The 144,179-nt window shown below is 45.3% G+C and overlaps 2 protein-coding genes across 2 annotated transcripts; both read left to right on the forward strand.

The window, feature by feature from the left end:
* Positions 1-22,087: 22,087 nt before the first annotated feature.
* On the forward strand, positions 22,088-41,833 carry LOC137536734 (protein rtoA-like; the record flags this gene model as incomplete). The annotated part of the gene is made up of 2 exons (XM_068258954.1): positions 22,088-22,315; positions 41,204-41,833. Coding segments are annotated over exons 1-2 (858 nt in total), but the record flags the coding sequence as incomplete, so codon positions are not given.
* Positions 41,834-46,816: 4,983 nt separating this feature from the next.
* On the forward strand, positions 46,817-91,148 carry LOC137536735 (uncharacterized; the record flags this gene model as incomplete). Its single annotated transcript, XM_068258955.1, has 4 exons — positions 46,817-47,476; positions 90,854-90,886; positions 90,976-91,009; positions 91,078-91,148. Coding segments are annotated over 4 exons (798 nt in total), but the record flags the coding sequence as incomplete, so codon positions are not given.
* Between the last annotated feature and the right edge of the window lie 53,031 nt (positions 91,149-144,179).

A 144,179-nucleotide genomic window follows, 5' to 3' on the forward strand; every position in this document is an offset into this window, starting at 1 on the left:
TCTTCTCCTGTGTTTTGGCTTACATTGCAGTTAGCAATGCTCTAGTCATGGCCACACCTATTTTTCACGGCTACCTCACTCTATATCCTTCCCCTGCCACATCACCTAATTGCTTGTTTAACCTCCTGAGCGGTATGCCCGACACTGTGTTGGGCATGCCACTTCAGAGGTTTTGCTGGCCTCAGGAGTCTCCCGCTACCAAACTATTAGTTTCTATGGATGAATAAGATGTTAGCTAGCACTAGGCTAGCTAGTGTAAGTGTGCACAACCAGGCTCGTACTGACCCACCGAACTGCCGATGAAAAGATCGGCCCCACCTCCTGGGGGCCCCAGAGCGGGCACAGCGCAGAAAGGGGGAAATTGGGCACACAGAGCGGTGGGGAGGGGAAAAGCTTCCCCCCCCCTCCCTCACCTAGGGGCCCCCCCTTCCGCGCTCCCCCTTCCGCATTCCCCCTCCCTCCAAAATTGCAGCCAGCGGTAGCGAGCGAGGAATAGCTTTATCGGCATGATGAGATGAGATCCATCACTCTGCATGCCGCTGGCTGGTCTGGTCTCCTGCAATGAACTGTGTCCAATCACGCTCTCGCAGTACTTCCTGTGAGAGCGTGATTGGACACAGTGCATTGCAGGAGACCAGACCAGCCAGCAGCACGCAGAGCTATGGATCTTCTCATCACATCATGCCGGTAAGCTATACCCCGTTTGCTGCCGCTGGCTGCAATTTTGGAGGGAGGGGGAGTGCGGAAGGGGGAGCACGGAAGGGGGGCCCCTAGGTGAGGGAGGGGGGAAGCTTCCCTCCTCCCTGCCGCTCTGTGTGCCCACTGCCCCCCCTTCCAAGCTGGGGGGGGGGGACTTAGATCTGGCTGCTGCCTACCTAACTGGGGACACCTTGCCTGCCTAAACGGGGGGGGGGGGGTTCCAGGTGAGGGAGGCGGGTCCCTCTGTGCCCACTGCACCCCCTTTCAGCATGGGGGCCTCCACTAACTGGGGACCTGCCTTTGTGGGGATATCTGCCACCAATCTAATTGTATTTTGCGGGGATATCTGCTACCAATCTAATTGCATTTTGTGAGGATATGTGCCACCAATCTGATTGTATTGTGTTTGGAAAATGCAGCCAATTTGATTGCATTTTGTGGTAATATCTGTTGCCAACTTATTTGCATTTTGTGGGGATATCTGCCGCCAATCTATTTGCATTTTGTGGGGATATCTGCCGCCAATCTATTAGCAAGCTGAAACTTCCTCGGTGGACCCTTAGTATCCCAGTCCGACCCTGTGCACAACCCTCCGATTGCTCAGGATTCCCCGATCCAGCCACTTATACATTATCCAGCCTCCTAGCACGGCTCCGGTCTTCTCTACGGGGAGCACCGTACATGATGTCACCGACGTTAATTTAAGCTAATTGCAATTCCTGACAGAAATGTTTATGGTTTTCAAGACGTGGTCTAGAACTTCATTGGAGACTAGATCAAGATTTTGTTATCCTGAGCCTAGTGGCATAGCTAGGAATTATGTGGCCACATAGCAAAATTTTCATGGGGCCCTCAGAACTAGGCACTTCTTGAGCAATGCCACCTGCCCGTATCATAAGGATATGAGTTCATTGGGCAATTTACATTCCCGTGCAATTTAGACTGTGTATAGTCCTTGAGCTAAGAGACAAAGTCTGTGGGTGGATTAGCAAAGGAAAGTAGTGAGCACATCAAGTACAACCTGGTCCCCATAGCAGATTCTATGGCTGCTATGGCTATTGCTATGCCCCTGCCAGAGCAGCATCAGCAGCAGCAGCTGCGTCAGCAGATAAGATTCCAGCCTATGAGCCTAGTTCCTTGAATTAACTGTGGAGGGCAAGATTTTTTTTTATCTTTTTGCATTGTCTTCAATGCAGAACCGAGCGGCGAAACAATCGGGCCGGAGATCGAACATGTCAGAAATTATCTATCGAGCCATCTAAATGGCTCAGAATCAGGCTGGGTATTCCCAGCATGAGACTAGGATACAGGAGGGCACAAAATGCATAGGAACTGATAATGATTATTATTGGATTAAAACTCAAAGAACTGAGAAGGTTTTTTTATCACACAATGTTGGGGATAAATGTGCCTTGCAAGAAAGGGAGGGCTTGTTTTCCTCTATTCTCCATTTCTGAGTACTTCTCCCAATGTTAAAAGGTGCTCAGTCTGCTTATAGTGTGGGTGTGTGTGAGAGGAAGGGGAGAGCGAAGCTCCTCATTCTCAGCCTTCCCTTTCCTGGCTACACAGAGTAAATGCTTGATTAAAGGGGTACTATGACAAAAAAAATGAAAATGTAAAATACATGAGTACACACATGTATAAGATGTACATATGTCCCAGAGTAAAGCACAATCTAAATTACTTCCATTCTAGGTAATTGTCACTTATATTAAGTTTTTTAATCTGATGGTTCTAACTTGTTATAGGAGGTACTTAGGGTTTTATTTATTTTCAAAAGCACTTACTGAAGTGCTGATTGTACAACTACCAGAATAAGGGATGAAAACTTGCAACTTGACCCAGGGTCCGTTTCCTGTTGATCATTATACTCTCAGCAGTAGTGATGTCGCGAACCTCCGATTTTCAGTTCGCGAACTTTCACGGAAGGTTTGGTACGCGCAAACTTTCACGAACCGCAATAGACTTCAATGGGGAGGCAAACTTTAAATTTTATAAACATTTCTACTGGCTGGAAAAATGATAGAAAACATGTTTTAAGGGTTCTAATACCTGGAGGAAGACATGATTGAGTGAAATACACATCAAAAGTCCCAGGCAAACATCTAGATTTCACATAAACCCCTATTTTAAGGTCACAAACCTTATGCAATGTTCAATTACAGGCCTACACTGCTTTACAACATCAGACAGTGTATCCCTCACTCCCTCCTCCCTTTCTCCTCCCTCTCTCATCTTCCAGAGAATTGTAGAATTTCAAAAGCCAGCTTATATACCTTGGCCTGGAATGGAACCCAGGTCTTGGCCGGGAATTGAACACAGATCTGAGTGCTTGGAAGATAGCTCTCTTAACCGCTATACCACCACCAACACTACATGCTGAAGGTAGCCTAGCATGTACCATTATGATATATCCAAGAGAAAAATGAGCTTGCTTAAAGAATTGTAGGCTTTCAAAAGCCAGCTTACACATACCTTGGCCGGGAATTGAACCCAGGTCTGAGTGCATGGTAGATAGCTCTCTTAACCGCTATACCACCACCAACACTACATGCTGAAGCCAGCCTAGAATGTACCATTGTGATATACCCAAGAGAAAAATGAGCTTGCTCTCTCTCTCTCTCTCTCTAGGACTTGATGGTTTTAAGCTGAAAATTCACTTCAATGGCATCAACGGATACCAGCAGAATTTCACAGGCAATTTCGGAATTCTGCCGGATTGAAAAAGCAATTCCGTTCCGACCAAACGGAATGGAATGACCAATTTCCGCCCAAAATTGCAGAAAATACAATTCCGCAGAAAGCGGTGACCATCCCTACTAGAGAGAGAGAGAGAGAGAGAGATGAATCTACATGGCTATCTGGGTGTGATAAAATGCGGAAAAGCCGCCGCATGTACTGCCGGCAAAGCGGCTGATTCCGCGTCTAGCGCGGCGGTTTGCACGCGGCAGCATGCGTCTGGTGTGGCTGGGCCTGTTAGTTCACACAGGCTCAGGAATACGCGTGCGCGTGCGCTGAGAGGCAGAACCTTTATGACAAACAAGGAGGGATCAGCTGACCAGGTTGGTCAGCTGACCTCAAAACAAGTGGCTATTGGTTGATCGCTGATGGGTGGCGCTATATATAGTCACTGCTGGTCAGTCTCAAGTTGTCTGCCGTTGCGAACACTTACATGGAAGCACTCAGACCTTAGTCAGATCCTACAGTGTGTTAGAACCTGAAGGACCTGGGAATTCACACTGAGCCAGATTACTTCTGTGTATTATTGTATTATACTTCAGACTAGTTCCAGGGTGTCGAGACCACTGACCTCACACCCAAGACTAGGGACTCTGTGTTATCATTCTGTTATACTCCAGACTTGTTCCAGGGTGTCGAGACCACGGACCTCACACCCAAGACTAGGGACTCTGTGTTATCATTCTGTTATACTCCAGACTTGTTCCAGGGTGTCGAGACCACGGACCTCACACCCAAGACTAGGGACTCTGTGTTATCATTCTGTTATACTCCAGACTAGTTCCAGGGTGTCGAGACCATGGACCTCACACCCAAGTCTAGGAATACGCTGTACCATCATATTATACTTCAGACTAGTTCCAGGGTGTAGAGACCACGGACCTCACACCCAAGACTAGGCATTGTTGATATCTGTTATGACCTATTGCATTCCTGACTATCCCTCTGCTTTCTGATTCGGTACCTACGCAAATCTAATTATCTGTTGCCAAACCCTGCCTGCTTTTGGATACCGCATCAGCCTTCTGTCTATGTACTTTGTCTGTCTGTGTGTTGCCGACTTGGCTTGTCCGACCTTGAGAACTATCTCTCTCCTTAAGAGATAGTCTCCAGACCTGCTAGTGACATCCACCTTTCAGGTGTCTCTCACTCACAGGTCCTTCCTACTTTCAGCACTGGGACTCCACCCCTTTGGAGGTCTCAGGCTACTGGAAGGTTTTTGCACTTCCCAAAAGGCGGTATTGTCCATACTGCCAAAGACCACCTGCTCCTCGGGTGGTCTTACTCAAAGTCATTATTGTTGCACCAAACACTCACACTATAAAGGTGTCCAGAGGTTAGTTATACTTGGATTATCTGTGATTCTGCAGATTATTATTATTATTATTTATTTATTTATAAAGCGCCAACATATTCCGTGGCGCTGTACAATGTAAGAAAACAAACAAGGGATACATAATGATACAGACAATGATATACATGGAAATATGAACACTGATACAAGATACAGCACTGCTGATTACAATTTGATTTAACAGGATGACTAAAATGTATAAATTTCTAACAGTGTGCAAGCAATTGAATTAATAACATTCCATGACACAAAAGGGTGAGAGCCCTGCCCTTGCGAGCTTACAATCTGAAGGAATGGGGTGGAAACAAGAGGTGGGGGAAGTATACAGTATATGTACAGGCAGTGCGTAATTAGGTTATTTAGTGGGTGCATGGCCTAAGCTAGAGAATATGCTTGTCGGAAAAGGTGGGTTTTGAGGGAGCGTTTAAAGATTTCAAAGGTGGGAGAGTGGCGGATGTGTTGTGGAAGGGCATTCCAGAGGAGGGGTGAGGCACGTGAGAAGTCTTGTACACGTGAATGTGAGGAGGTAATTGTAGAAGAGGATAGAAGAAGCTCGTGTGCAGATCTGAGATTGCGGTTGGGTTGGTATCTGGAGACTAGTGAGGAGATGTACAGGGGAGAGAGATTGTGGAGAGCTTTGTAGGTTATGGTTAAGAGTTTGAACTGAATCCTCTCATTAATTGGTAGCCAGTGAAGAGCTTGACAGAGAGGGTCAGCAGAGGAAGAGCGAGAGGAGAGATGAATGAGTCGAGCAGCAGAGTTCAGTACAGAATTGAGCGGTGATAGTCGGTTAGTTGGAAGTCCACCAAGCAATATATTGCAATAGTCCAATCGAGATATAATAAGAGCATGTACTAACATTTTGGTTGTGTCATGGGAGAGAAAAGGTCGGATACGTGCTATGTTTTTCAGTTGGAAATGGCAGGAGCTGGTTAGGGAGTTAATGTGAGGAGTAAATGAGAGAGAAGAATCAAATATTACCCCCAGGCACCGTGCTTTGGGAACTGATGTTATAGACATGTTGTTAACATTTATTGTAATATCAGGCAAAGGGGTGGACAGGGATGGTGGAAAGACTATTAGTTCAGTTTTATTCATATTGAGTTTTAAGAAGCGAGAGGACATGAAAGAGGAGATAGCGGACAGGCAGTCGGGAACCCGTGTGAGGAGGGAGTTAAGGTCTGGGGCCGAGAGGTACAACTGTGTATCGTCTGCATATAGGTGGTATTGGAAACCGAATGAGCTGATTAAGTTACCAAGACCGTGCATGTAGATGGAGAAGAGGAGGGGACCGAGGACAGAGCCTTGAGGTACCCCTACAGACAGAGGATGTGAAGAGGAGGCCTGATCTGAATAGGAAACCGTGAAAGACCTTCCAGACAGGTAGGAAGATATCCAGGAGAGAGAGAGGTCCTTTATTCCTATAGATGAAAGGATCTGTAGGAGTAGAGTGTGGTCGACAGTGTCGAATGCTGATGACAGATCTAGAAGGATGAGTATGGAATAATAGCCTTTGGATTTAGCTGTGAGGAGATCATTAGCTACTTTGGTGAGTGCTGTTTCTGTGGAGTGGTTTGGCCGGAAGCCAGATTGGAACTGATCGAGCAAGGAATTTGCAGATAAATACTGACTTAGTTCAGCATGGATGTGGCGTTCAAGTAATTTAGATGCAAATGGAAGAAGTGACACTGGGCGGTAGTTAGCAAGTTCGGTGGGGTCTAGAGATGGTTTTTAAGTAGTGGTGTTACAACAGCCCTCTTGAGTGAGGATGGAAAAATTCCGGAGGAGAGGGATAGGTTAAACAGCGATGTTAGGGCAGGGATGAGGGATGTGGATAGCTGTGGAATGAGATGTGATGGGATAGGATCCAAAGAACAGGTGGTTAGATGGGATTTGGAGATAAGGGAAGAGAGCGAATGTTCAGAGAGTGGAGAGAAACTGAAAAGAGAGCAGTCAACAAGAGGAGTGGAGATGGAGTTTGATGTCTGCGTGGAAAACACACTACGGATTTTTGCAATTTTATCTGTAAAGTATGTTGCAAATTCTTCAGCTGATAAGCATGAAGAAGGAGGAGGAGGGGGTGGACGGAGAAGGGAGTTGAAAGTACTGAACAGGCGCTTTGGATTGTGCAAGTGGGAGGATATGAGGGAGGAGAAGTATGATTGTTTTGCAGAAGAGAGAGCGGTTTTAAACTTGTTCAACTCTTTTTTGTAAGTAATGAAATCCTCATTAGTATTAGTTTTTCTCCAACGGCGTTCAGCTACCCTAGAGCACCCCTTTAGCTGTTTAGTAGCTTTGGTCAGCCAGGGTTGGCGACTGACACGGTGCGGGCGGACATTGGTGAGGGGTGCGATTTCATCCATGACTTGCGTGATTGAGCAATGATAGTGTGCAGCTGCTGAGTCAGGGTCAGTGAATGGTTGTGTGAGGAGAGGTGCCAAGGCATCAGAGACAGATTGCATGTCTATGTTGCGGTAGTTCCTGCGTGTATATGAGCGTGCTTGAGGCAGAGTGGTAGGAAGAGAGGAGGAGAGAGAGAAGTTTAGTAGGTTATGATCAGAGAGCGGGAGAGGAGAATTAGTGAAATCAGTGATAGAACAGAGACGAGTGAATATGAGGTCAAGTGTATGACCATTAGAGTGAGTTGGAGCAGTGGACCACTGAGACAGGCCGTAGGAGGAAGTAAGTGACAGAAGTTTAGTGGCGGCAGAATTGTTGGTGTCAACATGAATGTTAAAGTCGCTGTTAAATGTGGGATTAGTAACTTTAACACAAAGTCTTTCAGAGACCAGAGTAAATCATTTAAAAGGATGTGGTTGTTTATTTAACATTATTGATCTTCCATGAATATTCAAAAATAAATCAATAAAGGTACAAATCTTAGTTACATTATAAATGATTACAAAAGATGAACAAATTGATTGCTGAGTATATTAATACAAACTTATTGTACTAGCCTATATGTCTGCATGTATGTGAATATGAATGTGGGTGTGTGTATGAGTCTGTGCTTGAGGCTGGAAGCAGGAAGAAAGGAAAGAAAGGAATGAACCTTTTCCCGCCTCAGTACACTGTATAACTTAAATGGGATGGACCCACAATATAACACGATGCTATCTGTGATTGGTCCCATTAAACAATGCTGTAGTCTCTATTGGTCGACTACTGAATCTAGCTATTTCAGTTAACTGTTCCTTCATTCCAAAGCGCATGGTCAAACTAGTTAAATCCAGAATTCTAACAGCTTCATTGTAAGACTATGGCTTGAGGAATTCAATGCCCCCAATGATGAGAACCACATGCTCTAATTACCTTTATGGGGGAAGGTTGTCCTAAACATTCCAAGTGAGGGGGAAGTTCACTTTACAGACATCGTGAACAAAATCTTATGTTAATTCCCACTAAAGCCTAGTACTCCTAACCTAGATAAAGAAGATTTCTTTTCGATCAGTCTTATCAATATCACATATATAATTTAACTATAGCTTTGATATCTCAATCGCGTCATATCCAATATAGATAATTATTCTTCTCATCATAGCTGGGCCCAAGCTATTCAGAGAATTCAAATCATCACATATTTAGATTACTTGATTAAAATATTAAAACTACTTATTACATTTCCCCCTTTATAGAAGTCAAATCACATATTAAAATTACTTTCACTTCTATAAATACATTTAGTATATTTTAATCATTATCAAAATTTAACAATCATATTCTGTCACCTTTCATTAATAATTACCTTCAAATTTTGCTACCTCTAAATTTTTGGACAAATTAATAACTTTTATTTAAACTAATTGCATGTATATGCTCTTCATACATCCCTTGTGAATGAACTCTGAGGAAGGAAAAAACTCTTAACCTCTGCTTTGCTGGACTTAACTTTAACAGTAACTTCTTTTGTACTCTCATGTGTAATTGAAACAGTGTGTTTTAACCCTTTCACATCTTGTTGTATAGGAAACTTTACCTTTGACAAAAATGGTGGATTCTTCTTAAAATTAAACTAACACCCTTAAACTAAACATGCAAGCATGATGACAAATCTAAACTTTGAATTTCATTACTTTTTCTTCCATTTTAAAATGATCATAAAACCCTTTTTTAAAAAAAAAAACAATCATAATAATGTATATAATTAACTGGATTACCTAATAATGTTACATAATAATCAGATGTATTGCCTTACAACTACTAATATCATTAAAATATTATTCATTCATCTTGGTGGAATTCATATCACTTATCCATCCCAAATCAATATGAATTAATGTATACCTGTATTCTTCAATTATGTCATACCTCCTTAAAAAGTTTATATTACTGTTTGGAAATATCTATAAAATATGCAGTTTGAAGTTTCAAACATATCCTAATCAAATATGGTTTCCATTATTAATCAAAATTAAAAATATTAAATCAAAAAATGTATCATTTAAGGACATGATACTGATGCACTGTATATAATAATACCTTAACATCATCTGATTTACATATTATTATGCTATCTAATTAGCCTTATGCTTTCTGACAAAACCTTATTATCTTTAAATCAGATTTCAAAGTTTCTTAATACAACCCATTAATTATAATCAATGATTTTTGCACCATCTAAAATTCCTTTTCTAATATTTTGATCAAACTCTCAAAATAACTTTGCATACCAGATATATTATGGAAACCCCTTTCTATCAAAAATATCAATTTCCAAACATTAATCAAAAATTTACCTTATTTTTTTTAAAAAAATGAAAGGATCTATAAGCTATTGGATAAAAAAAACTTTCCTTAAAAACCTTTTCTGTTCTTATCAATATTTTTCCTAAACTTTTCATTACTTCAAGAAAACATCACATATAACCCAACAAACAAACAAAACATAAACTGAACATTAAGACATCAAAACAAAAAATGACAATGTCTTTTTTTTTCACATGTATCAAATGAATTATATGTGTGTAAAGAGATTAGATTTCCAGTTCAGTTCATGAAAAAGGAAGGAGGGAAAAAAACTCTTCAAAGTCTTTAGGCTGTAAACTTCCTTTCATCCCTTTATCAATGGAAGCATGGAATCTCGTCTCAATAGGCTCATTAGCATGTGAAAGCCTTGTAATCTTCGCCATCTCTGCATGTGACCTTTTTCGTCAATCAATCTTTAGAAATACGTCTACAATTAAAAAATATGGTATCAATGATCTTATTTCAAGAAAATAACTTTAAACTTTTGTTCCCCCTTTGAACAAACAAACTCATATGACATTGTCTAAATTGCAATCCTTTGATGAGGACACAAACCATGAACTTTAATAAATCTCGTTTATCTAATAAACATAAGTTTCATAACCTTAGACAAACCTAAAATAAAGCTCAATAAAAAAAAAAACCTACGTCGTCATCTTCCTACACAACTTATTGTGAGGACATCAAAGTTATATTCTCTTATGTAAATGTGTAATAGCATGTTAATATGTGTGTGTGCGTTTACATAACATGCTAATCTCATGTGTATATGTCTTTATTAGTCTACCTGCCGTGTGTGTGTGTGTGTGCAAGTTGCAAGTAACTAAACGATACCTTTAAATTTCTTAAAAACTTCTGACGTATCTTTACTCATGCAGTTTGAGTGTCAGCAAATGGCTTCAGATTACAGGACTCCAGCTGTTCTTAATTAACCCTACTCTCGCTTGACATAAATGCCACTGTTTCTCATAGAAACAGACGAAGGCACCTCCTAAACTTTTTCTGCTAAAACATTTCTATGTCACTAAAACTTAACTTGAAAACTTTTCTTTAATTTTTATTTAAAATGACCTCATCTTACTAAAATACATTGCAACTGATGTAACCAATTGCTAATATCCAAAATAAACTCAAGGAAACATGAAATCCACTTTCCTATGAATAACTGATACTCGAATTACTTTTTAAATCCAATATCCCAATCAATATTGTACCTCAATTTTCATCAATTTACAGAAAGGAAGGAAATCACCACCATCTCTGATTCTCTTCACATACTTCTTAGGAAACAAAATTTAATAATTAAGGAGATAGAATACATGTGTACACCAAATAATAAAAGGGGAATAAAAACATTATCACATAAACACACATATAGAATAAACAAACAATAACTTTTATCAGAGTTCTGCTTTAACCTGTTGTCCTTTAAACGTTTAATTTTTAAATTTCCTTGAATTTAAATATATTGTGTACAGTCTAAAGTATCAATGCATACATTACTGTATCAATAATCTACAGCAATGACCAAAGTATACAATTTTATTTCAGATATTTGATACACCAACACCAAGTCCCTTGTATACCAACAATTTGAACTGGTACATCTGATTTCACACCTCTGACCGGAAAAGATATGAAAACATTTGTCACCATTCTTCAATTATATTTTTATAAATTTCCATTTCTCTTCCGGTAAAGAAAAACAGATCTTTACAAAAATAATGCATATATAAGTATAAGGATATACTTATTCATGACAAATCACTTATGGAACTGAGCATTCAATATATATCATAATCTGATCATATTTCCAATCATCACTTACATTAGACTGAACACATATATTATCTTTAAAAATATATCTTTACCTTATAAAGTGTCAAAATCATCTAAAAGTAATAACTATAGTCATGAGCTACCAAATTTATTTTATACCTTACAGATCAAACTCTTATGTAATTGATGCAATCGTTATTTGCAACAATTCAGCTTTATTTAATCAAAATTAAACCAAATCTCTTTATTTCACCATAAACTCACTAAGAATATCCTCCTGACTAAACCTATAACTTAAAAAAACTTATTTTATCAACTTTTGTGTAAAACGATTGTTGCCATATATATCTGTCATCTGTGGACACAAGCAATCACATCTTACTTATGAATGCTGACCCTTATCACGATATCCTCATCAATCCTCTAATACAGGAACAGATATGTCTATCATGATATGATTAACAATCCTATGCAAAATTATAATAAGCTCATTTTAATTAATTAAAACAATTTTTTTAATATCAATTATCATACCAATGACTATATTTTATACTTTTTATCAAAACTCAAATGAAAAAATAGGACAACAACTCTGAACCTTGAATGAAATTTTCATAACATATATAGCTTGCAATACAAATACTTTTATGTGACATCTGCAATGATTTTACACTCCAACTTGAATAGCTGTCATATGATACATGTTGCTACTGCTGCTGCTGATGCATGTCATTTTGGTAACCAGAAACATTTTATTTTTCCCTGGCTTTCAGGATTATTGTGCTTCTAATAAACCACTATTACAGATATATTTCCTTTTTATATAAACTGTCACTTATTCATGGTCTATACATTTTCTTTCCTTCTACACAAGTGGCCAATTAAAAATAAATATAAAATCCTTATTTTACTTATAGAAGCCATTATGGTAAGTTTTGCTTCTATGATCCAATTACACTATCAAAAGCTTCAATTTAAACCATTTTTTCCACGTTTAGCTTGCAGCTCTATCTTCAAAAATATCTGCATCTTTAAATAAACAACACCATTAACGAAATCTGCATCCTGTCTGCTACCAATAAGGCATTTTACATAGGAATGAGAAGAACATTCCTTTTGCCTGCTATTCATTTTAGCGAACTTTTTAAAAACTATTTCCCTTATTAACTAACAAATAATCTTGATTTCTTTAACAACTTTGGGCACTCATCTGACTTAAAACTTTTAGCTAATTCAACAGGAAATAAAACATAGTCACCTTATGCAGACAGACTTCTGGTATCACCCACATCTTATGGAGGACCATCATCTCCTCTCTGGTCTGGTCTCATCCCTTGCTTCAGATTCAACGCAATAGAGTTTCACAAGAAAACAGCTCCGCTTCCTTTTCTTGCTCGTTCCCCGATTTTGAAACGAAGTTGCGATGTAGCTGTGTTCTTTATAAATCTTATTTTGCGAGTGGCTGGCTCACCAATGTTAAATGTGGGATTAGTAACTTTAACACAAAGTCTTTCAGAGACCAGAGTAAATCATTTAAAAGGATGTGGTTGTTTATTTAACATTATTGATCTTCCATGAATATTCAAAAATAAATCAATAAAGGTACAAATCTTAGTTACATTATAAATGATTACAAAAGATGAACAAATTGATTGCTGAGTAATCTGCAAGTATATTAATAAAAACTTATTGTACTAGCCTATATGTCTGCATGTATGTGAATATGAATGTGGGTGTGTGTATGAGTCTGTGCTTGAGGCTGGAAGCAGGAAGAAAGGAAAGAAAGGAATGAACCTTTTCCCGCCTCAGTACACTGTATAACTTAAATGGGATGGACCCACAATATAACACGATGCTATCTGTGATTGGTCCCATTAAACAATGCTGTAGTCTCTATTGGTCGACTACTGAATCTAGCTATTTCAGTTAACTGTTCCTTCATTCCAAAGCGCATGGTCAAACTAGTTAAATCCAGAATTCTAACAGCTTCATTGTAAGACTATGGCTTGAGGAATTCCCTGCCCCCAATGATGAGAACCACATGCTCATTACCTTTATGGGGGAAGGTTGTCCTAAACATTCCAAGTGAGGGGGAAGTTCACTTTACAGACATCGTGAACAAAATCTTATGTTAATTCCCACTAAAGCCTAGTACTCCTAACCTAGATAATAGAAGATTTCTTTTCGATCAGTCTTATCAATATCACATATATAATTTAACTATAGCTTTGATATCTCAATCGCGTCATATCCAATATAGATAATTATTCTTCTCATCATAGCTGGGCCCAAGCTATTCAGAGAATTCAAATCATCACATATTTAGATTACTTGATTAAAATATTAAAACTACTTATTACAGTCGCCCATAATGATGGTAGGGATATCGGAGGACAGGAACTGGAGGAGCCATGCAGAGAAGTGATCTAGGAAGAAGGAAGGAGGGCCAGGAGGGCAGTAGATTATTGCGATCTGGAGGTTAGAGGGAGAGTATAGACGGACTGCATGGACTTCAAAGGAAGGTAGAGAAAGAGAAGGAATGGGGGTGAGTGGCTTGAAGGAGCATCTATCAGAGAAAAGAATGCCCACACCACCGCCATGTTTATTCCCACTTCTAGGCGTGTGACTAAAGTGGAATCCCCCATAAGAGAGGGCGGCAGGTGAGACCGTGTCAGAAGGCGTCAGCCATGTTTCTGTGACCCCAAAGAAGGTGAAGGCGTTGGAATTGAAAAGGTCATGGATGAAAGGAAGTTTGTTGCAGACTGAGCGGGCATTCCAGAGAGCAGCAGAGATAGGTGGGGGAGGAGGGGGGAGAAGAGGAATATTAATAAGGTTGTGGCAGTTTCGGTGTGCATGTGGTTGGCTGTTAGCAGTGCGATTAGTGTGCAAAAGTGAGGAGCGAACCGGCAGAGAGGGTCCGGAGTTTGGTGAAATGTCACCTGCAGCAAGGAGTAATAGGAGGCAGAGAGAGCGAAGGATAGGGTGGGATTTAGATTTATGGGTAGTTGGAGTATGAAATGTATAGCGCGGTTGTATAAATAAGAAAGTTTCGTGGGAAGCAACCTGTGGAGATGATAAAAGAGAGGGAGAAATGTAGAGCATGTTGCTGACAGCAGGAGGATGCAGTGAGTGTACAGATTTAAGAATAGCAGGGTAAAGCAGGCTAATCATGAAGAGCAGAGACAACATTATTGCACTAACCGTGAATCAGTTTGCTAAAGTCTTGTGTCTGTTCCTTCTGGTCTCTTCTGTCTTAATTCTGGTGTAATTCGGTCGTTCTCTTTGTACTTAGAAACCGGTGTACTTTGAAATACCGGTGCATAAATCGACCAAGGTCTAGAGAGTTGCATTTATATAGTAAGCCTGATAAGCCTATGCTTAGCAGGCCTGATTGTAGCCTGACTGATGCAGGTGAGGGAATGAGAGCTCAGCCTGTAGCAGATCACAGTAACTCAGGTAATTAAGCAGGAAGCTGCTAGATTGTCTATAGGTGTTGGGGCCAAATTAGCATGGAGCCAGAGGAGAGCAGACTAATTCATGGAATATACAAAGCCAGTCACTTAGCTATAGTAAAATGCAAAGTATTACAGAACTTCAGAATATTCACAGATTGCAGTAAAATCGATAGTTCAAATAAGCGCAGATCATACCATAAGAGTTAGATTGCGTTCACAGAAGGATTGCAGTAAAATCGATAGTTCAAATAAGCGCAGATCATACCATAAGAGTTAGATTGCGTTCACAGAAGGATTGCAGTAAAATCGATAGTTCAAATAAGCGCAGATCATACCATAAGAGTTAGATTGCGTTCACAGAAGGATTGCAGTAAAATCGATAGTTCAAATAAGCGCAGATCATACCATAAGAGTTAGATTGCGTTCACAGAAGGATTGCAGTAAAATCGATAGTTCAAATAAGCGCAGATCATACCATAAGAGTTAGATTGCGTTCACAGAAGGATTGCAGTAAAATCGATAGTTCAAATAAGCGCAGATCATACCATAAGAGTTAGATTGCGTTCACAGAAGGATTGCAGTAAAATCGATAGTTCAAATAAGCGCAGATCATACCATAAGAGTTAGATTGCGTTCACAGAAGGATTGCAGTAAAATCGATAGTTCAAATAAGCGCAGATCATACCATAAGAGTTAGATTGCGTTCACAGAAGGATTGCAGTAAAACCGATAGTTCAAATAAGCGCAGATCATACCATAAGAGTTAGATTGCGTTCACAGAAGGATTGCAGTAAAACCGATAGTTCAAATAAGCGCAGATCATACCATAAGAGTTAGATTGCGTTCACAGAAGGATTGCAGTAAAACCGATAGTTCAAATAAGCGCAGATCATACCATAAGAGTTAGATTGCGTTCACAGAAGGATTGCAGTAAAATCGATAGTTCAAATAAGCGCAGATCATACCATAAGAGTTAGATTGCGTTCACAGAAGGATTGCAGTAAAATCGATAGTTCAAATAAGCGCAGATCATACCATAAGAGTTAGATTGCGTTCACAGAAGGATTGCAGTAAAATCGATAGTTCAAATAAGCGCAGATCATACCATAAGAGTTAGAATGCGTTCACAGAAGGATTGCAGTAAAATCGATAGTTCAAATAAGCGCAGATCATACCATAAGAGTTAGATTGCGTTCACAGAAGGATTGCAGTAAAATCGATAGTTCAAATAAGCGCAGATCATACCATACGAGTTAGATTGCGTTCATAGAAGGATTGCAGTAAAATCGATAGTTCAAATAAGCGCAGATCATACCATAAGAGTTAGATTGCGTTCACAGAAGGATTGCAGTAAAATCGATAGTTCAAATAAGCGCAGATCATACCATAAGAGTTAGATTGCGTTCACAGAAGGATTGCAGTAAAATCGATAGTTCAAATAAGCGCAGATCATACCATAAGAGTTAGATTGCGTTCACAGAAGGATTGCAGTAAAACCGATAGTTCAAATAAGCGCAGATCATACCATAAGAGTTAGATTGCGTTCACAGAAGGATTGCAGTAAAACCGATAGTTCAAATAAGCGCAGATCATACCATAAGAGTTAGATTGCGTTCACAGAAGGATTGCAGTAAAATCGATAGTTCAAATAAGCGCAGATCATACCATAAGAGTTAGATTGCGTTCACAGAAGGATTGCAGTAAAATCGATAGTTCAAATAAGCGCAGATCATACCATAAGAGTTAGATTGCGTTCACAGAAGGATTGCAGTAAAATCGATAGTTCAAATAAGCGCAGATCATACCATAAGAGTTAGATTGCGTTCACAGAAGGATTGCAGTAAAATCGATAGTTCAAATAAGCGCAGATCATACCATAAGAGTTAGATTGCGTTCACAGAAGGATTGCAGTAAAATCGATAGTTCAAATAAGCGCAGATCATACCATAAGAGTTAGATTGCGTTCACAGAAGGATTGCAGTAAAATCGATAGTTCAAATAAGCGCAGATCATACCATAAGAGTTAGATTGCGTTCACAGAAGGATTGCAGTAAAATCGATAGTTCAAATAAGCGCAGATCATACCATAAGAGTTAGATTGCGTTCACAGAAGGATTGCAGTAAAATCGATAGTTCAAATAAGCGCAGATCATACCATAAGAGTTAGATTGCGTTCACAGAAGGATTGCAGTAAAATCGGTAGTTCAAATAAGCGCAGATCATACCTGTAACACAAAAACATGATGTCAGTCCAGAGAAGTAGATTGAGGGTAGAGGTGCATGGTGAATGTCTTAATTCTGGTGTAATTCGGTCGTTCTCTTTGTACTTAGAAACCGGTGTACTTTGAAATACCGGTGCATAAATCGACCAAGGTCTAATCGACTGAGAGTTGCATTTATATAGTAAGCCTGATAAGCCTATGCTTAGCAGGCCTGATTGTAGCCTGACTGATGCAGGTGAGGGAATGAGAGCTCAGCCTCATCAATAATCAGGTATAATCTGTATTCTTGGTTATACTGCAGATCACCAATAATCAGATTCTCTCTGTGTGCTGACACCGATCGTTACACTGGGGTTCTCTTCAGACAACTGTTGAACACAAAAGGCAAGGCCATGCCTGGGTGGGGTTGAACCACCAACCTTTTAGTTAACAGCCAAACATGCTAACCAATTGTGCCACAGAGACTGTGTACCACAAAGACTGTGCACGCAGTTGCTGTTGAATGATTTTATGGGGATGTATGTGTGTCTTTTGGAGGGAGGAAGTAAGTATGCTCCAAGAAGTTTCAGCATGTAGTGTTGGTGGTGGTATAGCGGTTAAGAGAGCTATCTACCACGCACTCAGACCTGGGTTCAATTCCTGACCAAGGTATGTAAGCTGGCTTTTGAAAGCCTACAAATCTTTAACCTCCCTGGTGGTATGAGAAGTGTGGCTGCGCGGCCGCGGGGGGGGGGGGGGGGGTTCACTTTTTTTTTTTATCATGTAGCTAGTTCCCCCCTCCCTGCGGCGTCCTCCCATAGCGTCCAATCGCCACCGGCGCCGCTTGTCCATAAGGAAATCCCGTTCTGAACAGGATTTCCTTGAGAGCTTCCCCCGTCGCCATGGCAATGATCGGAGTGACGTCGCCGACGTCATGACGTCACAGGGAATCCCAATCCACCCCATAGCGCAGCCTGGCGGCGATTGGCCAGGCTGCGCAACAGGTATGCGGGAGGGGGCCCTGTATCGTGGTGGGTAGTGGCACATCAGCAGTGGGCGGCAGCGATCAGACCAAACACGCAGCTAGCAAAGTGCTAGCTGCGTGTTTGAAAAAAAAAATATGTAAATCGGCCCAGCAGGGCCTGAGCGCCACCCTCCGGCGGCTTACCCCGTGTCCAGCACGGGGTTACCGCTAAGGAGGTTAAGCAAGCTCATTTTTCTCTTGGATATATCATAATGGTACATGCTAGGCTGGTTTCAGAATGTAGTGTTGGTAGTGGTATAGCGATTAAGAGAGCTATCTACCATGCACTCAGACCTGGGTTTAATTCCTGGCCAAGGTATGTAAGCTGGCTTTTGAAAGCCTACAAATCTTTAAGCAAACTCATTTTTCTCTAGGATATATCATAATGGTACATGCTAGGCTGCCTTCACCATGTAGTGTTGGTGGTGGTATAGCGGTTAAGAGCGCTATCTACCAAGCACTCAGACCTGGGTTCCATTCCCAGTCAAGACCTGGGTTAAATTCCCGGCCAAGGTATATAAGCTGGTTTTGAAATTCTACAATTCGCTGGAAGAGGGAGGGAGGAGGGAGGAAGAGAGGAGGGAGAGAGGAAGGGAGTGAGGGAGGAAGGAATATTAGGAACAAGCCTATAAGAGCCTAACTAGACTCTCCCTAGCAGAGTCTGTCAGCACTGCAGCTGTCCCTTAACTAATTAGTGTAGGCAGACTAGTGAGTAAAACGGCACCAGGACCTTGCCTTGTATAAGGGGGGGTGGGGCTCCAAGAGTGAGTGCAGTCTGATTGGCAACAATGTGCCTGCTGACTGTGATGTAGAGGGTCAAAGTTTTGCTCAATAGAGCATTATGGGGCGAATCGAACTTCCGGGAAAGTTTGCCTTCACAGGCGAACGCGAACCACCCGAAGTTCGCCTGGAACCGTTCACCGCGAACTGTTTGGGACATCTCTACTCAGCAGTAGAGTAACTACAAATCATGGGGACCTCAGTAGAACTTTAATGCCCCCCCCCCAATGTTCCCATGGTTTCCCTTGCCTACACATGGTGACCCTCACAGCCTGGGGAGCCCATCTTGCAGTGGTCATAAAACATGTGTGGACCGTGTAATCTTCAAACCTATAGCAAGTATGGCCACAAAAACACATGATCTGAAGAATGGACCCCTTTATGGGTGACATTTAGTGGTAGCTGTGGCCCCTTACAGCTCTGGGCCCCCTGCAGTCGCAGGGGCTGCTCCCCTGTAGTTACGCCCTGACTTTCAGTGTTTCTAGGGATTTATGTACATTTTCAAAATTGACTGGTAGATACATCATGTCATTTAACAGCAAAAATAAATAAATAAATAAATAAAAGTAATTTTTTTTCTATCGTTAATATAAAATTATTTTTTTCAGAAACTACAAGGTATTTTTGAAAAACCTTGTTCCCACTATTCCCACTATTTTAACATACCTAGCTAATGTGGGGTTTATTGCATGTATGGGGGTTTTGCTATTAATTGCTTAAGTCAGTGCTATTGACTTCAATGCAATTTTGCCCCAAAATTTGCTGGCCAATGCGCAAAAATGTGAAAGTTGAATTTTAAAGTGAAATTTGAGGCAATTGTCAAAAAAGTTTGGTAACCACAAATGGCCAATTCATTGTCAGATCAAAAATATGTCTGCTCAGCCCTAAAATTCAACTACTGTTTGACTGGCTCATTTATACAGGTCAAGATCTTAAAAGGAACCCGAGGCATGAGACCTATGGACCTAATGAGACCTATGGACCTATGGAGGCTGACATATGTTGCCAGGCAATGCTGCTTATCAGTGGTCAGTGGGTGCTAAATCACTCACCTGAAACAAGCATGCAGATTATCTTGTCAGATTTGGCACAGACATCTGATTTCATGCTTGTTCAGGGTCTATAGCTTAAAGTGTTAGTGGCAGAGGGCCGGTAGGACAGCCAGGCAATGTGCATTATTTAAAAAGAAATAAATGTGTCAGCCTCCATATCCCTGTCACCTTGAAGCAGGTTATGTTGGCGTGCAGCGCTGAGCGTGGTGAACTGAAGCTGGGCACCGTCATAGAGGCAATGCTATGCTGTGCGCCCTGCGTAGCGGTAATTAGGAGCTCTGGCAGCTGCCAGACCAAACTAGCCTGCACCAGAATAATAGGTACTTATTTCCCCTCAGGTTCCTTTTAATGTTTAACTCTTGCAATGAAAAGGAAACAAAAATGATTACAGACAAGTTTTCAGTAGGGCTAGTCCTATATATATATACCGATGCTGCATCTCATGATGTCATGTGTTAGTTTTGGTACTCTTCAGGACCTTTTTACACTCTGGCATTGCAGTTAGTAATTTTACAGCAAGAGGCCGCTAAGTCAATAAAGGTCTATGGAGACTTTCGTACTTAACCCTCCTGGCAGTAACCCCGACCTGAGCTCGGGGTAGGAAAAAGCAGCTGCTACTGGTAAGCCCAAGCTCAGGTCAGGGCAGTGAAAAAAAACTGCTGCAGCTGTGCGCAGGAGGCCCGCGCGCCAATCAGTGCTGCTCAGCGAGACTCCTGCATCACTCCCCCAAAGTGTGCCTCTATTGTGCGATCCCCATATCCACGGTTATCTTGCGGGGACCCGGTGGCCCATGTGATCAGACCGGCGGCAAATTTACCTGCTTTGCAGGAGTCCCTCGTGCAATCGGCACTCTCCAGGGACTCCTGCCTCTCTCCCCCCAGCAGCAGCGGTGGCATTTGTCAAATGCCGCCGGGACCTCCATAACCCTGCTGTTCTCTTGGGGACCTGACGGCCAATCAGAAGAGCGGAGCGGTGGTTTCAGCGGTGCGGGGTGACGTAGGGTGGCGTGACGTCATGGGGGTGGGGCGGGAAATTTAAAAAATAAATTTTATTGGCTCTAAAGTTCATTGGATTAGATACACATGAATCAAACACATGTGTCCAATACACTGTTGCCATTTGCTTCCCTGCTGTGAGCTGAGCAAGTGAGCTGTGCTGTGCTGTGATCTGCCTACTGATTTTTGGGTTTTTGTACTGACCTCTGCCTGGATTTTTGACTACCCTCTTCGCCTTCTGATTCTGCCTGATATTAGATTTCTGTGTACCAACCTCTGCCTGGATTTTGACCTACGCATTCTCCTGCCACCTGCTCTTCACCTGCTATGGCATCATCCTCGAAACGTCTCACAGCAGAAGCGCTGATGAAGTTCGAGGCCGGTGATCCAGATTTGAAGTCGCTGGAGGACTCCAGTGACAGTGATGCACCTGGCAACCTGTCATCTGATTCTGAGAGCGACAGCGACTATATCACCAGGGACACAGAAGTTAGTGATGCACGTGTTTGTTGCCCAATCAACACTACTCAGGCCCCACCACCGCCCCCCCCCCCCCCCATTTCGGTTGAATGTGATCACTGCCCCCTGGTCTACCTGCAGCTGTTCTTCAGTGATGCTGTTATTGAAAAAAATGCGGTTGAGACGAACCGCTACGCTGCGCAAGAAATGGCTGTTCCACGATGGGCCTTTTTCCAGGAGCTGGATGTGGGGTGGTGGGGCAGCCCCTGCAGAAATGGTACTGGTCGACAAACAAAATAATCGCTACCCCCTTCTTTGACACAGTAATGTCGGAGTACCGTTTTGGACTCATCATGAAGTTTCTGCACTGTGCAGACAACACCGCCTTCAATGAGTCCACCCACCCTGCACCAAAGCTGAAAAAGATCTGGGAGGTTTTTCAATGGGTGGTGGAAAACTTCTGCAACACTTATGTACCCCAGAGGGACATAAGTGTGGATGAAAGCTTGATGGCATACAAAGGCAGACTGTCCTGGATCCAGTACATAGCGTCCAAGAGGGCCCGGTTTGGAGTAAAGTCCTACAAGTTATGCGAGGCATCAATGGGCTACATCTAGAACAGCATACTTTACACTGGGAAAGGGACACAATTTAACCCTGGCGACATCATCTTTGGTGGAGCCTTTGTTGAATAAGTGGTACTGTGTGATCACAGACAATTTTTACAGTTCACCAGAACTTTGTGACATCCTCATCAGAAACAAAACTGATGCCTACGGCATTGTTCATCCTAACCGGTGAGAAATGCCAACTGCCTTCGCCAAGCAAAAGCTAAAATCTGGGGACATTGTGGCTTGGCAGAAGGGAAAAATGATGGCACTCCGCTGGGGTGACAAGGACGTTTGTGCGCTCAGCACTGTCCATGATGCATCATCTGCCACCATCACAACACGAGAAGGTAAAGTCCTGGACAAGCCGCAAGTCATCCTGGACTACAACAATACAATGGGTGGGGAGGACCGAGCTGAGCAGGTGATGACGTACTACCCCACAGTCCGCAAACAGCAAAAAAAAAAATACTATTATATTTATTTATTTTTTTGTCATCTGCTGGAACAGTCTCTGTGGAATGCGTTCATTTTGTATAAGCAACGCAGTGACAGGCCAGGAACACATTCTGACTTTATATGGAAAATGTGAGAAAGCATATGTCTGAAGTACCAGACTTCATCAGCAGATGTGCGAGTTGGGTGCTGTGCATCATATGTTGTCAATCCTGAGCGCCTCACTGGCCGACACTTTTCAGACTATATTCCACCCACTCCAAAAAAAGCTATACCAACTAGGATGTGCGTTGTTTGCTGCAGCAAGACGGATAGCAAGGGTAAGAAAGTCCGCAAAAAACATGTTTCTACTGCCCGGACTGTAATGTTGCCCTGTGTGCAATTCCATGTTTTACGATATACCACACCCGGGAGGTGTACTAGGTATATACTGTACTGCATGTACATACTGTATATATAATCTGCTGGTTATTTGTACAGTTTTTGCTATTATTTCAGTTTACTGATAAATTTAATTTTTTCAGCAAATTTGTGTTATAATCTTTTATTTATATGCAGGATGTCTTCCAGGCCTTTATTCGAATATATTTTGTTGAGTTAAGACTTAATAATTGGATGCCAAAAATTTTTGAAAAAAATGTACCGCTTTTGACTCCATAATAATAATTCCAGACAGAAATGCACTGCCAGGGAGGTTACCCTTCTGGGGACCGTGCAGCGTAAATTCTATACCGCACTTGTGTCTGCCTAACTCTAATGCAGCATAGGATTTATGCCACCTGCCATTTATACTCCCGATGCGATTGTGCGTACTAGAGAGGGGAGCTTATGCTGTCATATGCCAGCTGACATCTCCCCTCAGTGATCAGGAGCGATTGGCTCCTGATCACTATGATTGCTGGCCGATCGTAGTGATCACTATTCGCAGTGGCAGTCTGAGGGGAAGAAGAGGATGGGAACGCTCCTTCCTGACGTTCCCCCTGGCAATCATTGCTCCCCTCTGGCCAGCATCCCAGCTCGTTCTGCCTAAAAGGAGTCATCAAGGGGTTTTAAGAACAATAAGTGCTACTTACCCAGGCCTTCATCCAGCCCCAAGCTCCCAGCATGTCCCTCACTGCAGCACCGAGGCTGAAGCTTCCCGGTCCCCGGTGATGACGTCAGGCGACCTCAATCACCACCACGTGGACCAGAGCATACTGCGCAGGTGCAGAACTACTGCACCTGCGCAGTACACTCCGGTCCACGTGGTGGTGATTGACAAGGCCGACTTCCAGGTCGGCCTGACATCATCGTCGGGGACTGGGATGCTTCACAGGCGAACGGCTCACCACGGAGATGCAGCGAGAGACATGCTGGGAGCTTGAGGCTGGATGAAGCCCCAGGTAAGTAGCACTTATTGTTCTTAAAACCCCCTGGTGACTCCTTTAAGTGTTGGGTCCTGGCTTGATGACATCAAGCCGCGACCCGGAACTTAGCGGCAGTGTGAGTGGTGATGCCGGCCAGAGCTGCTCATATTATTATTATTATTATTATCACTGGAGCCTGGGAGGTGAGTAAAGGCTACTGGCAATACATGGGACACCTGGCTACACTGGGGACACCATGCCTAGCTATCTATACTGGGAAACCGGCTGCCTGCTTCTTCCACCCCCCCCCCCATGTAAAATGGCCTAGTTCTTAAGGGGGGGTTAGGCAGCCAGTCCCCAGAGGGTAAATGTTACACGATGCAGTGCAATGGACGTAGTCAAATCACCACAATCCCGTCGCAAAGTCAACAGTGTTACCGCATGAAACGTGCCTACCACATAGTTTATGCAGTAATGCAAGTCTATAGTGAAGGAGTAACTGCACAACGGAGTGCAGTAGTAGGACACGATGCGCTGTCCAGCAGGGAGTAGGTCACTGAACAGAGGCGGCTCTAGGCATATGACCCTGTTGGTGCACTCTGCTGCAGAGTCATACGAAGAATAGATTTATACGATGCAGTGATCCCATGGCAGAGCCTGCCTGCCCGGTGTAAAAGCAGCCTCAACCACAGAGCTACATAAATCAAAATGTATAGGCTTGCTGCAATGATCTGTGGCCCATTTATTGAACAGGAAAGAAATATGCCAATCATAGATGTCATCAGAGATTTCATGTTTTTCTATATTCATTTCTTCCACATGGAATTAGTCATTTATTCAATTTCCTTACATGGTCAGCACAAGAGCTGGGGCAGGTAAATTCATGTACAATGGCCTGCAAACATCCATGATTTCTTTATACTGGGTCAGGTGAGAATTGGTTTATGGCAGTGAAAGTGGGTTTAGATTTTAAATACTATGCTTAGGAACTTTCCTGAAAACTAATTTGTATGCCTGCACACAAGAGTGTGTGATATTAAGCTTGATTAGGTTTTAGTTACTACAGGTAGAGTATTATCCCACACATTCTTTTTTATTTGTTTTCCACTTCCAAAGCTTCACCACAGACAACTAAAAATGTGAAGAAATAAAGCATTGCATTACATACAGGACAATGCTGTGAACCAAACTTCCAGCTCACCCCTCACATACACCCTCTTAGGTGTCTTCTTCATATATGTATCTGAGAACCTGCTAGTGGTGGGTGACAATGTCCTTAATTTAAAGGATACCCGAAGTGACATGTGACATGATGAGACAGACATGTGTATGTACAGTGCCTAGCACACAAATAACTATGCTGTGTTTCTTTTTTTCTTTCTCTGCTTGAAAGAGTTAAATATCAGGTATGTAAGTGGCTGACTCAGTCCTGACTCAGACTGGAAGTGACTACAGTGTGACCCTCACTGATAAGAAACTCCCCTTATCTCTTTCTTGCTCTCAGAAGCCATTTTCTGCTAGGAAAGTGTTTCTTATCAGTGAGGGTCACACTGTAGTCACTTCCTGTCTGAGTCAGGACTGAGCCAGGCACTTACATATCTGATATTTAACTCTTTCAAGCAGAGAACGAAAAAAAGAAACACAGCATTGTTATTTGTGCGCTAGGCACTGTACATACCCATGTCTACCTCATCATGTCACATGTCACTTCGGGTATCCTTTAAATTTGTTATCAGGCAAAAAAATTGAGTTTCACTTATCTGGGGCTTCTACCAGCACCATGCAGCCATCCTGTGCCCTCATAGTCACTCACTGCTGCTCTGTTCACCCTCCATCAGCTAGTTTAGTTTTTGCCAACCTCGGGGTCGGCGGGCCGCATTGTGTACATTTTTATGCATTCCCGCTGGTGCAGGAACATTAACACATACATTTTTACGCATTAGTGGTTCAACGCGTACATTTTTTCACATTTTTGCTCATTCCCACTGGTGCAGGAACATTAACACATACATTTTTACGCGTTAGTGGTTCAATGTGTAAATTTTTATGCGTTGAACCACTAACGCGTAAAAATGTGTGTGCTAATGTTCCTGCACCAGCGGGAATGCGTAAAAATGTACGAAATGCGGCCCGTCGACCCCGAGGTCGGCAAAAACTAAACTAGCTGATGGAGGGGGACCAGAGCAGCAGTGAGTGACTATGAGGGCACAGGATGGCTGCATGGGGCTGGTAGAAGCCCCAGGTAAGTGAAACTCATTTTTTTTGCCTGATAACTCCTTTAAAAGCAGGAGATATTTTGCCTTAAATTCTATATTAGTTTAGCCTGCAAAAAAACTGTATATGTCCATGACATTATATAAAATTAACACATTTACTGGTTTGCTATAGTGTGACCCAGATCTGCTGAAACTATTTTATCATGTAAAGGACAACCATACATAGGCAGTGACATTTTCATATATAAACCATGATGGCTGGTTGCTGTGCTGAACATTACGTTGCCTTGGCTATTCACTGGAGTTCTTTAAAAAAACAAACCAAAAAAAAAAAAACATATTCCCATAGCCTGAATGCAGTGATTAATCATCTTCTAGCAAAGGTTTACAATCCAAAGAGCAAACAACCAATTTTAAACACTCAGCTTCACGTATAATGTAATTTGAAATGCTCATTTTTTTCCCCTTCCTTCAACGTGATATAGTACGTACATTAGTGACAAAACAAACACAGGTTGTAACATCTTGAATTTTTACAGTTATTGCAGTTTTAGTTTATTTGTCATGACATCACTAAGCACTAATGGCAAAGTATTTTAAGGTGACATGTTCTAATAGCAGAGCCCTGCTTCAAATTAACATGAGATCTTCCTCCTGGTCTGGGCATTGTGTTAGGTACACAATCAGATATTATAATGATTGTGTATTTATAGTGTGATGTTAAGGCTCATACACACATCAGACTATAGTCTTTGGAAAATGAAAGATCACAGACCAATCTTACCACCCTTCATGTAGTATGAGAGCCATACTCTACACAGTCTTTTCTATGGAGCTGAACTCCCCATCAGACAGAAATGTTTGCAAGATGCTGCACACAAACATGCTGCACACACTCAAAAGATCTGTAGCTGCAAAAGATCTGTTGCTGCCAAAAATCCATTCCTGCAAATTGCAATGATAGTCTATGAGATCTGCAGATCATCATACACACATGATTTAACTGACATTCATCTGCAGATCAGATCCACCAGGATGGATTTTCAGATCTGCGATTCTGCGGATGATTGCTTGATCTGCAGATGAATGTCAGTTAAATCATGTGTGTATGATGATCTGCAGATCTCATAGACTATCATTGCAATTTGGTGTGTGCAGCATCTTGCAAAGATTTTTTTCTGATGTGGAGTTCAGCTCCATAGAAAAGACTGTGTAGAGTATGGCTCTCATACTGCATGAAGGGTGGTAAGATTGGTCTGTGATCTTTCATTTTCCAAAGACTATAGTCTGATGTGTGTATGCACCCTTAGGCTTCTTGCACACCAAGACGTTGCGTTAGGTGCCACGTTAAGGTCGCATAACGTGCACCTAACACAACGTATGGTGTTGCAAGAGCCGACGGTAGAGTGAGCCGCGTTAGGCAGCTCGATTCCTATAATGTCTCCCAGAGTGGCGCTGATTGGCCAGCGGGACCACGTGATGCGGAGCGAGACACTCAGCATCACGTGGTCCCGCCGGCCAATCAGCGCCCGCCACTGTAGCTGGCTCTCCCCGCCTCCTCTCCGCCCCCCACTGCGCATGTGCAAACAGTCTAACGCGGCTATAGCCGCTCCAACACCGTAGCATGCTGCACTTTGCGGAGAATGTGCAGCGTTACATGTAACGCAACGTGGGCTGTGTGAACAGCCCACTTGTGTTACATTGCTGTGCGTTGGGGGAGCGTTACAGGCGCACTAACGTGCACCTGTAACGTCTTGGTGTGTAAGCAGCCTAAAAGTTCAGAAGCAGGCTTTTCTCTTGAAACCAAGTAAGGACTCTGAATCCATCAAAGAACAGAACAGCTGGTGAGGATATCATGTTTGCATGTTTGGAGAACTTCACAATGAGCTAAAAATTGTTTGGATACAGACAAATCTCCTGTTTAAAAATGTGCCTGCACACTGAAACTTGAAAAAATCTTTTCAAAGAATATAAGGTCTTTTTTTTTAAAAAAAGCTTTATGTTTCAACAATTGGCCCTAATGTACATTGGCTGATAAACACATCTATGAAGGTTTTGTAATTAATCATAAAAGTCTGCGCCATTGACTTCAGTGCCAAATTTACCTGAAGTATTCCTTAAAATGCAGTGGCTTCATGAATTTGATTTGAATAAATTTACTTATCTCTGTGTCCCTATATATATATATATATATATATATATATATATATATATATATATATATATATATATGTATATATATATATATATGTATATATATATATATATATATATATATATATATATATATAATTGTATTTTAATTTTATTCATGAGCTACAATGAGACCCTTTTTTGTGGGGTTTTTTTCAAGCTTAGCGAATATTTGTTTCTAATTAGGGTTTGGATACTTTGCAAGGGACATGCTCTTCATGAACTTAAAAAATAAAAATATGACTACCAATTTTGATTTGTTTAACACCAGCATTGTTTTGTTTATCAATGTGCTTTGTAGAAGCCTTTGAACTGTCTGCAAGAGCTTGTAAACGGGAATTTGATTCAGTTTTGACAGAAATATACCTAGGTGTTTCCACTGCTGCCTATCAGATCAAACTAGAACTTGCATGAGTGCATTTTACTCTCATTTGAATTTAATCTGAACCATGCTATTTACCAGCCTGTACATTTTTGGGAATATGAATATGTACGTATGTATCTATCCCATAAGTTCATAATGATAAATCATGCACTCAAAATACTAGCAAAATAACCTGCTGCATATAATTAAAAGTTAATTTGCATCAAGAACTATGTGTGAAAGTGATATAATCTAAAATTATGAAACATTAATTCTAGACTTTTGCTGGTCTTTGATATTACATTTATCTTTATGTGATTCTGTATCTTTTGGGAGACTGAATTATACTGTATGTCTGACCTGTTTCATGAAAAAAAATGGGTAACTGAAATCTCTTGGCTTGAGGGAGGAACAGAACAGATTCCTAAGTTATTTGTTTATCTTTGCCAAAACAGACTTTGTTTACAGTGGTGCTCATCCAATATTCGGGTATCCAAACTACCCAGATAATCCAAACTTTTTCCACTATCCGAACTGTGAATAGCAATTCGGATATTTTTTTAAATCCGAATAGCACTATCCGACAAACTCGGATTTCCCATCTGAATTCCGAAATCCAGACGGATAGTTATTTCAGATATCTGAGCATAAGCCAAAATCACCTTCAATGGCAAAAATGCCTTTCGAAGGCAGTCAGGCCGAGAGAGAGAGAGAGAGAGACAGAGAGAGAGAGAGAGATTTTGAAGAGGAGTATCCGGTGTCACACTCACCTTGGCGGCCGGTCACGTCATTCTGGGATGTCCTCCTTGGTGCGCACGTAAAGGGGCTCATTCGCTTTCCTGTGTTCCCTTTAGGTGCGGCGCGCTGTGCACATGCGCGCAAAGTATTGCGCGCGCATAGGGTTGCGCGCGCATAGGGTTGCGCACGCATGCGCGCGCACCCTTGCGCGCGTGCACGCATGCGCGTGCACAAAGTGTTGCGCGCGTTAATTTCGCCGCCAAATTCAAGTATATAAGCAGCACTGCCCTCAGCTGCAGTGCTGCTCGTTCTGGCAGTTTGGCTAGCCTGTTGGCGAACCGTGTTCCTGCTGATTCTGATCTTATTCTCTGTTGTGACCTTGGCCTGTGACACGGACTACCGCTGATCTCCACCTGCTCTGACCCTTGGCTTGTTACCCAGATTACCGCTGTCTGCCGCCTGCCCTGACCCTTGGCTTGTTACCTGGATTACCGCTGTCTGACGCCCGCCCTGACCCTTGGCTTGTGACCCGGATTACCACTGTCTGCCGTCTGCACGGACCGCTGGCTTGTGACTCCGACCTTCGTAGTACGCCTTTTGGCCTGGATCTCTACTCTTCATCTGCTCAAGTCTACTTCACAATTAGTGTCACTTGTTCTCCCAACCACTCTCTGAGGCAATCCCAGTAGTGACCTGGTAGGGCACTAGGCAGCGAAGTTCCACATCCCCCTCCTGGGGTTGTGGTCCTGCACTCCCCTCAAGGGGGTGTGGGTGAAGACCCGTGGTCACCTAGACTCCACTACTGGGTAACGCCTCTTCCTTCGTGGGAGGGTCAACAGGGACTGAAGAGAACCTAACATCCGGATTTTAAAGAGGAGCATCCGAGCACCCCTGGTTCTCACTTCCACGGCTTTAACCTGTGCCACATAATTCTTACATCCATCTGTGATTTAATAAATATAATAAAAGTATATCCTACTTGTACTAAATTTCCAGTCTCTAGGCATATGTCTGCAACAACAAAAAATCTATGTTTCTGTGCGCTCCTTGAATATAACACTCAGTGATAGTGTGAAATAAAGTCCAAAACACGGTCAATTAACTTATTTACGTGTCCATGGATCACTGCACTAGTCATCAAGCATATGATGTATACAATAGTTCTCCTTCAAGATGCTGCACTCACATGTACTTTATAATCTTCTTACAGTTGTGTCACTCAAAGAAAAAAGAAATAAACTATAACGTGATACTGTATTATAGCATTGCCTCTTCCCACAACACCCAGTGCTTTAAATTATATCTGTTTTTGTATCCACCATTAGGTTATACAGGTCCTCACCATGTGATATTGCTGCCAACCCACAGACAGCAACAACAACACCTCCAAAACTTTGGAACATATACACTCTCCCAGGTGCATGCAGGTGGCCCACCAAGGTCATACGTGGCCTCTCGCCTTATGCTCTGCTGCCCAAATTATAAGACAGCAGATGCGCTTAATATATCCCGGCAGGTGTTTCCCAGCCAATTCTCAGCAGATAGGTCTCCACAGGAGCAATAGCTTCACGCCAGCCTATTAACTGAAGGACTCCACATAGCGTAAAACCATACACTTTATTAAATTGTGAATTCATCTTTCTCCCCTTCCCTGGAACCTTCAATCTAGATTACTGACTGTTGCATATGTCACACAAGCATCAGGCCAGAGCTTCCATTCTTCAACACTAAAGGTGCGTACACACATGCGACTATAGTCGTTTGAAACGATCGTTCCCCGATCGTTTCAAACGACGATCGTTTAAAAAAAAGCAACCAACGATCATTAAGTCTAACGACGGACGAGCTAGATCATTAAAAACTAACGATCTAGCTTGGCGGATTTTTACCAACGACGATCGTTTGCAAAAGTAGTACATCGTTGGAAACGGTCGTTCGTACTAGGCTTGACATGCGCATTTCACTATTTCTCCGTGAAACTTCTCATTTTTATGCGCAGGCGCAATAGTTGCTTTACGTGATGTAACGTTCGTTCTAACGATCAGATCGTTACACACATTTAAAAACTAACTTTACTTAGGTCGTTCTTTCATCAATTAAAAGTTTGTTTGTCGTTCTCAACGAACGATCGTTTCCGCATGTGTGTACGTAGCACTAGGCCCATATGCAATTACTTTTTATCCAGAGTTTACTACCAGGTATTATTTTTAAACTTGTCAATAAAATGCCCCTTAAGCAGGAAAAAAATTTTTAGGCCCCATTAACACTAGAGCATTTTGCCGCGATTTCGGCAAAACGCTCAAATGCTAGCGCTTTTAAAAGCGCTAGCATAATGAAACCCTATAGGCCCGTTCTTACTTGGGTGATTTGCGCTAATCGCCGCAAATCATCCAACAACGGGCAAAACCGCAAAACGCAAACGCGTCACCTGCACCATTTTCAGGCGATTTCCAAGCGATCGCGTTTTAGTGCTTTAGAAGTTAGAATGTGATCGCACCAAAATCGCCGCAGTGTTCAGTGATTTTTCTATGTGAAATTGCGGAAAAATCACTCCTGCAAAACCCCGGCAAAAATCGCCGGCGTTTCACATTTTGTAAGTGTGAATGGGGCCTTATAATATTTTTTTTTCACATATTTTGTAATACTTTTTCTATCAAAAGTGCTGGAAAGTTATTTTGAATAGAAGATGAAAAAGTATCTCCCATGAGAAAACTTGGGAGAAAAAGGTAATTGCATACAGGCCTAAGTGGCATGTACCGAGTGTTATTCCTTTTCCTCAGACACAAACATTTCATATCGATAGTTTGCAGCGCAACTATTATTAAATGAATTGCAGTTCTATAATAGGTGTTTCCTGTGGTGCTAATTTAATACAAACCTCCGCAAACGTTCGCGGACATGCGAACTTTCGCTAACCGCAATAGACTTCAATGGGGAGGCGAACTTTAAAAACTAGAAACATTTATGCTGGCCACAAAAGTGATGGAAACGATGTTTCAAGCGGTCCAACATCTGAGTTTTTGCATGGATGACTGCGATACATGCCAAAAGACCTGGGGAAAAATCTGGATTTAATGAGGCATGGATCCCGGAGGGTTTCTGCCCGCCCGAAGACTGTCAGTCAGTCCCCACACACAGCATCTCTGCCTGCACGCCGTGTGACTGCCTGCCCCACGACTAAGTCGTTCCCCACACAGCATCTCTGCCTGCAGGTAGAGGTGGCCCGAACCTCCAATTTTCGATTCGCGAACTTCCGCAAAAGTTCGGTTCGCGTGAACTTTCGCGAACCGCAATACACTTCAATGGGGAGGCAAACTTTGAAAACTACAAACACTTATGCTGGCCAGAAAAGTGATGGAAAAGATGTTTCAAGGGATCTAACACCTGGAGGGGGGCATGGTGGGGAAAAATCTGGATTTGACGCAAAGCAGCGTTTTAAGGGCTGAAATCACATTGCATGCTAAATTGGAGGCCTAAAGTGCTTTAAAACATCTTGCATGTGTATACATCGACCAGGGAGTGTAATTAGAGTACTGCTTCACACTGACAGACCAAACTCACTGTGTAACGCACCGCAAACCGCTGTTTGTGTTGTGACCTCTGTGCTGTACTGGTGCGCACCATGGCCAGAGTGCAGGCTATGGTGGTATCAGGCTATGGTGGTATTCAAGCCCATGTGGTCGGGCTGAGGTAGCTGAATGACAGAACAACAGTGACAATGTCCAGTTGATCGAATTTGGTCAGTCCACAATGAAGCAACGACCTTATCTTCTTGGGTCAGGTGTGCCCCTCAACCCCAACACACTCATATAGCTGGCGGTCATTGCTTCATTGTGATACGCAAGCCCCTTAACCGCGGCAAGGTAACGATCACAAAGGGGAATTGACACATGTACATGCCTTTTGTTTTGTTGTTGCAGCTGCAGTACAGCCAGAAAAATTAGGCAGGCAATGTACACGCACCAGAAAAATGATTATAGCAGCCGCTGCTAGCAGCGGCCTTAAAAATTCAGGAATTCGCCTGGAGCCCTGGTCTGGTGGACCCTGTTGGTGGTGGCAGTCAAGTGGACTGCAGGTAAAGATGGCCCGAACGGTTCGCCACCAAACGGTTCCAGGCGAACTTCTGGGGTTCGCGATCGCTGAGAACCGCGAACTTTTCCGGAAGTTTGGTTCGCCCCCATATTGCGTCATGAGGGTCAACTTTGACCCTCTACATCACAGTCAGCAGGCACATTGTAGCCAATTAGGCTACACTCCCTCCTGGAGCCCCCCCCCCCCTTATAAAATGCAGGCAGCGTAAGGCATTAGACTCACTCGTGTGCCTGCAGTAATTAGAGAAGGGATAGCTGCTGCAGACTCTCATAGGGAAAGCTTAGTTAAGCTCTTGTAGGCTTGTTAGCTTGTTCTTGGCTGATTGTTATTGCTAAAAAAGCACCCCTCAACAGCTCTTTTGAGAGCTAATCTTGTTCTTGTGATCTATTTTTTTTTTTGTGTGTGTGTGGCCCACTTGCATTTTATACAGCCCTGTCAGTCAGTCGCAGCTGGCCTTTGGCCCCTTGGTGGTATAATTACTACTGTGCCAGGTGCACATTGTAATACCCATCACTGCATACAGGATCTTCTCAAAAAATTAGCATATTGTGATAAAGTTCATAATTTTCTGTAATGTACTGATAAACATTAGACTTTCATATATTTTAGATTCAAATACACACAACTGAAGTCGTTCAAGCCTTTTATTGTTTTAATATTGATGATTTTGGCATACAGCTCATGAAAACCCAAATTTCCTATCTCAAAAAATTAGCATTTTTCATCCGACCAATAAAAGAAAAGTGTTTTTAAAACAAAAAAAGTCAACCTTCAAATAATTATGTTCAGTTATGCACTCAATACTTGGTAGGGAATCCTTTTGCAGAAATTACTGCTTCAATGCGGCGTGGCATGGAGGCAATCAGCCTTTGGCACTGCTCAGGTGTTATAGAGGAGCAGGATGCTTCGATAGCGGCCTTAAGCTCATCCAGAGTGTTGGGTCTTGCGTCTCTCAACTTTCTCTTCACAATATCCCACAGATTCTCTATGGAGTTCAGGTCAGGAGAGTTGGCAGGCCAATTGAGCACAGTAATACCATGGTCAGTAAACCATTTACCAGTGGTTTTGGCACTGTGAGCAGGTGCCAGGTCGTGCTGAAAAATGAAATCTTCATCTCCATAAAGCTTTTCAGCAGATGGAAGCATGAACCCACTTTTGAACCAGAAACAGCTGCAGAAGCGCCTGACCTTGGCTACACAGAAGCAGCACTGGACTGTTGTTCAGTGGTCCAAAGTACTTTTTTCGGATGAAAGCAACTTTTACATGTCATTCGGAAATCAAGGTGCCAGAGTCTGGAGGAAGACTGGGGAGAGGGAAATGCCAAAATGCCTGAAGTCCAGTGTCAAATACCCACAGTCAGTGATGGTCTGGGGTGCCATGTCAGCTGCTGGTGTTGGTCCACTGTGTTTTATCAAGGGCAGGGTCAATGCAGCTAGCTATCAGGAGATTTTGAAACACTTCATGCTTCCATCTGCTGAAAAGCTTTATGGAGATGAAGATTTCATTTTTCAGCACGACCTGGCACCTGCTCACAGTGCCAAAACCACTGGTAAATGGTTTACTGACCATGGTATTACTGTGCTCAATTGGCCTGCCAACTCTCCTGACCTGAACTCCATAGAGAATCTGTGGGATATTGTGAAGAGAAAGTTGAGAGACGCAAGACCCAACACTCTGGATGAGCTTAAGGCAGCTATCGAAGCATCCTGGGCCTCAATAACACCTGAGCAATGCCACAGGCTGATTGGCTCCATGCCACGCCGTATTGAAGCAGTAATTTCTGCAAAAGGATTCCCTACCAAGTATTGAGTGCATAACTGAACATAATTATTTAAAGGTTGACTTTTTTTGTTTTAAAACACTTTTCTTTTATTGGTCGGATGAAATATGCTAATATTTTGAGATAGGAAATTTGGGTTTTCATGAGCTGTATGCCAAAATCATCAATATTAAAACAATAAAAGGCTTGAACTACTTCAGTTGTGTGTATTTGAATCTACAACATATGAAAGTCTAATTTTTATCAGTACATTACAGAAAATAATGAACTTTATCACAATATGCTAATTTTTTTAGAAGATCCTGTATACCTACTACCTGTTGTTCCCTTCAGTGTACCCACCTACCTACGTGAGCGCACGCAGTGTCACTGTGCCTGTCCGGTACCTGTCTGTGTGTGACAGGTGCACATTGTAATACCCATCACTGCATATACCTACCTGTTGTTCACAGTGAACCCACCTACCTACGTGAGCGCACACAGTGTCACTGTGCCTGTCTGGTACCTGTCTATGTGTGACAGGTGCATATTGTAATAGCCATCACTGCATATACCTACTACCTGTTGTTCACTTCAGTGCACCCACCTACCTAAGTGAATGCACGCAGTGTCACTGTGACTGTCTGGTATCTGTCTGTGTGTAACAGGTGCACATTTCTAATACCCATCACTGCATATACCTACCTGTTGTGTTCAGTGCACCCACCTACCTACGTGAGTGCACGCAGTGTGATATACCACTCCGTGCAAACCTGTTCACTGCACCTGTGTGACTGCACATTGTATTAGTCAAGTCAGTGTGACAGCTGCACATTGTATTGTAATACCAGTCACTGCTACCTTTCACTGCACCTGTGTGACCGCACGCTGTTTAGTATACCAGTCCGTGCATACCTGTTAACTGCACCTGTGTGACAACTGCACATTGTATTGTAATACCAGTCACTGCTACCTTTCACTGCACCTGTGTGACTGTACATTGTATTAGTCAAGTCAGTGCATACCTTTTACTTCATCCCCCCGATATGGACAAAACAGGTAGAGGCAGAGGCAACTGCCTACCCCAAGACTAAGTCACTCCGCACACAGCACCTCTGCCCGCAGGCTGCTTGACTGCCTTCTCTGCCACCACCAACAGGATCCAGGACTCCAGGTGGATTCCTGAATTTTTCAGGCCGCTATAATAATTCTGGTACGTGTACATGCCTGCCTAATTTTTCTGGCTGCACTGCAGCTGCAACAACAAAACAAAAGGCATGTACATGTGCGAATTCCCTTTCACGATCATTACCTTGCAGCGGTGAAGGGGCTTGCGTATCACAATGAAGCAATGACCGTCGGCTACATGAGTGTCTCAGGGGGGGGGGGAGGGGGGCACACCCAAGACAATAAGGTTGTTGCTTCATTGTGGACAGACCAAATTTGATCAGCTGTACAGTCACTGTTGTTCTATCGTTGAGCTACCACAGTCTGGCGACCATATGGGCATGAAAACCGACACGACCTGCACTCTCGCCATGGTGCGCACCAGTCCAGCATGGCCGTCACTACACAAACAGCTGCTCGCGGTGCGTTACACAGTGAGTTTGGTGTGTCAGTGTGAAGCAGTACTCTAATTACACTCCCTGATTGATGTATACACATGCAAGATGTTTTAAAGCACTTTAGGCCTGCAATTTAGCATTCAATGTGATTTCTGCCCTTAAAACGCTGCTTTGCGTCAAATCCAGATTTTTCCCCACCATGCCCCCCTCCAGGTGTTAGATCCCTTGAAACATCTTTTCCATCACTTTTCTGGCCAGCATAAGTGTTTGTAGTTTTCAAAGTTTGCCTCCCCATTGAAGTGTATTGCAGTTCGCGAAAGTTCACGCGAACCGAACTTTTGCGGAAGTTTGCGAACCGAAAATTGGAGGTTGGGGCCATTTCTACCTGCAGGCAGAGATGCTGTGTGGGGAGTGACTTAGTCGTGGGGCAGGCAGTCACACGGTGTGCAGGCAGAGATGCTGTGTGTGGGGACTGACTGACAGTCTTCGGGCGGGCAGTAGCCCTCCGGGATCCATGCCTCATTAATTTTGATAAAGGTGGGGTACTGAACACTTTTTTGAGTTAGGCGACTTCTCTTCTCATTGACAATGTCTCCAGCTGCTCTGAAGGTCCTTTTTGACAGAACGCTTGAAGCAGGGCAAGACAGAAGTTGGATGGCAAATTGTGCCAGCTCTGGCCACAGGTCAAGCCTGCACACCCAGTAGACCAAGGGTTCATCGCTGCTCACAGTGTCTACATCCACACTTAAGGCCAGGTAGTCGGCTACCTGCCAGTCGAGGTGTTGGTGAAGGGTGGATCCAGAAGCGCTAAGGCGAGGCATTGGAATAAAGAATGTCCGCATGTCCGACATCACCATGAGATCACTGGAGCGTCCTGTCCTTGCCTGCGTGGACATGGGAGAAGGATTACTGGCAGTGGTACCTTTATTCTGTAGTGCTGCGACATCACCCTTAAACGCATTGTAAAGCATAGTTGCCAGCTTTTTCTGCAAGTGCTGCATCCTTTCTGCCTTCTGGTGATTTGGAAACATCTCTGCCACTTTGTGCCTATACCGAGGGTCTAGTAGTGTGGCCACCCAGTACAGCTTAGTCCCCTTGAGTTTTTTATACGGGAGTCCCTTAACAGGCTGGACAGCATGAAAGATGCCATCTGCACAAACTTGGATGCAGACGTATTATCCATCTCCTCTTGCTATTCCTCAGTGATGTCAGCTAAGTTCTCCTCCTCCCCCAGCCACAAACAATACCATGGTCTCCCTCTAGATTGTAAGCCTTTGGGCAGGGTCCTCCTCCTTTTGTGTCCTACCTGATCATGCACCTCCATTACTGTGAACCCATGCTATGCATCTGAGTGAACCTAACTTGCCTAATCTCCATGCTCCCATCCAGTGACTGACTAAGCATTACCTTGTACTCCTACTGTGCTGCATGATCTGGTCTTTCTTGTATTCATGTATTGTCATTTTGCTGTATGTCACCCCTAAATATTGTCTGTAACCTAAACTAATGTCCAGCGCTGCGTAATATGTTGGCGTTTTATAAGTACAATAAATAATAAATAAATAATGGTAATGTTGACCAGCACAAGCCCCCTGCGACACCTGCTGTGGTTGTTCTTCTGCCTCCTCCTCCAAAACAACACCTTCCTCATTATCTGACTCCTCTTCCCCACACAACTCTTCCTCCTCCTCCTCCTCCTCCTCCCCCTGCTGTGCTGCCGCATGTGTTGAGGAATCATCTGCTTCTGCTGAGAATTGATCCCACAACTCTTCCTCCTGTTCCTGTTCATGCTCCTCCACAGCTTGATCCACCACTCTACGCATGACACGCTCCAGGAAGAAAGCATATGGGATCAAGTCACTGATGGTGCCTTCACTGTGATTTACCAGGTTTGTCACCTCCTCAAACGGCCGCATGAGCCTGCAGGCATTTTGCATCAGTGTCCAGTACTTCGGCTAGAACATCCCCATCTCCCCAGACTGTGTCCTTTGACTGTAGTTGTAGAGAAGATACTGTTTGACGGCTTTCTCCTGTTATAGTAGGCAGTCAAACATCAGGAGGGTCGAATTCCAGCGAGTCAGGCTATCGCAAATCAAGCATCTCGCCGGCAAGTTGTTTCTTTGCTGAATATCAACATAGCGTGCCATGGCCACGTAAGACCGCCTGAAATGCCCACACACCTTCCTGGACTGCTTTAGGACGTACTGTAAGCCTGGGTACTTAGACAAAAATCTCTAAATTACCAGATTGAGCACATGTGCCATGCAGGCTACGTGTCAACTTTCCCAAATTCAAAGCCGAAATGAGGTTGCTGCCGTTGTCACACACCACGTTGCCGATCTCCAGTTAGTGCGGGGTCAGCCACTGATCCACCTGTTTGTTCAGAGCAGCCAGGAGAGCTTCTCCAGTGTGACTCTCCGCTTTGAGGCAAGACATGTCTAAGATGGTGTGACAACGTCGTATCTGGCATGCAGCATAGGCCCTGGGGAGCTGGGGCTGTGAAGCTGGAGAGGAAATCGCAGCACCAGTAGAGTTGAACTGCCACTCAGTCAAGGAGGAGGATGACAGCGAAGAGGATGTAGCAGGAGGAGAGGAGGTGGCATCAGGCCTGTCTGCAAGCCGTGGAAGTGTCGCTAGGGCCGCTGCACATCCACGTACTCCCTGCTTGCCAGCGGTCACCAGGTTGATCCAATGGGCTGTGTAAGTAATGTACCTGCCCTGACCATGTTTGGCAGACCAGGCATCCATGGTCAGACGGACCCTTTACCCAATGCAGATGACACCACTTGCCTCTCAACTTCATGGTACAGTTTGGGTATCGCCTTTTTGGAGAAATAATTGCGGCCTGGTATCTTCCACTGTGGTGTCCCAATGCCCACAAATTTTCGGAGGGCCTCAGAGTCCACCAGCTGGTATGGTAACATCTGGTGAGCTAACAGTTCCGTCAAGCCAGCTGTTAGACGCTGGGCAAGGGGGTGACTGGCAGACATTGGCTTCTTCCCCTCAAAGATTGCCCTCACGGACACCTGGCTGCTGCTGTGAGCAAAGGAGCAGGAACCGCTCAAGGTGAGAGGCGGAGTGGAGGAGGGAGGCTGTGATTGTGAAGGTGCAAGGGAGAAAGTGGCTTAAGATGATCCACCTGAAGGAGGAAGAGTAGAAGGAGGGTGGCTTTGCTTTTGTGTGCTGCTTTTGCTCAGGTGCTCTTCCCATTGCAGTTTGTGCCTTTTCTCCGTGTGCCTTCGTAAGGCACTTGTCCCTACATGGGTGTTGGCCTTTCCATGGCTCAATTTTTGGAGGCAGAGAGAACAGATGGCATTGCTCTGATCTGAGGCAGACACATTAAAACATTTCCAAACCGCTGAGCCCCCCTGGGATGATGGCACTATGGTGTCATCAGCAGCTGACGTTGAAGGGCATGTTGGCTGGCTGTACATAGGTGGCGATACATGGCGCCGGACACTGCCACCAGCTGTTTCTGACGACGAGCTCCCCCTGCTTCTTTCAGAAACTCGTCTCCTCCTACTCCTCTCTGACTCCCCCTCTGAACTGTACCCCTGTTCATCTCCTCTATTGGGAACATATTTGGGATCCGTATCATCGCCATCATCATAATCATCCTGCCTAGCTTCACTTGCCTCAGACACCTCCAAAACTGCACCAACAGCAGGTACTTCATCATCCCCCTTCCGCACACGTTATGTCCATAGTGTTGCCTAACTCAGACATATGAGGTGGTGTAACTTGCTTAGCGCCTTCATCTCGTTGTAACAATAATGGCTGTGCATCAGTGATTTCCCCACCAAATAACTCCTGTGAACTGTCAAATGTAGCGGATGTGGTACTTGGAGTAGTGCTGGTGGCTGCGGAAGATGAGGTGTTCTGTGTTAAATAGTCAACTACGTCCTGACAATCTTGGGAGTTTATGGGACGTGCCTTCTTCTGAGCACTGTACTTTGGTCCAGGGCCGCATGAAATTACATCACCACGACCTCGCACAGACCTGCCGCGTGGCCTTCCTCTGGGTCTGCCTCTACCTCTGCCTCTACCTGTTTTGTCCATATCAAGGGGGATGAAGTGAAAGGTATGCACTGACTTGAGTAATACAATGTGCAGTCACATAGGTGTAGTTAACAGGTATGCATTAGGTGGTATACCACACTGTGTGCACTCACGTAGGTAGGTGGGTGCACGGAAGTGAAAAACAGGTAGTAGTAGGTATATGCAGTGATGGGCATTACAATGTGCAGTTGTCACACACAGACAGGTAGTGATGCTCGGATACCCCTTTTTATAATTCGAGTTTGGTCGAATTCGAATAGTAAATTATTCGAATTCGGTCGAATATTCGAGTCGAATATTTTTTACTATTCGATTCGACCTCGGACTTCGACCTCACTATTCGAGTCGGTATTCGAGCTCATTATTCGAGCTGACTATTCGAATTGGCCTTAAATAGCTTCCAACACTTGTTTTGAGGGTGAATGATGCAAGAAACCTCTTTTTTTCCAAGTAACAACAGCAAGTGATTATGTGGGGATGTTCCTTTAAAAAAAAAGGAGGAAAGAGAAGTTGTGTCCAAAATTTTGTTCAGTAATGTATATACTTCTTCTTCTTCTTCTTCTTTATCTTCTATATCTTCTTCTTCTTCTTCTTTTTTATCTTCTATATCTTCTTCTTCTTCATCTTCTTCTTCTATATCTTCTTCTATATCTTCTTCTTCTATATCTTCTTCTTCTTCTTCTTCTATATCGTCTTCTTCTTCTTCATCTTCTTCTTCATCATCTTCTTCTTCATCTTCTTCTTCTTCATCTTCTTCTTCTTCATCTTCTTCATCTTCTTCTTCATCTTCTTCTTCATCTTCTTCTTCATCTTCTTCTTCATCTTCTTCATCATCTTCTTCTTCATCTTCTTCTTCATCTTCTTCTTCTTCATCTTCTTCTTCTTCATCTTCTTCTTCTTCATCTTCTTCTTCATCATCTTCTTCTTCTTCATCTTCTTCTTCTTCATCTTCTTCATCTTCATCTTCTTCATCTTCATCTTCTATATCTTCTTTTTCTATATCTTCTTTTTCTATATGTTCTTCTTCGTATTATTTTTCTATTTCGTCTTCTTTTTCTATATCTTCTTCTTCTTCTTCTTCTTCTCCTTCTTCTTCTTCTTCTTCTCCTTCTTCTTCTTCTTATTCTATATCTTCTTCTTCTATATCGTCTTCTTCTTCTTCACTTATTTCTATTTTATATATTATTTTTTTTTAAAGAAATGCAGCTATTTTTGAGCGTAATAAATAGCTGGTGGCGCACGCATGTTGGAAGCGCCATTGTATGTGCTCCCTGGCAGTGGGAAACACACAGACAGCAGGAGGTAAATTCAGCAGCAGGAGGAGGAGGAGGAGTGTGTGGCAGCAGGCAGTCAATGAGGCAGGCAGCGTGACATAATAGCCCTGGTTTTTACAACAAATTACACAGATATAGCTATTGTTTGACGTAATAGCTGGTGGCAGAGTGGCAGCGGAGGGTAAATCTGTGTACCCTGGCAGTGGGAAACACAGACAGACAGCAGCAGCAGCAGGATGAATGGAGGAGTAATGTGAGCAGCTATTGTTTGACGTAATAGCTGGTGGCAGACTGGCAGCGGAAGGTACATCTGTGTACTCTGGCAGTGGGAAACACAGACAGACAGCAGCAGCAGCAGGAGGAATGGAGGAGTAGTGTGAGTGTGGCAGCAGGCAGGCAGCGTAACATAATAGCCCTGGTACTTAGCGGTGATACCAGGGTGTTAATAAACACAACAGGAGGTCCCAGACAGCGGTCGTGCAGCCCACATCGTGTCCAATACACAACTGGGACAACACAGTTTTCAACCCGGGCACCTCAGAAAAATTAAACCTTTTTTTTTTTATGGTTTTTTTTGTTTTGTTTTTACAACAAATTACACAGATATAGCTATTGTTTGACGTAATAGCTGGTGGCAGAGTGGCAGCGGAGGGTAAATCTGTGTACCCTGGCAGTGGAAAACACAGACAGACAGCAGCAGCAGCAGGAGGAATGGAGGAGTAGTGTGAGTGTGGCAGCAGGTAGGTAGGCAGCGTGACATAATAGCTCTGGTACCTAGCGGTGATACCAGGGCTGTAAATAAACACAGCAGGAGGTCCCAGACAGCGGTCGTGAAGCCCACATCATGTCCAATACACAACTGGGACAACACAGTTTTCAACCCGGGCACCTCAGAAAAATTAAAAATTGTTTTTTTTTAATGGTTTACATTTTTTTTTTTTACAGCAAATTACATAGATATAGCTATTGTTTGACGTAATAGCTGGTGGCAGAGTGGCAGCAGAAGGTAAAATCTGTGTACCCTGGCAGTGGGAAACACAGACAGACAGCAGCAGCAGCAGGAGGAATGGAGAAGTAGTGTAAGTGTGGCAGCAGGTAGGTAGGCAGCGTGACATAATAGCTCTGGTACCTAGCGTTGATACCAGGGCTGTAAATAAACACAGCAGGAGGTCCCAGACAGCGGTCGTGAAGCCCACATCGTGTCCAATACACAACTGGGACAACACAGTTTTCAACCCGGGCACCTCAGAAAAATTAAAAATTGTTGTTTTTTTAATGGTTTACATTTTTTTTTTTTTTTTTTTACAGCAAATTACATACAGGATCTTCTCAAAAAATTAGCATATTGTGGTAAAGTTCATTATTTTCTGTAATGTACTGATAAACATTAGACTTTCATATATTTTAGATTCAAATACACACAACTGAAGTAGTTCAAGCCTTTTATTGTTTTAATATTGATGATTTTGGCATACAGCTCATAAAAACCCAAATTTCCTATCTCAAAAAATTAGCATATTTCATCCGACCAATAAAAGAAAAGTGTTTTTAAAACAAAAAAAGTCAACCTTCAAATAATTATGTTCAGTTATGCACTCAATACTTGGTCGGGAATCATTTTGCAGAAATGACTGCTTCAATGCGACGTGGCATGGAGGCAATCAGCCTGTGGCACTGCTCAGGTGTTATGGAGGCCTAGGATGCTTCGATAGCGGCCTTAAGCTCATCCAGAGTGTTGGGTCTTGCGTCTCTCGAACTTTCTCTTCACAATATCCCACAGATTCTCTATGGGGTTCAGGTCAGGAAAGTTGTCAGGCCAATTGAGCACAGTAACACCATAGTCAGTAAACCATTTACCAGTGGTTTTGGCAATGTGAACAGGTGCCAGGTCGTGCTGAAAAATGAAATCTTCATCTCCATAAAGCTTTTCAGCAGATGGAAGCATGAAGTGCTCCAAAATCTCCTGATAGCTAGCTGCATTGACCCTGCCCTTGATAAAACACAGTGGACCAACACCAGCAGCTGACATGGCACCCCAGACCATCACTGACTGTGGGTACTTGACACTGGACTTCAGGCATTTTGGCATTTCCCTCTCCACAGTCTTCCTCCAGACTCTGGCACCTTGATTTCCGAATGACATGTAAAAGTTGCTTTCATCCGAAAAAAGTACTTTGGACCACTGATCAACAGTCCAGTGCTGCTTCTCTGTAGCCCAGGTCAGGCGCTTCTGCCGCTGTTTCTGGTTCAAAAGTGGGTTCATGCTTCCATCTGCTGAAAAGCTTTATGGAGATGAAGATTTCATTTTTCAGCACGACCTGGCACCTGCTCACAGTGCCAAAGGCAGTCAAACATCAGGAGGGTCGAATTCCAACGAGTCAGGCTATCGCAAATCAAGCATCTCGCCGGCAAGTTGTTTCTTTGCTGAATATCAACATAGCGTGCCATGGCCACGTAAGACCGCCTGAAATGCCCACACACCTTCCTGGACTGCTTTAGGACGTACTGTAAGCCTGGGTACTTAGACAAAAATCTCTAAATTACCAGATTGAGCACATGTGCCATGCAGGCTACGTGTCAACTTTCCCAAATTCAAAGCCGAAATGAGGTTGCTGCCGTTGTCACACACCACGTTGCCGATCTCCAGTTAGTGCGGGGTCAGCCACTGATCCACCTGTTTGTTCAGAGCAGCCAGGAGAGCTTCTCCAGTGTGACTCTCCGCTTTGAGGCAAGACATGTCTAAGATGGTGTGACAACGTCGTATCTGGCATGCAGCATAGGCCCTGGGGAGCTGGGGCTGTGAAGCTGGAGAGGAAATCGCAGCACCAGTAGAGTTGAACTGCCACTCAGTCAAGGAGGAGGATGACAGCGAAGAGGATGTAGCAGGAGGAGAGGAGGTGGCATCAGGCCTGTCTGCAAGCCGTGGAAGTGTCGCTAGGGCCGCTGCACATCCACGTACTCCCTGCTTGCCAGCGGTCACCAGGTTGATCCAATGGGCTGTGTAAGTAATGTACCTGCCCTGACCATGTTTGGCAGACCAGGCATCCATGGTCAGACGGACCCTTTACCCAATGCAGATGACACCACTTGCCTCTCAACTTCATGGTACAGTTTGGGTATCGCCTTTTTGGAGAAATAATTGCGGCCTGGTATCTTCCACTGTGGTGTCCCAATGCCCACAAATTTTCGGAGGGCCTCAGAGTCCACCAGCTGGTATGGTAACATCTGGTGAGCTAACAGTTCCGTCAAGCCAGCTGTTAGACGCTGGGCAAGGGGGTGACTGGCAGACATTGGCTTCTTCCCCTCAAAGATTGCCCTCACGGACACCTGGCTGCTGCTGTGAGCAAAGGAGCAGGAACCGCTCAAGGTGAGAGGCGGAGTGGAGGAGGGAGGCTGTGATTGTGAAGGTGCAAGGGAGAAAGTGGCTTAAGATGATCCACCTGAAGGAGGAAGAGTAGAAGGAGGGTGGCTTTGCTTTTGTGTGCTGCTTTTGCTCAGGTGCTCTTCCCATTGCAGTTTGTGCCTTTTCTCCGTGTGCCTTCGTAAGGCACTTGTCCCTACATGGGTGTTGGCCTTTCCATGGCTCAATTTTTGGAGGCAGAGAGAACAGATGGCATTGCTCTGATCTGAGGCAGACACATTAAAACATTTCCAAACCGCTGAGCCCCCCTGGGATGATGGCACTATGGTGTCATCAGCAGCTGACGTTGAAGGGCATGTTGGCTGGCTGTACATAGGTGGCGATACATGGCGCCGGACACTGCCACCAGCTGTTTCTGACGACGAGCTCCCCCTGCTTCTTTCAGAAACTCGTCTCCTCCTACTCCTCTCCGACTCCCCCTCTGAACTGTACCCCTGTTCATCTCCTCTATTGGGAACATATTTGGGATCCGTATCATCGCCATCATCATAATCATCCTGCCTAGCTTCACTTGCCTCAGACACCTCCAAAACTGCACCAACAGCAGGTACTTCATCATCCCCCTTCCGCACACGTTATGTCCATAGTGTTGCCTAACTCAGACATATGAGGTGGTGTAACTTGCTTAGCGCCTTCATCTCGTTGTAACAATAATGGCTGTGCATCAGTGATTTCCCCACCAAATAACTCCTGTGAACTGTCAAATGTAGCGGATGTGGTACTTGGAGTAGTGCTGGTGGCTGCGGAAAATGAGGTGTTCTGTGTTAAATAGTCAACTACGTCCTGACAATCTTGGGAGTTTATGGGACGTGCCTTCTTCTGAGCACTGTACTTTGGTCCAGGGCCGCATGAAATTACATCACCACGACCTCGCACAGACCTGCCGCGTGGCCTTCCTCTGGGTCTGCCTCTACCTCTGCCTCTACCTGTTTTGTCCATATCAAGGGGGATGAAGTGAAAGGTATGCACTGACTTGAGTAATACAATGTGCAGTCACATAGGTGTAGTTAACAGGTATGCATTAGGTGGTATACCACACTGTGTGCACTCACGTAGGTAGGTGGGTGCACGGAAGTGAAAAACAGGTAGTAGTAGGTATATGCAGTGATGGGCATTACAATGTGCAGTTGTCACACACAGACAGGTAGTGATGCTCGGATACCCCTTTTTATAATTCGAGTTTGGTCGAATTCGAATAGTAAATTATTCGAATTCGGTCGAATATTCGAGTCGAATATTTTTTACTATTCGATTCGACCTCGGACTTCGACCTCACTATTCGAGTCGGTATTCGAGCTCATTATTCGAGCTGACTATTCGAATTGGCCTTAAATAGCTTCCAACACTTGTTTTGAGGGTGAATGATGCAAGAAACATCTTTTTTTCCAAGTAACAACAGCAAGTGATTATGTGGGGATGTTCCTTTAAAAAAAAAGGAGGAAAGAGAAGTTGTGTCCAAAATTTTGTTCAGTAATGTATATACTTCTTCTTCTTCTTCTTCTTTATCTTCTATATCTTCTTCTTCTTCTTCTTTTTTATCTTCTATATCTTCTTCTTCTTCATCTTCTTCTTCTATATCTTCTTCTATATCTTCTTCTTCTATATCTTCTTCTTCTTCTTCTTCTTCTATATCGTCTTCTTCTTCTTCATCTTCTTCTTCATCATCTTCTTCTTCATCTTCTTCTTCTTCATCTTCTTCTTCTTCATCTTCTTCATCTTCTTCTTCATCTTCTTCTTCATCTTCTTCTTCATCTTCTTCTTCATCTTCTTCATCATCTTCTTCATCATCTTCTTCTTCATCTTCTTCTTCATCTTCTTCTTCTTCATCTTCTTCTTCTTCATCTTCTTCTTCTTCATCTTCTTCTTCTTCATCTTCTTCTTCTTCATCTTCTTCTTCTTCATCTTCTTCATCTTCATCTTCTTCATCTTCATCTTCTATATCTTCTTTTTCTATATCTTCTTTTTCTATATGTTCTTCTTCGTATTATTTTTCTATTTCGTCTTCTTTTTCTATATCTTCTTCTTCTTCTTCTTCTTCTCCTTCTTCTTCTTCTCCTTCTTCTTCTTCTTATTCTATATCTTCTTCTTCTATATCGTCTTCTTCTTCTTCACTTATTTCTATTTTATATATTAATTTTTTTTAAAGAAATGCAGCTATTTTTGAGCGTAATAAATAGCTGGTGGCGCACGCATGTTGGAAGCGCCATTGTATGTGCTCCCTGGCAGTGGGAAACACACAGACAGCAGGAGGTAAATTCAGCAGCAGGAGGAGGAGGAGGAGTGTGTGGCAGCAGGCAGTCAATGAGGCAGGCAGCGTGACATAATAGCCCTGGTTTTTACAACAAATTACACAGATATAGCTATTGTTTGACGTAATAGCTGGTGGCAGAGTGGCAGCGGAGGGTAAATCTGTGTACCCTGGCAGTGGGAAACACAGACAGACAGCAGCAGCAGCAGGATGAATGGAGGAGTAATGTGAGCAGCTATTGTTTGACGTAATAGCTGGTGGCAGACTGGCAGCGGAAGGTACATCTGTGTACTCTGGCAGTGGGAAACACAGACAGACAGCAGCAGCAGCAGGAGGAATGGAGGAGTAGTGTGAGTGTGGCAGCAGGCAGGCAGCGTAACATAATAGCCCTGGTACCTAGCGGTGATACCAGGGTGTAAATAAACACAACAGGAGGTCCCAGACAGCGGTCGTGCAGCCCACATCGTGTCCAATACACAACTTGGACAACACAGTTTTCAACCCGGGCACCTCAGAAAAATTAAACCTTTTTTTTTTTATGTTTTTTTTTGTTTTGTTTTTACAACAAATTACACAGATATAGCTATTGTTTGACGTAATAGCTGGTGGCAGAGTGGCAGCGGAGGGTAAATCTGTGTACCCTGGCAGTGGAAAACACAGACAGACAGCAGCAGCAGCAGGAGGAATGGAGGAGTAGTGTGAGTGTGGCAGCAGGTAGGTAGGCAGCGTGACATAATAGCTCTGGTACCTAGCGGTGATACCAGGGCTGTAAATAAACACAGCAGGAGGTCCCAGACAGCGGTCGTGAAGCCCACATCATGTCCAATACACAACTGGGACAACACAGTTTTCAACCCGGGCACCTCAGAAAAATTAAAAATTGTTTTTTTTTAATGGTTTACATTTTTTTTTTTTTTACAGCAAATTACATAGATATAGCTATTGTTTGACGTAATAGCTGGTGGCAGAGTGGCAGCAGAAGGTAAAATCTGTGTACCCTGGCAGTGGGAAACACAGACAGACAGCAGCAGCAGCAGGAGGAATGGAGAAGTAGTGTAAGTGTGGCAGCAGGTAGGTAGGCAGCGTGACATAATAGCTCTGGTACCTAGCGTTGATACCAGGGCTGTAAATAAACACAGCAGGAGGTCCCAGACAGCGGTCGTGAAGCCCACATCGTGTCCAATACACAACTGGGACAACACAGTTTTCAACCCGGGCACCTCAGAAAAATTAAAAATTGTTGTTTTTTTAATGGTTTACATTTTTTTTTTTTTTTTACAGCAAATTACATACAGGATCTTCTCAAAAAATTAGCATATTGTGGTAAAGTTCATTATTTTCTGTAATGTACTGATAAACATTAGACTTTCATATATTTTAGATTCAAATACACACAACTGAAGTAGTTCAAGCCTTTTATTGTTTTAATATTGATGATTTTGGCATACAGCTCATAAAAACCCAAATTTCCTATCTCAAAAAATTAGCATATTTCATCCGACCAATAAAAGAAAAGTGTTTTTAAAACAAAAAAAGTCAACCTTCAAATAATTATGTTCAGTTATGCACTCAATACTTGGTCGGGAATCATTTTGCAGAAATGACTGCTTCAATGCGACGTGGCATGGAGGCAATCAGCCTGTGGCACTGCTCAGGTGTTATGGAGGCCTAGGATGCTTCGATAGCGGCCTTAAGCTCATCCAGAGTGTTGGGTCTTGCGTCTCTCAACTTTCTCTTCACAATATCCCACAGATTCTCTATGGGGTTCAGGTCAGGAAAGTTGTCAGGCCAATTGAGCACAGTAACACCATAGTCAGTAAACCATTTACCAGTGGTTTTGGCACTGTGAACAGGTGCCAGGTCGTGCTGAAAAATGAAATCTTCATCTCCATAAAGCTTTTCAGCAGATGGAAGCATGAAGTGCTCCAAAATCTCCTGATAGCTAGCTGCATTGACCCTGCCCTTGATAAAACACAGTGGACCAACACCAGCAGCTGACATGGCACCCCAGACCATCACTGACTGTGGGTACTTGACACTGGACTTCAGGCATTTTGGCATTTCCCTCTCCACAGTCTTCCTCCAGACTCTGGCACCTTGATTTCCGAATGACATGTAAAAGTTGCTTTCATCCGAAAAAAGTACTTTGGACCACTGATCAACAGTCCAGTGCTGCTTCTCTGTAGCCCAGGTCAGGCGCTTCTGCCGCTGTTTCTGGTTCAAAAGTGGGTTCATGCTTCCATCTGCTGAAAAGCTTTATGGAGATGAAGATTTCATTTTTCAGCACGACCTGGCACCTGCTCACAGTGCCAAAACCACTGGTAAATGGTTTACTGACCATGGTATTACTGTGCTCAATTGGCCTGCCAACTCTCCTGACCTGAACCCCATAGAGAATCTGTGGGATATTGTGAAGAGAAAGTTGAGAGACGCAAGACCCAACACTCTGGATGAGCTTAAGGCCGCTATCGAAGCATCCTAGGCCTCCATAACACCTGAGCAGTGCCACATGCTGATTGCCTCCATGCCACGCCGCATTGAAGCAGTCATTTCAGCAAAAGGATTACCGACCAAGTATTGAGTGCATAACTGAACATATTTATTTGTAGGTTGACTTTTTTTTGTTTTAAAAACACTTTTCTTTTATTGGTCGGATGAAATATGCTAATTTTTGAGATAGGAAATTTGGGTTTTTATGAGCTGTATGCCAAAATCATCAATATTAAAACAATAAAAGGCTTGAACTACTTCAGTTGTGTGTATTTGAATCTAAAATATATGAAAGTCTAATGTTTATCAGTACATTACAGAAAATAATGAACTTTATCACAATATGCTAATTTTTTGAGAAGATCCTGTAGATATAGCTATTGTTTGACGTAATAGCTGGTGGCAGAGTGGCAGCAGAAAGTAAAATCTGTGTACCCTGGCAGTGGGAAACACAGACAGACAGCAGCAGCAGCAGCAGGAGGAATGGAGGAGTAGTGTGAGTGTGGAAGCAGGTAGGTAGGCAGCGTGACATAATAGCCCTGGTACCTAGCGTTGATACCAGGGCTGTAAATAAACACAGCAGGAGGTCCCAGACAGCGGTCGTGAAGCGCACATCGTGTCCAATACACAACTGGGACATCACAGTTTTCAACCCGGGCACCTCAGAAAAATATTTTTTTTTTTTTTTTTAATGGTTTACATTTTTTTTTTACAGCAAATTACATAGATATAGCTATTGTTTGACGTAATAGCTGGTGGCAGAGTGGCAGCAGAAGGTAAAATCTGTGTACCCTGGCAGTGGGAAACACAGACAGACAGGCAGCAGAAGGGCAGTACACAGCTGCCCACTGTAGATGTAAAATGTGTGGCTGCAGGCGACGTAATAGTCAAAGTGAACCAGGCTGGCTTAGTGAGCAGGAGCCAGGAGGTGGTAAAGGGTGGTAAGGCACATTAACGATGGTTCTTCCGGCAGCCAGTTCATGTCCCCCTCTCGCCGACAACAGGGGCCAGGTTTAGCCTTTTACCCACGCCTGGTTCATCTTGAGAAACGTCAGTCTGTCCACAGACTTGTGAGACAGACATGAGCGTTTCTCGGTGACCACGCCACCAGCTGCACTGAAGCAGCGCTCGGACAGCACGCTGGAAGGGGGGCAGGACAGCACTTCCAGGGCGTACTGCGCCAGCTCGCTCCAGATCTCCAGGCGCTTGACCCAATACTCCATGGGATCAACAGGGGCATCGCTGTCAAGCCCGCTGTAGGACCCCATGTAGTCAGCCACCATGCGGGTCAGGCGCTGGCTGTGACCGGAGGAGGATGCTGCTGCATGCACCTCCTCTCTAGTCACTGCTGCCGGAGCCTCTACAGTCCTGTAGAGCTCGTTGCTGAGAGACAGCAGGTCTGTGGGGCGCTTGCTGCTGGATGCAGGCAGGGCCGGCCTTAGGTTTCACAGCGCCCTGAGCGTAACCAGAGTTTGGTGCCCCCCCCCCATTCATCCTCTACGCGTGTGAGTGCACCACACACATACACTAATGGGGGGGAGGGGGGATGGCGGGGGGATCTGCTGTCTAAATACACTTAATGGGGATCTGCGACTGTAAGACTAGTAGCCTAAGCCTATATACACTAAAGGGGGGATCTGCCTACATATACAAGACCAGATCCCCCCCTTAGTGTATATGGGCTTATGCTACTAGTCTTGCAGTCGCAGATCCCCTTTTAGTGTATTTAAGCAGCAAATCCCCCCCCCCCCCCTTAGTGTAAGTAGCCAGCTATAGATCCCCCCCAGTATAGGTTAGCCAGGTAGGTGCCCACAGTATAGGTAGCCAGTATACTTGCCCCAGTATAGGTTAGATAGGCATTTGTCCCAGCTATAGGTTAGATAGGTAGGTGCCCCCAGTACAGGTTAGATAGGTAGCTGCCCCCAGTGTATAGGTTAGATAGGTAGGTACCTGCAATATAGGTTAGATAGGTAGCTGCCCCAGTATAGATTAGATAGGTAACTGCCCCCAGTATAGATTAGATAGGTAGCTTCCCCCAGTATAGGTTAGATAGGTAGGTGCCCCCAGTATAAGTAAGATAGGTAGGTGCCCCTAGTATAGATTAGATAGGTAGATGCCCCCAGTATAGATTAGATAGGTAGCTGCCCCCAGTATAGATTAGATAGGTAGCTGCCCCCAGTATAGGTTAGATAGGTAGCTGCCCCCAGTATAGATTAGATAGGTAGCTACCCCCAGTATAGGTTAGATAGGTAGCTGCCCCCAGTATAGATTAGATAGGTAGGTTCCCCCAGTATAGGTTATATAGGTAGCTGCCCCCAGTATAGGTTAGATAGGTAGGTGCCCCCAGTATAAGTTAAGTTAGATAGGTAGCTGCCTCCAGTATAGATTAGATAGGTAGGTGCCCCCAGTATAGGTTAGATAGGTAGCTGCCCCCAGTATAGGTTAGATAGGTAGCTGCCCCCAGTATAGGTTAGATAGGTAGCTACCCCTAGTATAGGTTAGATAGGTAGCTGCCCCCAGTATAGATTAGATAGGTAGATGCCCCCAGTATAGATTAGATAGGTAGCTGCCCCCAGTATAGGTTAGATAGGTAGCTGCCCCCAGTATAGATTAAATAGGTAGCTACCCCCAGTATAGGTTAGATAGGTAGGTGCCCCCAGTATTGGCTAGATAGGTAGGTGCCCCCAGTATAGATTAGATAGGTAGCTGCCCCCCAGTATAGGTTAGATAGGTAGGTGCCCCCAGTATAGGCTAGATAGGTAGGTGCCTCCAGTATAGATTAAATAGGTAGCTACCCCCAGTATAGGTTAGATAGGTAGGTGCCCCCAGTATTGGCTAGATAGGTAGGTGCCCCCAGAATAGATTAGATAGGTAGGTGCCCCCAGTATTGGCTAGATAGGTAGGTGCCCCCAGTATTGGCTAGATAGGTAGGTGCCCCCAGTATTGGCTAGATAGGTAGGTGCCCCCAGTAAAGATTAGATAGGTAGGTGCCCCCAGTATAGATTAGATAGGTAGGTGCCCCCAGTATAGATTAGATAGGTAGCTGCCCCCAGTATAGATTAGGTAGGTAGGTAACACCCCCCGTAGGTAGGTAGGTAGGTAGGTAACCCCCCCTCCCCCTCATAGAGGAGGGGGGAGCCGCGGGGAGGGCAGCCCGACCTCTCCCTCCCTTCCTCTCCGGGCACCCTCCGTGCTCCCCCCCTCCGATCCGATGCAGACTGCTAAGAGAACAACTCACCTTCCTGGTTCCGATCTCCGGCTCCTCTCACTTGCTGCTGGTCGCCTCTTCTACATAGCCGCTGATACACAATAAACTTCCTGTTAAGCAGGAAGTTTATTGTGTATCAGCGGCTATGTAGAAGAGGCGACCAGCAGCAAGTGAGAGGAGCCGGAGATCGGAACCAGGAAGGTGAGTTGTTCTCTTAGCAGTCTGCATCGGATCGGAGGGGGGGAGCACGGAGGGTGCCTGGAGAGGAAGGGAGGGAGAGGTCGGGCTGCCCTCCCCCCTCCATCACGGCGGCCACACAGGCATGTTTGCCCCATCACCCCCAGCAGCGCACCAGGGGGCGGAGCGAGACGGACCCAGCCGGGGCCCCGCAGTTCCTTAAAACACATGCGGCCAGGTCAGGTGGCACGAGCGCCCCCTGGAAGCCGGCGCCCTGAGCGATCGCACCGGTCGCTCAGGTCAAAGGCCGACCCTGGATGCAGGCACCTGCTGCTGCCTCTGTGCTGGCTGCTGGACAGTGGGGGTGGAAGGCTGGGGGAAGGCTTCCTCCAAGCGCTCAACAAGGGCCTGCTGCAAGCTCCTTATTTGTTGCGCTGGGTCTCCTCCTGCAGGCGGCAGGAACTGGCTCAACTTCCCCTTGAGGCGTGGGTCCAACATCATGCTGATCCAGATGTCCTCCCTCTGCTTCATCTGGATCACCCTGGGGTCCCTGCGCAGGCACGTCAGCATGTGCGCTGCCATTGGGAAGAGGCGGGCCACGTGTGCTGGCACATCGGCGGCAGTGCTGTCCTCATCCTCCTCCTCTCCCTCCTCAGCCTCATCCTCTCTCCACCCCCGCACCAACTCAGCTGCACTGTGCTGATCCCCCTCATCAGCAGCAAGGTCAGGGACCTTCACCAAGTCCTCCTCCTTCTCCCCCTCAGAGGTGGACTGTGCAGCTGCATGCCGCTCCTGCTGGTCCAAGGCTGCCGCTCCCAGTTCCAGCAAAGCATCGAGGGCCCTGTTCAGCAGACAAACCAGGGGCACCCACTCGCAGACCATAGCATGGTCCCTGCACACCATGTTAGTGGCCTGCAGAAAGGGAGCCAGCACTAAGCACACCTGCTGCATGTGCCTCCAGTCATCATTAGGGACGATGGACGGGATGTTGCTGGTCTTGTCCCTTCTCTGAGCGGCGGAAACAGTGGCCAGGGCAAGGTACTGGTTGACAGCGTGCTTCTGTTCAACCAGACGCTCCAACATCGCCAGGGTGGAGTTCCAGCGAGTTGGAACGTCAATGATCAGCCGATGGCGTGGCAGCTCCAGCTCCTTTTGCACGTCTTCCAGGCTCGCACACGCTGCAGCCGAGCGCCGGAAGTGACGCAAAACGTTCCTTGCCGTTTCCAGCAGTTCGCCCATCCCCTGGTAGGTGCGCAAGAACTTCTGCACCACCAGGTTCAGCACGTGGGCAAGACAGGGGATGTGGGTCAGGTTTCCCCTGTCAATTGCGGCAACCAGATTGGCCCCATTGTCGGCCACCACCTCTCCGACTCTGAGGCCTCTGGGGGTCAGCCAAATCCTCTCCTGCTCCTGGAGTTTGGCCAACACATGGGTTGCCGTCAGTTTGGTCTTCCCAAGGCTGACCAAGTGCAGCAGCGCTTGGCAGTGGCGTGGCTTCACGCTGCTGCTGAGACGGGGGGTTTGGCCAGGTGTGCCGGAGGATGGCAGAGGATCGGAGGAACCTGCTGCAGTTCCCCTGACCCTGCGGGGTGGCACCACCCACTGTGTTGCTGCTGCTGCTGTGCCCGCTACTGCTCTCCCATCCTCACCCCCTTCCACCAAGCTGACCCAGTGGACAGTGAAGGACAGGTAGCGGCCTGTCCCGAAGCGGCTGCTCCAGGAGTCCATGGTGACGTGGACCCTTTCACCAACCGCGTGCTCCAGCCCTCGCTCCACATTGGCCATCACAAAGCGGTGCAGTGCAGGAATGGCCTTGCGGGCAAAGTAGTGTCTGCTGGGGAGCTGCCAGTCTGGGGCTGCACAAGCAAGCAGCGCACACATGTCGCTCCCCTCCTGCACGAGCGTGTACGGCAGGAGTTGGGAGCACATGGCCCGTGCCAGCAAGCCGTTCAGCTGCCGCACGTGACGGCTGCTGGAAGGCAGGGCCCTAACCACCCCCTGGAAGGACTCGCTCAAAAGGCTCTAGCGTGGCCTTTTGCTGGCACGGGAATCAGCGGACACAGCAGAGGAGGCCACTGAGGACTGGCTGCCAGAACAGGCCTCAGTGTCGGCGGCAGGAGTTGCAGAGGGGGGAGGAGCAGTGCGTTTCCGCACTCCTGCTGGTGCTGCTGGAGGAGCAGGAGGGTGGGTGGCTGCTGTTGCTGCTGCTGCTGCTGAAGGCTGTGCAGTGATGGGTGTGGTGCCACTGCCAGCACCAGATGCCTTCAGCCTCTGGAACTCCTCATGCTGGTGGAAATGTTTCGCAGCAAGGTGGTTGATGAGTGAGCTGGTGCTGAACTTTAAGGGGTCTGCACCTCTGCTCAACTTCCGCTGACAGTAGTGTTGGGCGAACAGTGTTCGCCACTGTTCGGGTTCTGCAGAACATCACCCTGTTCGGGTAATGTTTGAGTTCGGCCGAACACCTGATGGTGTTCGGCCTTTTAAGTTCGGGTTCGCCCCGAACTACTAATTGGCCGCCGAACAGGGCCGAACAGGGCCCTGTTCGGCCGAATACTGCCCCCCTATGGGGTCGCAGGCATAAGGGGGGAGCATGCTCCGATCGCGGGGGGGGGGTCGGAAATTCCCCCCACCCCCTCCGCTAGCGCTCCCCCCTCTGCCCGCTTCCCCATACAAAAGTTTCAGGAAGTACCGGTCCGGTGGTAGTGGGTGGCTGGCAGTGGGCGGCACTGTGAAGTGAGTGACTGAGGAGGAGGAGTCCGGAGAGTGACGCGTTGAGGGAGGCCGGGCAGCGGGCGGTTCAGCAGTAGTACGGTACTACTGCTGAATCGCCCGCTGCCCGGCCTCCCTCAACGCGTCACTCTCCGGACTCCTCCTCCTCAGTCACTCACTTCACAGTGCCGCCCACTGCCAGCCACCCACTACCACCGGACCGGTACTTCCTAAAACTTTTGTATGGGGAAGCGGGCAGAGGGGGGAGCGCTAGCGGAGGGGGTGGGGGGAATTTCCGACCCCCCCCCGCGATCGGGGCATACTCCCCCCTTATGCCTGCGACCCCATAGGGCCCCCAAAAGCGGGATGTTCGGGGAGTTCGGGGTTCGGCCCGAACATGCCGAACATTGCGGCCATGTTCGGCAAACTTTCCCGAACCCGAACATCCAGGTGTTCGCCCAACACTAGCTGACAGTGGTTGCAAGTGGCGTACTTGCTGTACACTGTGGGCATGGTGAAAAATCGCCAGATTGGTGACAAAAACAACCCCCTACGGCCTGGAGCCGCTGCTGCCTGTCTCCCTGTGGTGGTTGGGGGGGGGGGCTTGGGTGCGGCTGGTGGTGGTACTGGCAGATGCTGCTGAGCCTGAGACACCAGCAGGCTGTGGGACCTGCCTACTGCTGCCAATGCTTGCAATGATGCGCCTCCTTGCAAGGCCCACAAGCGCATCCTCCTCCTCCTCCTCAGAGCTGCTGATGATGACATCCCCAGGTGCTGGTGGTGGTGGCACCCAGTCTTTGTCTGTCACCACGTCATCATCATCATCATCCTCCCCCTCCTGAAACATGTCCTGCTGGGATGATGACCCCCCAAACTCCTCTCCTGATGCATGGATGGGCTGCTTGACTGTCGCCACAGTCTTGCTGTCCAATCCCTCCTCCCCCAAAGTGCCCATCAGCATCTCCTCCTCAAAATCGCCAACAACAGCAGACAATACCCTGATGGTGCCTGGGGTCAAAAGACTGCTGAGTGACAGGTTGGCGACTGACGGTGAACTGGCCTCCTCCCCAGGCCCTGCTGGGCGGCTGCTGCGAACAGGGGTGGTGGTGGTGGTGGTGAGGGTGGAGGCCTCGGATGCAGAGCTGATGGCGGGCTGCTCATCCTCCGTCATCAGTTGCACCACAGTGGATGCATCCTTTTCCTCAATGGGACGTTTCCGACCCGGCTGGAGGAAAATAGGAGCAGGTGCTACACGCTGCTGCTGCTGTGTCTCTGCAACGTGAGTTGCAGATGCTCCTGCTGGGCGGCGCCCAAGGCGTCCACGGCCAGTGGCTATAGGAGGAATGTTGGCCACTGACGCAGCTGCTGCTGCTGCGGAACTGTGCATGGTGGCGCGGCTTGCCACAATGCTGCTCCCTCTCCTCCTGATTCCCTTGCTGCCCTTCCCCTTGCCCAAACCGCGCTGACTGCCACTTCCAGACATCTTAGATGTTTTGGGCGTAAACACTAAAGTTTTTTTAAAGGGCGGGTGAAAAAGTGGGGTACTTTAATGGAGTGGGTTGGTGGGTGAGGTGACACTAATCACTAAGTGATTAGATCGCTAAGTGATTAGTACAGTACAAATACAAAATACAATAATCGGTATTGGTAATCAGTAAGTGTGAACAGTGAACACAGTGAGTGTTTCCAATAGCACAGTAACTAGAAATTACAATAATCAGTAGTAATCACAAGGAAATAGAGTGTGTGTACACTACAGACAGTGAGTGAGTGCACGCACACACACAAGCAGGAGCTAGCCTATGAACAGTGACTGAGTGTCCCGACTCCCTAGTACAGTAAGTAGTTACAGTAAGTAGTAAGTACAACAAGGAATTACAATAATCAGTAGTAATCACAAGGAAATAGAGTGTGTGTACACTACAGACAGTGAGTGCACGCACACACACGCAGGAGCTAGCCTATGAACAGTGACTGAGTGTCCCTAGTACAGTAAGTAGTAACAGTCAGTAAGTACAACTAGAAATTACAATAATCAGTAGTAATCAGAAGGAAATAGAGTGTGTGTACACTACAGGCAGTGAGTGCACGCACACACACACGCAGGCGCTAGCCTACGAACAGTGACTGAGTGTCCCTAGTAGTAAGTAGTAACAGTAAGTACAATTAGAAATTACAATAATCAGTAGTAATCAGAAGGAAATAGAGTGTGTGTACACTACAGGCAGTGAGTGCACGCACACACACACGCAGGAGCTAGCCTATGAACAGTGACTGTAGTAACAGTAAGTATACAACTAGAAATTACAATAATCAGTACTAGTATTCAGAAGGAAATAGAGTGTGTGTACACTACAGACAGTGCACGCACAAACGCAGGAGCTATGAACAAACAGTGACAGTGACTGTCCTAGACTAGTACAGTTACAGTATAAAATACAATCACTAGTAAAGGACAGCAGCAGAAATACTGGTATAGATGAGAAATAAACTAACACAGAGGACAGGAGAGAACAGCTGCCCACACAGGCAGGCCCTGAGGCCTAAAGCTGTAAGCCTGCAGCTTGTGTTGGGCGAACAGTGTTCGCCACTGTTCGGGTTCTGCAGAACATCACCCTGTTCGGGTGATGTTCGGGTTCGGCCGAACACCTGATGGTGTTCGGCCAAACTGTTCGGCCATATGGCCGAACTAAGAGCGCATGGCCGAACGTTACCCGAACGTTCGGCTAGCGCTGTGATTGGCCGAACGGGTCACGTGTAGTGTTGGGCGAACATCTAGATGTTCGGGTTCGGGCCGAACATGGCCGAACTCCGAACATAATGGAAGTCAATGGGGACCCGAACTTTCGTGCTTTGTAAAGCCTCCTTATATGCTACATACCCCAAATTTACAGGGTATGTGCACCTTGGGAGTGGGTACAAGAGGAAAAAAAAATTAGCAAAAAGAGCTTATAGTTTTTGAGAAAATCGATTTTAAAGTTTCAAAGGGAAAACTGTCTTTTAAATGCGGGAAATGTCTGTTTTCTTTGCACAGGTAACATGCTTTTTGTCGGCATGCAGTCATAAATGTAATACATATAAGAGGTTCCAGGAAAAGGGACCGGTAACGCTAACCCAGCAGCAGCACACGTGATGGAACAGGAGGAGGCGCAGGAGGAGAAGGCCACGCTTTGAGACACAACAACCCAGGCCTTGCATGAGGACAAGAAGCGTGCGGATAGCAATTTGCATTTTGTCGCCATGCAGTCATAAATGTAATACAGATGAGAGGTTCAATAAACAGGGACCGGAAACGCTAACCCATCACAGATGTTCATTGTTCATGTTACTTGGTTGGGGTCCGGGAGTGTTGCGTAGTCGTTTCCAATCCAGGATTGATTCATTTTAATTTGAGTCAGACGGTCTGCATTTTCTGTGGAGAGGCGGATACGCCGCCGATCTGTGACGATGCCTCCGGCAGCACTGAAACAGCGTTCCGACATAACGCTGGCTGCCGGGCAAGCCAGCACCTCTATTGCGTACATTGCCAGTTTGTGCCAGGTGTCTAGCTTCAATACCCAATAGTTGAAGGGTGCAGATGGATTGTTCAACACAGCTACGCCATCTGACATGTAGTCCTTGACCATCTTCTCCAGGCGATCGGTGTTGGAGGTGGATCTGCACGCTTGCTGTTCTGTGTGCTGCTGCATGGGTGTCAGAAAATTTTCCCACTCCAAGGACACTGCCGATACCATTCCCTTTTGGGCACTAGCTGCGGCTTGTGTTGTTTGCTGCCCTCCTGGTCGTCCTGGGTTTGCGGAAGTCAGTCTGTCGGCGTACAACTGGCTAGAGGAGGGGGAGGATGTCAATCTCCTCTCTAAAGTCTCCACAAGGGCCTGCTGGTATTCTTCCATTTTGACCTGTCTGGCTCTTTCTTCAAGCAGTTTTGGAACATTGTGTTTGTACCGTGGATCCAGAAGGGTATAAACCCAGTAATTGGTGTTGTCCAGAATGCGCACAATGCGTGGGTCGCGTTCAATGCAGTCCTAGGCCGAAGAGGTCATAGCCTAGGGTCACAAAACCTGTTTATTTGGGCAATTTCAATAGTGGCGAGTCTGACGTACATAAATCGCAGCAATGGCCGTTAGCAACGTCTGAATCTCACGAAATGTCTCATGCAGGTAGAAGACATATTGTTAGACTTGGGCTCCAAAGATGGGTTCCCTACATCTCTGCAAACCAGAGTTACAGGGCTCCAAATTTGGTAAAATCCCCCATAGGCTTTCATTGGGCCTCCTATTTACAGTTCCAAAATCTCACATCTTTTCAAAGGGCAATTACTCAGCAGTGGCAAATTTTCTAGCATTGTAGGGACCCTTAGGGGGAACATGACTGGTGAGTTTCGGGCCCCTAGGCCAAAGAGGTCATAGCCTGGGGTCACAAAAACCTGTTTATTTGGGCTATTTCAATGGTAGTGATGGTGACGTACATAAATCGCAGCAATGGCCGTTAGCAAAGTCTGAATCTCACGAAATGTCTCATGCAGGTAGAAGACATATTGTTAGACTTGGATTCCAAAGATGGGGTCCCTACATCTCTGCAAACCAGAGTTACAGGGGTCCAAAATTGGTAAAATCCCCCATAGGATTTCATTGCCTCCCTATTTCACTTTCCAAAATCTCACATCTTTTCAAAGGGCAATGGCTCAGCAGTACCAAATTTTCTAGCATTGTAGGGACCCTTAGGGGGAACATGACTGGTGAGTTTCGGGCCCCTAGGCCGAAGAGGTCATAGCCTAGGGTCACAAAAACCTGTTTATTTGGGCTATTTCAATGGTAGTGATGGTGGCGTACATAAATCTCAGCCATGGCCGTTAGCAAAGTCTGAATCTCACGAAATGTCTCATGCAGGTAGAAGACATATTGTTAGACTTGGATTCCAAAGATGGGGTCCCTACATCTCTGCAAACCAGAGTTAAAGGGGTCCAAAATTGGTAAAATCCCCCATAGGTTTTCATTGGGCCTCCTATTTACCTTTCCAAAATCTCACACCATTTCAAAGGGCAATGGCTCAGCAGTGGCAAAACTCACCAGTCATGATCCCCCTAAGGGTCCCTACAATGCTAGAAAATTTGGTACTGCTGAGCCATTGCCCTTTGAAAAGATGTGAGATTTTGGAAAGTGAAATAGGGAGGCAATGAAATCCTATGGGGGATTTTACCAATTTTGGACCCCTGTAACTCTGGTTTGCAGAGATGTAGGGACCCCATCTTTGGTATCCAAGTCTAACAATATGTCTTCTACCTGCATGAGACATTTCGTGAGATTCAGACTTTGCTAACGGCCATTGCTGCGATTTATGTACGTCACCATCACTACCATTGAAATAGCCCAAATAAACAGGTTTTTGTGACCCTAGGCTATGACCTCTTCGGCCTAGGGGCCCGAAACTCACCAGTCATGTTCCCCCTAAGGGTCCCTGCAATGCTAGAAAATTTGGTACTGCTGAGCCATTGCCCTTTGAAAAAATGTGAGATTTTGGAAAGTGAAATAGGGAGGCAATGAAATCCTATGGGGGATTTTACCAATTTTGGACCCCTGTAACTCTGGTTTGCAGAGATGTAGGGACCCCATCTTTGGAATCCAAGTCTAACAATATGTCTTCTACCTGCATGAGACATTTTGTGAGATTCAGACTTTGCTAACAGCCATTGCTGCGATTTATGTACGTCACCATCACTACCATTGAAATAGCCCAAATAAACAGGTTTTTGTGACCCTAGGCTATGACCTCTTTGGCCTAGGGGCCCGAAACTCACCAGTCATGTTCCCCCTAAGGGTCCCTACAATGCTAGAAAATTTGGTACTGCTGAGCCATTGCCCTTTGAAAAGATGTGAGATTTTGGAAAGTGAAATAGGGAGGCAATGAAATCCTATAGGGATTTTACCAATTTTGGACCCCTGTAACTCTGGTTTGCAGAGATGTAGGGACCCCATCTTTGGAATCCAAGTCTAACAATATGTCTTCTACCTGCATGAGACATTTCGTGAGATTCAGACTTTGCTAACAGCCATTGCTGCGATTTATGTACGTCACCATCACTACCATTGAAATAGCCCAAATAAACAGGTTTTTGTGACCCTAGGCTATGACCTCTTCGGCCTAGGGGCCCGAAACTCACCAGTCATGTTCCCCCTAAGGGTCCCTACAATGCTAGAAAATTTGGTACTGCTGAGCCATTGCCCTTTGAAAAGATGTGAGATTTTGGAAAGTGAAATAGGGAGGCAATGAAATCCTATGGGGGATTTTACCAATTTTGGACCCCTGTAACTCTGGTTCGCAGAGATGTAGGGACCCCATCTTTGGAATCCAAGTCTAACAATATGTCTTCTACCTGCATGAGACATTTCGTGAGATTCAGACTTTGCTAACGGCCATTGCTGCGATTTATGTACGTCACCATCACTACCATTGAAATAGCCCAAATAAACAGGTTTTTGTGACCCTAGGCTATGACCTCTTCGGCCTAGGGGCCCGAAACTCACCAGTCATGTTCCCCCTAAGGGTCCCTACAATGCTAGAAAATTTGGTACTGCTGAGCCATTGCCCTTTGAAAAGATGTGAGATTTTGGAAAGTGAAATAGGGAGGCAATGAAATCCTATGGGGGATTTTACCAATTTTGGACCCCTGTAACTCTGGTTTGCAGAGATGTAGGGACCCCATCTTTGGAATCCAAGTCTAACAATATGTCTTCTACCTGCATGAGACATTTCGTGAGATTCAGACTTTGCTAACAGCCATTGCTGCGATATATGTACGTCACCATCACTACCATTGAAATAGCCCAAATAAACAGGTTTTTGTGACCCTAGGCTATGACCTCTTCGGCCTAGGGGCCCGAAACTCACCAGTCATGTTCCCCCTAAGGGTCCCTACAATGCTAGAAAATTTGGTACTGCTGAGCCATTGCCCTTTGAAAAGATGTGAGATTTTGGAAAGTGAAATAGGGAGGCAATTAAATCCTATGGGGGATTTTACCAATTTTGGACCCCTGTAACTCTGGTTTGCAGAGATGTAGGGACCCCATCTTTGGAATCCAAGTCTAACAATATGTCTTCTACCTGCATGAGACATTTCGTGAGATTCAGACTTTGCTAACGGCCATTGCTGCGATTTATGTACGTCACCATCACTACCATTGAAATAGCCCAAATAAACAGGTTTTTGTGACCCTAGGCTATGACCTCTTCGGCCTAGGGGCCCGAAACTCACCAGTCATGTTCCCCCTAAGGGTCCCTACAATGCTAGAAAATTTGGTACTGCTGAGCCATTGCCCTTTGAAAAGATGTGAGATTTTGGAAAGTGAAATAGGGAGGCAATGAAATCCTATGGGGGATTTTACCAATTTTGGACCCCTGTAACTCTGGTTTGCAGAGATGTAGGGACCCCATCTTTGGAATCCAAGTCTAACAATATGTCTTCTACCTGCATGAGACATTTCGTGAGATTCAGACTTTGCTAACGGCCATTGCTGCGATTTATGTACGTCACCATCACTACCATTGAAATAGCCCAAATAAACAGGTTTTTGTGACCCTAGGCTATGACCTCTTCGGCCTAGGGGCCCGAAACTCACCAGTCATGTTCCCCCTAAGGGTCCCTACAATGCTAGAAAATTTGGTACTGCTGAGCCATTGCCCTTTGAAAAGATGTGAGATTTTGGAAAGTGAAATAGGGAGGCAATGAAATCCTATGGGGGATTTTACCAATTTTGGACCCCTGTAACTCTGGTTTGCAGAGATGTAGGGACCCCATCTTTGGAATCCAAGTCTAACAATATGTCTTCTACCTGCATGAGACATTTCGTGAGATTCAGACTTTGCTAACGGCCATTGCTGCGATTTATGTACGTTACCATCACTACCATTGAAATAGCCCAAATAAACAGGTTTTTGTGACCCTAGGATATGACCTCTTCGGCCTAGGGGCCCGAAACTCACCAGTCATGTTCCCCTTAAGGGTCCCTACAATGCTAGAAAATTTGGTACTGCTGAGCCATTGCCCTTTGAAAAGATGTGAGATTTTGGAAAGTGAAATAGGGAGGCAATAAAATCCTATGGGGGATTTTACCAATTTTGGACCCCTGTAACTCTGGTTTGCAGAGATGTAGGGACCCCATCTTTGGAATCCAAGTCTAACAATATGTCTTCTACCTGCATGAGACATTTCGTGAGATTCAGACTTTGCTAACGGCCATTGCTGCGATTTATGTACGTCACCATCACTACCATTGAAATAGCCCAAATAAACAGGTTTTTGTGACCCTAGGCTATGACCTCTTCGGCCTAGGGGCCCAAAACTCACCAGTCATGTTCCCCCTAAGGGTCCCTACAATGCTAGCAAATTTGGTACTGCTGAGCCATTGCCCTTTGAAAAGATGTGAGATTTTGGAAAGTGAAATAGGGAGGCAATGAAATCCTATGGGGGATTTTACCAATTTTGGACCCCTGTAACTCTGGTTTGCAGAGATGTAGGGACCCCATCTTTGGAATCCAAGTCTAATAATATGTCTTCTACCTGCATGAGACATTTCGTGAGATTCAGACTTTGCTAACGGCCATTGCTGCGATTTATGTACGTCACCATCACTACCATTGAAATAGCCCAAATAAACAGGTTTTTGTGACCCTAGGCTATGACCTCTTTGGCCTAGGGGCCCGAAACTCACCAGTCATGTTCCCCCTAAGGGTCCCTACAATGCTAGAAAATTTGCCACTGCTGAGTAATTGCCCTTTAAAAAGATGTGAGATTTTGGAACTGTAAATAGGAGGCCCAATGAAAGCCTATGGGGGATTTTACCAAATTTGGAGCCCTGTAACTCTGGTTTGCAGAGATGTAGGGAACCCATCTTTGGAGCCCAAGTCTAACAATATGTCTTCTACCTGCATGAGACATTTCGTGAGAATCAGACGTTGCTAACGGCCATTGCTGCGATTTATGTACGTCAGATTCGCCACCATTGAAATTGCCCAAATAAACAGGTTTTGTGACCCTAGGCTATGACCTCTTCAGCCTAGGACTGCATTGAACGCGACCCACGCATTGTGCGCATTCTGGACAACACCAATTACTGGGTTTATACCCTTCTGGATCCACGGTACAAACACAATGTTCCAAAACTGCTTGAAGAAAGAGCCAGACAGGTCAAAATGGAAGAATACCAGCAGGCCCTTGTGGAGACTTTAGAGAGGAGATTGACATCCTCCCCCTCCTCTAGCCAGTTGTACGCCGACAGACTGACTTCCGCAAACCCAGGACGACCAGGAGGGCAGCAAACAACACAAGTCGCAGCTAGTGCCCAAAAGGGAATGGTATCGGCAGTGTCCTTGGAGTGGGAAAATTTTCTGACACCCATGCAGCAGCACACAGAACAGCAAGCGTGCAGATCCACCTCCAACACCGATCGCCTGGAGAAGATGGTCAAGGACTACATGTCAGATGGCGTAGCTGTGTTGAACAATCCATCTGCACCCTTCAACTATTGGGTATCGAAGCTAGACACCTGGCACAAACTGGCAATGTACGCAATAGAGGTGCTGGCTTGCCCGGCAGCCAGCGTTATGTCGGAACGCTGTTTCAGTGCTGCCGGAGGCATCGTCACAGATCGGCGGCGTATCCGCCTCTCCACAGAAAATGCAGACCGTCTGACTCAAATTAAAATGAATCAATCCTGGATTGGAAACGACTACGCAACACTCCCGGACCCCAACCAAGTAACATGAACAATGAACATCTGTGATGGGTTAGCGTTTCCGGTCCCTGTTTATTGAACCTCTCATCTGTATTACATTTATGACTGCATGGCGACAAAATGCAAATTGCTATCCCCACGCTTCTTGTCCTCATGCAAGGCCTGGGTTGTTGTGTCTCAAAGCGTGGCCTTCTCCTCCTGCGCCACCCTCCTCCTGTTCCAACACGTGTGCTGCTGCTGGGTTAGCGTTACCGGTCCCTTTTCCTGGAACCTCTTATATGTATTACATTTATGACTGCATGCCGACAAAAAGCATGTTACCTGTGCAAAGAAAACAGACATTTCCCGCATTTAAAAGACAGTTTTCCCTTTGAAACTTTAAAATCGATTTTCTCAAAAACTATAAGCTCTTTTTGCTAAAAAAAATTTTCCTCTTGTACCCACTCCCAAGGTGCACATACCCTGTAAATTTGGGGTATGTAGCATGTAAGGAGGCTTTACAAAGCACAAAAGTTCGGGTCCCCATTGACTTCCATTATGTTCGGAGTTCGGGTCGAACACCCGAACATCGCGGCCATGTTCGGCCTGTTCGGCCTGAACCCGAACATCTAGATGTTCGCCCAACACTACCTGCAGCAGCTGACTCTATGTAACACACAAGCTACTAACTAAAATACAATGTCTATCTAACTAACAACAATATAGGTGTATATAGGAGGTGTATGTGAGCAAAAACGCTAGGTAGTTGACCACAATAAAGCTCTTGCTAAGCCAAAGCACAAAGGAGCAGATCTCTCTCTGTACAAAGTCAGGCAAGGACGGAAAAGCGGAACATGGCGGCCGCTATTTATAGTGTAGGGGCTGGCCAGGGTCCCCCTCAGTGATTGGCTGCCGTCAGAGGGCCTGGGAGCCCTCTGATTGGCTCTAAGGACATCAATCTGGGCTATGACGCTATTCGAGCTCGGTATTCGAGCTCGAATAGTGCTGTTTGCTCGAATAGCGCGAATAGTGAATGAGCTATTCGAGTTTACTCGAATAGCCCATTCGAATAGCTGCAGCTATTCGGAGCTCGAATACCGAGCTCGAATAGCTGAAAAAGAGCTCGAATATTCGAGCTACTCGAATATTCGAGCTCTGTTGAGCACCACTGCAGACAGGTACCGGACAGGCACAGTGACACTGCGTGTGCTCACGTAGGTGGGTGGGTGCACAGTGAACAACAGGTAGGTATATGCAGTGGGTATTATAAATGTGCACCTTTCACACACAGACAGGTACTGGACAGGCACAGTGACACTGCGTGCGCTCACGTAGGTAGGTGGGTGCACTGAAGTGAAAAACAGGTAGTAGTAGGTATATGCAGTGATGGGCATTACAATGTGCAGTTGTCACACACAGACAGGTACCGGACAGGCACAGTGACACTGCGTGTGCTCACGTAGGTGGATGGGTGCACAGTGAACAACAGGTAGGTATATGCAGTGGGTATTATAAATGTGCACCTTTCACACACAGACAGGTACTGGACAGGCACAGTGACACTGCGAGCACCCACATATGCGGGTAGGTGCACAGTGAACAACAGGTAGGTATATGCAGTGGGTATTACAATGTGCACCTGTCACACACAGACAGGATCCAGACAGGCACAGTGACACTGCGTGCACTCATGTAGGTGGATGGATGCACAGTGAACAACAGGTAGGTATATGCAGCAGGCACGTGCACAGGGGGGTGCTCTGGGGTGCCCAGGCACCCCCTTTTTAAAAGCTTAAAAAAAGCCCCCCCTCTCGCCGCAGAAAATAAGCTCCGCCCCCGACCGCGATAAGCCCGCCCACCCGCGGGAAGCTCCGCCCCCGCCTGGGACACTTTCCAGTGAAGAGGCCCAGACAGGAATCCTTGTGTGACATACTGACCTTTCCCTCCACCTAGGACCCATACTGACCTCTCCCTACCCAGTACCCACAGTGACATCTCCCTTCACCTAGTACCCACAGTGACCTCTCTCTTACTCCGCACCCACAGTGACCTTTCCCTCCATCTAGCACCCACAGTGACCTCTCCCTCCACCTAGCACCCACAGTGACCTCTCCCTCCACCTAGCACTCAGAGTGACCTCTCCCTCCCCAGCTCTAGCAGTGATCCTGCCTACCCCAGCACCCACACTGACCTATACCTCCCCCAGCACCCACAGTGATTTTTCCCTCCCCCAGTGGCTACCCTCCTGTCCCCCGCAGCACCCACAGGGACCTCCCATCCCAAAAGCAGCACCCACAGTGACCTCTCCCATTGCCAGCGCCCACAGTGGCCTCTCCCAACATCCAGCATCCACTTCCTCCTCCAGTAACCCCACTGACTTCTCCCAGCACCCACAGTGACCTCCCCTTCCTCCAGCACCCATACTGATCTCTTCCTTCCACAGCACAGTGGCCTACCCTTCCCCCAGCACCCACACTGACCCCTACCTCCCTTAGCAGCAACTATGCCATTCATAGCAGCACCCATAGTGACTTCCCACCCCCTGCAACCACAATGACCTCTACCTCCCGAGACCCACACTGATCTCCCCCAAGGGACCCACAGTGACCTCCCTTTCCTCTAGCACCCCATACTGACCTCTACCTTCCACAGCACCCACAGTTACTTCTCCCCCCAGCACCCACAGTGACCTACCCTTCCCCCATCAACCACACTTACCTCTACCTCCCCTAGCAGCAACTATGCCATTCATAGCAGTACCCACAGTGATCTCCCACCCCCTGCTCCCACAGCAATCCCACCAATATTCAGCACCCACATTACACTCAACCAGTAACCTCCACTATAGTAAGCACCCTGCACCCAATACTCACATCTGGCCTCAATATGGCACTTAGTACTTGCATCAAACACTCAATAGTACACCCAATACCTGCACCCCTTCACCCTATAGCTGGCACCCAGTACTCACACCTACATGGCACAGTACTTGCACCCAGCCCCAATATGGCACTCACTACTCACATCTGCACACCGCCTTCACATGGCACCCACTGTCTGCACTCACATAATTAGTACTAGCACCCAAAGTACCTGCACTCAGAACCAACATGACACACAATACCCACCCATAGCTAGCACATAGTGCAGGCATGGCCCCAAGTATTTGCACCTATGTAATACCCAGTACCTGCACCCAACACCCATGTTTCATCTGCAGTAGTTCCAGTTGCACTAAGCCTCCACTTGGTGCCTATCACCCACACCAAGCATTCACATATGACATCCAGTACTTGCACCCAGAACTCACAAGGGACTGAGTACCTTCAATCAACACCTACATGATGGTTGATACACACCCATACAGCCAGAATCCACATGACACCCTGTGCCAGCACCCAACATCTGCCTTTAGCACCCACATTGCACCCGGCATCTGCCTTTAGCACCCACATGACAACAAATACCCCACTAGCCAGCACTAGTGTTGGGCGAACACCTAGATGTTTGGGTTCGCGAACGTTCGCCGAACATCGCCGCGATGTTCGGGTGTTCGCGCCGAACTCCGAACATAATGGAAGTTAATGGGGACCCGAACTTTCGTGCTTTGTAAAGCTTCCTTACATGCTACATACCCCAAATTTGCAGGGTATGTGCACCTTGGGAGTGGGTACAAGAGGAAAAAAATATTTGAAAAAGAGCTTATAGTTTTTGAGAAAATTGATTGTAAAGTTTCAAAGGAAAAACTGTCTTTTAAATGTGGAAAATGTCATGTTTCTTTGCACAGGTAACATGCTTTTTGTCGCCATGCAGTCATAAATGTAATACAGAGAAGAGGTTCCAGGAAAAGGGACCGGTAACGCTAACCTGGCACCAGCAGCAGCACACGTGATGGAACAGGAGGAGGAGGCGCAGGAGGAGAAGGCCACGCTTTTTGAGACACAACAACCCAGGCCTTGCATGAGGACAAGAAGTGTGCGGATAGCATGCTTTTTACCGCCATGCAATCATAAATGTAATAAAGATGAGAGGTTCCATAAACAGGGACCAGCAACGCTAACCCAGCAGCAGCAGCAGCACACGTGATGGAACAGGAGGAGGCGCAGGAGGAGAAGGCCACGCTTTGAGACACAACAACCCAGGCCTTGCAGGAGGACAAGAAGCGTGCGGATAGCATGCTTTTTACCACCATGCAGTCATAAATGTAATAAAGATGAGAGGTTCCATCAACAGGGACCGGCAACGCTAACCCAGCAGCAGCAGCAGCACACGTGATGGAACAGGAGGAGGCGCAGGAGGAGAAGGCCACGCTTTGAGACACAACAACCCAGGCCTTGCATGAGGACAAGAAGCATGCGGATAGCATGCTTTGTACCGCCATGCAGTCATAAATGTAATAAAGATAAGAGGTTCAATAAACAGGGACCGGGCGGCAACGCTAACCCAGCAGCAGCAGACATGATGGAACAGGAGGAGGCGCAGGAGGAGAAGGCCACGCTTTCAGGCGCAACTCAGGCCTTGCATGAGGACAAAAAAATGCGTGCGCAAAGCAATGCAATGAGTAGTTTTCAGGACACAATGGGCTATTCGGAGGAGCTATTCCCACCCCCACGATCTTCTACCTGTGAAAGGTCAATGGAACAGCCACAAATGTTGTGCCCGGATTCACAACCTTTTTCTGTGGAAAATGCACCTCGCACTGAAATGCAAGGCGAGGCCGAGGATGAACATGACGTCAACAACTCAACATGACGCAAAATGGGGGCGGAACAGAAAGCTGCTTTCAATGTTTTGAAGGCATTAATTGCCTCCGGTGGCCAGTTAGATGCATCATTCATCACACCCAAATCCCAGAGCAATGTGTGCAGGAATTTGAATCGCAGGAGGTGTACCGAGATCATCTGGACAAGTGACCAAGTGACCAAGTGACAAGTGACCAAGTGACAAGTGACCAAGTGACCAGTGACAAAGTGACAAAGTGACTGAAAAAGTGACTGACAAAGTGACAAAATGACAAAGTGACAAAATGACAGACAAGTGACAAAGTGACAAGTGACAAGTGACAAAGTGACAAGTGACAAAATGACAAAGTGACAAAGTGACAAAGTGACCAGTGACAAAGTGACAAGTGAGAGGTTGTTCTGGGGAGCACTACTCCACTGCACACAATCACATATGAGGAGAGGTCTCGTCGGGACTGCTGATCCTCCTCAGCTTGCTCAAAGGCCTTGAGGGTTCCTGAAGATCCTCTGCTTGGAGTTCGCCGGGGTTTAGCTTGGTGTCGGGGTCGGCGGCGTCCTCCTCACTCCAACGTGGCAGATCTTCTGTTGAAGGAAAAAAAACAAAACATTTTTTAAAGTCCAGTACCGCTTCTGAAGGACTCACCAAGAGATGCAGGAGCGCTTCAATCTAGCGCACCATCGCTCGCTGGGTGATGTCCCTCCCTACGCGCTGGAATTCTACGCTGCACATGCTAGCACGCTTTTGCGCAGTGCCGAGGCGCATTCCAGCAGCTAGCTACCAAGCTTCTGTGGATCTGATTGGGCCACCATGTTGGATCTCTGCCAAGTCCTCCAAAATTTTTAGCAATCCACGTTGCTTGTGACTGAGCAGTGACAACTCTACAGTCAGCATTACAATACCACTGCTGTGTTTACTGAAGAAATCAATGTTGAAGATGGAAACCGCTGGCATGATGCAAGTGGGGGAATCTGAAGATGAAAACGATCAGCGTGATGATACCAACATCAGGCAACCTGCCTCAGGAAACGCTGGTCCCAGCTATGACAAAGAACAGGACGAGGAACAGCTGGAGTTGGAGCAGGAATTGGATGCCCCCACTGCCGAGAGAAAGAGCGGTGCACGTTGGACTTCCACAATTTAGCGGGAATGGACAGCAGAAGAGGAAGAAAGTGATGCTGGTGACAAATATGGTGCATCACAACAATCACAACGCTCACAAGAACATGAAGACAGAGGAGTCTGGCAGGATTCTCTGGCACACATGGCTCAATTCATGCTAGACTGCATTGAACGCGGCCCGCGCATTATTCACTATTCATTATTATTCATTATTCTGGACAACACCAATTACTGGGTTTATTCCCAGTTTATACAAACACAATGTTAAAAAACTGATTGAAGAAAGTGTCAGACAGGTCAAAAATGGAACAATTCCAGCAGGCCCTTGAGGATGGAGACTTTAGAGAGGAGATTGACATCCTCCTCCTTCTTTAGCCAGTTGTACGCCAACAGACTGACTTCAGCAAACCCAGGAGGACCAGGAGGGCAGCAAAGAACACAAGCTGCTGCTAGTGCCGAAAAGGGAATGGTATTGGCAGTGTCCTTGGAGTGGGAACATTTTCTGACACCCATGCAGCAGCCCACAGAACAGCAATCGGGCAGTTCCACGTCCTCCAACACCAATCGCCTGGAGAAGATGGTCAAGGACTACATGTCAGATGGCGTAGCTGTGTTGAACAATCCATCTGCAGACAGACGGTGAGTGTGACAGCTCAGAAGGACCATGGCAACTCACTCATAGTACCACAGTTTGATAGTGCTGCCCAAAAAATTATATGGATCCGTGGACCCGGGCAGTACTGGGAAGTGGGAACGCAGATTTTAGTACCTAAACACACGATACAACATGTTTTCCGTGGTCGGACTCTGAGGCACATACAGATGGTCCCGATCATCATCCTCATCATACAACTCTTCTCCTGAGTCTGACCCACCCACCACCTCTGCCACCCCAACATCCCCAGACACAGACCCCTCATCATCCTCAACATTAACTTGGGATGCTGGCCTGAGCCCGACCCCCCCTTCACATCAGGCCCCATCATCTCCTCAATGGCAGCCCTCAATAATCGCTCTGGCGCCGGACCGATGGACACAACGTTCTCCTCCGGGGAGGGCTGCTGCTGACCACTGGCTGCTGGGGTGGATGTTATAGCTTGCGTGGGGCGTTGGCTGTTGCTGTTGTTGGGAGTGCTGCTCACAGCGGAGGTCTCTGAGGAACTCATGGTGAGCTCATATAGTGGTTGACGTTGAGTGGAGTATTACTGATCCCAGCAATATACACACTGACTGGCAGAGTACGCAATGCTATATAGTGGTTGACGGTGAGTAAAGTACTACAGATCCCAGCAATATACACAGTGACTGGCAGTACAATGGTATGGGTGGGTGAGCAGAGTACTACAGATCCCAGCAATGCTATATAGTAATGGGGTGACCGAGTGAGCGGCAGTGTACTACTGTTCCCAGCAGACACAGAGTGGCAGTAAACACAATGCTATATAGTGTGGCTGAGCGAGCAGTGTACTACTGTTCCCAGCAGACACAGAGTGGCAGTAAACACAATGCTATATAGTGTGGCTGAGCAAGGTACACAGAGTGGCAGTAAACACAATGCTATATAGTGTGGCTGAGCGAGCGGTGTAGTACTATTCCCAGCAGACACAAAGTGGCAGTAAACACAATGCTATATAGTTTGGCTGAGCGAGCGGTGTAGTACTGTTCCCAGCAGACACAGAGTGGCAGTAAACAGAATGCTATATAGTGTGGCTGAGCGAGGTACACAGAGTGGCAGTAAACACAATGCTATATAGTGTGGCTGAGCGAGCGGTGTACTACTATTCCCAGCAGACACAAAGTGGCAGTAAACACAATGCTATATAGTGTGGCTGAGCGAGGTACACGGAGTGGCAGTAAACAGAATGCTATATAGTGTGGCTGAGCGAGCGGTGTACTACTATTCCCAGCAGACACAGAGTGGCAGTAAACACAATGCTATATAGTGTGGCTGAGCGAGGTACACAGAGTGGCAGTAAACAGAATGCTATATAGTGTGGCTGAGCGAGCGGTGTACTACTATTCCCAGCAGACACAGAGTGGCAGTAAACAGAATGCTATATAGTGTGGCTGAGCGAGGTACACAGAGTGGCAGTAAACACAATGCTATATAGTGTGGCTGAGCGAGCGGTGTACTACTATTCCCAGCAGCGACACAATGACTGGGGGGACCCTGGCTAGCGTGGCTGGAGCGAGAACTACCCTGCCTGCCTACCCGAAGCTAAACCCACAGACAAATGGCGGAGATATGACGTGGTTCGGGTATTTATTTACCCGAACCACATGACAGTTCGGCCAATCAGAGCGCGTTCGGGTCTGAACCACGTGACCCGTTCGGCCAATCACAGCGCTAGCCGAACGTTCGGGGAACGTTCGGCCATGCGCTCTTAGTTCGGCCATGTGGCCGAACGGTTTGGCCGAACACCATCAGGTGTTCGGCCGAACTCGAACATCACCCGAACAGGGTGATGTTCTGCAGAACCCGAACAGTGGCGAACACTGTTCGCCCAACACTAGCCAGCACCCATCACCCATATGTCACCATGTACAAAAAAAGGAATTATTACTCACTCCCAGTACCCAGTTGGCACTCTGTATTTGCACCTAAGACCCACATACCCCCATAATCAACACCCACATGGCACAGTACTCACACGTCACCAAGTTCCAAAGCCATTATATGCACCTAGTACCCGTCCATGGCCAGCACCCAAATAGCACCCAGTACCCATCCTTGGTCCGAAACCCATATGAGACTCAGTACTCTCCCATGGCACACATCCAGGCCACACATGGCACTCCCTACTCACTCATGTCCAACACTCACATGGCTCCCTGTACCAATTAGCACTCACATGGCACCCACAATTGTTTATCACCATCTGCTACTCATTCAGCACCCAATACTGCATAGCACCCACTGCAAATAAACACCCAATCACTGGACCTTAGTACCCAAAGCACCTATCACTGCTGATTTGAGGGTGGTGGCACCAAATGAGTTGGTTGGAAGGAGACACAAAGTCTGCCTAATACTGCTATACAGGTGTGTGTGTGGGGGGGGGGGGGAGGGGGGCGGGGTTAAGACTGCCTTATGCTTTCTAGTGAGAGGGTATTATAAACACAATTTAGCACGATTTATCGATTTCAAATTTGAGCACCACCCCCTTGAGGATCCTCTGCATGGCCCTGCCCCTTCCTGCAGCACCCACACTGATCTCTACTTTTCCAAGCATCCACCGCTTCCCCTCATAGCTGGCTCCCAGTACTCACACACTTACATGACACCAAGTATCTGCACCCAGGCTTAAAATTGCACCCAGTACTCATACCTGCACACAGCTTCCACATGGCCCCCACTATCTGCACCAAGCACCCACTTAACCCGTACCCGCACCCAAAGTGATGCCCAAAGCCCACCCATAGCCAGCACCCAGTACAGGCATGGAGCCAAGTATTTGCACCCATGTCACATCCAGTACCTGTACCCAGCACCCACATGACATCGAGTACATGCACCCAGATCTTACATGGCACTAAGTATTTGCAATCAACAACCTGCATGACACTCAATACCCAACCATAGCCAGAACCCACATGACACTCAGTACTTACACCCAGAACCCACATGACACCCATCATCTGCATTCAGCAGCATGACAATCAATACCCCCCTAGCCAGAAACAAGGAGGCCCCTTTTTTAAATTTGAGCACCCCCCACTTAAGGACCCTCTGCACGGTCCTGATATGCAGTGGGTATTACAATGTGCACCTGTCACACACAGACAGGTTCCAGACAGGCACATTGACACTGCGTGCACTCACGTAGGTGGGTAGGTGCACAGTGAACAACAAATAGGTATATGCAGTGAGTATTACAATGTGCACCTTTCACACACAGACAGGTACCGGACAGGCACAGTGACACTGCGTGCACTCACGTAGGTTGGGTGGGTGCACAGTGAACAACAGGTAGGTATATGCAATGGGTATTACAATGTGCACCTGTCACACACACAGGTAGTAGTCACTGAATGTGCTGGGCCTGGCAGTGGCACACACAGTAGAAATTAGCAAGGCTGTCTATGCAACACAAGTGTCAGTGGAACACACAGAAAAAAAATAGATCAGAAGAACAAGATTAGCTCTCAAAAGAGCAGTTGAGGGTTGCTTTTTTAGCAATAAGAATCAGCAAGGAACTAGCTAACAAGCCTACAAGTGAGTGAAAAGCCAGACGCTGCCTGCCTTTTGTAAGGGGGGGCGCTCCATGAGGGAGTGTAGCCTAATTGGCTACAAAGTGCCTGCTGACTGTGACGTAGAGGGTCAAAGTTGACCCTCATAATGCACTATGGGGCAAACCGAACTTCCAGAAAGGTTCCCGGTTCTCCGCGATCGCGAACCCCCGGAAGTTCGCCGGCGAACCATTCGGGTCATCTCTAGTGAACATTGGCATACAAGAGTTTTGACTCATTTGTTTCTGCCATATTCCTTTCCATTAATGATGGTTGCATAATTCTTCTTTATGAAGTTAAAGCAACAATAAAGCTGCACTGTTGTCAGCAAATACGCTGACCTTCATATCTAGGCCATCAACTAGGTCATTGTTAATGAAAAGATCAAAAAGGGTCAGAGACCGATACTGCCTCCTGTGATATAGTACCGCTAATACTATCTCAGTAATTAGAAGAGCACCCAACAGACCTCCAATTTCCAATCTAAGCACAAAAATTCACCATTTCTGGCAGTTAAATAGTTTTGCAAGGAGAAACTTTAAAGAAAAAAAAAATAGATTCATCAACAAAGAGTAAATGTGTAATAACCAAACATATTTTCAGTACTGAGTCACAGAGCATAACATGTTTGTATAACTAGAACCACAGAGGCACCACACGTGTACTCACCAATTTAATTACACCTGTCTCAGCATGAGTTGTTTCTCAGCCTTGAATTTGGTGCCAGTTTTAGGAAAGCTATGGCTGCATTCACTCGGCACAACAGATGTTATCCAGGCACTAACTGTGTATTGCGAACTGCTTGACTCTTAAAAGTGGTTATGTGATCATCTATGGAAAGGCTGATCCAAGCAGCCTACAGAGAGCACTGCATTTAAAGCAGCTCTAAACATATAGTTGTTAAAATCTGTTAATGATAAGTTAATTGTACATATTTCATTGTACTAATACCTTTATATTTTTAAGTGGCGTGCATTGTTCACATTGATTTAAAAGTGTATAGCCAATTAAAATATATGTTAAAAATAAAAACAAAAAAATGTATAAATGTAATAGATAGATAGATAGATAGATAGATAGATAGATAGATAGATAGATAGATAATCTTGACAAAAGATGCCTGATGTGCTCCATTTTTACACTTTTCCCTTCAGTAACTTTTTAATCCTAATTATTACTGGTTTGCCCTTCATCTTTCATAGTCTGACCATGTCTGGCCTAAAGTTTTGGTTATGAGTTACAGAGGGAAGTAAGGTTACAAGTGTTGTCCCTATTCAATACAATACCCCCTGAGCTGTAAGGGCTGCTTTTTGTAGGTGCACTTTGCTTATGGCACATTGGCACTAATGTGTTGCTGGTCTGGATGGGAGGTGCATGGAATAACAGGAGGACAAGAGGAGGACAGGATTTATGTAACTATATGATGTGGTGACATGGTTACATAGTTATTTTGGTTGAAAAAAGACATACGGTTATTTATGAGATGCAAAGAACATGGCTATACTCTGGTTATTGCTTAGGGGAATAAGCAGTTTCATGGTGCCCACAATAGAGACGGCCCGAATCTCCGATTTTCGGTTTGCGAACCTCCCGCGAAAGTTCGGTTCGCGTGAATTTTCCGCGAACCGCAGTAGACTTCAATGGGGAGGCGAACTTTGAAAACTAGAAAAATTTATGCTGGCCACAAAAGTGATGGAAAATATGTTTCAAGGGGTCTAAGACCTGGAGGGGGGCATGGCGGAGTGGGATAAACGCCAAAAGTCCCCGGGAAAAATCCCGATTAGACGCAAAGCAGCGTTTTAAGGGCAGAAATCACATTGAATGCTAAATTGCAGGCCTAAAGTGCTTTAAAACATCTTGCATGTGTATACATCAATCAGGGAGTGTGATTAGAGTACTGTTTCACACTGACACACCAAACTCACTGTGTAAAGCATGGCAAACAGCTGTTTGCGTAGTGGCGTTCGTGCTGGACTGGTGCGCACCATGGCCAGAGTGCAGGCCGTGGCGGTTTTCAAGCCCATATGGTCGCCGGGCTGTGGTAGCTCAATGAAAGAACAACACTGACTGTCCAGCTGATCAAATTTGGTCTGTCCACAATGAAGCAACGACCTTATTTCTTTGGTGTGTCACCCCCGAGACACTCATATAGCCGGCGGTCATTGCTTCATTGTGATACGCAAGCCCCTTCACTGCGGCAAGGTAATGATCACAAAGGGGAATGGGCGCATGTACATAACTTTTGCTTTGTTGTTGCAGCTACACTGCAGCCATAAAAATTAGGCAGGCATGTACACACACCAGAAAAATTATTATAGCGGCCGCTGCTAGAAGCGGCCTTAAAAATTCAGGAATCCGCCTGGAGTCCTGGACCCTGTTGGTGGTGGCGGAGAAGGCAGTCAAGCGGCCTGCAGGCAGATATGCTGTGTGGGGAGCGACTTAGTCTTGGGGCAGTCAGTCAAACGGTGTGCAGGCAGAGATGCTGTGTGTGGGGACTGACTTAGTCTTCGGGCAGGCCTGAGTGTGCTTTGCAGGCCAGGCATCCGTGGTCAGATGGACCCTTGACCCAACGCTGTGTGCCAGAGATGTCACCACCTGCCTTTCAACATCACAGTACAGTTTAGGTATCACCTTTTTTGAGAAATAATTGTGGCCTGGTATCTTCCACTGCGGTGTGTGGCTTTGCTTTTGTGTGCTGCTGTTCCTCAGGTGGTCATCCCATTGCAGTTTGTGCTTTGTAATCATGTTCCTTCGTAAGGTAGTTGTCCCTATGCGGGTCTTAGTCTTTCCATGGCTCAATTTTCGGTGGCAGAGAGTACAGATGGCATTGCTCTCATCTGAGGCAGACACACAAAAAATGTCCACACCGCTGAGCCCTGGGGTGATGGCACTTTGGTGGTGGCGGCCGACTGAGTGTTAAGTGGGGTGACAGAATCAGAGCAGGAGGAGGAAGATATGTCACACTTCCGTGCGGAAGCTGAGAATGATGAGGTGTTCTGTGTTAAATAGTCAACTACGTCCTGACAATATTGGGGGTTGATGGCACGTGCCTTTTTCTGAACACTGTACTTTGGTCGAGGGTCGCACAACAGCATGACCTCGAACAGACCTGCCAGGTGGCCTGCCTCTGCCTTTTGATTTGTCCATATTGGGGGGGATGAAGTAAAAGGTATGCACTGACTTGACTAAAACAATGTGCAGACACACAGATGCAGTTAACAGGTATGGACAGAGTGGTATATCACACTGCGTGCACTCACGTAGGTAGGTGGGTGCACTGAACACAACAGGTAGGTATATGCAGTGATGAGGTGGGTGCACTGAACACAACAGGTAGGTATATGCAGTAATGGGTATTACAATGTGCACCTGTCACACACAGACAGGTAGCGGACTGGCACAGTGACACTGCGTGTGCTCAGCTCACGTAGGTAGGTGGGTGCACTGTGAACAACAGGTAGGTAGGTATATGCAGTACTGGGTATTACATTGTGCACCTGTCACACACACAGGTAGTCACTGAATGTGCTGGGCCTGGCAGTGGCACACACACAGTATGAATTATCAAGGTTGTCTATGCAACACAAGTGTCAGTGGGACACACAGAAAAAAAATAGATCACAAGAACAAGATTAGCTCTCAAAAGAGCTGTTGTGGGGTGCTATTTTAGGAATAAGAATCAGCAAGGAGCAAGCTAAGAAGCCTACAAGAGCCTAACTAATCTTTCCCTATAAGAGTCTGCTGCAGCAGCAGCAGCTGTCCCTTCTCTATTTACTACAGGCACAGGAGTGAGTAAAATGGCCGGCGATACCTGCCTTTTATAAGGGGGGGGATTGGCTCCAGAAGGGAGTGTAGCCTGATTGGCTACAATGTGCCTGCTGACTGTGATGTAGAGGGTCAAAGTTGACCCTAATGGTGCATTATGGGGGCGAACTGAACTTCCGCAAAAGTTTGCGGTTCTCCGTGATCGCAACCCCCCGGAAGTTCGCCAGGAACCGTTCACCAGCGAACCGTTCGGGCCATCTCTAGCCCACAAATGCTATAGGCAGGGAAGTCACGAAAGTAGGGCAGGACCACAATTTCTCTGGGGAACCACATGATTGTCATAGTATCCCAACACTTTCTTTCTGTCTCACTCTGTACATGTATGATATATGACACACCTATAGTTTACATACCGTACATCTAAAAAGGCTGGGGGAGGAGGGGGTATGCCACAGTGCTACTAAACAGAAATAACTGGGCATTCAATAAACCTGTGTGAGATTCATCTTATGCTTGAACCACTGCATTATGACTAAGTTTATTTTTCATTAGAGATGTGCAGCCTTTTTCATTAGAGATGTGTATCCCTTTACAAAAAACGAATTTAGAGTTATGGACAACAGCACATTCCCACTTCTGATGACCAGGCGTGAGTGGTGATAGCTACATCATGAATGTCACGTTAGGCCTGGGGATATTCAGCAGTAATGCACTGGGAGACATCTCAGAGCTCACTCCAACCTGAATTCTTTCTGTTTTAAGAAAGCTAATTTTTGTTTCCCATAACATTTTAGTAATGGGGCTTTTAGGACCATTGTAGCCCCTCACACACTCCAATTAGTTCTGGTTCACCATGAGCTTGCTACTCCATAGAGCCAAATTAATCCATGCCATGCACTGATGAGGATCAAACAATCCGAAACAGTCTGTATGCATGTTGGATTATTGTGGCTCTGTGTAATTAACAGCTGACACATCATTGCATTCCAGTGGATCTGGACTGTAGGTGTGTTTAGCTTCTAAGGGCAACAATGGTTAATTTGCATATATTCAGCAGTGATGCACTGGGAGACATCTCAGAGCTCACTCCAACCTGAATTATCGCAAATTCTTTCTGTTGTTTTCCATGTTGAAATCTGAAAGCACTTTTTAATGGCAAGGGCACAGTGAAATGAATATAAGGGTACATTAGCACCCTTTAAGCATTCCCACAAAAAATAAAATAAATACACTAACACCATAAGCATATTTTGTTTTTCTTAATTAGCAAGTAATTTCTACATTTTATTAATGAGCCTGTGCCAATATTCTCAGTTTTCTTGACTGAAAAACTTAAAGGAGTTCTTTTGCGAATGAGGACAAAAATAAAAAGTGTAATATGTACGATATTATGGCATGAGGCCAATGTTAATACTTTTCTGTTAATGTACTGTAAACGCAAAAAAAACAAACAAAACAAAACTAATCTTTCCATGCTGTACATTGGTTTATAAATGACAAACAAGGCATTTTAAATCCTTGCAATGGTAAAAGCTATTTCTTCCTTAACGCCTATTTTTTGTGCAATGTTATGCTATGCTTGTACATTCTGTTCAGACAATGTGAACCCAGGCAGCATCTGCTTTACATCTTTGGGGAATAAAAGCTCATTTCAGCTGGAAAGAAAATATAAGATTTTAAGTTTTACTTTCCTTCGAAACACCATATCTAGTGATTTGTCTCTAAGACACTGAATGAATCTTTTAAAGAGCATGATCAATTGCAGTATATGCTTCAGAACCATACTATAAACATAGCATGAATGCCAACAATTCACTAACTGCTACAGTGTGACTAGAGAGAGCATCTGCTTGTAACAGGAATACATTTCTGAGCCGTATATCTTTCAAAGGCCATGATTAGGCTATAATTTCTAATCTGATCTATAGTAACAATATTTTCATAGAGCTAACACACAAAAACCCTACAGGGAATAGGTTTCAAAAATATCTTCACAGTTAGGTAAGAAAATTACATCCACAGTAATTCACAAAAGCTGAAAGATCTTTCTGATGTATATGGCCTATAGAAAAGTAAAAGCCTACTCTATGAATGCCTTCTATTACATTTCATTTTCAATACTACCTGTATACAGATTGCCTTGTTCTTAACCATTAACAAGAACATATTATTAAATGCCTTAAAAATTTATACATTTAAATGTGTTGCTGTAGCCCTAGAGGCTTAACGATGTTGCAAAAAAGTGTAGTCTCTGTTTATTTCCTTATTTATTGCCATTGCCTGTCTACTGCTCTAGTGCTCTACCAATATCTAGAGATGCCCTGAACTGTTCGCCGGCGAACGGTTCCCGGTTTACTTCCGTGGTTCGCGATCGCAGAAAACCGCAAACTTTTGCGGAAGTTCGGTTCGCCCCCATAGTGCATCATTAGGGTCAAGGCAGGCAGCGTCAGGCATTGGACTCACTCGTGTACCTGCAGTAATTAGAGAAGGGAGAGCTGCCGCAGACTCACATAGGGAAAGCTTAGTTAGGCTCTTGTAGGCTTGTTAGCTTGCGCCTTGCTGATTCTTATTGCTAAAAAAGCACCCCTCAACAGCTCTTTTGAGAGCTAATCTTGTTCTTGTGATCTGTTTTTTGTGTGTGTGTGGCCCACTTGCATTATATACAGCCCTGCCTTTGGAACCTTAATTCCTACTGTGCCACTGCCAGGCCCAGCACATTCAGTGACTACCTGTGTGTGTGTAATCCCAATCACTGCACCTGTTCACTGCTCAGTGCACCTACCTACCTATACCTACGTGAGCGCATGCATTGTTAATACCACCAGTCATGTGAAGTGAAGAGAGCCGAGGCACTGTTGCAGTAGAAAAAGAGGTACCTTTAATTCACGGTATGCAGACACAGCGGGGTATACAGTGGGGGTGAGGCAACAGTGCCTCTGCTCTCTTCACTTCACATGATTACTGTTTGTCTCTGAGAGCATGCTGCAATATGGAGTACACAATCCGGTAAAACCCAGGACCTCTCTACCCGCACCTAGTGCCAGCCTTTCTCTCCCTCATTGTTGTTGTTAATACCACCAGTCATTGCACCTGTCATTGCAGTCTGCGTGTGTGTGTGACAGGCAGCTGCACATTTGTAATCCCAATCACTGCACCTGTTCACTGTTCAGTGCACCTACCTACCTACCTATACCTACGTGAATGCACGCATTGTTAATACCACCAGTCATTGCACCTGTTCAGGGTACCTGTGTGTGTGTGTGACAGGCAGATGCACATTTGTAATACCAGTCACTGCAACCTGTTCACTGCACCTGTGTAACCGCACATTGTTGTACCAGCAGTCACTGCATACCTGTTCACTGCACCTGTGTAACCGTACATTGTATTAGTCAAGTCAGTGCATACCTTTCACTTCATCCCCCCCAATATGGACAAAACAAAAGGCAGAGGCAACCTGGCAGGTCTGTTCAAGGTTGCGCTGTCATGATTTTGTGCGGCCCTCGACCAAAGTACACTGTTCAAAAGAAGGTACGTGCCATCAACCCCCAATATTGTCCGGAACGTAGTTGACTATTTAACACAGAACACCTCATCTTTCTCAGCTTCCGCACGGAAGCGTGACATATCTTCCTCCTCCTGCTCTGATTCTGGCACCCCACTTAAAACTCAGTCAGCTGCCACCACCAAAGTGCCATCACCCCAGGGCTCAGCGGTGTGGACATATTTTTGTGTGTCTGCCTCAGATAAGAGCGATGCCATCTGTACTCTCTGCCACCGAAAATTGAGCCGTGGAAAGACCAAGACCCGCGTAGGAACAACTTCCTTACGAAGGCACATGCTTACAAAGCACAAACTACAATGAGATGACCACCTGAGGAAAAACAGCACACAAAAGCAAAGCCACACACCGCAGTGGAAGATACCAGGCCGCAATTTTTTTCTAAAAAAAGACGATATCTAAACTGTATCGTGATGTTGAAAGGCAAGTGGTGATATCTCTGGCACACAGCGTTGGGTCAAGAGTCCATCTGAACACGGATGCCTGGTCTGCAAAGCACACTCAGGCCTGCCTGAAGACTAAGCAAGTCCCCACACACAGCATCTCTGCCTGCAGGCTGCTTAACTGCCTTCTCCGCCACCACCAACAGGGTCCACTAGGGCTCCAGGCGGATTCATAAATTTTGAAGGCCACTGCTAGCAGTGGCCGCAATAATAATTTTTCTGGTGCGTGTACATACCTGTCTAATTTTTCTGGCTGCACTGCGGCTGCAACAACAAAACAAAAGGCATGTACATGTGTCAATTCCCCTTCTTGATCGTTACCTTGCCACGGTGAAGGGGCTTGCGTATCACAATGAAGCAATGACTAAAGGAGTGTCTCGGGGGTGGCACACCAAAGATAATAAGGTCGTTGCTTCCTTGTGGACAGACTAAATTCGATCAACTGGACAATCACTGTTGTTCTGTCATTCAGTTACCTCAGCCTGGCGACCATATGGGCTTGAAAAACGCTATCGCCTGCACTCCCGCCATGGTGCGCACCAGTCCAGCATGGCCGTCACAACACAAACAGCTGTTTTTGGTGCATTACACAGTGAGTTTGGTGTGTCAGTGTGAAGCAGTACTCTAATTACACTCCCTGATTGATGTATACACATGCAAGATGTTTTAAAGCACTTTAGGCCTCCAATTTAGCATACAATGTGATTTCTGCCCTTAAAACGCTGCTTTGCATCAAATCCAGAATTTTCCCCGGGACTTTTGGCATCTATCCCACTCATCCATGCAAACACTCAGATGTTAGACCCCTTGAAACATCTTTTCCATCGCGAACCTAAAATCAGAGGTTCGGGCCATCTCTACCAATATCTGCAGTCATAGAATGACAATGGATTGTTGTTGGTGCACTAAAATAATCTGCATTACATTTGTAAAAACCTTTTTTTCTGTAGAAAGTACAGTAATGGGCATCATTCCTGTTACAATCTTGCTGAGAAAAACTTAAATGATACACTGGTAGTGCCCTCTCGTATCCCAGGTAGGCCTTGATAGATGAAATAACACCAGACCCTGAAGAAAGAGCACTCAACCCTATGTATTGACCCTCTGCTAGATTGTGACCTCAGCACCTGCTGGGCAATTTTTAGGTCTCCCCTGCCTGCCACAAACTCTCTTAAGTGACCTCTTCACAGCTCTGTAGTCTCGTTGCACAATTCACCTCAAATTATAAGCCAAAAAAAGCCTCCATAGTGTAAAACCGTACTTCACATTTATTAAAATTGAGACTGAACACTTACATTACTTCTTTAAAACACAGCACAGTTTTAGTGGGCTTGTGGTCCATCTGGCTTGCTTCTGGTGCGATGCGTGCCCGCTGAATTCCAGTGAAAGAACGCCACGCTGTTCCCTTCTGCACTCCATGTCCGTACGTCCAGGCCCTACCAGTTTTGTCACTTCATAGTTACATAGTTATTTGTTCTGTGGTTGAACTCGATAGACGTATGTCTTTTTTCAACCCAAAGTACAACACCAGCCTGCTCCCTCACATATCCCTGTTGATCCAGAGGAAGTAGCAGGGTAAGGAAAAAAGAATCCGAAGAGTCTCCGAGGAAGAAAGCGTTGGGCTTTCGAAACGGCTGTCAGGCCGCCATCTTTGTTTGCTGTAATCTGTCTGGTGGGATGAAATAAAGTGGGGTGTGCTTAGCAGCTCAGCTGGTGCCCGGATTCTTTTTTCCTTACCCTGCTATGAATGTTAATTGTCCGGAGGCACAGTGAGTATTCCCCTCAAGAACCCCCAGTAAGGTCTGCTTCATCTGGTGCCGATCCATCTTTGCTCTCCTTTTTTCAATTGATCCAGAGGAAGGCGAAAATAACCTTACCAGGCATGGTCCAATTAGCGCCAAAAGGGAAAAATATTCCTTGCCGACTCCAGATGGCAATCAGATAAAATCCCTGGATTAACATCACTGGCCATTACCTAGTAATTGTAGCCATGGATGTCTTTCAATACAAGGACAGCATCTAAGCCCCCTTTAAATGCAGGTATAGCATTTGCCATAACTACTTTCTGTGGCAATGTATTCCACATCTTAATCACTCTTACTGTAAATAAACCTTTCCTAAATAAATGGCTAAAACGTTTTTCCTCCATGCGTAGATCATGTCCTCTAGTCCTTTGAGAAGGCCTAGGGACAAAAAGCTCCTCCGCCAAGCTTTTATATTGCCCTCTGATGTATTTATACATGTTAATTAGATCCCCTCTAAGGCTTATTTTCCCTAGACTAAATAAACCCAGTTTATCTAACCTTTCTTGGTAAGTGAGACCTTTCATCCCTTGTATCAATTTTGTTGCTCGTCTCTGCACCTGCTCTAAAACTGCAATATCTTTCCTGTAATGTGGTGCCCAGAACTGAATTCCATATTCCCGATGTGGCCTTACTAGAGAGTTAAACAGGGGCAATATTACGCTAGCAACTCAAGTTTTTATTTCCCTTTTAATGTATCCCAAAATTGTATTAGCTTTAGCTACAGCGGCTTGGCATTGAATACAATTATTTAACTTGTTGTCGATGAGTACTCCTAAGTCCTTCTTCAAGTTTGATGTCCCCAACTGTATCCCATTTATTTTGTATGGTGCTAGACCATTAGCACGACCAAAATGCATGACTTTAGATTTTTCAACATTGAATTTCATCAGCCATTTAAGTGCCCATATAGCCATCCTATCCAGATGTTTTGCAATATGTCACTATCTTCCTAAAAGTTGATGATTCTGCACAATTTTGTATCATCTGCCAAAATAGCAACATTGCTTTCTACTGCATCTACTAGGCCATTAATAAATAAATAAATTGAAGAGCACTGGACCCAGTACAGACCCTTGTGGGACCCCACTGCTAACAGTCACCCATTTTGAGTATGATCCATTGACCACAACTCTTTGTTTTCTGTCCATTAGCCAGTTCCCTATCCATGCACACAGACTCTTCCCCAGTCCTTGCATCCTCAACTTTTGCACCAGACTTTTGTAGGGAACAGTGTTGATGGCCTTTGCAAAGTACCAGTATATCACATCTACAGCATTCCCAATATCCACATTAGCGTTCACTACCTCATAAAAGCTGAGCATGTTAGTCAAATAGGACCTATCTTTAGTAAACCCATGCTGATGCTGAGAAATGAGATGAAATGTGCCTACCTGAGTTGATTGAACTTTGCTTTACTAAAATTCATAGTTTTAGTGGTCCCGCTGCCCTGCGGCCTATCAGTCACCAGATCAAACGCTATTATGTTGTGATCACTATTTCCCAAATGTTCTTGAACCTGCACATTTGATACATTATCTGGTCTATTTGAAATGATCAAATCCAGTAATGCATTCCCCCTAGATGGTGCCGTTACCATTTGAGTCAGGTAAGATAACTGTCCTGTAGTGTTGCCAGAAATCTGCTAATTTTACCAGTATGGGTAGCCTCAATACTCCAGTCAATGTCTGGAAAGTTGAAGTCACCCATAACTATGACCTAATTTTCACTTGCAGCTTTTCCAATCTGCTGTAGTAATTGCAATTCTGCAGCTTCATGAATATGTGGTGGCCTGTAGCATACCCCAATAAGCAATTGGCAACCTTTATTTCCAAAACACAAAAGATTGTCCACAGGCCTCAGATTTGCTTCAAATATCATGGGGAGTCACAGATCACAGTAGGAGGTACATCAAACCTCCAATGCAAATACTGTCCATACACAAGCAATCGGACCCGGACTTTCGGGCTACATGCCCTTTCTCAAGCACTTGCTTTCTGTTTGCTGTATAACCGCATGACAATGAAAATAAACTCAGACGATTACTTTTTCAAGGTTTGAGTCCGGGTCCGATTGCTTGTGTATGGATAACTTTTATTTCCACTATGAATATTTACCCAAACGGACTCCACATCTTCACAGTCTTCATCCATCTCATCGTTCAGAACAGATGTAAAAGAGTTCTTAAAGAAACAAACCCCTCCACCTTTTTTCCCTGTTCTATCCTTCCTAAACACATTGTATCCCTCTAAATTCGCTATCCAGTCATGGCTTCCATCCATCCATGTCTTCCATCCATCCATGTCTCTGTTATTCCCACAATGTCATAGCCTTTATCAATCAGAATGAACTCTAGTTCATCCATTTTATTTGCAAGGCTCCTAGCATTGGTTACCATGCACTTTAAATTTTTACCACCACATTTTCTAATTTTGTTTACATGAAATGGGCTACTTGAGGTTTTACCAACCTCCTTACTCTTTACACTGTCCCCACCTCCCTCTCCACCCCCCATAATGTTAGGCTCCCATTGTCTTTTTACCTTATCTTGTTTACACATTGATACTTTACCCTCCCGCCTCCCCCCAGATCCTAGTTTAAAATCTCCTCCAACCATTTAGCCATCTTCTCCCCAATGCAGCTGCACCATCCCCATTAAGGTGCAGCCAATCCCTGCTGTAGAACCTGTAGCCAACTGCAAAGTCTGCCTATTTCTCCAGGAACCCAAACTCCTCCTTCCTACACCAATTTCTCAGCCACTTACCGTATTTAACTCCCTAAGCTCCGTCTGTCTCTCAGATGTAACGCGTGGCACTGGCAGTTTTCAGAAAACACCACCTTGGAGGTCCTTGCTTTAAGTTTTTCTCCAAGTATCTGAAAATCATTTTTGAGGTCCTTTCATCTCCCACTAACTTTGTCACTGGTGCCAATGTGTACCATAACATCCGGGTCTTCCCCGGCCCCACCCAAGAATCTGTCAATTTGTTCTGCTACATGCCAAACCCGAGCACCCGGGAGACAACAGACTGTATGGCATTCTTGTCAAAGGAAGTAATGAAACCGGTATAGCCCTACATTGTGGTGACCAGCAATGTATTATTTTTAGCCCCTTGCATAAGCACAAACTTTAAAATAATAAAAAATACAAAGATTCCTCCTTCCTCCAGACAGACTATAATAATATTGGGGAACCATTTGTGTCCAATACCAACCTACATAGCTTTTAACAATCAATATGAATAGTTTGTAAATATAATGAAAAAGTATACTCTTTTGCACCCTTGCTTTAATATTAATGACTTGGAGCTCTTCCCCATGTTACCCACCAAGGAGGGTAACAGTGTTGCCTAAAAATTTTCGCCTAGGTGATTTTCACATTGAAAATACTATTTTCGATTTCGGGAAAATATCTGCGAAAATAAATTGTATTTTTGCAATAATGCCAAAGGAAACCAATTGTTATCCCCAATATTCACGTAAAACACAAAAAAATATTTTTACCAAGAAAATTCACAAAAAGCCCAAACATTTGTGAAAAATCACAAACTCATTACAAAATTATTGTCGCTCATCACTGGAAGGTAATAGTATGTGAGAGACTTATGGAGGAATATGGAATTCCTCTATTAATAAAGGGATCCCTAAATTCCACAAAACATTAAAGAAAAAGTTGGCATTTTCATTAAATATGTTAATAAAATAAGCATACAGGTTTGTAAAACTATTACAAACAGATATAGCGCACAGTAAGGGTAGGTGGATTCTGCTCTCCTTTACACTCGTTGACACCCACAACCTCCAGAATACACAGCCCAACAGTGCAATGGTAAACAACTTTATTAGATCTTGAGACCAAGATCTTGAGACCAAGTAATAAAGGTAAAACCAGCAATTTCTCTTTCAGTAATACATCTGACTATAGCATTTGAATACACACAGGGCAGTTTCTAGGCAAAATACACCCAGGGCGAGGGTGTAAAAAGTGCTCCCCCCCCCCGTGGAGCCAGGTATAGGTGCCCGCAGTATAGGTTAGCCAGGTCTAGTTGCACTCAGTATAGGTAGCCAGCTATAAGTACCCCCAGTATAGGTGGCCAGGCATTGGTGCCCCAGTATAGGTATCCAGCTATAGGTCCCCCCAGTATAGGTTAGCCAGGTAGGTGCCTCCAGTATACGTAGCCAGTATAGTTGTCCCAGTATAGGTTAGAGAGGCAGGTGTCCCCGCTATAGGTTAGATAGGTAGGTGCCCCCAAGTAAAGGTTAGCTAGGTGGATGTCTCCAATATAGGTAGCCAGAATAGTTGCCCCCAGTATAGGTTAGCTAGGTAGGTGCCCGCAGTATAGGCTGGATAGGTAGCTGCCCCCAGTATAGGTTAGATAGGTAGGTGCTCCCAGTATAGGCTAGATAGGTAGGTGTCCCCAGTATGGGTTAGATAGGTAGGTACCCCCAGTATAGGTTTGATAGGTAGCTGCCGCAAGTATAGGCTAGATAGGTACCCTCCTCCCCCATAATAAAGGGGGGAGCCGCAGCTGTGGGGAGAGCGGCCCAACCTTTCCCGGGCCACCCCCTGTGCTCCCCCCTCCGATGCAGAGTAAAGCACAGCAGGAAGCAATGTAGAGAGCAACTCACCTGCCTGCGTTTCCAATCGCCGGTCACTAGCCGCTGGTCTCCTCCTCTGCATAGCCGCTTATACACATTATACTTCCTGCTTAAACAGGAAGTATAGTGTGTATAAGCAGCTATGCAGAGGAAGAGACCAGCGGCTAGTGACTGGCAATTGAAACGCAGGCAGGTGAGTTGCTCTCTACATTGCTTCCTGCTGTGCTTTGCTCTGCATTGGAGGGGGGAGCACGGAGGGCAATGTAACACCTCCAGAAACACTTAAACTGTAAAGAAGCCTTCCAGACACCAATCTAGATTTTGTACAAAATATTTGTATTGAATTATTAAGAATAAAAGTTCAGTGACAAAGCACATTAATACACTTGCTTTTTCAGCAAAGATAAATAACACCTTACTGAGCACTTTTCCACACTACTCAGTCTCAGTCCCTTGCTTTAGTTCATCTAAGTGCTCTATTTCTGCATGCATCTTTAAATGGTAAGAACTAAGCAGATATATTCATTTTTATTCACTAACTCAGAAGACATCTTCCATGCTCAATCCTTCCAGGAACAATGGCTCTGTTTTCCTATTTGCCGAGCATGAATTGTAATCCACAAGGAAATATAGCAATTCACACATCCTGTATAAGCAGTCTTTTCTTTCTTTTGTAGAGAAACAGCTCCAACACTCCAAGGTTCATCCGGGTAAGTGTGATTCAAAACTGCAATATTTAGTTCCTGGTATTGGATGAGTATTTGATAGAAACTTTTAATTGTATTATTTTTTTCCACAGGACCTCATCCAAGTTACTGCAGATTATCATACAGGTAGACTCCTACTTAAATTAATTGAACTGCTTTGAATAAAATCTCTAATAAACTTCCTTCTCTTTCAGGAACTCAGAACATCACTTCTACAGATAAGTATACTTTTCGTTATATGAAGAAATATAATTCAGAGAAATGACTGCAGGAAGGTTTGCATAATAACTTCTACACATAAACAGTGTATATAGTAGAAAAGTTGTGAACAATTCTCTTATAGACTCATGAGGCCTCTTGGCAGCAGTTTGATTCACTTCACATATAGAAAGTCTTTGGGATTCTTTTACACAGCCTATAACTACAGAGAATACCTGCACGCTTGGCTTGAGCTAGGAGCAGTTCATACATGAATACTTAGATCAATTAGCCTTCTTGACATTCATTTTTCCACAATGTAGCTTCTGTCACAAGTTTATCTTTTCCTCTCCTGTAGGCACTGTGGTCATAGATTCTGTTTCACTGTATACAAGCAATCATCTCTCCAGCTTTATTATCTTCTCTCTTGTCTTCCTGCCTTCTACTCTGAACACTTCTTAATCAGCTGATTACTCTTTTTGCCTCTCTCTCTGCACAGTCTTCAGGGTCATTGGGGGAGATTTATTAACGCATTACCGACAGTTTTTTCTTCTTAATCTGATCTAACCAGCAGGAAAAACAGTTCTGCATGATAATAAGAACGTTCTTAAATCCTAGGTAATAGTGCCAGTTCAGCATGGATTTCTAGAGCTGCACTACAGTTAAGAATAGTGCAAATCCATCCCTAAACTGGCACTGATTAAGAAGTGCTTGAAAGCAGCTCTACAGATGTAGAACTACTGGCTAGACATGATTGCAGAGTGCAGGCTAGACATGATTTGTGATGTGTTCCTCCCCCCTGCTGAATTCCTCCTCAGAGCCTGCTGCTATCAATACAGCAGGTGTGTCGGTTACCTCAGCAACAGCAATTCCCCTCACACACTGCACTCTCTGAGAGACCTTCCTAGCTCCTCCTATTATACAACAGTTTTAGAAGGAATCTGCACTATCTACTGATTTCTTAAGATGCCTGAGACAGTTCTGCACGGATTTCTAAAAACCTACTAATATATTGTCTCAGACACGCTTGATAAATCTGGCCCACTCCCCCCTGCTGGTAAGGACAGTTTAAAGAGACACTGAAGTGAAAAAAAATATATGATATAATGAAATGGTTGTGTACTATGAATAATTACTAGAAGATTAGCAGCAAAGAAAATATTCTCATATTTTTATTTTCAGGTATATAGTGTTTTTTCTAACATTGCATCATGCACTAATATGTGCAGATTACACAACACTCAGCATTCAAAATGATTCTTTCAGAGCAGTCTGTGAACTAATGACCTCTCCTCTGCCAGATAAAAAGAAAACAGTTGAGATAATATAAGTCAGAAAACAGCCCACTCCACGACTTCCAAAGTCATAGAGCTTAATGGCTTTATTGCATAGAGATAACAACTGGAGTTTCTTAACTCTTACTGTACTGGAAACAATTAGACTGATGTATCTGATCTTAATGTTTTATTTCTTAGCTGTACTACACATACAAATCATAATATCATAATTTTTTTTTTCGCTTCAGTGTCTCTTTAAGAAGAAAAAACTGTCTGTAATGCTTTGATAAATCTGCCCCTCTGTGTCCACCCCTGGAGGCAGGTACTCTTCCTCTCACAGCTCTGGTTCTGCCTCTTCTGCAGCTGGTGACCATTTTGGATCCTGGCTTACCCAAATTCTGCAGCCCTGTGATTCAGTAACCTGTGCTAGCAGCATCTGACAGGCTGCAGCTGCTGGCCAGCCATGAAAAGGATCTTCGCTTTCTTCTAAACTTCTGGCAGGGCTACAGTTGCCCGGTAGATGAAGGGAGGGAGAGGTCGGGCCGCTCTCCCCACAGCTGCAGCTCCCCCCTCCATCACCACTCATACATCACCCCCCTCCCTCAGCATGGCCCTAGAAATGGGCCTGAATACACAGTAGTGCCAACAATACAATATCAGCAACTGGTTGCAAAGGAATGCAATAGAGAATGATAGAGAATGACACCTCTAAAGTCTCTGAAAAGAGTTTGGCCCAGAGAAGCACTAGAAAATTCAAAGATATCAAATCCCAAAATCACAATAAAATGTTAAGTGTACTTCGAAAGACAAATGTATAAATAGTCAGTTATAATAAATTTGAATAACTTTTAAAACAGACCTGAACTCAAAACTTCCTTCCTGCTCTAAAATATAAGCAACAGTGTAATAAACTTTACAAGACACAGAACATTTGTATCAAACTTTTCTCCTGGTGGACTCAAAGCACCAGAGCTGCAACCACTAGGACATGCTCTATAGGCAGTGGCAGTGTTAGGCCACATACACACATCAGACCATAGTCTTTGGAAAATGAAAGATCACAGACCAATCTTACCACCCTTCCTTTGGTATAAGAGCCATACTCTACACAGTCTTTTCTATGGAGCTGAACTCCACATCAGGAAAAAATCTTGGCAAGATGCTGCACACACAGATGCTGTACAGACACAAAAGATCAGTATCTGCAAAAGATCTGTTCCTGCCAAAAATCCATTCCTGCAAATTGCAATGATAGTCTATGAGATCTGAAGATCATCATACACACATGATTTAACTGACATTCATCTGCAGATCTGAAAATCCATCCTGGTGGATCTGATCTGCAGATGAATGTCAGTTAAATCATGTGTGTATGATGATCTGCAGATCTCATAGACTATCATTGCAATTTGCAGGAATGGATTTTTGGCAGGAAGGAACAGATCTTTTGCAGATACTGATCTTTTGTGTCTGTACAGCATCTGTGTGTGCAGCATCTTGCCAAGATTTTTTCCTGATGTGGAGTTCAGCTCCATAGAAAAGACTGTGTAGAGTATGGCTCTTATACTACAGGAAGGGTGGTAAGATTGGTCTGCGATCTTTCCATTTTCCAAAGACTATGTCCTGATGTCTGTATGTGGCCTTAGGGAGTCTTGCCCAAGGTCTACTACTGAATAGGTGCAGGCTTACTGAACGGAAGAGCTGAGATTCAAATGCTGGTGTCTTGTAACAAAGGCAGAACCCTTAACCAGTACTTTATCCAGCCACAATTAGACAGGCTCTTCTCTCTAAAAATACACAAAGTCATTTCTCTCTGCTTTCCTTGTGTACTGTGCAAGAGTTCAGGTCCACTTTAAGCTAATTTATGTGAACAGTGGCCAGTGTTAGTTTAACCCTCCTGGCGGCAGGGGCGTAGGAATAGGCCCTGCAGCCCCTGGGCCCGCGGGGGGGCCCGGCCCCCCCCTGGGGCCCGCTTGGGGCCGTTTTGTGGGTGCTGGAGGGGTGGCAGCATGAGGGGAAAGCCTTGCCCACAGTCGGCGGGGAGAGGGGTAGTTCCCCCCTCTCCCTCACCTCGGGGCTCTCCCCTCTGCGCTCCCCTCCAGCTCGTAAGTGTGTGGGGCTGTGGTGGGCAGCGGGCAGCGGCGGGCAGATACATACCTGCTTCCGTGCGTTCCATCGCCGACTTCTCCCTCTAGCGGCTGACGTCACTTCCGGAAGGGACGTCAGCCGCTAGAGGGAGAAGTCTCCGATGGAACGCACGGAAGCAGGTATGTATCTGCCCGCCGCTGCCCGCTGCCCACCACAGCCCCACACACTTACGATCTGGAGGGGAGCGCAGAGGGGAGAGCCCCGAGGTGAGGGAGAGGGGGGAACTACCCCTCTCCCCGCCGACTGTGGGCAAGGCTTTCCCCTCATGCTGCCACCCCTCCAGCACCCACAAAACTCCGAGCGGGCCCCAGGGGGGGGGGGGGGGGCCCGCTCTGAAAATCTGCAGGGGGGGCCCGGTGGGGCCTAGTTACGCCCCTGCCTGGCGGTTTGTCAAAATCCGCCAGGGGGCAGCAAATACGTTTTTTTTTAATTTTTTTTTCATGTAGCGAGACGAGGTCTCGCTACATGATAGCCGCTGCTCAGCGGCATCCCTCCAGCCCCTCCGATCGCCACCGGCGATCGGAGATCAAGAGATCCCGTTCAAAGAACGGGATCTCTTGTAGGGCTTCCCCGTCACCATGGCGACGGGGCGGGATGACGTCACCGACGTCGTGACGTCAAAGGGGACTCCGATCCACTTCACGGCGCTGCCTGGCACTGATTGGCCAGGCAGCGCACGGGGTCTGGGGGGGGGGGTGGCTGCGGCGACGCGTATAGCGGCGGATCGGCGGGTAGCGGCGGCGATCGGGCACTGCACGCAGCTAGCAAAGTGCTAGCTGCGTGCATCAAAAAAAAATTATGCAAATCGGCCCAGCGGGGCCTGAGCGGTGCCTCCCGGCGGCATAGCCCGTGCTCAGCATGGGCTTACCGCCAGGGAGGTTAAGCGGCAAGGCCGGCAATTGGAGCTATATTTTTCATTCAAATCTGGCATCAAGGACCCTACTCCACAAATAAATGCATGTTTAGCTGAGCTTCAGAAGTGGACGAATGATAACTGTCTAAAACTAAATGCTGACAAACCTGAGGTTCTTGTTTTCAGAGGTCAGCGCTTGACACCAAAGCAGTTCCAGTGTCTTCATATCACAGCTGGATCTCTGCAATGTTATCTATACAAACCTACCACATGAAGACCTGCACCACCTGCAATTACAGAAAGCTGCTGTTAGGCTGTTAAGCCAACCCCACCTTTGCCACATAACACCAAACCTTCGCTCCACTGGCTACTAATAAAATGAAGAAATCTGTTTAAGATAAGCTTATTGACATTAAAATTATTGCCCAATCTGGGTCCTGGATACCTAAAGGATTTGTTTCAACTGTATCACATCCCCCACAATCTTAAAACAAAAGGATCTAATAACTTGGTCACGCCCAGAGTCCATGTCAAAACCTTTGGAGACAGAGCCTTCTGTAATGCTGCCCACTTTGGATCTCCCTGCCACACCCAATCTCCATCCCTGGAAACATTTAAAGAGACTCAGAGATGACAAACTAATGTTCTGATACTTACCCAGGGCTTCTTTCTGCCCCATAAACATGTCTAAGTCCCCTGCTGTCCTCCCATGGTCTGCCGTTCAGCCGTGGTGAGCTCCGTTACTAGGCTCAGTGATGTCAGTCCAGGTCTACTGAGCATGAATGGGAGGTCTACACATGCACAGTAGACCCTGACTGGCATCGACCAAGCCTGAAAATGGAGCTCACTGTGGCTGAATGGCAGTCCACGGGAGGACGGCGTGGGACTTAGATGTGTTTATGGGGCGGGAGGAAGCCACGGGTAAGTATCAGAGCATCATCTCTGAGTCTCTTTAAGTACAAACTGAAAAGCCACCTGTTTATTTTAGCATTTACCCATTTAGCATGACCGATTTCCTCTTTAACACAGTCCAGACTGCAACCCTCTGTTGACCTGAGATAAGTAATCCACAAGGGTGTAGTGGAAGGCTTTACTCAGGAGAGCAACAGCAGGGAGATGACACAAGCAAATTACTAAATATATATGCAGGGCCGGCCCGCCCATGAGGCGGAGTGAGGCAGGTTCCTCAGGCGGCAGATGTGGGGGGGCGGCACCGGGCAGAAAGAGGAAGTGAGTGCGTCTGGCATTTGCCGCCTGTATTGGACTGGACCCTTAGGACCCTCTAGGCTGTGCACTTCAGCCCACCACCCTAGATGCAGCCTCTGAGTGAGTCCTTGCTTGGCTAAGCTGTCATCACGATGATGATGTGCCCGACGGAGGCAGAATCCGGAAGTGACTGGAGTCACGCTGCCTGCCACCCGTCTTGAAGAGCACTGCCAGTATGATGACCTGCCGCTGCCCCCTGCTCGCCAGAGCAAGATGGTTGCCCGCTGCCCCCTGCCTGCCATCACCACCGCTGACTATAACCTTTGCTGTCTTGCTGCTGCTGGAGCCTCAGTCACTGTTTCAGCCGCTGTAGCTCCGCCCCCAGCAGTGTTTGAATGGAGCTCGGGGGTTAAGGGGGACTAGAGCATGCCGCTGGAAGAGAAGTGAGCTGCGTGGGGCAAGGAGGGACTGAGGCCAGAGCCAGCAGGAAGCAATCTCGGAAGATCAAAGGATGCAGCTAAGCCAGCAGACTGCAGAGAGTCCGGGCAAGTGTCGAGGGAGGAGGTGTGTGTGATTTGTGATGTCTCCCTTAGTTCTTTCACTGTGTCTGCCTTAGTGTATGTGTCTGCCTTAGAGTGTGTGTGTGTGTGTCTGCTTTAGAGTGTGTGTGTGTCTGCCTTAGAGTGTGTGTGTGTCTGCCTTAGAGTGTGTGTGTGTCTGCCTTAGAGTGTGTGTGTGTCTGCCTTAGAGAGAGAGAGAGAGTGTGTGTGTGTGTTTCCATTCTTTCTTTCTCTCCCCCCCCCCCCCACTCTCTCTATCCTCCCTCTATCCCCCCTCTCTTCCCCCTTTCTGTCTCTCTCTCTCTCCCCCCCCTCTCTTTCCTCCTTTGTGTCTCTCCCTTGCGCTCTCTCTCTTTCTCTCTCTATCCCCCCTCTGTCTCTCCCTCTCTCTATCCCCCCCCCTCTCTCTATCCCCCCTCTCTTTCCCCCTTTCTGTCTCTCACCCTCTCTTCCCCCCCCCCTCTCTCTATCCCCCCTTTCTGTCTCTCCCCTCTCTCTCTCTCTCTCTCTCTCTCTATCCCCCCTCTCTCCCTCTGTCTCTCTATACCCCCCCCCTCTGTCTCTCTACCCCCCCTCTGTCTCTCTACCCCCCTCCCTCTGTCTCTCTACCCCCCCCCCTCTGTCTCTCTACCCCACCCCCCTGTCTCTCTACCCCACCCCCCTGTCTCTCTACCCCCCCTGTCTCTCTACCCACCCCCCCTCTGTCTCTCCCTCCCTCTCTCTGTCTCTCTCTCTATCCCCCCCTCTGTCTCTCTACCCCCCTCTGTCTCTCCGTCTCTCTCCCCCTCTCTCTCTTTCTCCCTCTCTTTTTCTCTGTCTCTCTCTCTTTCCCTCTCTTCCCCTTTCTCTCTGTCTCTCCCCTTCCCTCTTTCTCTCTCTTACCCTCTCTCTGTTGCAGGACATCATGGCCACCACCAGCTCCAACCACTCTCAGCCGCACTGCCATTGCGACCACTGTCAGCTCTGCCACCGACTCAGATCCAACAGTCCCCATGGCAGCCAGGCCACCATCCCTGGCCCTGTTCCAGGGCAGCCACCCTCCACCTGGTCAGCCACTATTTAAATATCACTTCAGGCCCCCCGACTAGCACCTACTTGACACTATACCTGGCTACCCTATACAGGGGGCACCTATACCTGGCTACCTAACTACCTCCTAACTACCTATACTAAGAGTGAAAATTGTGCTGTGTGCTCCTTCCAAATGTGTGTGTGTGTGTGTGTGGGGGGGGGGGGGGGGCGCATGCTCAGAAGTTTGCCTCAGGCAGCAGAAAGTCTAGGACCGGCCCTGTATATATGAATGATCCTCTTCAGATAGGACTAGACAACCCAGAGCAGATTGTTGGGCAAACCTAACAGTCTTATCTCTGGTTCTAGCTGAAAATGGGTTGTATAAGGCCCTGGGTAGGGATGCTTGTTCGGATTTCGCAGAAGTGCAACTTCCACATTTCCGATCGGAAATTGCATTTCCGCATCGGAAATCGGTAATACAAGTGCGGAAGACGGATTTTCGCGGAAATTGCAGAAATTTTTACAGAAATTTCTGCTGACTAACATTTATTTTCTCAAAAACTACAAGGTCTTTTTGAAAGATTTTTTTCTTCTTGTTCCCAATCTCCTGCAGCCTCCTGGCTGCAATAGCAGCATAGGGGGCGATATACAGGCTGGGAACGCGACTCGCGTTACCATGCCTGTTGGCCGGTGACGGCCAAACCAAAAGTATTCGCCTGCGGGTCCTGGACCATCGGAGCGGGGCTGCGAGGGCACCGATCGGCTGCAGGGGGCTGAGGGAAGCCCCAGGTGAGTTCATCTCATTTTTTTTTGCGTGGCTTTAGGTTCACTTTACGGATTGTGAGTTCTCTTCTCAAGCCTTCATTGATTCAAGAGCAGCAGGAAATTTTATCAATGCCAGTCTAGTGGAAGAATGGGGAATTCCTTTAATACCCATGACGAGAAAACTCTACGTAACTGGTACTGATGACTCTCCTCTACAGGATCATCAACCACTTTCTCAGACAGCTTCTCTCTCATGTCAGATTGGCTTGTTTCATGTGGAGGAGATGTAATTTAATGTTTTGAAAATGACGTCATGTTCCTTTGTTCTGGGTCTACCCTGGTTACAAAAACATTCTCCTCAGTTTGACTGGAGCACAGGAAAACTCACGTCCTGGTCTCCATTTTGTCCAACTGTTTAAAAAAATTGCCGGTGCATTCTTTAAGTTTGTCTGTAGAGGGGGTTCCTAAGCAGTATGTACAGTTTTGTGACGTATTCTCGCCACAATCAGCAGATAAATTGCCTCCGCATCGTTCCTTCGATTGCCCCATCGATTTAAGGCCAGGTACTATGCCTCCTAGAGGTCATATCTACCCCCTCTCTGGTCCTGAGAAAAAAGCCCTGAAGGAGTACATCAAAGAAAATTTAGAAAAGGGTTTCATCTGCCCTTCTAGTTTTCCGGCCGGAGCAGGGTTTTTCTTTGTTCAGAAGAAGGATGGTGGTCTTAGACCATGCATTGATTATAGAGGTCTGAATAACATCACCGTAAAGAACAAATATCCTCTACCGCTTATCGAGGATATGTTCTCACAAGTCACTGGGGCACAGATATTTTCCAAATTAGACCTCAGAGGGGCTTATAACCTAATCAGGATCAGACAGGGGGATGAATGGAAGACCGCTTTTAACACACAAGACGGTCACTATGAGTACCTGGTGATGCCCGTTGGGTTATGCAATGCACATGCTATGTTTCAGAATTTTGTGAACACGATTTTTAGGGATGTACTAGGCATATTTGTTATCATTTATTTAGACGTTATTCTTATTTTTTCCAAGAATATTGACGCACATCGTCAACATGTTAAATTTGTTTTACAGAAGTTAAGAGAAAACGCACTTTATGCTAAGATTGAGAAGTATGTTTTCGAGGTCAGAGAAATTCCATTTCTGGGATATATCATCTCAGATTCTGGTTTGTCTATGGAGAAGAAAAAGGTTAATGCAGTGTTGGAGTGGCCTCAACCTCTCGGTCTGAAACCATTGCAGAGGTTTATTGGTTTCGTGAATTATTATCGCAAGTTCATTCACAACTTTTCCACCATCATAGCTCCTTTAACTAACTTAACCAAAAAAGGAGCTGATCCTTCTAATTGGTCTGTTGAGGGTTGAGGCGTCCCAGGCCTTTCAGACCCTCAAGGAGGCCTTTTGTTCTGCCCCCATCCTCATGCATGCCGATGTCCTCCGACCCTTTATTGTCGAAGGTTGATGCCTCAGAGATAGGGGTAGGTGCCGTCCTATCCCAATATTCTGGTCAACCAGAACGCTTGCACCCCTGTGCGTTCTTTTCACGTAAATTCAGTTCGGCAGAGAGAAATTATGACATTGGTAATAGAGAATTGCTGGCGGTTAAGATGGCATTTGAGGAATGGAGGCATTGGCTGGAAGTGGCAGAACACACCATCACTGTGTACACAGATCACAAGAATCTAAAGTACATAGAAGGAGCTAAAAGACTGAACCCCAGGCAGGCTCGCTGATCTTTATTCTTTTCCCGGTTCAGGTTTATCATAACATATAAACCTGGGAGCAAGAATGTAAAGGCAGATGCATTATCCAGATGTTTTGATCCTGTGGAGTCACTACCTATTACTCCTAACATACTTCCTGAGCATATTGTCATTTCTGCAACCGAATTGTCAGCTGATTTATTAGAATCTCTGCATCAATTTCAGGCAGAGGCCCCATCGGGGAAACCTTATGAGTGTTTGTTTGTCGCTTTGCACTTACGACTATCTGTACTGAAGCAATACCATTGCAGTAAGGTAGCTGGTCATCCAGGAGTGACCAGAACCTTGGATTTACTCAAGCGACATTTCTGGTTGTCCTTCCATCCGTACTGATTGTAAGGAATTTGTGTCAGCATGCACTATGTGTGCTAGAAGTAAGGCGACCAGGAATGCTCCTGCTGGTACGCTACAACCGTTGCCAGTTCCCAGTTCTCCCTGGACGCACATCTCAATGGACTTCATTGTAGATCTACCTGCGTCCCAGGGAAAAACGGTTATCTGGGTTATCGTGGATAGGTTCAGCAAAATGGCACATTTCGTACCACTGGAGAAATTACCTTCTGCTAAAGAATTGGTTGATTTGTTTATTGAAAATATTTTTCGTTTGCATGGCATTCCAGAAAATATTGTATCCGACAGAGGGGTGCAATTTGTGTCCCAATTCTGGAAAAACCTTTGTGCACATCTGGGTATGTCCTTATCTTTTTCCTCTGGATTCCATCCTCAGACAAATGGCCAGACAGAAAGAATGAATCAGTCTCGAACAGTTTCTGAGGTGTTATGTGTCTGTGTCCCAGGAAGATAGGGTTCAGTTTTTGCCATTTGCTGAATCTTCTCATAACAATTTATTGAATGCTTCTTCTAAACTGTCTCCATTCCAAGTGGTTCTCGGGAGATCTCCCAGATTCTCCTTTGTCCTCCTCATCCTTCCTTCCCAGTTCTGCTGGATTGGGCGCTCAGGATGCGAGAGATTTGGGCCTCAGTCAATCAGAATTTAAAGGTAGCTGTTGCATCTCAGAAGCAACAAGCCGACCGTCATCACTCTCCTCACCAGCAGTTTTCTCCTGGAGATCGACTATAGGTTTCCACGAAAAATATCGGTTTGCGCCAGCCTTCGGTCAAACTCGGTCCTAAATATATCGGTCCCTACCTTATTTCTGAAAAAATTAATGAAGTAACCTATAAGGTGTCTCTGCCAGCTTCCATGAAGGGGAGCAAGTATTTTCATGCATCTCTACTGAAGTCTGCTGCCAATGCTGATAGTTATTCCACTCCTCCCCCTCCCCCCCCTCCCGTGATTATTGATGGTGAACCTGAATACGAGGTAGAGACAATTCTGGACTCTAGGAAAATAAGGAATTCCATACAGTATTTAGTACATTGGAAGGGTTACGGCCCGGAGGAGAGATCTTGGATTCCTGCTCATAGACTTCATGCAGATGAATTGATTTCTGAATTTCATAATTCTCACCCAGATAGACCAGTTTTGGCGTGTTCGGAGTCCACGCCTCAGGGGGGGGGGGGGTAATGTCAGTAATCCTGCGCTTACCATGTCAGTTTCTGCTGCCTCCGCTAGCAGCGCATTTGGGACTTCCGCTGCGGCTGGCCGCATTGACAGGAATGGTGTTGGCAGCGCTCATGCGGAGTTCCGGCCACATGATACTCAGACTGTACATGAGGGTGGACGCATGCACTGGCAGCGGCGCTCCTCTTATGCTCTAAGGAAGCGTGTCAGCTGATCACCTGTCACTGTCAGCTGACACGCATGGTTCCACCTCCGGTTTCTGATTGGCCTAGCGGCTTGGGGGCATGGACTTCTGCTTACCCGGGCTTCTTAAGCACTGTTCTGACACTTGCTCACTGTCTGCTCTAGCTTACATTTCGCAGTGAAGGCTTCAGACCTTAGTCAGTTCCGTGTGTGGCTGGAACCGGCAGGACCCCGGGGATTCCATACTAGCTCAGCTTATTATATATATTGATTATACCTGTGTTTGACTTCTGCCTGTTTCTCTGACTACTCTTTGCCTGCCGATTCTATACCTTTGCCAATCTGATCTGTTACCGACCACTGCCTGATTACTCACTTAGATTTAGCCTGCCGATTCTGTACCTTTGCCAATCTGATCTGTTGCCAACCTCTGCCTGATTACTCACTTAGATATTACCTGCCGATTTTGTACCTGACCAATCTGATCTGTTGCCGACTCGATTTATCTGACCATTCCTATATCTGTATTCAGTGTTTGTACTGCCTTCCAGTGTTACTGTCTGTAAGACTTTACCCTTTCAGGGAAAGTCTGATATTTGTCTGTCTGCTAGTGCCCACACACACTAGCAGATCATTACATTTTTAATTTTGTTTATTTTGGGAAGCCTAATCCAGAGCGGATATATTAAGAGTAAAGTGTATTGAGTGCTACAAATACAATCTAAAGAGTCTAAAAGATCTTGGAGCAAGGTGAATGTCCTGGTTGGACCAACCAACGAACTGGCATCTATTTAGTACCATATTGCGGACTGTCACGAGTTTCCCACAAGGTTTTGCTAATCAATATAGCTTGGACTTGGTTGCAAGGGACTGAGAACTGATTAAGTACTGGACTAAATTGCTCAGTAGACCAACCCTTTCCCCAGCCCACGCCCAACATTGGTACTGTGATCTGTATATGCTGTAAAGTGTTTGATTCTTGTATAAGAAGACTTATTGTACCTCACTATAATTTCTGTGTAACTAACAGTTTCCTTTTACAGGTTTTACCGATGCACCAGCTGTAAAGACTAGATATTGTGTATTTTTGACCTTTGATGTGCAAGGGAGGAGTGTTTTGACATTGAAGTGTTTTGGCCGATAACTATTGATGTGACTACTTTTCGGTTGCAAATACATTTTTTCATAATTTCATCTGAGTCAGTGTCTGGTGGATTCCACTCAGATGAAGCCTGGGGATAGTGGTTTCATACGGGTTACACCGATATGCGGTGTGCTGCCAACTTTAGAGGTTAATAGTAGTGTTGCTTGAATACCTCATTATCCTATTCGAGTTTGGCCGAATTCGGATAGTAAACTATCCGAATTCACTCGAAGTTTGATATTCGAGTTAATCAAATATCCGATCCGAATATCCGTCACTATCCGAGTCTGTATTCGAGTAAAATATTGGAGCTGGCCTTAAATAGCTTTTAAAACTTGTATTGGAGGTCAATGATGCATGAAACCACCTTTTTTATGAAGAAGAACATCAATTGATTAGAGGTGATGTAGTAGTTATAAAAAAGGTATCAAAAATAGTAAATTAACTTCATGAAAAGTGAAACACACAGACAGCATGAGGAAATACAGCAGCAGGCAGCGTGAGGAGGATGAGTGTGTGTGGCAGACTGGCATTTGGAAGCAGGCAGGAGGGCAGGCAGCGAGACATAGTAGGCCCTGGGTCCTAGCGGTGGTTCCAGGGCCGTAAATGAACAGCATGAGGTTCCAGACAGTGGTCGTGAAGCCCATATTTGTGTCCAATACACAATTGGGACAGCACAGTTTTCAACCCGGTCAAGCGCTGTCTGTGACTGGAGGAGAAGGATGCTGCTGCAGTCACCTCCTCTCTAGTCCCTGGCAGCTCTACACTCATGTAGAGCTCGTTGGTCAGAGACAGCAGGTCTGTGGTGCGTGTGCGTTTGCTGCTGGTGGATGCAGGCACCTGCTGCTGCCTCTGTGCTGGCTGGACAGTGGGGGTGGATGGCTCAGGGAAGGCTTCCTGCAAGCGCTCAACAAGGGACAGCTGCAAATCCCTCATTTGTTGCGCACGGTCTCCTCCTGCAGGCAGGAACTGGCTGAGCTTTCCCTTCAGACGTGGGTCCAGCATCATGCAGATCCAGATGTCCTCCCTCTTCTTCATCTGGATGACCCTTGGGTCCTTGCGCAGGCACCTCAGCATGTGCACTGCCATTGGGAAGAGTCTGGCCACGTCTGCTGGCACATCATAGGCAGCCCCAGAGCCGACAGTGCTGTCCTCCTCTTCCTCTGTCCTTTCCACCTCATCCTCTTTCCACCCCCGTGCCAGTCCAGCTGCGCTCTGCTGCTGCCCCTCATCAGCAGCAAGGTCAGGGACCTCCACCAACTCCAAGCCCTCCTCCTCAGAGGTGGCCTGTGAAGCTGCCTGCAGCTCCTGCTGGTCCAAGGCTGCCGTTCCCTCTTCCAGTAGTGCATACAGGGCCCTGTCCAGCACACACACCAAGGGGACCCACTCGCACACCATTGCATGGTCCCTGCTCACCATGTTGGTGGCCTGCAGGAAGGGTGCCAGGACTGAGCACACCTGCTGCATGTGCCCCCAGTCCTCCATGGAGATGATGGACGGGAGGTTGGTGGTGGCATGCCCAGTTGCAGTGAGGGAGGCAACTGTTGCTCATGCAACGTACTGGCTTACAGCCTGCCTCTGTTCAACCAGACCCTCCAACATCGCCAGGGTGGAGATCCAGCGAGTTGGAACATCGAGCATGAGCCGGTGCTGTGGCAGTTGCAGCTCCTTCTGCACCTCTTCCAGGCTCACCACAGCTGCAGGTGAGTGCCGGAAATGACGCACAACCTTCCTTGCCGCCTCAAGGAGTCGATCCATCCCCTGGTAGGTCTGCAGGAACTTTTGGACTACCAGGTTTAGGACGTGCGCCAGGCAGGGGATGTGGGTCAGGTCTCCCTTGTTGATGGCAGCAACAAGGTTTTCCCCATTGTTGGACACCACCTCTCCGACTCTGAGGCCTCTGGGGGTCAGCCAATTCCTCTCCTGCTCTCGGAGTTTGGCCAGGACGTGGTTCGTCGTCAGTTTGGTCTTTCCCAGGCTGGCAAATTCCAGCAGCGCTTGGCAGTGGCGGGGCTTCACGCTGCTGCTGAGGTGGGGGGTTTGGGCTGGTGTGCCGGAGGATGGAAGCGGATCAGAGGAACCTGCTGCTTTTCCGCTGACCCTGCATGGTGGCACCACCCACTGCATTATTGGTGCTGCTGCTCTGACAGTGCCCGATGCTGCTCCCCCCTCCTCACCCCCTTCCACCAAGCTGACCCAATGTGCGTTGAAGGACAGATAGCGGCCTGTCGCAAACCGGCTGCTCCACGAGTCCATGGTGACGTGGACCCGTTGACCCACCGCGTGATCCAGCCCTCTCCCGACATTGGCCATCACAGAGCGGTGAAGTGCAGGGATGGCTGTGCGTGCGAAAAAATGTCGGCTGGGGATTGGCCAATCGGGGGCTGCACACATCAGGAGTGCACGCATGTCGCTCCCCTCCTGCACAAGGGAATAAGGCAGGAGTTGGGAGCACATGGCCCGTGCCAGCAAGCCGTTCAGCTGACGCACGCGACGGCTGCTGGGAGGCAGAACCCTGACCACCCCCTGGAAGGTGTCACTGAGCAGGGTCTGGCGACGCCTTTTGCTGACACAGGAATCAGTGGAGGGAGCAGAGGAGGCCACTGAGGACTGGCTGCCAGAACAGACCTCAGTGTCGGCGACAGGAGTTGCAGAAGGAGGAGGAGCAGTGCGTTGCTGACGCAATCCTGCTGGTGGAGGAGGGCGGGTGGCTGCTGCCAACAGCTTCGCAGTGGTGGCGGGTCTGCCACTGCCACTGCCAGCTTCCTTCAACTTCACAAACTCCTCATGCTCATGAAAGTGTTTCCCTGCAAGATGGTTGACCAGAGAGGTGGTGCCAAAAGCAGAGGGCTCCTTCCCTCTGCTGAGCTGCTTGCGGCACTGGTTGCAGGTGGCATACTTGCACTCCACATATGGCAGGGTGAAAAAATTCCATATTGGGGAAGTGAAGTTGCCCCTTCGGGTGGAAGGTGCTGCTGCTGCTGGTCTCCCTGTGGTGGTTGGGGTGGGGGGGGGGTTCTTGGTGTGGCTGGTGGTGGCACTGGCAGAACTCGTCTCCAGATCAGCACGCTGTGTGGCCTGCATACCACGCCCACTTGTGATCCTGCCCATGCCTGTGATGCTAATCCTTCTAGCAAGGCCCACAGATGCATCCTCCTCCTCCTCCTAAGAGCTGATGACATCCCCACTCCCAGGACCTGGCACCCAGTCTCTGTCCTTCACCCTGTGATCATCATCCTCCCCCTCCGCAAACATTACCTGCTGGGATCCCCCAAACTCCCCTTCTGCATGCATGGGCGGATGGACAGTCACCACTGTCTGACTGTCCAAAGCATCATTCCCCAAAGTGCCCATCAGCATTCCTTCCTCCTCCAATTCTGCCGCAACAGCACTCCATAGCCCCGCTGTGCTTGGGGATAACAAGAAGGTGCTGCTGAGTGACAGGGTGCTGGTGTTGTCCGCTGGGGTTGGAGAACTGCACTCCTCCTCCTCCCCCCCAGGCAGTGCTGGGTGGCTGCTGCTGCTCTTGCGAACAGGAGTGGTGGCAGGGGTGGAGGACTCGGTTCCAGAGCTAATGGTGGCCTGCTCATCCACCATCAGTTCCACCACAGCGTCTGCGTCCTTCTCCTCAATAGGACGGCTACAACCTGGTGGTGGGAGGAACATCTGCGCCACATGCTGCTGCTGCTGCTGTGTCTCTGCAGCGTGACTCCCAGCTGTTGGGCGGCCAAGGCGTCCACGGCCAGTGGCTAATGGCGGAATAGCCACTGGTGCAGACACAGAACTGCGCACGGTGGTGGTGGCGCGGCCGCCATGCCAACGACCTCCTCTCTAGGCGATGCCCTTGCTGCCCCTGCCCAAACCGCGGCTGCCAGTGCCACACATCGTATATTTTTAATAGTATGCAAAAGGTGGATCAGCGCAACACCAGGCCACCTCCGAATGGCCTCCAATCAGAGATGCGCTGAGCCCCCCCAGGAACAACAAACGCACCTTGAACCCAAACAGAAGATCTGCATATACACCAAAAGCATGGCTGTTAAGTGGGAGCAGCTGACCAAAAACAAATTAAATTAGTACATAGCAAGGAAATGAGCAGCGCTACTTAAAAACAGACTAGTGCCTACCTGCAAAAGAGTGCAAGCCCCACTTGTGGGGTCGAATACACACCGAGCATACACATGACCTGTCTACCACTAGAGGATGTTAGTTTCCTGTAACAGCTTGCATGCAACCTATTAAGTACTCGTCCCTCCCACTGCAAAGAAGTCAATCCTCCATGGGAGGGGCCTAACACTAACTAAATCCTAACCTATGTATATGCATAGCCTGGGTGCGCTACCAATTAAAATTGAAAAATCGAAAATTGCGCAAAAGGTGGATCAGCGCACTAGTCTGTTTTTAAGTAGCGCTGCTCATTTCCTTGCTATGTACTAATTTTAATATTATACAAATGAAAAAAAAAAAAAAGTATGTATGTAAAGGCGGGTGGGACAAGTGGGGTACTTTAATGAGGTGGGACTGGTCGTGGTGGGTGTGTGAGGTGACGGACAGGTGTACTCTACAGCAGAGATCGGTGTAGCGCTAACGAGAGAGTGCGCACTGCTCACAAAAAGACCCTAGCTGACGCTGACTGACGAAGTCCCTATACTCAGACTACAGTACAGTACAAGTCAGCAAATACACAATAGAAGTAATAGAAAAAAATAGGATGGGTGTAGCACTAACGAGAGGGTGCGGACAACGCAGACATGCACTGCGCACACAAAGACCCTAGCTGACGCTGACTGACGGTGTCCCTATACACAGACTACAGTACAATTCAGCGAATACACAATAGAAGTAATATATAAACAATAGGACGGGTGTAGCACTAATGAGAGGTTGCGGACAGCGCAGATGTGCACTGCGCACACAAAGACCATAGGTAATGCGGTGACGGGCGGTCCCTATACACAGACTTGAGTACAGTACACTACAGTACTACTAACTAAACAATAGAAGAATCTAGCTAAATAATAGAACAGGTGTGACTAGATTACAGAGAGCAGATACAGCAGGACAAGTATAGCAGTAAAGCTGGGCCTTGCTAACTACAACATAGCACAATAATCTATCTAACACAGAAGTAGTAGTACAGGAGTAGAGTAGGACAGGTGAGAGGCTGAGCACAGGTAAGCTAGAGACTAGAGCACAGAGCAGGGCAGGCTGCCTTGCCTAGGCACAGGGCCTAGCTGCTGGCTGCAGCAGCACCAGTGACAGACTGTCTCCCTCCCTAGTCCCTAGTAATCAAACAAACTAAACTGCCTAAACTACAATCTATCTACAATACAAAGCAATAGAGTTCAATATCAAGTGTTGAGCCGCATCTACACGAGTACATGCGGCCGCAATGCTCCTTATCAATCGAGCCGCTCGATTGATAAGATCCGACAGGACGGATCTCCGCACCGCCGATTCCCTGCTCGCTCCCCGCCAGGAGACAATGGCAGGGAATCGAGCGGAAGATAAGCGGCACCTGCGGGGACGAGCGGGCACGAGCGGGGAATCGAATGCGGCGCGGCAAGCGGGGGCGCAGCGGGCACGCGGAAGAGGCGATCTGGTGGCTAATCGAGCCGCCGGATCGCAGCTTCATCTACCCGTGTAGATGAGGCTTTGGAGTGTAAAAACGCTTGGTTTAGAACAATAGAAATGCACTTGCACACAGACAAAAAGCACTGGAGCAGTCTCTCAGTACTATCAGTCAGTAAGTCGCAAGCAGGACGAGTGAGGCAAGATGGCGTCCACTATTTATAGAGGGGGGGCTTGGCCAGGCTCCCCCTCTGTGATTGGCTGCAGTCAGAGGGCTGGGAGCCCTCTGATTCGCTTGTGAGGACTCGAGGTAACACTCCTCTGCAGATATGAGACAGTCACTGGTCACTGTGGAGAAGGGATTCAACCTTGTATATAGCACAACTCTGTGCATGGCTCTATGTGCTCCACCCAGATCTCCTCCAGCACCCTCCAACTCCCCCCCCCCCCCCCCCCAAGTTCTTCTCTCATTGGCTACAAAGCTCCACAGTCTGGAAAATGCTCTCCTATTGGTGGCTGGAATCCCCACCTTCCAGTGGGAGAGAAAACTACAAGAACAGCAAAGTGTTCAGCACGTAACTGTTTCAGATATGAACATTCATTATAAGTCCCAGCAATATGATTATACAAAAAATACACTTTGTACAGGTACTCTATAGCCTTGCCAGATGGATGGCTACATAGATGTTTGGAGGGCTATCTGAGACACTAATGGAGTAAGCTTCATTTGGCTTTGGCCATTTTGTGGAAGAATCAGAAAGTCCTCTAGTAATAAAACACTCCAAAGAGCCTTTATCTGTCCTCAGAAAGGCACAGGCACCTATGTGCCTTATACAGTCTGTGGATCTACTCAAGGTTGTGGATTCACCCTTGAAACTAGGCCAACATTAGTAGAAAGCTATTATGTGGCCTTGGCACCCTTCTGAATCACAATTAGACATTTTTTTTATTGCTTGATGGCAATAAAGTGATGAACATAAGTGATGTTTTATCACTGTTGGTTTTGTGATTTATTATTGTCAACTAAAATAACAGATATGTGATAATGTCTTACTTTTTATTCTATTATTGTTAATTATACTGCAATATGTAGGTTATTATTCCTCATTGCATATTATGCTGAGCTATGTTCAAAGTTAAATGTGAGGATACAACTTATTTTTCTCTGTTCCATTACTGCAGTTATTCTATATAAGGAAAGCAGCACTCCGTCCAATGAAGTAGATAGGATGTGCCCAGGCTATCCGGTGACCAGTCGGATATACAATGTAGAAATGTAGAGCCGGCACCATCTAATTATATAATGCTCTTTTATTTGTATTACATAGTAGTCACAAAAAACGACGTTTCGGGGCTCAGCCCCTTTCTCAAGTTGGTGACAGCCTAAATAAATTGAAAAAGCATACACACTATATACCCCCACCCAGATTCAAAATAGCCAATCCTGGGTTGTAGAATATACAACCAATCAGGTAACTCAGGACACAATGCGGACCTGATAGGGAACATTAGCATGAGGGGGAACCAATAGAATGCTTGGGCACATACCTGTGTAGACACTCCAGCCACAGGCAGGGTCGCCCGCTCGTCCCGATGGACGCCGCCATCTGAGCCCGCCTCCCCCCTGGAACACGGAGAGGAAGCGTGCGCAACGGTCCGCAGCAGCAGCGTGGCGTCACGTGGTCACAGACCATGATGCCGGAAGAGGTGAGACGCACAGATCCGCGTGAAGCGCAGAAGGAACAGCGCATATCACACGCCAGAGCGTCAGCCTCCACCGGCCTGGCGCCACCCACCACAGCGTGACCATGGCAACATTCAGCCAGGGAGCAGGATCCTCCCACCCGGGCTAGAGTGTAAACACACTGACGTGCTGTACCACAAATCCCAACAATAGAGAGGAGAGAATCACCGGCCATATAATTACAAAGGGATGATTAAAGCTATAAGATGGCTGCATCTGCACACAAGTCTGAGGAATAAGAGAAATAACATAGATCAAAGGGAAACCAGCTCACAGCAACGGCATCAAATCGTACTCTCTGTTTAATCCCCTAGGTTCCAAACAGTCAAGAGTTTTTATCCAAAATGCCTCTCTATAGAGAAGCCTTTTTAATCTACTGCCTCCTCTTCTCATAGGAGGGATGCCCTCAATGATTTGACAGCGTAGCTGGCTGACCTGGTGCCCACATCGAACAAAATGAGCCGCAACCGACTGATCAATCAGTCGTTTGCGGATCGCAGACTTGTGTGCAGATAGCCTAATTTTAAATTTATTAGTGGTCTGTCCTATATAGATCAGTCCACATGGACATTTTAACAAATATCCCACATATTGAGAGTCACAGTTAAAACATCCACGTATGGGGTATCTCCTCCCCGTGTGTGGATGTACAAAAGTAGGGCTTCGAATGATGGAATGACAATGTACGCAATTAAGGCATGGGAACATACCTGTCCTACCCGCATTGTCAGGTGGTCGTACTAGGGTCCTCATCTCTGCATGCACCTATCTGTCCCGCAGAGTGGGAGCTCGCTTGTATGAAAGAAGAGGTGGTCTTTGAAATTTACCTATGGAGGGAAAGGAGTCAGACAATATGTGCCAATGCTTTTTAATACTTTTACCAATATGGTACGACCATACATTATACTGTGATACAAATGGCAATCGATTGTCATTAACTCCTCTTCCTCTCGGGCAGGAAAGGTGTCCACATGCCTCCTTGCGTGCATCATCAATTACATGGGCAGGGTGTTGTCTGGCCAAGAATGTATTGGCCATTTCAGTAAACCTAGTGTCTCTCACAGCTTCATCACCCACTATTCTGCCTATGCGTAAAAATTGGCTCTTAGGGATAGCTTGTCTAGTCGTGATTGGATGAAAGCTGTCATACATAAGGACAGCATTACGGTCTGTCGGTTTGACATATAAATCTGTACAGAGTACCCCATTATTTACGGAGACCATAGTGTCCAAAAAATTAACACTAGTCCTATCACAGTGAACTGTGAGTCTGATAGCTTCACACTGCTGATGCAGACATGACACAAACTCATCTAGTGTCGAACGCGGCCCCGCCCACACGCAAAACACATCATCTATATATCTAAGCCAAATTTTGGCATGTTTTTGAAAATTACAATTAGTATAAACAAAACTCTCCTCATATACGTTCATATAGATGTTTGCGTAGGACGGAGCCACGTTCTACCCCATTGCCGTGCCCTGTACCTGTAGGAAAAATTTGTTGTTAAAAACAAAATAATTACATGTCAAAACTATCCTAAGAAGATCAATGAGAAACTAAATTTGAACATCAGAATAATCAGAAGCGATGAACAACGTATGTCGGACAGCCTCCACACCCCCATCATGTGGGATGGAGGTGTAGAGGCTCTATACATCCATCGTAAGCAGAAAACAATCCTCCGGCAGTCGGGGCAACTTTGAAATACTGTCCAGGAACATGGCAGTGTCTCTCAGGTAAGATTTCTGGGCGAACACATAAGGTCTTAATAAATAATCTAAATATTTTGCCAAGGGGGACAGGATCGAGTCAATGCCCGACATTATTGGTCGGCCTGGTGGCAATTGGAGTCTTTTGTGAATTTTAGGGCAGAGGTATAATCTCGGTGTCTTTGGAAACTCAATACACAAGTATTTTGCCAACTTTGCATCAATAATGTTTTGTTCAAGTGCTTTATCTAAGAAGGCACTAACCTGTTTTTGAATATCTGATAGGGGGTCGCAGGGCAATGATTTATAAGTATTAGTATCTCCTAATTGTCGGTATGCTTCAGACAAATAGTCAGAAGTATTCATCACTACCACTGCTCCCCCCTTATCAGCTGGCTTAATGGTGATGGCACTATTTTGTTCTAATTCTGTAATAGCCTGATGCTCTTCCCTAGAGAGATTATGTCTAATCTGGATCCTATCCTCCCGCATCGTTTTTTGTACATCTGCCGTAACTTTGGTAATATAGCTATCAATTGCTTGACACTAAGGTGGGTTGAATGTGCTTTTCAACTGTAAGTTGGTATCGCCCATGGATAACTGGGATATGTCCTCCTGTTGTGTCGGTATGAACCTGGGCTGTTTAAAGTAGTGTCTTAGTTTGATCCGTCTGAAAAAGCGTTGTAGTTCAATGTCAAGTTGCAATGGATCTGGCCAGTGGGTGGGTGCGAAAGACAATCCCTTGTTAAGAACACGTAACTGTAACTCAGTCAATTCTATTGAAGAGATGTTGACCACAATACTCTCCGCCTCTATGTCTTGGGTTTCTGCCGCTGGCGCAGTCTGTCTCTGATACTTCCTTCGGCGCCCACCACGTCGCTTTCGTCTTGGCTGGACTGATCTGTTGATTCTTCCGGAGTGCTGGTTGGTAAAAAATCGGAAGATCCGTCTCCAATAGGCATAGGACCTGAAGGTTTAGGTTTACCAGGTTTAGCAGGTCGTGGGCTTCCTTTCGGATCTTTGGGGCGACTTGGCCGTTTATACGGTTGTTGCCAAACATAGACGTAACCCGTGGAGTAGTCTGCTGCATCACCTTGGAATTTTTGCCTCTTGATGGTTTCCGTTTTAGTTCTAGTAATTTGTCTGAGTTCTCCAAGTTCCTGATTGACCTTCTGAGTTTCTTCCTCTGTTAAAAGTTCATGTAGTTTAGATGTCAACTCATCAAGTTGTTTGGTCAATGTTGGAACTTCAATTTGGATACGGTTAATGGTAAGTACCATAGCATCAAAAAAGGCCTTATTCCATATGAGAGACCATGTGTGGCAGAAGTTAGGGTCCTGAGGGAACATGATCGGACTGACATGAGCTCTAATGCCTCTGGGTATTTTCCCACCTTTAGGTATTCTGCCAAGGTAGATGCATGTAATTCCAACGATATCTTGGTTTTCTCCAATCTTTCAATTTGTTTGCGTAAGGTCTTTGTATCTGAAGCATTGAGAAAAGCTGTCTCAGCAGTAACAGAGGATACAGCGCGTGCTGTCTCATCAGATGTAAATGAGAAAGTAAGAGTCCCAATGTCTATCGGCTCCATCTTGGGGTTTCACTAGAGGACGGGTGCAAGCCAAAGTGGTAAAGTAATGCTATATAAGGAAAGCAGCACTCCGTCCAATGAAGTAGATAGGATGTGCCCAGGCTATCCGGTGACCAGTCGGATATACAATGTAGAAACGAAGAGCCGGCACCATCTAATTATATAATGCTCTTTTATTTGTATTACATAGTAGTCACAAAAAACGACGTTTCGGGGCGCAGCCCCTTTCTCAAGTTAGTGACAGCCTAAATAAATTGCAAAAGCATACACACTATATACCCCCACCCAGATTCAAAATAGCCAATCCTGGGTTGTAGAATATATAACCAATCAGGTAACTCAGGACACAATGCGGACCTGATAGGGATTATCAGCATGAGGGGGAACCAATAGAATGCTTGGGCACATATCTGTGTAGACACTCCAGCCACAGGCAGGGTCGCCCGCTCGTCCCGATGGTCGTTGCCATCTGAGCCCGCCTCCCCCCTGGAACACGGAGAGGAAGCGTGCGCATTGGTCCGCAGCGGCAGTGTGGCATCACGTGGTCACAGACCACGATGCCGGAAGAGGTGAGACGCACAGAACCGCGTGAAGCGCAGAAGGAACAGCGCATATCACACGCCAGAGCGTCAGCCTCCACCAGCCTGGCGCCACCCACCACAGGGTGACCATGGCAACATCCAGTCAGGGAGCAGGATCCTCTCACCCGGGCTAGAGTGTAAACACACTGACGTGCTGTACCACAAATCCCAGCAATAGAGAGGAGAGAATCACCGGCCATATAATGACAAAGGGATGATTAAAGCTATAAGATGGCTGCATCTGCACACAAGTCTGAGGAATAAGAGAAATAATATAGATCAAAGGGAAACCAGCTCACAGCAACAGCGTCAAATCGTACTCTCTGTTTAATCCCCTAGGTTCCAAACAGTCAAGAGTTTTTATCCAAAATGCCTCTCTAATAATAATAACTGCAGTTATTATTATTATTGCAGCATTACCAGCAATGGAGAGTAAAGGTGACCATACATCAGGCGACTTGCCGGCAAATCGACCATTCACTTTGATTATAATCGAATCTGATGAAAATCGGTGCCACCAAGTCTATGCTCAATCCATGATGTGACCAATTTTAGGCCGAAATTGGTCTCATCATGAATTAGTCGGACATGCTGCAAGATATAGGGCAGATTGCTCGACTGGGTGCATAGCAGTAACAGCGCAGGATACTGAGACAAGTGACAAAACCCCCGATGCTGTTCCCCCAATGTACAATGTGCCCCCCGGTGCCCAGTGCATTATACATTATCTTTCTGTGGCTGCCACTGGCTCTGGGCGCCATCCATACTCGGGCCCCCCCTTATTGCCGGAGTTACGTGGGCGCATTTGTGTGGTCACACACGCACCCACGTGTACGTCGGCAACCACGTGGGGCATGTGTATAGATGAAGGTTGGTGTCCGGAGCCAGTGGTGGACAAGTGTCAGACATAAAAAAGTAATGTATAGTGCACTGGCCACTCAGTGGGGGGAGGGGGGGGGCACAGTGAACATTAGGGGGACAGCGTTGGGCCGGCGAGGTGGCGGATGCAGAATCACATGACCAATTTTGTGTTGATTTCAGCATAAGATTGATTGGGAATCGGCCTGCGGTGTATGAGCAGTCAACAGATCTCTTTTTAATCAGATTCAATTAGAGAGATATTTGTCTCTTGGTCAAATATGCCTATCATTACTAGATGTATGGCTTCCTTAATTGTAAGATGTATTTCTTTTGAAATCTACATGGCAGGAGATTTTTTTTTATCACATTTGGGTGGATGCAATCAGTGAGGGACTATTCCTGCTGATAAACTGTGTTTTTTCTCAATTCTGGTTTAGTAAAGAGGAGGGGTTTTGTTTTCCATATTATAAAGACATACTAGTAATATTCTATTACATTTGTGTCACTGTAAATAGTTGCACCCTTTATGTGATTCCCACAGTTTAGTTAGAACAACTGATTTTAGGCAGCACAACATAGTGTCCAAGTGATAGACATTTACCATTCCTCGGTTACACCTGCCTATTCAAGTTGCATTATAGCTTTTTCAGTCTCACATACAGGGGTGTAACAATAGACCCTGCAAGGGATGCAGCCACAGGGGGCCCCAGAAGCCACAGAGGGCCCCAACCTTACAGACTGCCAACTAAGGGCAGAGAGAGAAAAAGGTTTTCTGCTCTCTGCACAATTGTTCTAATGACTACATCTGCAATTGTTCTAATCACTGCATGACTGATAATGAATCATACAAAGTTTTGCAGACAAAGATTTGTAGACCGTCCCTATTCAGTGTGCAGCATGCTCTTGTGTACAGCGCCTAGCCCCCAACCTCTCTATCACTCCCCAAGTGATCTGTACTGAAGTGATGCTGGAGAAGTCTGCAGAGCCAGTTCTGCTCCATCAGAGATGCACAGAATGAATGTAATAAGCTGAGGCTGGGAGCATACTCCTCTGTCAGTTTTCTGTATGCATTTTCTGCACACCATGTGTGTTTGTATGTGTGAAAACATGCACATTTTATCACAGAAGCTAATGTAATTAATAGAGAAAATGCGTGCAGCCCTTCACTGCTGTCTGTTTATAGCTGCATGGGGAAAACACATTCTAGTGTGCAATAGCCAACTGAATAACATTAGTTCTGAGTTCCAAAGTTTTGCAGGGGGGCCCAGTGATTTCTAGTTATGTCCCTGCCTACATATGTGTAAGATAGCTACACCCCTCCCTCAATGAACACCCACAGGGAGGTGGTGGGGGGGGGGTCAGCAAGGACTGGAGCACATGTGTGGATTAGGAGTACCTTTTGTATAACGGATACAGGGAGGTTTTGACAAATCAATTTATTTTCTGCCAACAAAGCACAAGGTTACGTCAGTACTATTTAGGGTTGTCCTTAGAACCTCATTTCAGTTCAAGGAGTTCAAGGCAAGACTTCCTAACACTGCAGGGTGGCCTCTTGAGCGTGACCCAGTGGCTGCAGCTCTTGAGCGCTTTGAGTCTGATAGGAGAAAAGTGCTATACAAATGTTTGGATTATATTCCCTTTATCCACTAATTGGATTTGTTTGCATTGTAATATTCTATTAATCAATGTTCTGTACAAAATGTGCACATGTATACTATTCATCTGCACTGTTGGTTTAATTTCCCTTAGTTATTTTTTACAACAATTTGCATGTGCGTGTGCGTGTGCGTGTGCGTGTGCGTGTGTGTGTGTGTGTGTGTGTGTGTGTTTTATACATCTTTGAATCCCTCAATGTACAACTTAGTGGGTTTCCCATGTCTTGTCATTACTTTTATAGAACAACCATTGCTCAATTTTGGGACTGTCTCTGCAGCAAAGTTGACAGCATAAGGTATGCTCTATTTGTGTCCCCAAACTCACACTTTTTTTTTTAATAAAAGAGTTCATACAACCTTCTCTTTAGACTACGCAACAGCTCCCTGTTGTCTGAAAAGCCACTGCAACATGTATAATGTAGAGTTCCAGCTGATAAGGACATCACAAATCAGCCAATTTTTTGCCAGGAGTCACATGAAGTGTGCCATGAAGCGCAAGTAAGTTAACTTCCCCTGACCCTGTCCACCTGCTCATGTGCTTAAGTGTGGTATTCAGGAGAATTTGGTTTTCTGAATTCAACACCCTAAATATGAACACTGACTCTACTTGGTCAAAGGTTAACACTACTTAGTAGCACTTAATTTTTGTGATGAGTGCAGAAGAATGTGCATTAAAGTTACATTGTATTTGTCGGTGCCCAAGAGCTGATTAGATCATTACAATTTGAAAAAGTCAGCAAGAATCTGAACCCAGTCAGATGCAATAAACAACTACTAGCATTGTCCAGTTCCTCCTTATGTTGTCTCTCGTGCCAAATACACCTAGCTATCTGACCTTCTCATTACTAGTCGGGCTAACAATAGAATCCAATGAATGTTACTACCTTTACAGACGGGGAAGAAAAGCAACTACAGTCATTCCTCTTGGATGTATGGTCACTCTCAGAGGTGATCACTCTCCAAGTAAAAGTAATGGGGGGCAGAGCTACTGATGTTATGTTAAACTATGTTAATAAAACCGTAAGAAGTGCCCAAACAACCATAAGAAAAATAAAAACAAAAGGGAGTACAAAAAAACACCTCCAGAAAGGGATTGGCAGGTTGAGCAGCAAGGATTTATCCTATACTATAAAATCCCTATGTCGCTGCGTTCCCTGACCCTTTGTCCATGCATTGTGCGGCACGTGGGTGGACTTGGGAGAGCAGGACGACGGGGCCAGGGGGCGGGCGTGTGCACGCATTGCGGCCGTGCCCGTGCATGAGCATTGACCGGCGGCAGCAACAGGCAAGAGGAGAGAGGAGTTGGGAGGGGAGAGGCCTAACACCCGTTTTTTAACAGGTCTTAGGCTTAGTTGCTCTATAAATTCCAACAAAGATTTACCCAAGACAGTTTGCTACCAGTAGACAAGTGTTTTTACACTCTCTTTTTTCAGTTTGCAATTATTCCATATCTGCTTAGACTTCTCCTGCACAGCTGTGTTTTTGCTATCACTACTAACTGACCTTCTCACCCTTTCTTCCTCCATGCCTTTGTTCTGTATATCACTCAGGCCTCCTTTTTATGGTGGGGGGCGGGGCATGGCTTTTCTACTGCTCTAATTTGACTGTCTGCTGTTTAAAGTTGAGGTGCTTTACTGGTGAACTGTGGGGAAGAATGTGTCTAATTTTACATAGAAAACAGTTGAAAATGATGTTATCTGCTTTAGTGACACCATCAGAAAAAAAATATTTTGGACCCATTAAAGCCTCTTAAAATGTTGCTAACAGTTTTACTGCAGATGGTAATGCACAAGTAATTATTAATAACATTAAATTACAAAAGAGCTTATGTAGCATGGATATGTGTCAACTCAGCTTTTCTACAAGTTTAGCTTGCCTTTAAGATCATTACATTCTAGCAATTTTCTGTAGAATGTGGAATAATATGCTCCATTAAAATAAAAAGTCAATTTTACCTGCAATACCTTTACATTTTATGGCCGTAGGTACATTAATCCCATCTTGCTGTACTTAAGATTGTGAGAGACAGAGCATAAGTAGTGATGTTTAAATGTCCAAATCAGCTATAAATGTATATGGCTTAAAAAAAAAAAAAAAAAAAACAAACAAACATCTTTGCAACAGTCTTTAAGTGCAATACAAGGCATTTTGCATATATATATACTGTATATTTATTTTCTTAATTCCCTTTCCATATAGTTTCTGTTTTTTGCGGTAATGGTGGGCTTATTCCTTTTCAGTCTAGCCATATACACATGCTGGAATTAACTAGGCTGGGGCAGCTGATAAAATTGCCTTGGACTCTAGACTCTAGCATATGTACGGGGGCCCACTAACATCCCATAAAGATATGACCTGTGTCTGAGTGACTCCTGATTGAGAGTGACCCCCTTTCACACTGCTTTGCCACTAACCCTGACACTGGAAGCCATTCTACCATGTGACGGCCCTGCTCCAGAATCCATAATAACAGATGCATTGCTAACCTCTAGGTTAGTGATACACCTATGCAGAAGTTGACCCCAAACTGTTTCCTGATCAAATCCTGATCCCTGTGGGCAATAGTAATTGGAAAAGTGTACATAGTAAAAGCTGAGAGACCTGACAAGTTTTGTAATAGTCCATCTCCTCATGGAGGATTCTCAGTATTACCTTTATTCTTTACAAAACCAGCCTCTCTACTAACTTTCACTTGTATTTGACAGATGGACTGAACAACGGCAGTTCAGTATGTACTTTTGTACATAAAGTAATAACTGAGAATCCCCCATGAGGAGATGCACTAGTCCAAAACCTGATAGTTATTTCAGATTTTAAATACATACATGATGACAAAGATTTATCCCAGAGTAAAAATGTACTATAAATTACTTTTCTCCTATGTTGCTGTCACTTACAGTAGGTAGTAAAGATTGACAGATTGTGAACTTGTCCGTCTCCTCATGGGGGGCTCTCAGGTATTTATTTACTAAAACAATTACTGAAAGGTAGTTGCTCAATTCAAATGCCAAAACAGGGTGCAATTGAATAGATGCTGGCCAGCATCTTTGTATAGATCCTTTACAGGGAGCGCTTTTGTAAAGAAATACTGGACTAGTTTAAAATATGTCACATCTGTCAGCTTTTTACTACCCACTGACTGTAAATGACCGTAACATAGGGAAAAAAAAGCAAGTGAGAGTATATTTTTCTAGAACAAAATCTACATTTGATATATATTAGAGGTGGGATGAATCCACAATTTATTTGAATCCGAATACGTTCTTGAATATCTTGAACCTTTCAGATCTCATGAATCCTATATACAAGAATTGTGTGATTCATGGTATAATTGCCCCCAGTATAGGTAGCAAAGCATAGGTGTCCCCAATATAGGTAGTCAGGCATAAGCACTCCCAGTATAGGTAGCGAGACAAGGGTAGCCAGGTATAGTTGCACCCAGTATAGGTAGGCAGGCATAGGTGCCCCAAGTATAGATAGCAAGGTATAGTTGCCCCAGTATAGTTAGCCAGGCATAGTACCCAGGCATAGATACCCATGCATAGTTACCCCCAGTATAGGTAGCCAGGCACAGGTAGCCAAGTATAGTTGCCCCCCCCCCCCCCCCCCATACAGGTAGCTATGTAAATGTGCCCCCAGTATAGGTAACCAGGCACAGTTTCCACCATATAAGTATCTATGTAAAGGTGCCCCAGTATAGATAGCCAGGCATAGGTAGCCAGGTATGGTTGCCCCATATTGGTAGCTAGGTAAAGGTGCCCCCAGTATAGGTAGCCTTTGGTATAAGTGCCACCTGCATAGGTAGCTCCCCAGCCTCCTCTGCTCCTCCCGAACTTTCGCTGCTCCCCCCATAGATACAAGTCCGATGAAGACTTGATGATAAAACGCGTCACGTGAATTACTGATGGCAGGCTTGTGACTGATGTCCTCTATCTCCTTCGTGCCTCCACACCCTTCCGGGACTGGTAACTACACATGAAGATGAGGCGTTCTCTGTATGTATGTGGAGACGTCCCGCTGATATATGAGCAGTTAGTGATCACAGACATACCTTTATGCCCAGCGGGGCCAGCTACTACTCGAGGACCTTATCAACTGGACCAGATAAGTTATTGCCTGCACATGGCGAGCAACTGCAAGCTGCTATAAACAAGGCTACAAAGATTACAGATATGGCTAATTACTGACCATCTGTTTCCCTATAGGCCTTGTGAGTCCTTTGGAATTATTGTTTGTTAGTCAGTGAAGTTAGCCAAGGCATTGGCTGTAATAAATGCGTATATATGATAAATATAGAGGCATGCTTACATGCATTGATGCGTATAATGATGCCCATACATGGTACAATTGTTACATTTTTTTCGATTAGATAATTTCGTTCAACTATTTAGTTATATCGAATATAAAGATTTTTTCAACATGTTCAATCGAATTTATATTTTCCACCTTCATGGACATTGGAGCGGGCTGCTAGGAAGGTTCTTCTCGACAATAGAATATTATTATATCAGCTACAAAGGTTTTTTTTTTTTGGGGGGGGGGGGGTATTCACTTTGATAAGTCTGCTTGAATTTAGATATAATAAAGAATTTTTGCATATTTATGATCTTTGTGCTTCCTTAAAGGGGCACTACAGCGAAAAACTGTAAAATTTAAAATATGTGCAAACATATACAAATAAGAAGTACATTTTTTAAGTAAAATGAGCCATAAATGAATTTTTTTTCTATTTTGCTGTCACTTACAGTAGGCAGTAGAAACCTGACAGAAGTGACAGGTTTTGGACTAGTCCATCTCTTCATAGGGGATTCTCAGCAATGCTTTTATTCTTTATAAAGATATTCCCTAAAAAGGATTAAAATAAGGATGCTGGACAGCTTCCCTAATCCCTACACAGTTTTTTGGCAGTTGGACAGAGCAACTGCCATTCACTATGTGCTTCTGAAAAGAAATATATCTCTGAGAATCCCCTATAAAGAGATGGCCTAGGCCAAAACCTGTCACTTCTGCCAGATTTCTACTATCTACTGTAAGTGACAGCAACATAGGAGAAAAGTAATTTATGGCTTATTTTACTCTGGAAAAATGTACTTCTTATTTGTGTATGTTTGCACATATTTAAAATGTTACAGTTTTTTGCACTAGTGCCTCTTTAATTGCTTGATTTAGTACTACTTATTGTAAGGTTGAGACAAGCAATTTATAATGAATAGGAAGATGTCCCATACATCTTCTTGTGTGCTAGCATGATATAGTTGCCCCCAGTATAGGTAGCCAGGCACAGTTGCCCCCAGTATAGGTAGCCAGACATAGTTGCCCCCAGTATAGGTAGCCAGGCAAGGCATAACTAGTCCTGTATAGTTGTCCCCAGTGTAGGTAGCCAGGCATAGGTGCCCCCAGTATAGGTAGCCAGACACAGGTAGCCAGGTATGGTTGCCCCCCATATAGGTAGCTAGGTAAAGGTGCCCCAGCATTGGTAGCCAGGCATAGGCTGCCAGGTACAGTGGCCCCTGTAAAGGTAGCTAGGTAAAGGTGCCCCCAGTATAGATAGCCTTTGGTATAAGTGCCACCAATATAGGTAGCCCTCCAGTCCTCCTCCGCTTCCCCCCTCCCCACATAGATAAAAGTAGTGCATCATCTAATCTATCTAGCCTATTTGCAAATAGGGCTTGTAATTATTAAAATAGTACAGCAAAGTCCCCATTATCCAGAACTCAGGCACCCGGTAGTCTCAACTGAGGGGAAAATGAGGGCTGAACTTCTGCCATTTGAAAAAAATAAATAACTTGCCTTACTGTGTTGTTGGTATGAATTTAGTGCCAGTTCAAGCAACCTGCAAGCATATCTATGTGGCATCAGGCAATCCTCACCTTTGTCGGATACCCGGGAATTTGCTGTATAAACAAAACATGGAAAAAAACAATTCTTTATTTCCTTGAAAATATTGTCACAATACATTGTACTAGAGATATAATTTCAACATTGTAATAACCAAGAAAAATAGGCAAATAAAATGTGTGGGTTTTATCTATAGTAGCACTTTTGTTTTCAATCTATAGTGGATAAAACCCAAGAAATGACGTATTCATTTTTTTTTTCTTATTTCCTTTAACCACTTGCCGACCGCGCACTCATAACGCGCGTCGGCAAAGTGGCAGCTGCAGGACCAGCGACGCAGTATTGCGTCGACCAGCTGCAGGCTGATTAATCAGGAAGCAGCCGCTCGTGCGAGCGGCTGCTTCCTGTCAATTCACGGCGGGGGGCTCCGTGAATAGCCTGCGGGCCGCCGATGGCGGCTCGCAGGCTAAATGTGAACACAAGCGGAAATAATCCGCTTTGTTTACATTTGTACGGCGCTGCTGCGCAGCAGCGCCGTAAGGCAGATCGGCGATCCCCGGCCAATCAGCGGCCGGGGATCGCCGCCATGTGACAGGGGACGTCCCGTCACTGGCTGCACAGGACGGATAGCGTCCTGTGCAGCCCGGAACACCAGGGGGGCCAGGTAGGAGAGGGAGGGGGAGGATTTCGCCGTGGAGGGGGGCTTTGAGGTGCCCCCCCCCCGCAACACCCGCAGGCAGGAGGGATCAGACCCCCCCAGCACATCATCCCCCTAGTGGAGAAAAAAGGGGGGCGATCTGGTCGCTCTGCCTGCACGCTGATCTGTGCTGGGGGCTGGAGAGCCCACCCAGCACAGATCAGCAACAACAGCGCTGGTCGTTAAGGGGGGGTAAAGGGTGGGTCCTCAAGTGGTTAAGATGCATAGGAAATAAGATAATTCTTAGCAAAAAGTACCACCGAAAGAAAAGGAAGTTTGTAATGTAAAAAAACAAACAAAAAAGAGAGTTAATTTAGGTGTGATAAGTAGTGAAAATGTTATTAGAAAATTCATGGGAGGAGTGAAATGACAGAATTGCTCTGGTTTTTTTATGGGAAATACCCTGTGGTAGAGAAGTGGTTATAATTTTTTGCTAGAGTGGTCCTTTAACAGTATTTTAAAATTTAGTTTTATAACTGTGCGTTCCACTCTTATGGATCACAGGAGAATTGTGAGACTAAATAAACATATAGTTACAAGGAATGTATATGCAATAGTAAAAGATTTATCATACATGTAAAAGTGGAATCGTGAAGGTGTATCACTGTTGTGTCTTTATGCCTGACAGCATGAACTCATGAGGACATGAAACAATGATATGCTTCTTTGACATAAAATTATTTCTTTGTACCTAAATGGATCTCTTCCAAAGGTTTCACACAGGTTCCAAAAGAAAATGAACCAGGAGTTAATCATTAAGAAATTGAGGTGCGTGTAATTGTATGCATTATGCATGGTTAGCACATTTTACTTTGTTTTGGATATGGTGGTGCTAGAAACGACTTAATAGAGTCGGTTATTATGCTGAATATCATGATAACATTACCATAAAGGGAAGGTCATTGAAAGAGCTAGTAAAATCACTTCTTAAAATTTTTCATGATTCAAATTATTTTTCAATAGATATAATCTAAGCTTCTTTAACAACAAATTATATTTTTGTAGTGTGCAGAAATTGTTCACTGAAACATAACAGCAATAATAATGATACTTTTATGATAAATAGTCTTAATAGTGTACAAATTAAGAACGTTTATGCCTTAAAGGAATACTGTAGGGGTCGGGGGAAAATGAGTTGAACTTACCCGGGGCTTCTAATGGTCCCCCACAGACATCCTGTTCACTTCTGGAATTTCAGACTCTAAAGTCTGAAAACCGATGTGCCTGCATTGCCGTGTCCTCGCTCCCGCTGACATCACCAGGAGCATACTGCGCAGTCACAGACCATACTAGGCCTGCGCAGTATGGTCCTGGTGACGTCAGCGGGAGCAAAGACACGGCAATGCAGGCGCAGTGGTTTTCAGACTTTAAAGTCTGAAATTCAAGAAGTCAACTGGAGGCGGGGCCGGAGCATCGGTGAGTGGCTACACGGGCACAGGATGTCTGCGGGGGACCATTAGAAGCCCTGGGTAAGTTCAACTCATTTTCCCCCGACTCCCCTACAGTACTCCTTTAAAGTGGAACCCCATTTTTGTGGAGATTTATGGTGTCCCTTTAGATCAGCTCTGTAAATTGTTAGGAATGGTGACACACAAAACCTCTGCTAACTTACATGTTTTGCATAACCATTCCACAGTGCTCCACAAAGAGACAGATAGAAGTATCAAGCCTGCTGCAAATTCTACACTTAGAACAGATGTAGAAAACCAGTTAAAAAAGGCTCCTCCTTTTTGACGTTTTAATCGCATAAGAAGAGGAAAATTCAGGATAGCAGGTCCATAAATACGTAAGCGGGGGCAAAGGGATACTGAAAAATTGTAACTACATTAACCACATCAGTTTATCTGGATGACTATAGTCGTTCAGATAGACACTGCTCAAGTCTAACTGGACGCGTATATGTGTCCAGTGTTACATCCTGGTGAAATGTCCATGTCGCTAATTGGGTAAGGGGAACAAGGGTTTCCTAAACCAATTGCAGTGCCTGAAATGAATGGACATGACCCCGATCAGGGGCCATGTCGATTCATAATAACAAAAGTAATGAAAAGTAGACAAAAAAAAAACACTTCCTGGTAAACCAGGATAGTGTGTCTAGAGCCATCTACTGGCAAAAAGTTAAATTACAAACAACACACATTTGTATTAAAAAAAAAAAATAATACAATTAATCCCTTCCAAAGCTCCCACCCTAGTTACCAAACAAACGCATGTAAAAAAAAAAAAAAAAAGTTAAAAACCCATAAATAGTTGCCTTAAAATAGTTTTTTTTAATATGTATGTCATGAGGGTATATTACGGTTATTTCAGTACATAAGGACTTTCAAATGAGCAGACACACACACAAAAAAACCCAAAACAGAAAAAATACACTTTACTTCCAAATAAGATATTGGTGCCATATATTGAACTAGGAACAAAATTTAAGTGATGCGATAGCCAGGAAGCTTTCGGGTAGATAAGATGGGCGAGTTTTATTTATAGTAACATTGCTTATTTTAGAACTATAGGGGATAGAATTGGAGAAATAGTGTATTTTTTTAATTTTTTTTAATTTTTTTTGCCTATAAAATGCATAGAAAATAAAGTAATTACTGAAAAACCAAATTTGTGGTGAAAAGAAGAAGATATAGATCATTCACACATGAGAAGCAGTGATAAAGTTATGGCCAAATGAATGGGAGGGGCTCTGACAGGTGAAAATGGCTTTTGTCGTTAAGAGTAAAATGGCCTGTAGGCTGAAGTGGTTAAATAATATGTGTGTTCATGCAGTAACATGCTTGTGCTAAACTGCAAAAGTATCTTCTGATCAACAGTATGATACTATACAATAATGATTTTTCACCCTTTACTTTCCATCTGACCTCAGAGGTTCATATTTCTGGGTTACTAAACATTACTTCCAAGTGAATATAATCTAAATGCTGTGTTCAGCTATTTGCATGTCAGGTTGGATCCAAGCATAGAAAAAAAATAGATTAGAAAGAATACTATTCTGACTGATTAGCAAATAACATTGCAGATACAGAATTTCTGAGGGGTAGCAAAATCTGCATTGTTTAACAATTACAGAATGCCTAGATAGTTCAATGTGACCCAAGACCACTAAGAGATTGTAAGGGATCTAAAAATGCATTTATAGATGTGCAGCCTTGATTTCAGGGGCATACAGATATGATTTGCTTATTCAGAAATGATGCCGTATAGATAACCACAGTTGCTCACTTAACCACTTAAGTCTATCTGGACATAAATAGTTGCCTAAGGGTCTGAACTTTTTGAATATGCATGTCAAGAGAGTATGCTACTATAATTTTTTAAATTATAAGCTTGTAAATAGTGATGGACACAAATTGGAAAAATGCACCTTCATTTCCAAATAAAATATTCTCACCATAAATTGTGATAGGGACATAATTTAAATGATGTAATAAGCGGGATAAATGGGCAAATAAAATACATGAGTTTTAATTATGGTAGCATGTTTATTTTTTTTAATATATAATTTATTGAAGAAGTAAGACTATTTCCAGCTCTCATATCAATTCCAATACAACATGTTATCATATTCTCTTCTCCAAATTTCAAAATACAAAATAAACAAAACCCATTAAAGAGAATCTGTATTGTTAAAATCGCACAAAAGTAAACATACCAGTGTGTTAGGGGACATCTCCTATTACCCTCTGTCACAATTTCGCCGCTCCCCGCCGCATTAAAAGTAGTCAAAAACAGTTTTAAAAAGTGTGTTTATAAATAAACAAAATGGCCACCAAAACAGGAAGTAGATTGATGTACAATATGTCCACATATAGAAAATACATCCATACACAAGCAGGCTGTATACAGCTTTCCTTTTGAATCTCAAAAGATCATTTGTGTGTTTACCTTCTGTCCCCTTCTTCTCTCATGCACTGAACATTACAGGCTTCCTGCAGACAGCTCTGCTTGTGCCTGTGTTTGTCATCCCTCAGTATGTGTCAGCCAGCTACTTTCACAGCCTAACAGAGGAGGATTTTTATCCAGCTCTTCTATCACTGATAAGATAGCAGAGAAGCTGCTGGCTTATGTAAATAAAACACACACTGGAGTGTGCATAGAGGAACAGACCAGCACGGAAGAGTTGGCAGCCTTCCAGACACAGGCCGACAAGTCTGACAGGGGAAAGATACATTGATTTATTACAAAGACCGTGATAGTACAAAGTGCTGCAGTGAGCCAGAACACATTAGAATAGGTTTAGGAACTTATAGGATGGTAGAAAAAACGTTGTAATTTTTGTTACAGAGTCACTTTAAGAAACCCCCCCCCCCTCTCTACTCTCCCCAATCCTCAAATCAACAATCTCACAAAGAATTCAACATTATTAGAATTTCTTCTTTAAAGATCCCCTCCACCAATTACCATACAAAGTACTACAAAAGTAAGAAAAAAAATCATTTTTAATTACAGGAAGCTCCTTCCCCTACATCTCCACCATACTCCTTAGTATCCTGAAATTCACTACATTTTCCCCATTTAACATTAAATGCTTCCACTCTATCCTGCTGCAAAGCAATCTGATTCTCCATACTCTTCACCATATTAACCCTCTCAACCCATTCTTTCAGGGTTGGAAAACTCTGGCATCTCCACTTAACTAGGATTAAACTTTTAGCCGCAATCAGAAGCTGGGGAACAAAAGATCTCCTATATTTACAAATAGACATAGATGTTTCATGCAGCAATACCTTTACTGGATCCCAATCACCACACTCTTCCCATAATTTCCCAATACAATCTAACACACTCTTCCAAAAACCCGATATTACTGGGCACTCCCACACTAAATGCATTAAAGACCCCTTTGCTCCACACCCCCTCCAACATCTATCACTCACCCCCTGGAACATTATAGCCAACATATCTGGTGTTCTATACCATCTTGTCAATAATTTAAAGTTAATTTCCTTTATTCTAGAACTAACTGATGTAGCATGGGCCAAAATACACATTTTCCTTTTCAACCCATCATCTAAAGAGATGCCAGCATCCTCCTCCCATCTACTTCAATGTTTAGGAAATTCTCCCTCCCTCAATTTATTCAACTCTTTATATAAAAATGATATCAGATGCATGGGAGGAGCCTCCTTCACAAATAATTTCTCTAATTCTGATAATTCAGTACAAATGGAAAGTATTTTAATTGAGTATGTCTCCACAAATCAAATGGAAATTGACCATATTCCTCACGCAACCGGATTAAAGTTTTAATTTCTCCATTATTCATAATATCTCTTAAGATTACACCTCCCCTCTCACCCCATGATCTAAAAAAACCCTTTCTTTCCCTGGCTGAAAAAAGGAGAATCCCCCCAAAGGAGTCATCAAGGAAATTCCCACAGACCAACCCCCCTTTTTTATTAACAACATCCCACACCTTAAATACATTTTTAATCCACAAGGGTGTCCATCTTGGTAGACCTCTAAATTTCCCCGGGAGCCAAAAAACTTTTGCCAAATTCAATCCAACCAATTTCGTTTTTAATATCTACCCACCTCTAACCTCCACCCCATACGTCCAATCAAAAAGTCTTACCATTACACAAGCTCTATAATGAAGTTTTAGATCCGAAAGCCCTAACCCCCCCCCCTCCCCTTTTCTTTAGGATGTACCAAAATCTCATACGCTAATCTTGGGGGCTTCTTCTGCCAAACAAACCTTATAAGGATTGATTTAAGAGATCTGAAATCTGAGATCTGAAAAAAGCTGCAGGCACACAAATTGGAATCATGGACATGCAAAACACCAACCTAGGCAAAATATTCATTTTAACAATATCTATACACCCAAAGCATGAAAAACCTTTTCCACTTCATCCCTCCAAATCTTTTTTAATTGATCCTAATAATGGAAGATAATTCAAAGCGTATAATTTTGAAAAATCACTAGGTAACATTATTCCTAAATATTTAATTGCCTCTTTTCTAAAAGGAAATGAAAAATGACTTGCTACCAAATTCAAAACCCCTGGTGCTAATGACACATTCAGTGCTTCAGATTTATTCATATTAATCTTAAAGTTTGAAAAAATATACCATATCTCTCAATTTTCTTAACCAAATTTGGCAGAGAAACCAGAGGCTCCGAAATATAAAAAAAAATATCATCTGCAAACGCCGATATCTTATGCTCCACACCTCCAACTCTAACCCCATGTATATTTCCAGACTGCCTAACAGCGCACAATAAAAAAAAAAAAAACCTTCCAAGGTCAAAATAAAAATAACCAGTGACAAGGAGCAGCCCTGTCTCATTCCATTCGACAAGGAGAAAGCATTCGACAGGGCTCCATTTGCTCTAACCCTTGCAGTTGGGCCCGAATAAAGTGCACCCACCCATTTCAACATGCTCTCTCCTAATCCCACATATCTTAAAACAGACATAATAAACTTCCTATTCACCCTGTCGAATGCCTTCTCTGCATCAGTTGATAATACCATTATAGGAACCTCCTTCATCAAAGACCACTTAAATAATGCCATCGCCTTTGCTTCAATATCCCTCCCCTCCGTCTCTGGCACAAAAAACCTACCTGATCTCCCAGCCATGGCTTAATTCTCTCAACTAAAATTTTTGCAAAAATGTTTATATCTAAGTTCAATAATGATATAGGCCTGTAGCTTTGACATAAAGCCGGATCTTTTCCACTCTTATGTATAACTGTTATATGGGCTTCCAACACATCCCTGGGCACTACTTTACCCTCTTTAAGGAAATTATAGAATCTACACATAGGAGGCACTGACACATCACTGAAATTGGTAGCCTTTAACATAGCTAACACCTCCTCCTCACTTATCTCTTTTTCCATTATATCTCTATTTTCCTGTGATATTTTGACCATTCCAGATTCCTCTAAATATTTCCAAATCCCCTTATCAAAATCCTTAGACCCATTTTTTGGAAGGCCATACAATGAAGAATAGTATTCTTTGAAAAAATTTGCTATCTTGTGTGCCTGCAGCTCAATAACCCCTCCATTATCCTTAATCTTAGGAATATACACACTTTTTCTTTGTCCTTTTAATGCCCTTGCCAACCATTTCCCACTCTTATTAGCATGTTCAAACCATTTGGCAGAGTAAATTCTATTTTTCTCCCTCAGTCTGCCCTCCAATAATTCTGACAATTTATTTATTGCATTATTCAAATCATCTAGGGCCTTCTGATCTAATGACCCCTTATGCACTTATTCCAATATTCCTATTTCCAATAACCATTTTTTTATTTTACCATTATATTCTTTCTTTTTCTTGGCTCCCAAGGAAATAAAGACCCCCCCCTTATTACCACCTCATGGGCCGACCATTCTATGCCCTTGTCCATACCATCCAACTCATTATCCTCAAAATACTCCACCAATGTTTTTTGATCATATCCTTAACTTCTATATCATCTAGATAATTGCAATTGAGTCTCCAATGCCAGTCACACCTATTTTTATCAATCAAATCCAAATCAACCCATATTGGGGCATGATCTGAAATAGTTATATTCCCTATACCTGTCCCTTTTACTCTATCCAAAAAAAATTGGTCCAAGAACAGCATGTCTATCCTTGTGTAAATTTTATGAACATGCAAAAAAAATGAATATTCCTTCACAGAAGGAAAAAAAGTGCTCTCCATACATCTATAAGTTGGGCATCTTGAAAAATCTTTTTAATAGTTTTATTAGATACAGCCGTAATACTCCTAAATCCCGATGACACATCCATTTTAGGCTCAGAGACCCAATTGCAATCCACCCCCCCCCCCCAAGTACCATACATCCCTCCCTGAACCCTGAAGTTGTTCAAAAACCAATCTAAAGAAAGTAGCCTGTGATTCATTAGGTGCATATATATTAACAAAAGTATACACTTGACCCATTAATTGACCCTTCAAAAAATAAATCTACCCATCTCATCACTCTTTTTATCTAAAAATACAAATGGACAAGACTTACTCACTGCTATCACCACCCCTTTACTTTTTTTAATCGGGGAATTCGAAAAAAAACATCTATCAAATATGGACAAGGGCATACCAGGCATCTTATGCTTCATACACACTTGAGATAAAAGTCTTTGGAAAATGAAAGATCACAGACCAATTTTACCCCCTTCCATGTAGTATGAGAGCCATACTCTACACAGTCTATTCTATGGAGCTGCACTCCCCAACAAATAAAATCTTTGCAAGAAGCTGCACACAAAGATGCCCGTACACACTCAAAAGATCATTATCTGCAAAAGATCTGTTCCTGCAAAATATCCATTCCATGCAAAATGCATTATAGTCTATGAGATCTGCAGATCATCATACACACTTGGTTTAACAGACAATCATCTGCAGATCATCTGCAGATCAGATTCAACAGGGTGGATTTTCAGATCTGCAGATGATTGCCAGATATGCAGATGAAGTCTGTTAAACCAAGTGTGTATGATGATCTGCAGATCTCATAGACTATAATGCATTTTGCATGGAATGGATCTTTTGCAGGAACAGATCTTTTGCAGATAATGATCTGTTGAATGTGTACAGCATCTTTGTGTGCAGCTTCTTGCAAAGATTTTATCTGATGGGGAGTGCAGCTCCATAGAATAGACTGTGTAGAGTAGGGCTCTCATACTACATGGAATGGGGTAAAATTGGTCTGTGATCTTTCATTTTCCAAAGACTGTTATCTCAAGTGTGTATGAAGCATTATCCCCACAAAATGAGTTTCCTGCAAGAAAAGGACCTGGGGTTTAAGTCTATACAACCCCATCCACAATTTTCGCCTCTTAGCTGGAGAACCAAGAACTTTAACCTCCCTGCCATTCTAAAAATGTGCTGTGCACTGCAAGGAGGGTGTTTTGTTGCATTTTTTTTCTTCTTAGCATGTAGCTAGCCTAGCGCTAGCTACATGCTTCCCCCCTCCCTGCGGCCTCCCCCCCGTTTTTGCCGATCGGCGCCGACGCGTATGCCCATCCGGAAATCCCGTTCTGAACGGAATTTACATGAGGGCTTCCCCCGTCGCCCTAATGACGGGTGTGATGATGTTATCGACGTCTTGACATCAGAGGGAGTCCCGATCCACCCCTCATCGCTGCCTGGCACTGATTGGCCAGTCAGCGCACGGGTCTCGGGGGGGCACCCTCTGATGCGGCACGGAGCGGTGGCGATCATAAGTGACACGCAGCTAGCAAAGTGCTAGCTGCGTGTATAAAAAAAAATCCTCCACGGCGGCGGCGGGTTACCCCGAGCTGAGCTCGGGATAACCGGCAAGGAGGTTAACATTGTAAGAGAGAATCCTCAAAGTGTCACCCTTCTGAGACATCTAACCCATATTCCCTTATATGCTTAGAGGAGACTAGAAGGTGAGAAAGAAAGAAAAATAACATAGAAAAGACAATAATAAAAAATATAACATAAAAAGAAAAAACAACCCAACCCCCTCAGAGACCCCTCCTAGGGATTATAAAAAAGGCACAGCAGCATACCCCCTCCCCCCACCCCCACCAGGCAAGCTCCCACACTATTATTTAAACAACCTTTACAATGTTATCATATGGCATTTATTTTTTCTTCTCCCATCTATCCTGCTGAGAAAAAGATACTTTAAATCCAGAACTTCTCCAATCCTTAAAATCTACTAATGGTATCTCCAAAGTCTCACAGAACTTTTTTACATCATCCTTGGATCTCAGAGTTGCAGATTTTCCATTTAAACTTGCAGTAAGACTAAAAGGGAATCCCCATACATATTTTGCTCCGGCTTTCCTTAATTCCTACAACAAAGGTTTCACTGTTCTTCTGATCGTTAAAGTTCTCCAAGACAAATCCGGATATAAACCAATTATGCTTCCATCAAAATCAATTGATCCCTTTTTCTCAAGCTTTAAACATAATTTCATCTTTATCAGCAAAACGTAAAAGTCTGCAAATACCATCTCTTGCCTTCTTAGGATCTGTCTTTTTAGGACTCAGTGACCTATGCACTCTCTCAATCTCAATAGATCTGTCACTATTCAAAAGAATATGTTAAATCTATGTAACTGACTCTTTCAAATCAACTGCATTAACATTCTCAGACAGCCCTTTTGTTCTGATATTTTGTCTGTGATTCCGATTCTCAAAATCATCCAATTGGGACATCATCTCCTCAATGTAATGCTTGGGGGTCATACTTTTCTGACCACCCAGCGCAACAAGGCTAAGAGCTGGATAATGGAAGAGGCTCCACAGATGAACCAGGGAGAGATGAAGAAGGGAGCAAGATTGCCCAGAGAAAATGTAGCTCTGGGCCACCTATCAGGCTAGATGCTATGTGATACAATACACAACAGACATAGTCAGTCAGATTTGGGTCATACACGTTAATTCAGATGTGTCGTATTGGAAGGATTAGGCAGATTCGTAGTCGAGAGGCAGGCAAAGGTCAGTACACAATGCAATATTACAATAGATGTTACTTCAATAATATTACTAGAATATTATGAATAAATTACAAGATATATAACTACAAAGTAAAAGACTAACTGACTAGAGTACATATATATATGAAATGTAGCTCTCAAATAACTCACTAGATAAAGCACATGGAATGGTAATTAACAAGAAAGACAACAGACAGACAGATGGAATGCCCAGCCAATCTAGTCGCTGTTTCAGCGACGGCGACATTCACACTGAGATAGACAAGACTAACAGGTAGGAGCGAACTAATGGCAACCGCTGCTTTAGTTCATCCTCAAGAACAAGGCTATAAGGAATACTACCAGTCACCAATGTGGTGCTGGCAGAATCTAACTATCAGGATCAGAAGGATTTCACTGAGCCCCCAGCAAACATCCAGCAGACATGACAATACAGAGCAAGGCATTATACATTTACAATAACAACTTTCACAGCATAGACCCAACGACAACTCAGAGCTGAACGCTATGACGGGCGGGGTAAGAAATGGGAGGCAGTTTTTTATGCTGGCATCAGCCAATGGATGCAGGTATGCACATTCCCACACAGCTGAATGGTAATCACTCAATCCTGAACTGGCTTGATTACCATTTGCTGGCTGGCTGGCTGTGAATGCAAAGGACTACCATAAGAAATACATGCAGTATTACTGCGTTTCTGCGAATATAAATCATCCCCTGAAAATAAGACCTAGCTTCTTTTTCCAGTGTCCTCGAAATATAAGACATCCTCTGTAAATAAACCCTAGTGGCCGTGGATCAGGCGGGGACATGGTCGGCGCTGGGGTCCTGCTCACTTCAACCCCCGCCCGATCTCCATCACGCCCACTTTACCACATCTGTGCACCCCCGCCCGATCTCCATCCCGCCCGCTTTACCACATCTGTGCATGGCTCCTGGCCCCTCCGTTACAAAGTCGGATACCTCTGCTGTTCAACCCTGGCATAATTCAAACTGCTGATCAGCGGTAAAAGGCAGTTACTGCAGTCCAGTAACAGTGCCGACCTCTACAGGAAGTAAACAAAGATCACTTCCTGTATACGGCAGTGCTTACCGGACTGCATTAGCCACCTTCACCGCTGATCGGCGGTTTGAATTATGCCAGCGATGAACAACGGAGGGATCCGACTTTGTAACAAAGGGGCCAGGAGCCATGCACAGATGTGGTAAAGCAGGCGAGCGGGCAAGCGGGTGAGCAGGTGAGGGAGGGAATCTGCCTATATACAGGGGAAATCAGCCTATATACAGGGGGATCTGGCAATTTACAGGGGGAATCTGCCTATATACAGGGGGAATATGCCTATATACAGGGGGGATCTGCCTATATCCGGGGGGGATCTGGCAATTTACAGGTGGGATCTGGCAATTTACAGGGGGAATCTGCCTATACACAGGGGGATCTGCCTATATACAGGGGGATCTGGCCATATACAGGAGGAATCTTCCTCTATACAGGGGGGATCTGCCTATATACAGGGGGATCTGGCCATATACAGGGGGAATCTGCCTATATACAGGGAGAATCTGCCTATATACAGGGAGAATCTGCCTATATACAGGGAGAATCTGCCTATATACAGGGAGAATCTGCTTATATACAGGGGGATCTGGCCATATACAGGGGGAACCTGTCTATATACAGGAGGTATCTGGCCATATACAGAGGGATCTGCCTGTATACGCAGAGAATATGACTAAATACTAAAAGGGGATCTGGCTACCCCCACAAAATATAAGACCTCCCTGAAAATAAGCCCTAGCACATATTTTGAAAGAAAAATTAATATAAGACAGTGTCTTTTTTGGGGGGAAACATGGTATGTAACAACATGCATGCAGGAAATCCAGGGCTATCTGGCCACAGCTCAGCTACACCAAGCAATTGGTGGAATGATGACAGCATCCTGAGCTGCCCAGAACTGCAGAGCAATTGCAAATGACAATGAGACTTATTGTGAATGCACAACTGAATGCAACCAGAACAGTCCCTTTGCAGCTCCACTGCAACAGACAGAACACGGTACAGGAGGGATCCTTACACTCAAACTTTACATTATGCAGATTAATCTGGGAAGAAACTTCAGAGTCAGACACAGTTTGCTCTATCTTTTCTACCTTACCCTCCACAACTGCTACTCTCTGACCAATACTCATAACTTCATTTTTAATCTCCAACATTTCCGCATGAAATGATTTTTCCAAACGTTCAATCAAGCCTTCCATATCAGACAATGTGGGAAGAGACCTCACTCGATCCCTCCAACTTTCCTCCTCCTCCTCCTCAGCACCCGACAAAGTTTTCCTTTTCCTTGCAGGGCTTTTGGTAGATGCACACTCATTACCAATTCCACCATCTTCCCCAGGGGATTGACTAAGAGTCTCCTCCATTTTTTCTCTGCTTCCATCAGATTTTTTAGATTTTACCTCCAAAAAACCTCTTATGTCCCCTGTTTGTGAGCAGCCGTCAGTCTTCCCTTTCGATTTGCACGTGTCATAATAGCAAAAACTTCTAACCAATCGCACCAGAACACTTATACAATCTGTTGGTTATCAAATTCTTGCGACCACCAATATGTATCAACTTGCAGCACTTATCTTATAGAACTAATCTTCTGGCCAATCGCACAAGGTTACATACACAATCCACTGTTATTAATGTATTGTAACCACCAATATGTAGCAGTATGCAGTGCGTATTATACAGAACAAATCTTCTGGCCACTCGCACCAGTTTACATACACTGTCTGCTGTTATCTATTTCTTGTGACCACCAATATGTAGCGACTTGCAGTACGTATCACATTTATAACAAATCTTCTGGCCAATCGCACCAAGTTGTATATATAATCAGCTAATTATCAATTTCTTATGACCACCGATATGTAACTTCTTGCAGCATTTTCCATATAGAACAAATCTTCTGGCCAATAGCACCAGCTTACATACACAGTCTGTTGTTAACGATTTCCTATGACCACCACCATACAGCAACTTGCAGCACGTATCATATGACACAAATCTTCTGGCCAATCGCATCAGGTTACAAATAGAGATGGGCCGAATGGTTCGCCCGCGAACGGTTCCAGGCGAACTTTGAGTGGTTCAAGTTTGCCGGTGAAGGTAACTTTTGCAGAAGTTCGGTTCGCCCCCATAATGCTCCATTAGGGACAACTTTGACTCTCTACATCACAGTCAGCAGGCACATTGTAGCCAATCAGACTACACTCACTCCTGGAGCCCCACCCCCCCTTATAAAAGGCAAGGTTCTCCGGCCGTTTTACTCACTCGTCTAACTACAGTAATTAGTGAAAGGACAGCTGCTAACAGACTCTGCTAGGGAAAGCTTAGTTAGGCTCTTGTAGGCTTGTTAGCTTGCTCCTGGCTGATTGTTCTTCCTTAAATAGCACCCCACAACAGCTCCCTCCTCCCCTCCTTCCCTCCTTCCATGAACATACTGTTTGACGGCTTTCTCCTGTTTTGGCAGGTGGTTGAACATCAGGAGCATTGAATTCCAGCGAGTCAGGCTATCGCAAATCAAGCGTCTCACTGGCAATTTTTTCCTCTGAAAATCAGCAAAGCGTGCCATGGCCGTGTAAGACCGCCTGAAATGCCCACACAACTTCCTGGACTGCTTCAGGACGTCCAGTAAGCCTGGGTACTTACACAGAAATCTCTGAATTATGAGACTTAGCATATGTGCCATGCAGGGTACATGTGTCAACTTCCGCAAATTCAAAGCCGAAATGAGATTGCTGCCATTGTCACACACCACGTTGCCGATCTCCAGCTGGTGCGAGGTCAGCCACTGATCCACCTGTTTGTTAAGAGCAACTAGGAGAGCTGCTCCAGTGTGACTCTCCGCTTTGAGGCAAGACATGTCTAAGATGGTGTGACACTGTCGTACCTGGCATGCAGCATAGGCCCTGGGGAGTTGGGTCTGTGTAGCTGGAGAGGAGATTGCAGCACCAGTAGAGTTGAACTGCCATTCAGCCAAGAAGGAGGAGGAGGACAACTGCGAAGAAGATGTAGCAGGAGGAGAGGAGGTGGCAGCAGGCCTGCCTGCAAGCCGTGGAGGTGTCACAACTAGGTCCGCTGCACAGCCATGTACTCCCTGCTTGCCAGCGGTCACCAGGTTAACCCAATGGGCTGTGTAAGTAATGTACCTGCCCTGACCGTGCTTGGCAGACCAGGCATCCATGGTCACTCAGATGGACCCTTGACCCAACGCTGTGTGCCAGAGTTGACACCACTTGCCTTTCAACTTCATGGTACAGTTTGGGTTTTGCCTTTTTTGAGAAATAATTGCGGCCTGGTATCTTCCACTGTGGTGTCCCAATGGCCATTAATTTTCGGAAGGCCTCAGAGTTCACCAGCTGGTATGGTAACAGTTGGACGAGCTAACAGTTCCGCCAAACCAGCTGTCAGACGGCGGGCAAGTGGGTGACTGGCAGACATTGGCTTCTTCCACTCAAAGATTTCCCTCATGGACAACTGGCTGCTGCTGTGTGCAGAGGAGCTGGAACCGCTCAAGGTGAGAGGTGGAGTGGAGGAGGGTGGCTGTGATTGTGAAGGTGTAAGGGAGAAAGCGGCTCAAGATAATGCACCTGAAGGAGGAAGAGGAAAAGGTGGGTGGCTTGCTTTTATGTGCTGATTTTCCTCTGGTGCTCTACCCATTGCAGTTTGTGCCTTTTCTCCATGTGTCTTCGTAAGGCAGTTGTCCCTACACGGCTGTTGGCTTTTCCATGGCTCAATTTTTGGCATTGCTCTGATCTAAGGCAAACACATAAAAAAAATTCCAAATCGCTTAGCCCCCCTGGGGTGATGGCACTATGGTGGCATCAGCAGCTGACGTTGAAGGATATGTTGGCTGGCTGTCCGTAGGTGGCGATACATGGCACCGGGCACTGCCACCAGCTGTTTCTAAAACACGAGCTCCCCTTGCTTCTTTCAACCCTCTTATCTGTCCCCTTGGTCATCTTGTCTTTGTAACGATTGTGGAATTCTCTCCGTGATCAGCGCACAAGACGTGCGCTGACACTGCGGAAATCCTCCACAAGCGTGTAATTAGAGGGAACCCAGCAAAAGGTGCAATGCACCTGTAGAGGGAAATTCCTGTCGGCAGGTGGAGCTGTGGAGTGCAGAGGAACAGCTCCTCTGCCCTGCCACAGACGCAAGACAGGAATTTCACGAATGGAAGAAACACAGGGCAAGATAGCCCTGAAGGAGAGAGAGCAAAGCGACAGAGGGTATGTGTGTGCACCAATCTAATCGCCAACCCGCGACAGTGCATACACAACCATGAAGAACAGGAGAGAAGGCAATCGCCAGAGATGGCGATTGCTAACAGCGACACAAGACCGAATAAGCACAGATGAGGAATGTATGTATGTCCACCAATCTAGCCGCCAACCTGCGACGGTGGACACACAACAGAAGAAACCAAGTGAGAACGCAATCGCAAGAGAAGCGATTGGTGAAGAGAATGAGCACAGGGACAGATTGTATGTGTGTGCACCAAACTAGTCGCCAACCCGTGACGGTGCATACACAACAGCAGATATGAAGTTGGAACGCAATCGCGAGAAAGGCGATTGCCAGAGGTGACACAAGGCTACAGCAAGGCAGAGCACGAGAGTAGCAAAGGCACAGCAAATCATACAATGAGAAGATAAGGAAAATAACAAACGCTAGCTAAACGCGAACACCGCACTCATTCGCAACAGTGCACGCGTTTATGCGCGGTCTCCGCGTGATAAGCACAACAGAGACAAGCACGCCTAACTAACCACCGACAGACAAACATGAAACAGAGGACGCGAGCGCTTGCTTAACGGTTACCTCACCGAGCCTCCAGCAAGCGTTCGTAGCAGACACGACAGATACACGAAGACAGAAATAAGTGAGAGATACGATCCACTGCTCTTACCGCCAGAGCGAGTGTGATCCAAGCATAGAAACAGAGTGAGCCGGATCCACTGCTCTTTCCGCCAGAGCAAGTGCGATCCAAAGCACAGCAAGAGAGAGATGGAGATCAGACGGATCCACAGCACTAGCGCAAGGCGAGTGCGATCCAGGTAAGACAGATTAGAGGAGATAGCTGGGAGCAACCGCTGCTCCAGCTATACTCCAAGAACAAAGATCAGAATGACTTCCTGTCGACCACCGCTGGGACAGAACAATCGCAACAGACAAACAAAACAGATATGCAATCCTAACTGCACTAGGGAATCTGCCTAGTGCAGTTCCAGGAATTACTCTAAACTAATCTTCAAACAATGAGCAAGGCTGACACTCCAAGAGTGTTCCACAGGACTAACCCTTATGACCAGTCAAGGAAACATAGCTCTTTGTCTGCCAGTCATCAAAGGAGGCAGGTAGGGGATTTGCATAACGAGTGTATGCAAACTCCTCAGCAGCAGAACAGACCAGAAACTTGTAATGGAAAGACAGGTCTCTCTTGCAGAGACCTGCAGCCCACAGACTAGAGGAATGGTCAAACAACTGTCTGCTAGAGCATCCAGCTGAGCGGATCATTACAGTCTCTTAGAATCCCACGTGGCATCCGTATCATCATAATCATCCTCCCCAGCTTCGCTTGCTTCAGACACCTCATAAACTGCACCAACAGCAGGTACTTCATCATCCTCCTTCTCACACATAGTGTCGCCTAACTCAGACATATGAGGTGGTGTAACTTGCTTAGCACCTTCATCTTGTTGTAATAGTAGTGACTGTGAATCAGTTAATTCCCCACCAAATAACTCCTGCGAAGTGTCAAATGCTAGTAGTAGCGCTGATGGCTGCAGAAGATGAGGTGTTCTGTGTTAAATAGTCAACCACGTCCTGACAATCTTGGAAGTTGATGGAACGTGCCTTCTTCTGAGCACTGTGCTTTGGTCCAGCACATCAGCACGACCTCGAACAGACCTGTTGGGTGGCCATCTTCTGGGTCTGCCTCTGCCTCTACCTGTTTTGTCCATATCGGGAGTAGAGGCAGAGGCAGACCCACTGACTTGACTACTACAATATGCATTCACACAGGTGCAGTTAACAGGTATGCACAGAGTGGTACATTATGCTGCGTGTGCTCGCGTAGGTAGGTGGGTGCACTGAACAAAAGGTAGGTATATACTTTGGGCCAGGGCCGCACAAAATCACATCAGCGCAACCTCGAACAGACCTGCCGGTTGGCCTGCCTATGGGTCTGCATCTGGCTCTGCCTGTTGTTTTGTCCATATCGGGGGGGTGAAGTAAAAGGTATGCACTGACTTGACTAACACAATGTGCAGTCACACAGGTGCAGTGAAAGGTATGCAGTAACTGGTATTACAATACAATGTGCAGCTGTCACGCAGGTGCAGTTCACAGGTATGCACGGACTGGTATATTACACAGCGTGCGGTCACACAGGTACTGTGAACAATTATCAAATGACTATTATTACAAATGTGCAGCTGTCACACACACAGGTACCGTCAACAGGTGCAGTGACTGGTATATAACACTGCTTGTGGTCACGTAGGTAGGTAGGTGCACTGAACAGGTGGGTATGCAGTGATTGGTATTACAAATGTGCAGCTGTCACACAAACAGGTAGTCACTGAATGTGTTGGGCCTGGCAGTGGCACAGTAGGAACTACCAAGGGCCAAGGTCCCAGCAGCAGCTGTGACTGCCTGACAGGGCTGTATATGCAACACAAGTGTCCGTGGGACACACAAAAAAAAATAGATCACAAGAGCAACATTAGCTCTCAAAAGAGCTGTTGAGGGTTGCTTTTTAGCAATAAGTATCAGCAAGGAGCAAGCTAACAAGCCTAACAAGAGCCTAAGCTTTCCCTATGTCTACAGCAGGTTCCTCTCCCTTCACTAATTACTGCAGCCACACGAGTGAGTGAAATGGCTGATGCTGCCTACGTTTTATAAGGGGGGGGGGGGGGGGGGGCTCCAGGAGGGAGTGTAGCCTGATTGGCTACCCTGTGCCTGCTGACTGTGATGTAGAGGGTCAAAGTTGATCCTAATGATGTAGTATAGGGGGCGGGTCGAACTCTCATATAGTTCGCGTTCGATCGCGAATGCGAACCACCGAAGTTTGCGTGAATAAGTTCACGTGCGAACCATTCGGGCCATCTCTAGCTAAAAGTATTAGAGGCGGAGGATCAGAAGGATAACCAGGCAACTGGTATTGCTAAAAAGGAAATAAATATGACAGCCTTCATATATCACTCTCACTTCAGTTGTCCTTTCAGGCAGTTAGCTGATCCAGTATTCTGCAGCATATTTTTAGCACAATTTCTAAACCTGGGTTGGTACCTATAACTAACAACTAAAACATTCAGCTTTAATGAATTTAACATGAGCTATTGGGGGGGAAATAAGATACTTACCTTGGTAGAAGATCCTCCAGAGGCTTCCCCTATCCTCCTCCACCAGGCCATTCCAGAACTGGGACTGCCAGTGCTTGGGGCTGCACTCTCATGTGAGAATGTGAGCGCAGCTGCACTGCACAGGCACAGGATGGCTTGTGTCTGTGGAGTAGCAGGGAGCTGCTGCTCAGGCTCAGCAGAAAAAGCAGAGGCATTTGACTCTATGCTAGTGCACAGATGCAATCCATCTGTGCCTGCACAGTGTGGCCAAGCTCCATCATGAAGCCCTTGTCAACAACAGGTTTCAGGCAGGCATGGTCGGAAAATTCCACGGAATTAATAATTCCGATTTTGTTAGTCGGAACGGAATTTCTCAAACGGAATTCCGCGGAAATTTATAATCCTCCTCTCATATCATCCAGTAGGGAATTGCAGATTTTCAAAACAGCTTATATACCATAGCTGGGATTTGAACCCAGGATGCAGTGTGTAGTAGGTATCTGTCTTAACCTCTAGACCATGAACCACACTACATGGTAAAGCTATCCTAGCATAAACCATACTACCATTATGATCAATGCAATAGAAAAAGTAGTATGATTAAGGATCAGTACTTTTTGAAAAGCATGCTTATATACCATAGCTGGGATTTGAACCCAGTATGCAGTGTGTAGTAGGTATCTGTCTTAACCTCTAGACCATGAACCACACTACATGGTAAAGCTATCCTAGCATAAACCATACTACCATTATGATCAATGCAATAGAAAAAGTAGTATGATTAAGGATTGGTACTTTTTGAAAAGCATGCTTATATACCATAGCTGGGATTTGAACCCAGTATGCAGTGTGTAGTAGCTAGTAGGTATCTGTCTTAACCTCTAGACCATGAACCACACTACATGGTAAAGCTATCCTAGCATAAACCATACTACCATTATGATCAATGCAATAGAAAACGTAGTATGATTAAGGATCGGTACTTTTTGAAAAGCATGCTTATATACCATAGCTGGGATTTGAACCCAGGATGCAGTGTGTAGTAGCTAGTAGGTATCTGTCTTAACCTCCAGACCATGAACCACACTACATGGTAAAGCTATCCTAGCATAAACCATACTACCATTATGATCAATGCAATAGAAAAAGTAGTATGATTAAGGATCGGTACTTTTTGAAAAGCATGCTTATATACCATAGCTGGGATTTGAACCCAGGATGCAGTGTGTAGTAGCTAGTAGGTATCTGTCTTAACCTCTAGACCATGAACCACACTACATGGTAAAGCTGTCCTAGCATAAACCATACTACCATTATGATCAATTCAATAGAAAAAGTAGCATGATTAAGGATTGGTACTTTTTGAAAAGCATGCTTATATACCATAGCATATCTATTGAATTGATCATAATGGTAGTATGGTACATGCTAGGCCAGCTTTAGCATGTAGAACAATGTCCTTCAGAGAGAGAGAGAGAGAGAGAGAGAGAGAGAGAGAGAGAGAGAGAGAGAGAGAGAGAGAGAGAGAGTTTAAAA

The sequence above is a fragment of the Hyperolius riggenbachi genome, chromosome 10 (genome assembly GCF_040937935.1).
Source record: "Hyperolius riggenbachi isolate aHypRig1 chromosome 10, aHypRig1.pri, whole genome shotgun sequence".
Taxonomy (NCBI): domain Eukaryota; kingdom Metazoa; phylum Chordata; class Amphibia; order Anura; family Hyperoliidae; genus Hyperolius; species Hyperolius riggenbachi.